General features: G+C 34.3%; 6 protein-coding genes across 11 annotated transcripts in view; 5 read left to right on the top strand and 1 right to left on the bottom strand.

The window, feature by feature from the left end:
* Positions 1 to 4,576: 4,576 nt before the first annotated feature.
* On the bottom strand, positions 4,577 to 11,156 carry LOC143233620 (lysozyme 2-like). The gene is made up of 4 exons (XM_076470025.1): positions 11,027 to 11,156; positions 9,952 to 9,995; positions 7,170 to 7,293; positions 4,577 to 4,892 (listed from the first exon to the last, which is right to left on the bottom strand). The coding sequence occupies exons 1-4, from the start codon at positions 11,076 to 11,078 to the stop codon at positions 4,684 to 4,686; spliced, it is 429 nt and encodes a 142-aa protein (XP_076326140.1). The 5' UTR covers positions 11,079 to 11,156; the 3' UTR covers positions 4,577 to 4,683.
* A 9,579-nt stretch (positions 11,157 to 20,735) lies between these two features.
* Positions 20,736 to 36,040, top strand: LOC143233619 (actin-binding Rho-activating protein-like). 5 transcript variants are annotated; one of them, XM_076470020.1, is made up of 4 exons: positions 20,770 to 20,846; positions 22,062 to 22,196; positions 24,613 to 24,953; positions 32,356 to 36,040. In XM_076470020.1, exons 2-4 carry the CDS (start codon positions 22,193 to 22,195, stop codon positions 32,521 to 32,523), a joined length of 513 nt encoding a protein of 170 aa, XP_076326135.1. In that variant the 5' UTR covers positions 20,770 to 20,846; positions 22,062 to 22,192; the 3' UTR covers positions 32,524 to 36,040. The 5 variants fall into 5 exon arrangements, with proteins under 5 accessions (XP_076326136.1, XP_076326137.1, XP_076326135.1 ...); XM_076470019.1 differs by having other exon boundaries at positions 20,773 to 20,846; positions 22,039 to 22,196; XM_076470021.1 differs by lacking the exon at positions 22,062 to 22,196 and having other exon boundaries at positions 20,736 to 20,846.
* A 4,275-nt stretch (positions 36,041 to 40,315) lies between these two features.
* LOC143233617 (excitatory amino acid transporter 2-like) lies at positions 40,316 to 58,895 on the top strand. Its single transcript, XM_076470018.1, has 9 exons — positions 40,316 to 40,757; positions 46,148 to 46,361; positions 48,389 to 48,431; positions 50,238 to 50,322; positions 50,642 to 50,768; positions 52,360 to 52,593; positions 53,334 to 53,528; positions 56,001 to 56,135; positions 58,668 to 58,895. Exons 1-9 carry the CDS (start codon positions 40,541 to 40,543, stop codon positions 58,801 to 58,803), a joined length of 1,386 nt encoding a protein of 461 aa, XP_076326133.1. The 5' UTR covers positions 40,316 to 40,540; the 3' UTR covers positions 58,804 to 58,895.
* A 2,846-nt stretch (positions 58,896 to 61,741) lies between these two features.
* Positions 61,742 to 76,626, top strand: Mettl2 (methyltransferase-like protein). 2 transcript variants are annotated; one of them, XM_076470016.1, is made up of 8 exons: positions 61,742 to 61,904; positions 63,277 to 63,368; positions 66,364 to 66,725; positions 67,468 to 67,517; positions 68,455 to 68,515; positions 69,235 to 69,374; positions 72,082 to 72,254; positions 76,341 to 76,626. In XM_076470016.1, the coding sequence occupies exons 1-8, from the start codon at positions 61,765 to 61,767 to the stop codon at positions 76,493 to 76,495; spliced, it is 1,173 nt and encodes a 390-aa protein (XP_076326131.1). In that variant the 5' UTR covers positions 61,742 to 61,764; the 3' UTR covers positions 76,496 to 76,626. The 2 variants fall into 2 exon arrangements, with proteins under 2 accessions (XP_076326131.1, XP_076326132.1); XM_076470017.1 differs by lacking the exon at positions 72,082 to 72,254 and having other exon boundaries at positions 76,341 to 76,476.
* Positions 76,627 to 93,156: 16,530 nt separating this feature from the next.
* On the top strand, positions 93,157 to 103,073 carry LOC143233614 (galactosylceramide sulfotransferase-like). Its single transcript, XM_076470005.1, has 3 exons — positions 93,157 to 93,384; positions 99,309 to 99,464; positions 101,610 to 103,073. The coding sequence occupies exons 2-3, from the start codon at positions 99,397 to 99,399 to the stop codon at positions 102,682 to 102,684; spliced, it is 1,143 nt and encodes a 380-aa protein (XP_076326120.1). The 5' UTR covers positions 93,157 to 93,384; positions 99,309 to 99,396; the 3' UTR covers positions 102,685 to 103,073.
* Positions 103,074 to 114,673: 11,600 nt separating this feature from the next.
* Positions 114,674 to 118,899, top strand: part of LOC143235372 (galactosylceramide sulfotransferase-like) — a 15,526-nt gene continuing 11,300 nt past the window's right edge. The window contains exon 1 of the mRNA XM_076473479.1: positions 114,674 to 114,723. The gene's annotated coding sequence lies outside the window, so the exon portion shown is untranslated. The remainder of the gene's footprint in view (positions 114,724 to 118,899) is intronic.

Raw genomic sequence — 118,899 nt, 5'->3', positions numbered from 1 at the left:
TGCTTTTAGAATTATCACTTACTGTTTTTTACTGGCCTTATTGTTTTAAGAGTTAACAATTACTGGTTTTTAATTGACTTATTGTTTTTAGAATGAACAACTACTGTTTTTTAATGAACATATTGTTTTTAGAATGAACAACTACTGTTTTTTAATGGACTTATTGTTTTAAGAGTTAACAATTACTGGTTCTTTACCGGAATTATTGTTTTTAGATTTAACAATTACTGGTTTTTACTGGACTTATTATCGTTTTTATTATTAACATTTCCTGTGCGTCATAAAATTGAGATTCACAGATACATCCCTCCCATCTACCCATAAACTTAGTTTTTGTTGAGCTTTGTTTTGGATTTGTAGTTCCATATAGGAACCACCCAAAAATAATATGTGAAATTTAACCAGTTACTTTATTTCTATAAATACAGTTCGATATATTAAAATAACATTGTTTTAGCATTACTAGCTAATCGCTTGTATTATTAACAATATTTATGCGTTAGTTTGGTCCTACGGACTTTGTTATATACATATCTGAGGGCTAATAGCACTAAACATCGGGTTTAGTTATTCATGGTGTGGAGGAACCTGATAGCCATTTCATGAGCTCTTTGGTTAATAACAAAAAGTATTATTTATACTTTTTTAATTAATTAATTTTAATATTTTTAATAATTAATTTAATTAATTATTTTTACACAAAATCTATTCTAGACTTTTTTATGTCTGATTTTCAACATATATTCGTATAGAAAGAGGGGTAAATTTCCTTTCTAATTATGAAACTTTTCCGAGGAACGTGCACTTATTTCTTATTTTCCTATCTCCAAATGCAAGCTCTTTTAACACATATTTTACTTTAGTGATGTTATCTGTAGCTCTTTTCACACGCATATTTATTGTTATTATTTTATGACTAGCATAAAAATCGCAAAAGCCGCGTGACGTTTTCAGTTACGAACGCTTTATGGTTCCCGTCTGAGGAAAATGTGATGTCATCTGGTGACCAATGTTTTAAACGTCTATGCTTAAAAATAATGTAGTTTTCATATTCAGATATAACACGATCGGTTGACTTTCAAACCTATCGTTTTGCTGAAATTCAAACGATGTTAACAAATGGTAAATAGAATGAACGTTTTAAAATAATGCTCAGTATTTTGCTATACTTATGTCAGGTGCATTTATATTCTTTTTTTTTTTTTTGATGGTTTTTGTTTTTTGCCTCCCTGGTGTGAGAACCATGTTCAGGACTTTCAATAATGTAAGAAACTATTGGAGAACATTTTCTAAATTATATCAATAAATTATAACGTTTATTTGTGGCACAAAATATAATGTAAGCATATCACTAATTATAAACGTATAAAAATATATTAAACCTAAATTTAATTCAAGCGAAATAAAACAGAAATATCGGAAATATAAATAACACTTAAAACTTAATATCAATAACATCACATAAACTATAGTAAATGCCAGCGCAAATTACAACAGGGGTAGACTAGATGGAAGGCAGTAAGTTAATACCACTCACTGCTAACTCTAAGCCTACTCTTTTATCAATACCCCTAAGTCGCACAGCGGTATGTCTGCAAATTCTTAACGCTAGGAACCGGGTTTCGATATCCGTGGGGGGCAGAACACAGATAGCCCATTGTGTAGATTTGTGCTTAATTACAATCAAATAAATAAATCTATACCAATTTATTCTCATATTATGGCTGATATGTAATAGATACTAAACTTAACAGATACAAACAAAACACAAAACTCTACCTATGGTAATTTGATAGTTTAAAAATGAAACATATTAAATGGTTTCTAATAAAATATGGTAATCTCCTAAACTGGCTCAACTGTATCAAAAGATGCGAATCGAGCGATAACATGAAATATTTATTCCAAAGCAGTAGGGAAATTTTTTCTTTTTTTCGTTTAACCTTTAATTACTTTTGTTTATCGTTCTTCGCATTTTCACAACGTATAAAATGTAGGAATAATAAAAATAAAAGTTGGGGAAAATAAGTGAAAAGTTTAGTGTTATGCTACACCGTTAGATGGCAGGAGAGATAAGATAACAGCGAAAGATTAAGATAATACCGTTAGATGGCAGTAGATATAAGTTTGTTTTGTTTTCTGAATTTTGCGCAAAGCTATATGAGGGCTATCTGTGCTAGCCGTTCCTAATTTAACAGTGTAAGACTAGAGGGAAGGCAACTAGTCATCACCACCCACCGCCGACTCTTGGGCTACTCTTTTACCAACGCATAGTGGGATTGACCGTCATATTATAACGCCCCCACGGCTTAAAGGGCGAGCATGTTTGATGTAACTGGGAGTCGAACGCCTTAATCCACCTGGCCATGCCGGGCCTTGTAGAGATAAGGTAACAACGAAAGATTAACATAATTTCGATTGCTGAGTACGTCATTAATTTCTGGACAATACAGAGGAAAACACGTATTTCTTTATAAAATCTCACGAAGTTCATCAACTACATAGATGCATCTAAATTTATCAGATTTGTAAAAATGGCTTCAGGGTGAAAGAGTGCAAAACAATTATTCAAGAGACAGCGAAAGTGTTAAAAGTAGCATTACTAAAACATCCCGCTTTCTTTAAAGAGTTTCCCTGTTTTAAAACCTGCAATGAAACTTTTCCGTTGTAATAAGTTATTATGAATATCGCCTCACATTATGGAAAGAGTTAAAATATATAATACGTTCTTCTTGTTGTTTAGACACGAATATGTGAAATATAGCGATGGCAGATTTGGGGGTTTAAACACCCCTTTTTATGGTGTTGACTATTTTTATATATTTTTCGGTTGCTCCTGTGGTAAAGCTCCGAATACAGGAGACAGCGAACGTGCTTCAAATTCATAGTAGATACTCTCAGTAGCCTAACCATAAACAGAAATAATTTGTTGAGAGAATAGTAAAATGAGTTATCTTTTAAGTTGAAATATTTTCTGTCGAAAAAATCAGTAACAAAGTTGAGAAATAAATGAAATTATCAGATATTTCCCATAAATTTAAATCATTACTACTGTGTTAGCTTCGAGGTATACTCGATTCACAAGTGTTCCTGACGTAGACTAATAGACAACGAAATGGGTGACACGACTTTAAACCAATATTTATATTCTACTGGGCTTGGTAACGCGCATCCACAACCACGTGACATAGCTTGTTGTATATTACTGGCCGCTTTTGTTTTGTTTTTTTAATTTAGCGCAAAGCCACATGAGGGCTATCTGCGCTAGCCGTCCATAATTTAGCAGTGTAAAACTAGAAGGAAGGAAGCTAGTCATCACCATCAATCGCCCACTCTTGGGTTACTCTTTTACCAACGAATAGTGGGATTGACCGTCACATTATAAATCCCCCATGTCTGAAAAGGTGAGCATGTTTGTTGTGAGGGGAATTCAAACCCGCGACTCTCGGACTAGGAGTCGAGTGTCTTAATCACCTGGCCATGCCGAGACTGGTTGCTTTTAAACCGCTACAACCATAAGCAGTGGGTCGATTGATTTACATATTTACGAAAAACTGAACACGAACCGGTTATGCTAGTTTTCCCTAATTTTGAACTGATACACTGAAATGGAACTAGTTTCTTTATAGCATCTATCGCCACCTCCGAGACATTGTAATCGAAAAGGAACTTTTGACTGTATCTGATAACACATCCATGCGAAGACCGATTTTGTGACAGCGAAATGGATCTTTGGATTAAATTTCAATCACGCCCGATCCTAAAATGAAGAAAATAGCCTTCTACGAGAGCAGGAATAGGCTATATATTGCAACCTTATCTATATCAATATTTTAAATTAATGTTTTTCAATTAAATTTTACAAAATATAGACTGAATGGTGATTTCAAATTCTGAATTATTTATGAATATTATGTTTTCATAGCGAATTGCGCTAGATGTCACTGTATTATATTCCACTGTATGAAGGTGTTGTTGTTATTGGGGTTAATGGCACAAAACCTCTTAAAGTATTCCTAATTATCATTTTCAATGGTTTTCATTCGAAGAACTGGGATGAAGTTTGACGTATTACAATGAAATGATGTCAAGATATTTCCAAGTAAAATGACAGTACGTTGAATTCAAGCATGATTAACCAGCATCACATTGATACAAATGGCCCATTGTAAAAGTACTAAACACATTTAAGCCTGTGAATATATCGGACTATATAAATATTAATTCAACTTTATTTTTGATAACCCGGCATAGCCAGGTGGTTAAGGCACTCGACTAGTATTTTGAGGGCTACAGGTTCGAAGCCCCGTCAAATGTGGGGGCGTTATAATGTAACGATCAATCTCACTATTTGTTGATAAAAGAGTAACTCTAGAGTTGGCGGTGGGTTGTGAAGACTAGTTATCTTTCCTCTAGTCTTACACTGTTAAATTAGGGACGGCTAGCGCAGACAGCGTTCGTGTAGCTTTGCGCGAAATTCAAACAACCATCCATTTTCTGATCAATTAATATATGTAGTTTTTTTAAGTTTTTAAATCTAAAATTCTCATTCAGAGTAACCACTACATTGCCACAATGCGTTATGAAACATCTTTATTAGAAAACTCCTCTAAACCCCGATAAACTTAATATAAAAACAAAGTATCTGTTGTCCTTGCAAGGTGTCCTCGTAAGATCGGAAAATCAATAAGGGTAGCACTGTTTAAATAGCTTCCAATAGTCTGTTCCCTTATACCAAGTGCCGTGACATCCCACACGTCCAGTCTTGTGGATTCTGGCAACATCATTACAATTAATCTCTCTATTTTTGACGCAATTTCTTGCCCAGTTTTTCATATAGCCCCGAATTGTTTGTTTGGCGCACTGCACATTTGTAACACAAGCAACGAAATCTGTGGAAGAAAAATAATAATTTAGAAAAGCTAAGTTACAAAGTGTTTCTGTATCTGGCACATATTTTAAACTAAATTTGGATTTGTTCCTAATTAGGATGTAATAATCATTTGATGAAAATAATATTATCTTTTTATCGGAAATTTAATTAATGCCTTTCTGAAGACCCGGCATGGCCAGGTGGTTAAGGCACTCGACTCATAATCCGAGGATCGGGGGTTCGAATCTCCTTCACATCAAACATGTTTGCCCTTTCAGCCGTGGGATGTTTTAATGTTACGGTCAATCTCATTATTCGTTGGCTGTGGGTGGTGATGACTAGCTGCCTTCCCTCTAGTCTTACACCGCAAAATCAGGGACGGCTAATGCAGATAGCCCTCGAGTAGGTTTGCGTGAAATTCCAAAACAATACTAGTCTATGTAAAGCAAGTTTACGTACAGGTTTTATATTTCTTTGATTTCTTTTTTGTAAACTATGGTTTAGGATAAACTGAAGTACGACGTAAAAATAAAAAGATATTAAAACAAGTCTGCATATTTTGAACAACCATTACAGTTTGTTTTGAATTTCGCGCAAAGCTACAAGATGGCTGTCTGCGCTAGCCGTCCCTAATTTAGCAATGTAAGACTAGAGGGAAGGTAGATAGTCAGCAGCACCCACCGCCAACTCTTGGGCTACTCTTTTACCAACGATTGGTGGGATTGACTGTCACATTATAAAGCTCCACAGCTAAAAGGGCGAGCATGTTTCGTGTGGCGGGGATTCGAACGCGCGACTTTCGGATCACAAGTCGAGTGCTTTAACCCCTGGCCATGTCGGGCCGGAACTATTGTATATAAAAGAATACGTTTCAAACAAGGAGATAACAGGTAAAACCTATTGGTTTCTGATTCATGACAGCTTTTTCCTTTGTTTTAGAAAACATCCACGTTTAAGATATCTGCTGTGCCCACCGCGAAGGATCAAACCATGGATTGTAACGTTGTATGTCTGTAAACTCACCGATATCTTAGTAGCAGAACTACTCTGTTTTTTTGTTGTTGTTGTTGTTTCTTTGGATAAGGCAGTGACTGAACAAACCATAAACGTAACGGATTTCAAAAGCACAAATCAGACTGCTAGTCATCCAGTTTGTATGAGCACGACTCCTACCAGCTAACGTTGGTTAGCTGCCAGATAAACGTCAAATTAAGGTTTTTGTTACTGTTACGTGATTTTTCTTTGTTTTATAAAGTCTGAGACTTACCAATGAACCACCTGGGGAGGGAAGGGTGTGCTGATCTAACATCATATTCGATAATGACACGTAACACCGTGAAGTATATTTTTATCAACTCTATTATTTCTGTAGCCCCATTTTTAGAATGGTGATCCAAAAGTAGAAAGCTGAAGAACTCAGAGCGACAACGCAGTTAAAACTTGTGTTTATTGGCACTTTTGGGGACTCAACACGAGTTAGTCACACCTTTTGGGGCTCAACACGAGTTAGTCACATCTTTTAGGGCTCAACACGAGTTAGTCACACTTTTTGGGGCTCAACACGTGTTAGTCACACCTTTTGGGGCTCAACACGAGTTAGTCAATTAAAACACTTAGATTTTCATCTGTACAGACAATAAGGTTTGACTTATAAAATAAAGGTTTGAATTCCGTACCATAAACGAAATAAACTGTTCTTTTTTCCCAAATTTGACTTGTGGATAGCAAATACGGAGACAAAAAAAAAAAAAGAGATACATAACTTATTTAGTGTTCACACAATTGTAGCTATTGTTTTTTGCGTTTGTTGGTTCTTTTTGTTTGTTTTCGATTTCTGCGCAATATTACTCAAGGGCTATCTGGAATAATGTCCCTAGTTTTAAAACGTTAGGCTAGAGAAAGGCAGCTGTTGAACATTACTCACTGCCAACTCTTGGGCTGATTTTCTGAAAGGGCAAGTATATTCGGAGATGGATTTTGATCCCGCGACCCACAGATTGTGATAGGAGCAACCTAATCACCAAGCACTTCTTTTAGTTTGGACAGAAGCGCATAATTTCATAGGAAAGTGGAAGAGCATAACTAGAAAAAGTGGTGAGGGAGCATGTTTCCCTTCCGTGATATGGGTTAGCATCTATAGTTGTAGAGTGATTCTGAGTGCGTAAAAGTTTTTTTTTTGGTTGTTTTTTTCGTAGGTTATACTAAGATTATTTCTGCTATTCACCCACGCCTACTGGTATGTTCGCTAACGTTATTTATAGAGGTGCCATTAGATACACTTTGTTGTAACACTTACCATTATAATCTACGTAGTTTTTCGTTTTTCCTGGTAGGCCTGCGTCTTTCCAATATGCAAAGGAAATGAGATACGGTCCACAGTTAGTATTACAACCTTGACTGAGATTACATTTTGTGCTGGCCTGAAAAAAAAAAAGACAAAACGAAACATTATTTATATAGATATAAACAAGATGTTGGTTTTTTTCTATGAGTTTGAACAAATTAGCCGCCAGTCACAAATGTCCAAACAATTTCGGACACATCTGAAAATTCTAGCTTAATTAACGTTATTTATTCAAGGTGAATTTATAAGTAGATAATGTAAGATCAAGTGTAGTTGTTCCTTAGCAAGAAAACATGCACAGTGAACTATCCGTGCTTTGCCCACTAAAGGTATCGAAACTCGATTTTAACCTATAGACTTGCCTCTTAGCCATTAGGGGGCATGTAAGATAAAATAAATATGCAATGTTCCGTTTTAGTATTTTTCAAGTGACTGGTTTGTAGAACATTTGTGTAATCTCTTTACTACGTATTATTTTACGAAATGAGTAAAAGGAGTAAAGAGTAAAACGACCGATTTTGAAATATCAAAACACTTTTAGGGCAAAATTACAATTGTTTGGTTGGTTTTTTTGTTTAGAAAAAAAGCCACGCAATGGGAGATTTGTGTTTTGCCCACACGAGAAAAATATCAAACATTGTAGATAGTACGTGATATATTAGATTTGTTATTATGAATATTGTTTAAAACTAAGTGCAACTGAATAATGAATTCGAATTTACTTACACATTTATGACTTGTAAATCAACAAATAACTGAATTCGTGAAAGAGGTGTACTTCTTTCTGAAAACAGCGGTAAATTTACGGACTTACAACGCTAAGATTCCAGGTTCGATGCACTGCTGTAGACGGGCGCAACAGATAGCTTAATATAGCTTTGCCCAAAGACAAAGAAACTGAAAAAAGGGCTATTAGAATCTGTCCCAAAGTGTTCATGAGAAATGTTCCTGCTGACAAAAAGTTTAAACTTATACAGAGATCCTATTTTGAAGTCGAATCTTTTACCTGTATAAATACGGATCATTTAAACATTCTCGAACCCACTGTTATTAGAAACATCCGGCTAATTACAACAAGCGAGAGAAAAAATAAATAGACGGACTTAGTTTATAATTTTTCACTCGCAAACATTGCATCAAATATTTATTTACTAGTTCTGTCATTAGCCAAACTATGATCCTAAGTAGTCGAGGTCAATTTTCTACTTCGAAATACTAACCAATAGAAAAAAACCAAAAAAACGGATGGTTAAAGAGCAAGTTAAAACAGTTAATTATTTGCACTTAATTAATTTGCCTTCCTAATTGAATACCGTTGTAACGTACGTTTTGAAAACTGTTCAATTGAAGCTTAGCTGTAGTTTTGAAATCATTAATTTGTGGACTGAAATTTCAGCAATGTTGAACCGCATCCAAGTCACTTTAATGTTCACTGCACAAACAATCGGTATGTCCTTAATAAAATATAGGAGTTCTAGACCTGTAAATATGTATATTATATTCCCGCAAAATATCAAAGAAATATACTTGATTTACAATGAACATCCTAAAAACGAAAAACGATTTAGCTTGCAAAACAGCTTTTTTACATCGCGATACTTGCAGAGGTTCATTAATTTGGTTGCATAGCACCTGATGACTTGACTGGTTAAGCAATCAGAGTCGGTTATATCAGGGTTGCTAGTTGTTTGAGAAACTACAGGAGAAACCAGTTTACAAAAATACCAAGGAGTGTTACGAACCGTTTCATGTTTATTGCTACACTTTCAGTTTCTCTGTGTGTCTGTTCGTGTGTGTTGTATAGGGTTAAATTGTCTTAAATATTTATACCCTGAAACTTCGAGATACTTATATACCAAGGATTTGTAACAGTAATCTGTTACACACGTTCCAGTTATTTAACAATGAGCAGTTATTATTCTATTAAATAATTATGTTACATAAAAATTCTGGGAATATTTTTTTCATAAAGATTTTTGTTTTGACGTCATAGCCTCTTCTGAAAATCTTTCACGTATCAACCGCGTCAACCGAATTACTTAACAAAAACATGTCAAGAAAAGTCCTAACTTGTTTTTATTAACTTAATGTGATTTTTCTTATTATTAGTATTATTTTTATGGGATAGCGTCGTGTAGAGTTTTAGAAATTTATTATAACTTCGAAAATTATGGAGGACAAATGAATGAATGAGGTTGTTTCAAATGACATGTAAACAAATTTGTTATTTTCAAACGAAACAACTCCTGATGAAACAGCCTGGTCGGAACCCTCCGCAATTCAGTTATAGCGTTATTAACTTAGACTATTCAGCCGTGGAGTCATTATAATGTGACGGTCAACCCCACTATTCGTGGGTAAAAGAGTGGCCCAAGAGTTGGCGGTAAATGGTGATGACTAGCTGTCTTCCCTCTAGTCTTATACTTCTAAATTAGGGACGGCTAGTGTAGATAGCCATTGTGTAGCATTGCGTGAAATTCAAAACAGACAAGCAATTAACCAAGAACTGCTGACCAGTCAGTAACGCCAGCCGCCACAAGGGCGTAGTTCAACTCTACACACAAAATAATAAGGTTGGCCGTCACTTGTATATTAGGCACCCAGAATAGACAGCAGAGTGTTTTCTACAGAGTCACAATGCTAAAATCCAGGGTTTGATTCCCCTTAGTGAACACAGCAGATAGTCCTATGCAGGGTCCAGATATATTTTAATTGGATGTTTATAAATACGTACCTGACATATACATTTGAGACATTCGTCACTCACATAGTTCTGACCTGTGAAAAAAAAAAATACAGACATAAAATATTAGCTTTGATAAAATAGGCTGAATTAAGTGATAAATATTCAGACTACAACTTGTCCCTGGTTGCCTTGTTGTTAACTGCACAGTTCGAACCTCGATTATTTCGCAGCTTCGACCGACGCGCCTCAATGAGATAATAAACCTGCCAACACTAAAAGGTAATTTTCTACCACCCTTCTAGCTTAGTAAATAAGTGTTACTCCAGTTCAGTTAATAAGTTTCAAATAATGTGCAAAATTAATTCCTACCGCGTGTGGGGTGAAGAGAAACAAGTTTCTGGCCGTCTGGGTTATTTTTCGCCCCAGACAGTGTGGGAAACAAATTATTTGATTTTCGAGTTCTTAGAATCGTGTGGGCTAGAGTTTTATTTGTGAAACACCGAACAAAAGTGATGTTACCAAGTATTAAAAGTGCTGATCGGGTAGTGTTTGGTATAGGTGGTGTAGTTACCCAAAGATATAGTAAAAAATCTATTAAACATGATTTTATCGAAGTACAATGTATGTTGTGTTTACGAAAACTTTGTCTCCGATCTACAACACAGAAGTGTATGTTTGAAGTGTTGCATCAGGGCTTAACTTCTGGTGATAATTTGGTGCTACATCTGTTTACTAAGTCACGTTTTATAGCAAACATCTATTTATCTTCAAGAGTCCCGTTTATCGAATTGAAAGGTGTTTAACAGTTAAGATCGTTTACTAACTATACGGTTAGGGTCACGAGTTCGAATCCTCTCCCCGAACCTTTTTGCTTTTTCAACAGTGAGAGGAGTTAAAAAGTTACGATCAATTCCACTTTTTGTTGAGTAACCCAAGAATTGATAGTATTGGCTAACTGTTTTCAGTTTAGACTATCACTTCAAAATTATGGCGACTAGCGCAAATACCTCTCGAGTATCTTTGTACGAAATTCATCGAAACAAACGAACGTATCATAATATCACGTGGTTTAGTACGTACTTAAGTATACCTATATAAAATTTCAATACACTTTGTTACTCACCAATCACAGTAACTGTTACAAGAAGAACTTCATAGATTAAAACTTTCCACATTTTGACAGCTCGGACTTTTGAACGCTCTTTCTATTTCTCTGTCTCTCAAAAATGGGTGAAGTCTTTATAAACCTTTCGGTACTGTGGAATTCTGGGAATACAAGTGGGCGTGATGTTAATAACCTTCTCGCTTTGGTAACATCGTATTTGCTACCTCAGTACTAGCTCACGGTAAAAATAAAACAGTTAAGGTGTTCAGATGACGCCTAGGAATAAAGGACCTTCCAGAATATTGTGATTGGTAGCTGTAGTCCAGAAAGCTCGAATTTTTAATTTGTGACGTAGCGTGCATGATCAAATAGCTGGTTGACGTTGTGTTTTGTTTGTGTCCAGAGTCCTGAGGTCGTGATAATCGTATGTTTGCACACTAGAGTTGTGATTTTAAAACATTTGCTAGCTATAGTTGACAGTTGAGCAGTGGTGTAGGTATGCCCCCGTAATTGTGAGGGACGAGTCAGAAGGAGGGGTCCTAAGCGGCCTGACGTTAAACATTTTGAATAAGGGCAATAAATGTAGAGGACCCAATTATTTTTTTATGCGGATTGAAGACTATCCTTAGGAGTTACATTACAGTATAAGAACTCTAGATTATTGTGAACCTAAGTGTTTTAAGAAATATTATACAACCATCCCAATTGTTTATAATGGACATACATAACAATGTTTACATTACCTCTTTTATTTATCTAATCCTGTATGTAATAATAAGCATATAATGTTATAGATTTAGAATAACACAAGTAATTTTGTGTGTGTGTGTGAAGGGGACTAAATATTCAGAATTTTTGATTCTCCAACATCTATGAAAATATTAACACATACTTACCAAGACCGAGAAATATTATGTGTGAACAGATAATCGAGGCAACCACGTTTTATGTAACTACATAATTCAGGATGGAGATAGTAAAGTCTAATGCTGTGGATGCGTTATTAAGGTGACAGTCAATCTTGTTATATGGTTTAAAGAGTCGAACACAGCCCCTTGTGGTGGTAGGTACTGCTTATTGACTGCCGTCCCTCTGATGAATGATCTTAAATTGGAGACGGTTATAGTTGAACCCTTGAGGTGTGTGACCTGGCCATCTAGCCATGTGCGTATCAGGCGCCGTTCGGATTATTAAACCAGTACCCTAACCACCCGGTCACACAATCCTCTCCTACAATACTGGCAAGTTATTCACCTGCACAATAAGTTCTTTGTCTACAAGACCACACATCACATTTATCTGATAAACCCAATGAGGCGACATCAAGAATAACACAGTCCTTGGAATGTCGATGGTCTATTGACCCAGTGTAGGTTGGACCATGTTTTTCAAACATGAATAAAACATCCATTAACTTAAAATAAAAACAAAGTCATTTGGAGGGAAAGGGAAGTAAAATCACAATCAATGAATAATTTGAAATTTAAGAAAAGGTTGCATCTTACATTCAAGGAATTAATTGAAAACAACATTCTAATAACACATCTTACTACTAAAAATTTAGAAAGGTGGCGTTATTAAGTGGAAATGTATCTAAAAAACTCTTTCGCGTGTAAGTGCCAGATATAACGTCTAGCAGCTTAAAAGAAACTCTAAGATTTATTAGCATTTTATTTCAGACAATCATTTCACTGGACATCTGAAGTTACAACATCCTAGATGCAGCTATTTTATGCTACCAAGAGGATGTCATATTTTACCAAAACAGAGGCAGCTGAAGATTAGATCTTCAGGACAGCTGGAAAACTAGGTTACAGAGAAAAATTGTCATATCCGCGTGAAGCCCGATCGGTTCCATTATTTAGCTGAATCGTGGCGGCTCAAGGACATTTATAAACTAGGTCACGAGCGTGTGATGGAAATGGAATATTCAGTCATAGATAATTTCTAAAACGTTGACTTGACATTTTGACATTTCCGAGCTCAATAAAAATGAACACATTCCTTTCTCTGCGGTCGAGCTGGTTTATAGATATTAAACTTAAGAGGCAGCGAGAAAGATATGCATACAAGATAGAATCCGGATGCGCTGAGTTTGTTGGATTTTAAAATCTGCCACAATTAGGAATAGAAGAAGGGATTCAAAAGGTTTAAACTAGGTAAATCCATTCAAGAAGTAGACCAACTTATGATGATGGACCAGCTTCAGACACGACATCACAAAATGTTAGACCAATAATATCCACACATGTAAATAACTACAGTAATTTGGTTTATTTTATTAAAACAAAGCTACATAACGCTATCTGCTGTACCAATAACGAGGAACAGGACATGCCCCTGTTCCTGTACAGTGTGTCTAAGAACCCATTCTATCCTATATAATATGAAGAGGTTTCTCACATATATAATATGAAGAAGCTATTCCTCCTTACAGTGAAGATGTCGTCCACTTGTTTTCTTTACGGGTATTGCTTGGCCTGGCATGGCCAAGCGCGTAAGGCGTGCGACTCGTAATCCGAGGGTCGCGGGTTCGCGCCCGAGTCGCGCTAAACATGCTCGCCCTCCCAGCCGTGGGGGCGTATAATGTGACGGTCAATCCCACTATTCGTTAGTAAAAGAGTAGCCCAAGAGTTGGCGGTGGGTGGTGATGACTAGCTGCCTTCCCTCTAGTCTTACACTGCTAAATTAGGGACGGCTAGCACAGATAGCCCTCGAGTAGCTTTGTGCGAAATTCCAACAAACAAACAAACAAACAAACATACGTGTATTGCATAATACTTCGTGTGTCGCATCATAAGTACGACACAGCTGAGCAGCAATTCGTTACTATCACTTGTCAACATGTTTTTATTACGTTCGGTTGGCGTTATAAGATGCCTTTTACGGGTATAACCCGGATGTTGGACAACTTTTGAAAGGTAGGCTTCACGTTTAAAACCAGTATCCTAATCTTCAGAGGGGAGCGTAACATTCACGAAAAGAATAAATAAAAGTGACTTTGTTTTGATCTTCACGAGATTCGGTAATACTATTTGGAACATCGTGACTACCGACTGTTTGTTTTTATTTTAAAATTTGAATAACAAGTCATGTTAAACTTGTTTAGGCCTAAATTTTCTCAACCACAGTTTCTTTTCGTTTAAACTCACTTCTTACGTCACTTCTTTTCACAGAAATCTGGTGTTGTGAGGTGCAAATTCGAGTTTTTCCACTGATTTTCAGAATATTAAACTTCGAACTTCATAATTCTAAATAATTAATTGACGTGAAGAAATGAAATACTTTGGTGTTGTTGTTTTTCTCTTCAAAACTTTTAGTGTTAAATTTAAATTTGTAGACATTTACGTTTATGAATTCGTAGAAATTACTTAAAACAAAAAGTATCATTGTATTCCCGCTCACTAAAAACGTCACAAACTAAACTTAAAGACTGAATAATTTAAAAGTATCCTTTTAAGTTCTATTCTTTTAATATGTTGAATATTAATGTCATTAATATTACTTGAATAGGATATATTTTATGAATATATATATGAATTAGTGTTCTTTAAATCTGGAAAGATTTCCCACTGGATCAGTGTAAATTCACGGCTTTACACGCTAAACTCGGGGTTCGATTCCTTGCGATGGACAGAGTACAGATGATCCATTGTATATCTTTATGCTGCCCGGCATGGCAAGGTGGTTAGGGCAATCGACTCGTAATCCAAGGGTCGCGGGTTGCTCGAAATTCAAAACAAACCAAACGATATTTTTGTGGTAAAAAAAACAAAAAACATTTACAGCGAAAACAATAGCGTGTAAAATTATGATAAATCAAAAGATGAATTCGTGATGAAATTATTTATCGTTTATAAAAAAGGTTGTTGAGCGCTATTGCTATCGGTATAAAAGTTTGAGAAAAACAAAATTCTGTTAGTGATTTCACTTGCACATTGTGTGTTAAATCTAATTCAAAAGTTCAAAGCGTCAACAACATAAAGCTAAAACTTTAGTTACTGTATTCCATTTAGTCACTAACCTGAAGCACGTTACTCTATTTTAGTCACTAAATTTAGTCACATTCATAGGTTTACAGACAAATGATAATCCAACTTAACCCTATTTTCTTTAAAAAAATAGTGATCTAGTTATTAAAGCTTGTGAGTTTGTTATTTACATGTATATATATACTAATCAGGGCAAATATCAGTGTAATCAAGTATATGTATAATCAGATATTTAATTAATTAACTATCCATGTAACCAGATATTTAATTAATTAGCTATCCATGTAATCAGATATTTAATTAATTAGCTATCCATGTAATCAGATATTTAATTAATTTGCTTTCAATCAGATATTCAAGCATTTATATATCCGTGTGATAAAATATTTACATAGTTAGATATCTATGTTATTAAATATCTGTATAATCATATATTTCTATAATTAGATATCTGTGTATTCAGATATTCATGTAGTTACATATTTGTGTAAACAGATACTTATGTATAGTTACATATATGCAATCAAATATGTATTTAAGTATACTAACTTTATTGGTATATCGATTACAGATTTTTCATAGAACTCTTAAACGTTTTCCAGTTAACAGAAGCTAGATCTACATTAACGTAAAAACAATTAATGGAAAAGAAACACACATCAGTAACCACTGATAAAAGCAGGAAATTGTATAACATTACTTTTTTATTTATCTATTACAATAGTAAAATTACCTTTCGTTTAGATAGTAAAGACGTCTAAATTAATAATTCGTTTTGTGTTTTCAGCGTATTAACGTATAATGAACGTCAAAGAAGGTCTGAGATTTTGACACTCCTCATATTTCAAGATTAGACTCCTAGGTAGCATTATTTTTTGTTGGCAATACATAAAGCTTCAAATTATCCAAGCGATGAGCCTGATAATAAAATATAGTTTATAGTTAGACGGTAATCGTCGTTTTACTGCTCGTGATACCTAAATATTCAGCCTTATTAAATAAAATAGACTTGTATGTACATATTATTTATCAGAACCTTCATATATGTAGTATTTGTTAATACCTTCGTGTACTTGGCACGCATCAAGACCTTTCTGCACATGACACGTGTCAGGTTATTAACGTACTTGGCATATGTTTAGAAACTTTTTGTTTTATATGACAAATAATGTTTGCTTTAGAAAGTTTTGTAATAACGTCATGCATCCGTGTTTAAAGGATCAATGATTGTAATGTCCTTACTGGCCGAGTGATAAAATCTATATGTTAAGGCCGTTGAAAGTTTTGAGAAAATAACTTTTATAGTGCCAAGTTGATACATACTGAACCAAAAACTTAAATTAGTTACTTCCTTAGTTGCAAAATTGAGAAATGATGAAAATTTAAAAAATAGCACTCACAAACCACTTATAACTTTCAAGTTATAAGTAACTCAAACAAATTATGCTGAAATGTTACAAAATTAAATAAATCTAGAACTAGCCTAAAATTAGCTCTAAGCAGTGATATTAGGCACTACAGATTCAGGATTTTTGGATAATTTTCATACTAAATTAAATTTTTGATGTTTCATCTTGGCACTAGAAGGCGCTATAATAACGAAATTAGAGTCCCCAAGCGTTTAATTAAAGTTCTCAGTTATTTGACAATTCTTAAAGACACTGAATTCACTAATTAAATTCTTATACTATTGGTTTGATATTTGAAATATTTTACATTATGTAAATTCAAAATTGATAAGTGTGGATACATATCTATATGGAAAATTGTGTAACTATAACCAAATACAAACTAAAATAAACCGTGTGTTCACATAAACAAAGATTAGTTTGACTTTCTCACTTGAATATTACTCCCCCTCCCTCCTGTGGCATAGTGGTATGGTGGGCAGAGTACAGATAGTCCATTGTTTAGTTTTGTGCTTAACTTCAAGTAAATTAACTTGAAAATGAGAAGGCTTGTTATCTAAAATTCGAATTCTGACAATTAGGGTCAAGACAGACATGAACTTTAACATTTGACACGTGAATGCACATGTGTATATAATAATAAATTAGTTTAAATAGTAAATAATATTCTCTATGTAAGAATTAATATTTTTCATTTGAAACGAAGGTCATTGTCGAAACGAATATTACATGACACGCCAAGTTTGTTTAAAGATAGCATTATAACGTCTTGACTACTTTTACTTATAGTTTAGGTCACCTTGAAGAAAGACCGGTTCTAGTAATTTTATGTGAGTAACCGATTAATAGGAATGGCACACCTTAAGAGCAAATTTATTTGACAATAACAAAACAATTAAGCCATGATTACAGAATTCAGGACTTTAAGATTTCGTGATGTACATCCACACTTTTAATGTCACAAGAGTCAATCAGTTCTACATCAAGATCACGATTCATGGGCTTACTTTACAAATCTTGATTTTTTAATTCATCTTTTGCAATTGATCTTGGATGTAAAATATTTTTGATTGAAATCATGTTGAGGCTGGTTAGTCACTCTAGGCTAACTGTGACTAACAAAGTTTTAATCAGGTTTATGGCCAAATTTCTTTCTTTAGAACATGATAAATCTTGTATACAAAACAACTCTTAAAACAGTAACATATGATGTTTACAACAACTGCGAATCATTGCTACCAGGGGCGTAAATCCTAGGGGAGATGGAGGGTATACATCACCCCTTCATTTTAGGTAGGGGTTATGGTGCATTCAATCATCCTCTCCCCCTACAGTTTGGTCTGTTGAATTGTTTTATTGCATCACAGGCCTACAAATTATGTGTTTGTTCTTGTGATTGTCGTGTTCTTACCAATTGAATTTCATAATTAGGCCTAGATGTAGGCTTTTTCAGTAGCCGAAATGTACATCTTTTAGGTAGGCGTGCTTCTAAGCTTTTCGATCTAAGCGATAGTTCGTAAGTATCAATCTGTAGGCCTAAGTATACATGCAAGTATCGTGGCAACAAGATTACTCTGTGACTGCATGTTTACAGCTTTCAGGTTCACGTAATCAGAGATTACCAATTTGCAAATTGAACAGTCCACATAAGTGGTTGCAAAAATCATCCCCCCCCCATCATCTACGCCCCTCCATCGGGTATATTTTGGTTTGGCATTCCAAAGAAACTTTCAGTTTTCACTAGACTACTTAAAACTTGCATATGGATAACTTAAAACATGGTACTCCAGAAGAAGAAAAAATTCGACGCAGATGTGCTCTTCTATGAGTTATTCAGCTTTATCTTGATGTTTATTAACCTCTATTTATTTTCTTTTTTCTTTAATTTATAATTGACAAATCTAACCCTGTTGACCTAAAATTTGAAATATAGACCCAGTTCTTCTGCCAATTTACTTGTCGCATCTTTGCGTAAATCGTGTCACATATACACTACGTTGGTGGATAAAATACATCAATTACAATGACACTTCAGTGAACATTGTTAAACATCTATTCTTCAACAAATCATGAATTTGCGTCACAATGAGAATGTTTAGTAGTGTTTCCAGTATTACCTGATGGCTTTCAAATTATCTCTTTAGTATACAGTGAACAAAAGAACACAGGAATCATCATTGTTAAATATCTAAGTCTTTTTTTCAGTAAATAAAGAATTGTAGAGTTACTTTTTTCTAAACTGACGGCTCATACAGTTATTACAGTTTTCGCAATTTAATTTGAGTGAGCAAGGTTACCTCAGTTATTTCTTTTACGTTATGTTGTCTGTTTTGATCCCAGTGAATGAAGATAAAGTTGCAATTTGAACTTTGTTATCCATTTTTAATACTAATAACATTATAGTTACTGCTAATAATAAAAGTAATTGTAGATTACGCATCTGCCCGAATTGTTTCTTCTTCCTTAACTTATATTTATCCAGTATCACCATTTTACATGGCGATGTTCTTTTTATAAGTTGTCATTTCTTTTCTTTCAAATCGACAATATTTGTCTAGCAGATGTATAAAAACATTTTTCCAACTGGAATTTCTCATTTTTGAACTGAAACAAAACTACTATGTTTAAATGTTTTAAGGGCAAAATCGTATATTTTACCCTTTTTTATGATTATTAGTTACTGAATTCTATGGCGCCAAATATAATATAATAAGTAAATATCTAAAAAATAATGTTGTTTGTTTTGAAATTATTACAGGTGATGATGAAGTAATCATGGGTCTAACAGAGTAATACAGAATCAGTTTTGGAAACGACGTCTTTGTTTACGCAGTTTGATATTTTGTCGTTTATATTGTAATTGTATCAGTGCTATACAAGTATAAATTATTACGTCGTTAGTAAGAAACTGTAAGCAAAAAGTTAAATCTCACTTTCTCAGTGACAAAAAAATTGATGTTTCAACGAAGTTGCGGATAGCCCGGAATTAATATTGCGTAGTTATTTGGTGTGATATTTACTAACGAAATACAGTATATAAATGACTTATTTGTAGGTACACATTTTATACAATGGTTAATTGAATAACATCCGTAGTTTTCATTTATTTTAGTATCTGTACTTCTAATGGATCCAAACTGTACTATATGTAGTAGGCCTAATAACTTGAGTTTGAAATTTCATCGTTGGGTCCCAGGCCAAGTATGGCCAGGTGGTTAAGGAACTCGACTCCTACTCGGAGGGCCGCAGGTTCGAATCCCCGTCACACGAAACATTCTCGCCCTTTCATCCGTGGAGTGTTATAATGTGACGGTTAATCCCACTATTCGTTGGTGAAAGAACAACCCAAGAGTTAGCGGTGGGTGGTGATGACTAGTTGCCTTCCTTCTCGTCCTACACTGTTAAATTAGGAACGGCTAGCACAAATAGCCCTCGAGTATCTTTGCGCGAAATTCCAAACAAACCAAACCAATTATTGTTCCCCCGTGGGTACAGCGGTATGTCTGCAGACTTACAACGTTAAAATCGTGTTTCGATACCCGTAAAGGACAGAGTACAGACAGCCCATTGTGTGGCTTTGTTGCTTAATTCAAAACAACAACAACTTCGTCGCTGGAAAATTTTCTTTCATATTAGTTTAATGATTTTGCTTTCCGAATTAGTTTTACATCCCATTGGTATTTATTATTAGGTTGAATGGCCCTCTCACGACGTATACTTATTGTTTGTTTGTTTTTTGGAATTTCGCACAAAGCTACTCGAGGGCTATCTGTGCTAGCCGTCCCTAATTTAGCAGTGTAAGACTAGAGGAAAGGCAGCTACTCATCACTACCCACCGCCAACTCTTGGGCTACTCTTTTACCAACGAATAGTGGGATTGACCTCCCACGCCCCCACGGCTGGGAGGGCGAGCATGTTTGCGTATACTTATTACAAAACCGAATTATGAATAATTTCATAATTTGTTTTCTTCATTTTCCCGCCTAAAATTTATTTCTTTAAACTATTACACAGATGCTAAAGTAAAATATTTAATTTTATTGTATAGTTATTTATATACTTATTACGAAAATTTCGAATCCACTGTCGCACCGAACATGCTCGCCCTTTCAGCCGTGCAGGCGTTTTAAGGTTCGATCAATCCCACTATTGGTTGGCAAAAGAGTATCACAGGAATTGGCGGTGGGTGGTGATGACTAGCTGCCTTCCCTTTAGTTTTGCACTATTAAATTAGGGACGGCTAGCGCAGATAGCCCTCGTGTAGCTTTGCGCGAAATTCAAACAAAACAAAACAAATTATAAATAATTAAAATGAATTTCGTAAAATTATTTTAAAGTGTAGACAATGAACATCGTGAGAGGGCGAACCATTCCAACAGTAGTACGAATTAGCCCTGGAAGAGAAAAGAAACTAGGTATTCAAAGTAATATTGTTGGGTTGGTATTTTTTTATGAATTAAGATTATAGAAATATATTCTCGTTTATATAAGCAGTATACTAACTACTTTAAATTCTGTTAATAATATAGCACGGCCTGATTAAGTGGTTTAAATGTGCCAAAGTAAATTCATGAAGTATTTTAATGGAAAATTTCCAGATTTTCATTAGCTACTTCGCAGTTGCATAAACGTTTTCTTCACGGTGTAGTGTATTTCGTAGACTGAAATGCGTATTCTACACGTACATCTACAATAGGCTGTAGATGAAATTGCGTATAAAAAGTTTAATTTGTAGTATCATGAACAAGGATGGCTTCTGCTAATTATCACAGAATAACCATAAGTTATCAGAAAAGGGTGATAACATAGTATAAAATTTGTTGTAATAATTGATTTTGATGGTTTCTGTAAATAAAATGAAAATTATATATATATATATATATGCCCGAGAATGTTTTAAATTATTGTGAATGTATTTGTGGTAATTAGTATGGCCGGAAAGGACTTAAGTTCTACATTACGTGACTAAGGACCAATGTCTTGCATGTGTATGTATACCCACCTATGGATTGCATGGCTATTAAAAGTGGCATTATTCAGCAAGATTCATCACACTATTTCCACAAATAATATCAAGATTTTGTTACTTGTAACAACTAATTTTGAACTGTTAAAAGAAAGATTAGGTAATTTTAAATAAGAATTGAAATCTGTAAAGTTTGTAGTTTGTGTAAATTACTCTCTAAATTATTTTACATAATTGAGTATGTGCTTTTAACTCATAAGTGTAAAATATTTTATGAGTGTATATGTATATACATTTTTTTACATACAATATTTCTAAATGGTATATGCAGTTTACTCCTGAGATTAATGATTTCTGATAATGAAACAAATTTTAAATTCCTTAGTTTACTTTGGAATCAAAATGTTTACTTACCATTTTTGTTTTAATAAGTTTCTAGTAGTCTATAATATTTTAAAGCATGGTTATTATTGTCTTGTTTTTACTATTAAAGAATATTATAATACTAATTTAAGATACAATTGTATTTTGTGGTTTAAAACTAATCATTTGTATATATATATGCATATAAAAATTTATTTCAATTGCTAAGACCTCTGTTAAAACCTTTATGCAGAAGCTGTTGTGAACCGAGTACAAAATGTTGCATGTATATTATTACAGTTATTGTGTGAAACTTTAACCAGGTGCACCAGTGGACTAACTCTTGGATGAAGCACTGATATAAAAATGTCTGCTAACCATTGTGTGTTGAAGTATAGTGAGGTAGCTACCCCACTTAGTCTGCTTAAAATATTGGTTTTAGTTTTTTGGAGGCATGGGTAAGTGCTGAATTATGTATTAAAGCAAACTTCTTGTTTAATTGTGTAATAATACTTGATTTTAAAAAAATACCAAAATTAAGACCTGTACAAATAGAACTTGAGTTATCTGTCCTTTATTCTAACCATTGTCACAATCTGTGAGTGATTTATATTCACTATTAGTAGTAGAAAGCTAGAAATGGTTGTGTTTCCATTTCCAGGCAAGTTGATAAGTTTAACGTTTTGGATTTTCTCTATATTTCTTTTATCCTTGGTATATTATTCAATAACATATAACTACATTATAATGTGTTTCCATTTCAGATATTCATGTGCTTTTATTCATTTGTTGTTTGTGTTCAGAGGGAGAGTGGCCTAAAGACCTTGATTATATTTATAATTACTATAGATTTTGGTTTTCAAAAAAATTGAATCTTTTTTTCTTGTTTCAAAGAAAGTTCAGAAACTTGATGTCTACTGCTAAGAGGATAAAATTTATATTTAAAGTACTAGTTAAACAAAGATTGGCTTATTTATACTGGATACATTTCAGTGCATTTATGGTTGAACAAAAAATATTGTTCAGGTTTTTCATATGAAGCTTTTAGATGTAGCATTGTCCTCACCCCCTCAGGCCAAGTTGGAAACGTTTACCAAGCTGATTACCTTAAAAGAAAATCCAAGAAAAATACTTGTCCCTTCAAGTTTGTCAGTGCCTATCAGACACTCACCAGCCACTCATAGATCTGGGAAGCTTAATTAATTACAACATACAACAAGTGTATTGATTAAAATCACATAAGCTAATTGATTAATAAAGATGAAGATAAACCAATGAAACATGTTAATGTTTCCAAGTATCAACTCTTTTTGATTGTTCCAACAGTCAGTTAATGAAAATTCTGATTTATATCGATTGTTACAAAAATAATCAAATGGTTGGTTTTGATTGTTACCTTTTTTTGTTGTCTCATCTATTTAAGGTATTAAAATATTCTCTAAGAACTTGCTCCACAGGTTTTGTTATGGCAAACCAAGCCTAGCTGCCTCTGCTATTAAAATTATTAAGTTCTGACTAGAAAGTTGTAGCACCCATTCCAAACTTTTGTCTTTCTTTTGCTTGTGTATACCATGGATGAAGAAACACTACTCTAATTTGTCAATCAAATATAATTAATGAATGGAGTCATTGAATAATTAGTCATTAAATACTGTTAATCACCCATTCACCAGATTACAATAATAGATGCTCTATTTCTAACTTTAGCCACAAGTTCAAGGATATTTTACTGAAGGTGCCTTTTTTTTACTGTTCCCAACTAAGAGACTCAGCAATGTAAGACCACACAACAGTTCCACATAAAAAGAAACTTGTATTTACCAAGGTGTAGCTATGTATAAATTTTGTAGTCTGTGAATACAAAAACTATACCAGACTGTTACAACCAAATACTTCAATCACAGTAGAAAATGCAATCTTCACAAGTAACCAGTCTTATGATAGTGTGTCGTGCTGGTGTTTTGTTTGACAAAAACATATTTCTAGATTTAGGTGAAAGACAAATTTATTGACTGTAATCAATAATATTTGAAAACTAAAGTATATGAAGAGATTTCTAGTCTGATATCAGGAAAGAAGCAAATAATAAAACACAGATTTCAGTATTAACATGCACACACACACAGACTACCAAACATCATCATTAGAATTATTTACATACAGAAGATAGACATTAATATTTAAATATAAGAAATTGTGTAGTTCAGAAATATCTGAAACAGTTATCTGAAAAATGTTACATAAATATCCTTTGTCAAAAATGATTAAATATTGTTAGTTGTACAATATCAATGAAGTGGAAATGATTTGAAGGAGAAACTAACATTTATTAATATTTGTCACCTGTATATTCTGAAACCTGGCTACCTAAAATATGTTGTATTTGATAGTATATGCTCTTGATATCTGTCATTTCTCATAGGAAAGTGGTAATCATACATAAATTATAGATCATTAGTATATCAAGTTATATTACTGTTTCCTGTAAACATCATGCTTTACAGGATTTGCTGGTAAATATTAGATGTAACTTTTCTGCTATTACTGTGTATACTTTTAGATTTTTCACTTAATTTGTAACAAATTTGACTTACGTGCATCATGACTCAATTTTTTAATGTTAAGGACATATCTCAAAAACAGTTACACCTGTAAATAAAGAAATTTGTATTGAAGAAACAACATTTGAAACAATTTGTGGGCATTATATTTTGTTGTGATGCTGTAAAGCTCTTTTTGCTTACAGTACTTCAGTAGTATTATAGATCAATGGAACTAAAAGTGTTTATGTATCTGTCAATAAAACTGTAATTCTTGTTTACTCTATTACATCCATAAAATTACAGTAACAGAATCCTATTTTGAATTCATTAGGTTGTGGGATGGCTAGCCAGCAAAACTACCCAGTAAGGATCTATGGCAGTGACAGTTTGGTTAGCAAAGTATCTAAGTTTCAGAAGCTAGCTGAAGAACATAAAGAAAAGCAGATGATAAATCCATTCTCAGACTGGGAAGGAGCTTCTCACAGATCACGTTTAGATAAAGATGACCCCAGATATGGCCGACCTGTAGAAGGATCAAAGACAGAAGGTCGAGGCATAAAAGCAGGTGAAATGATCAGTAATGAGATAAGAGTCTTGTGTGAAATGATCTGGGAACATGGGAAACAGAACTATGATGGAACTGCATGTATAACCTTCAAAGAATTATTTGAGGTAATATATTTACTAGTTTACACCTTACAGATAGTTAAGAAATATGATCAGTTTAAACACTGATTGTCAGTCGTCATTCTTCTCTTAATCAAACCCCTCAGTGTGGATTCCTGTACATGGTGAGGGGACCTCCCAGGGAAGGTTCTATTCTTTCAGTTTACCTCCTCTGGGATCTAAACATCCACCCACGTGTTTGTTTGTTGTGACCCATGAAAGGGAGAAGAGGATCCTGGTGTTTGAGGGGTCTAACTCTAACACACCATTTTGGCTCTGAATTCCTCTATACAGGAGGCCTTGGGGTGGTTCACCCTATGGTCAGTTGGCTAGTACACTTGGGTTAGGGTCAACTAAGTACCAGTGTTGGATGTTTACAATATCTGTTGTCCTCGTATCTGATGCTGGTGTTTGGGTATAGTGCTCAGAAAACCCTGGCATTGCTGTAGTGTCCTTGTTTGGCATTGTAGTGCATCTCCTTATAGGGCTCCATGATGGGTGGGATCAGTAGGTGTCAAAACATTTTTTTTTTTTTATTGTAGATATCCCCCAAATAAAAAACTTAAATAAAATAGCAAAAAACAGTCCATAGATAAATGACCATATCTTGAAGATTCTGAGCAGCAATCTTCAACATCTGTAACATCTATACCTCATTTTTTATACTACATTCTCTTTCAGACAAATCTTTAGGGCAAATGTCTCTCTTTTTTAGTTGGAAGGAACAAGCTGGACTTGCTGGCTCTCCAAAGTCAGTCAGATAGCTTTGCTCTGGTGACATATTGGTGGAAACATCCACATCTACACACAATTAACTCCTCTTGCATTCAAAGGTGATTGGGGATATACCTATTGAGGTTACACCTCATGCTACTTTGAATTCATCACGAGGAGTTATTGTTGAGAGGGATTTTAAGAACATCCCAGAGTGAGAGATTCTCGCTGGTTTCACCACTCGAGGAGTTTCTGTAGTGAGGCATATCTCCACTCCTAAAGATGGAATTACGATGCAGACCAGTGTTCTCATTCTGACATTTACATCACCACGTCCATCTGCCACCATCAAGGCAGCCTATCTTAATTGCAGGGTATGGTCATACATTCCAAACCCTCTCAAATCTTTCCCATGTGAGTGGTTTGGTCACTTGAAGATGTCATGTTGTGGTTCCTTGACGTGTGCTTGTTGTGGTGGCAAGGACCACGATGCCTATGAGTGTGAAATGGACCCTCATTGCATCAATTACAATGGCTCTCACCATCCTACTTTTGTTCTTGCTCTAAGTGGTTGGAAGGAAAAGAGGTGCAGCATTTAAAGAAGATTAAAAACATTACTTATCCTGAGGTTCGAAAATTTCTGTCCACCACTTCATCTCGGACACATGCTGCTGCACTTTGTTTCTCTACTACAGTGGGAGTGTAGGTGGATCTCTCTGTGCCTCCAAAAGGATAATTTTCAAACTATATTAAAAGTCTTTTGATCTCCATAGCTAAAAAGGCTGATGAATCAATGTAAACACCCATCTCTGTTCCTGACATTTATTCCAGCAGACCCCAAGATTCACTTCCTTTGGTTCTCTTTATGGCATTTCCTTGGGTACAACATCATCTTCCACCCCAAGATGTGAAACAATCATTTGTTCATATCCTCAGTCACTGGAATCCTCTTCCAACAACAGAGACATGCCCAATTGATCCAGGGCAGGATCCATGAAGGTCGACAGACCTCCCTTGAATAAAGAAAAAATACATGGTTGAAAACAGAAGGGCTCTCCAACCAATTCCATATAATTAAAAATGGCCACTTTGATACAATGGAACTGTCAAGGTTTACGTTCTACTCTGTATGACATCAAAACACTGATTGCTTCCTACCATCCTGTATGTCTTTCCTGACAGGAAACATTTCTGAAACCTGCCAATACAGTTACCTTTCAGCAGTTTCCTTTGTACAGAAATGACAGGTTCTGTGATGGAAAAGTGCATGGAGGGACAGCACTGTTGGTTGATCAGCATGTCCCCACCCTGTATTTGCCACTCGACACACTCTTGGAGGCAGTAGCCATCCATGTTTCCTTGGATTATATCATCACTGTTTGTTCTCTCTACCTGTCACCTGGAGAAACCTATAATCAATCAGACCTTGATGCTCTCATTGAACAGTTGCTATCTCCCTTTTTAATCCTGGGGGACTTTAATGGACACCATCCCCTCTGGGGAAGTGCTGATATTGATAGGAGGGGTCACTCCAAAGAGTGCATGCTTTCTGATTACAACCTTTCTCTTTTCAATACTGGTTCTTCTACTTATTTCCATGCACCTAGTCAGTCCTTCACTGCTATTGATCTCTCAATTTGCTCCCCTTCATTATTCTCCCACTATTCACTGCTATTGATATCTCAATTTGCTCCTATTGATCTCTCAGTTTGCTCCCCTTCATTATTCTCCCTTCAGTTTCTTCATTATTCTCCACTATTCACTGCTATTGATCTCTCAGTCATTTGGGTTGGCATTCTCCCACTATTCACTGCTATTGACTTCATTTTGCTTTTCACTGCTATTGATTTGTTTGCTCCCTTCATTATTCTCCCAGCTATTGATATCTCAGTTTGCTCCTTCATTATTCTCCCACTATTCACTGTTGTGGTTTGATGCCATCTCCTGCTCCCTTCATTATTCTCCCACTATTCACTGCTATTGATATCTCAGTTTGCTCCCCTTCATTATTCTCCCACTATTCACTGCTATTGATATCTCAGTTTGCTCCCCTTCATTATTCTCCCACTATTCACTGCTATTGATATCTCAGTTTGCTCCCCTTCATTATTCTCCCACTATTCACTGCTATTGATATCTCAGTTTGCTCCCCTTCATTATTCTCCCACTATTCACTGCTATTGATATCAATTTGCTCCCCTTCATTATTCTCCCATTTTTCATGGAGGGTTGGCAGTACTTGTTTTCCTCTAATTTGGAGAGAGACTGGTTGTGGTTGATGCCACCTGACCCGCATGTCCTTTTGGAAGCTGGATCAAGCGAATTGGCTCTATTTCACTGCTCTTGCAGAACTTGATCCTGTCATTGTCTGTAAGCCATCAATAGACAACTGTGTGGCAGCAATGCCTGATTGTTTATATGCAAAAACGGCTCGTTTGGGCTGAGAAAACACTTTGTTCGCTCTTCTATGTAAAGTGTTTTCTCAGCCCAAACGAGCCGTTTTTGCATATAAATTTCTCAACAAGTGGGTTTCTCGTCATCACTGATTATTAATGCCTGATTGTGTTATACAGGCAACTGCTCAATGTATTCCTAAAACCTTGACATGTTTTCCACTGTAACCTCATTAATAATGGAATCCTGCCTGCCACATGGCACGGAAGGCTCAAAAACAGGCCTGGGATACTTTTCATAAGTTTCCCACATTCTCAAACCACATCACTTTCCAGCAGGCCCATGCATATGCTCGGCAGGTAAAATGTCAAAGCCAGAAAGAATCTTGGATTAAGTTCACAACCAGCATCTTTTCTTTCACCAGTTCCAAAGTCATATGGGACAAGATTCGAAAGATTAGTGGGCAATATAATTCTGTCACTTCTCTCAATCTTGTTCTCTTATGGCCAGGAAGTAGCTGATACCCAAGACTTAGCCGATACTTGAGGTGAAATATTTTCTGCACTTCTGCTTCATCCTCTACCTTCTTAGCAATCAAGACTCAAGCAGTGTGATTACCTCTATTTTTTCACGTTGATCATCTCTATGACTATAATCACCCGTTTACACTGGTGGAACTCAAACTGGCTCTTCGTCGTTCTGGCAGTACATTGGTCGGACCTGATGATATAAGCTATGACATGCTGTGCCATCTGTCTTCTTCTTTTTTTGCTATTCTTCTTATTGTTTTTAACCAGATATAGCAGGAGAATGTTTTTCTTGATACCTAGTGCTAGGCTATTGTCCTACCTTTCTCTAAGCCTGGGAAAGATCCCAAGTTTTCTTCAAACTACCATCCAATTGTTTTGACGAGCTCTCTCTGTAAGACTTTAGAGAAGATGGTTAATGCTCATTTTGTTTGGTTCCTCAAATCAAAGAAACTCCTCTCACCCACCCAGTGTGGGTTTTGACAACAGCATTCCACCATGGACCACAGATTTGACTTGAAACATCAATCAGAGAAGCCTTTCTTGAATGACAACATCTTGTATCAATATTCTTTGATCTAGAGACGTCTTATGGTACTACAGTGGAGGTGTGGCATTTTACGAGACCTCTACTTATGTGGGTTACATGGTCATTTGCCCATTTTTATGAAAACTTGTTTAATGGATAGACAATTCAAAGTTTGTGTAGGTTTGACACTTCCCGTTTGTTTCTACAGGAACTTGGAGTCCCTCAGGGCTGTGTTTTGAGTGTCACACCTTTCGGTATAAAGATTAATGTCATCACTGAACAACTCCCTTTCACTTTTGTAAACAAGCTTTATGTCGACAACTTTCACGTCTCGTGTCGGTCGTCAAACATGAGGCATATTGAGTGGCAGCTACAGACTGCCCTCAATCGTTAACTGAAGTGAACCACAGCAAATGGCTTTAACTTCTCTCTCTGTAAAACCGTTTGCATGCAATTTTGCTGCTAACATGGTATTCATCCTTATCTTGAACTTTGCATCAGTGAAATTGTGCTACCCATTGTCCCTGAGACAAAGTTCTTGGAGCTTATCTTTGACTGTAAGCTGACCTTTATACCACATATCAAGTAGCTGTGGGTCAAATGTCCAGGAGCATTGAACATCCTCCATGTTCTCCCTTCTATCACTTGGGGAAAGGATTGATGTTCTATGCTAAAGATATATCGTGCTCTTATTTCATCAAACCAGACTATGGGTCTCTGATCTGTGGCTCTGCCAGGACCTCAGCCTTGAAGATACTGGATGCCATTCATCACAGGGGCTTTATGCACTTCCCCAATCCAAAGCTTGTGCACAGAGTCTTACGAATCTTCTTTGCACCTCCACCATTTGCAACTGTCTTTATTCTATGCTTCAAAACATGTATCCTTACCAAAGCATCCCACCAGGAGTTGTATTTTTCTTCCTCAGTGGGCCATGCTTTTTCAGAACAGATGATCTACCATTGTTCCTTCTGGCCTTTGCATCCAGGTGCAGTTGGATGACTTGGGTCTGTCCTTGGATAACATTGCTGTGTCCACTGGTCAGCCCATCCCACAATGGCTTATTACAATCCCGAAATGTGACCTTTCTTTAAATCATCTGAAAAAGCAGATACTCACAATTGGAAGTACCATCTTTTATTTGCTGAACATCTTTTGAACCATCCTTCCATTCCAATTTATATGGATGGTTCAAAGTCAGGTGACTGTTGGCTCTGCCATGGTTTGTTGTGATTTGGTGGTTGTGCACAGACTCCCCTCTACAGTTTCTGTGTTCAATGCTGAACTGTATGCCATTTCTCTTGCCATGGATTACATAGAAGCTAAGCAGTATTCAAATTGCTTCTATTTATACTGACTTGCTTAGTTTTTACTGGCCCTGGAATTGCTTCACATTAGTTCTCACCCTGTTCTTGCCGATATTCAAAGCCAACTGGCCCATTTCTCTTTAACATCTACTTCTATCCAGTTTTTCTGGATACCAGGCTGTGTTGGTATTCTCAATAATAAGCTCACCAACACTGCAGCAAAAAATGTCTGCTCTGGCACTATCATTGCTGTGCCTCTTCCATACATGGACTGTGGTCCTGTATTCAAGGCTTGGTTCCATGCCAGTTGGCAGTTGACTTGGAGTGAGCAACACAAAAACAAGCTTTTCCAAATAAAACCCTCTATCAGACTTTGGCCATTTTGTTTCTGTGAGGATCGGAAAGAGGAAGTTGACCTAAGTAGACTACACATTTATCACAGTTTTTTAACTCTGTTTTCTTTTATCTGGGACTGATGCACAAATGTCTTGTCTATGTGACACTCAGGTCACAATAAGCTATATTTTACTGTCTTGCCATTGTTATAACTTTCAATGACAGCACCATTTTAAACATGTTCTGTCCCAAGGTTTATACATAACACTGAATGGTGTCATTGGCAATGGTGATACTGTCCACCTTACAAATGTTGTTAGTTTTTAAAGGACATTAACCTTTTTAATGCTATTTAAGTTTTTAATGAATAAATTAGAACTCTTTTTAATATGATTCCTTTTTAAGAATTAAAGTACAACTAGTTTAATATGAAATTAGGAAATGGCCATAACGTCAAATAATTTGAAACCAGCACTGAAAAGACCAACTTCAGGTGTCTGATGCTGATGTTTGAACCCATTAGTCACCCTGGCAGGTTTTGATAATTAAAATTATGCTACAGAAAGTCTTTTACAACTTATACTACTGTAGTTTCTACAACTTATATTACTGTAGTTTCTCTTTTACAACTTATATTACTGTAGTTTCTCTTTTACAACTTATATTACTGTAGTTTCTCACAACTTATATTACTGTAGTTTCTCTTTTACAACTTATATTACTGTAGTTTCTCTTTTACAACTTATATTACTGTAGTTTCTCTTTTACAACTTAGATTACTGTAGTTTCTCTTTTACAACTTATATTACTGTAGTTTCTCTTTTACAACTTATATTACTGTAGTTTCTCTTTTACTGCTGTAAACTAGATATAAAAAATGGTTTTAATGTTATGTTTTAATTCTAAAATAAAATTGTTTTGTTTTACCTTGATTCCTTTTTATGAATTTTAATGATTTAATTTTAATTTTAACTTTTTACCAGATGTTTAGCACAGATAGCCTGGTTGATTGCACCATAAAATGCCAAACAAACCAACTACCAGTCTACATAACAGTAGTCTCTCTTCTGTTAACCAAGACAGTTTACTAACTATATGACAGTTGTCTCTCTTCTGTCAACCAAGATAGTTAGCTAACTACATAACAGTAATCACTCTTCTGTTAACTAAGACAGTTTACTAGACTATGCAACAGTAGTCACTGTCAACCATAACAGTTTACTAACTATGTAACAGTTGCACTCTTCTATTAATTAAAACAGTTTACTAACTACATAATAGTAGTCACTCTTCTGCCAACCAAGACAGTTTACTAGACTATGTAACAGTAGTCACTCTTCTGTCAACCAAAACAGTTTGCTAACTACATAACAGTAGTCACTCTTCTGTTAACTAAAACAGTTTACTAGACTATGTAACAGTAGCCACTCTTCTGTCAACCAAGACAGTTTACTAGACTATGTAACAGTAGTCTTTTCTTTCCTTAGTTTAAGAGTTTTGACTAATGGTTTTGTTTCTAACAGGTGAAAACAATTTAACAATCAGAAAATAATATTAAAAATTTTATCATTAATATTGTATTTGTTACTTTATATTGCTAGCTCTATACCGTGATATCTAATAAGGTAGTTGGAGTTCTTTTACGAGCAAGGAAACACGGACTTGTCGACTTTAAAGGGGAAATGCTGTTTCAACGTAGGGACGATGCTATTCTGATTACTCTTGTGAAACCTATTGATGATATTAACAAATTATTCAAAAGAGAATGAAGAATCCAAAGAAAACAGTCACCAGACCTGCAATTGAATGTTAATGCTGGTCTCTTTGTGCTTAAAGTTTGTTTTAAAAATGATTGACATTAAGGAAGTGTTGTCTTTTTAAGTTGGAGTAAAAATGCCACTAAGCCTTTTTATAAGCTTGCTCATCTTGAAAGTAATATTGGGTTATTGTATTGTGTTCAAGTGCTTTATATTTTTGATTGATTTTAGTTTACAACAAAATATTTAAGCTGAATGAAAAATGAATTGTTGTACATCTCAGGTTGAAACCTTTTATAAATATCAAAACCAAACTCATAACACGTAGCTTGAATGTGTAAATAGTTACACATATTGTGAGAATGGGTTAAGGTAAAAATGCTATATATGTTGCAACAACTGGTTAAGTTCTTGTAGTGTGAAAAATTACATATTTATATTATTCTGAGAAACAAAATTGTGTAAGTGTAAATAAATCAAAATTATTAATGCATATCCTTTTGTTATTTTTGTTTAGATTTCTTATTTTGGTAAAATTTGATATAAAAATACTTCAACGTCAAAAATTGCCTTAAATGTAACTACCAAACATCATAGTGTCTTTCATGTTGCTTGTCTCAGTACATTGTGTGCAGTCATAGTGTCTTTCATGTTGCCTGTCTCAGTACATTGTGTACAGTCATAGTGTCTTTCATATTGCCTTTCTCAGTACATTGTGTGCAGTCATAGTGTCTTTCATGTTGCTCTGTCATTCATGCAGTCATAGTGTCTTTACATTCATGTACATTGTATGCAGTCATAGTGTCTTTCATGTTGTTTGTCTCAGTACATCGTGTACAGTCATAGTGTCTTTCATGTTGCCTGTCTCAGTACATTGTATACAGTCATAGTGTCTTTCATGTTGCCTGTCTCAGTACATTGTATGCAGTCAATGTGTCTTTCATGTTGCCTGTCTTAGTACATTGTATGCAGTCATAGTGTCTTTCATATTGCCTTTCTCAGTACATTGTATGCAGTCATAGTGTCTTTCATATTGCCTTTCTCAGTACATTGTGTGCAGTCATAGTGTCTTTTTCATGTTGCCATAGTGTCTTTCATATTGCCTTTCTCAGTACATTGTATGCAGTCATAGTGTCTTTCATATTGCCTTTCTCAGTACATTGTGTGTGTCTTTCATGTTGCCTGTCTCAGTACATTGTGTGCAGTCATAGTGTCTTTCATGTTGCCTGTCTCAGTACATTGTGTGCAGTCATAGTGTCTTTCATGTTGCCTGTCTTAGTACATTGTGTGCAGTCATAGTGTCTTTCATATTGCCTTTCTCAGTACATTGTGTGCAGTCATAGTGTCTTTCATATTGCCTTTCTCAGTACATTGTGTGCAGTCATAGTGTCTTTCATATTGCCTTTCTCAGTACATTGTGTGCAGTCATAGTGTCTTTCATGTTGCCTGTCTTAGTACATTGTATGCAGTCATAGTGTCTTTCATATTGTGTACATTGTATGCAGTCAATGTCTTTCATATTGCCTTTCTCAGTACATTGTATGCAGTCATAGTGTCTTTCATATTGCCTTTCTCAGTACATTGTATGCAGTCATAGTGTCTTTCATATTGCCTTTCTCAGTACATTGTATGCAGTCATAGTGTCTTTCATATTGCCTTTCTCAGTACATTGTATGCAGTCATAGTGTCTTTCATATTGCCTTTCTCAGTACATTGTGTGCAGTCATATGTTGCCTGTTCATGTTGCCTGTCAGTACATTGTGCAGTCATGTTTTCTATTGCCTTTCTCAGTACATTGTGTGCAGTCATATTGCCTTTCTCAGTACATTGTGTACAGTCATTGTGTCTTTCATGTTGCCTTTCTCAGTACATTGTGTACAGTCAGTGTCTTTCATGTTGCCTGTCTCAGTACATTGTGTACAGTCAAAGTGTCTTTCATGTTGCCTGTCTTAGTACATTGTGTACAGCCAATGTGTCTTTCGTGTTGTCTGTCTCAGTATATTGTGTACAGTCAGTGTCTTTCATGTTGCCTGTCTCAGTACATTGTGTACAGTTGAAAAAAAAAAAAAAAATATATACTCATAATATAACTTAATTGAAGATGAGTTTTTAGTGTCAACTTAGTTTAATCTGAAACTCTTGGCTTATACTGTATCTTCTAAATGTGAAAAACCTGGCAGAGATTTTGTAAACCTTGTTATAAATAAAGGGTTGAATATTTGATTATACAAGTCACTTTTACAAGAAGTATATTTGTTTTTTATAGTTTAATGACATTAAAACTGCTATATCTTTAATACTTTTTTGGCAGCACCTGAGAATTTTAGCCTAATTTAAAGATGTCTTTATGAAATAAAGTTGTTTTGGACTGTTGTTTTAAAGAAACATTGTAGAAGGGTGTCAATCTTCCGTGAGAATTTTGAAAATATTTACTGTTTGTTTTTCTCAATTATATGTATGTTATTTACATAGGTAACCAGAAACTGTGTTTCATTCAAACAGTTGTACCTATTTTGACATCTAATATATTATTATCATATTTTGATGTGTTACCTCAAAGGATACAGGATCTATTTCTTCAGTATAAACGTTTTTATATTTTAAAGTGGTCTCTCCTTTAAGATAATCCTGGCAGGATTCAGGGTTAGCCCAGAAATAGCAAGAATGTCAGACTTGTTACAGTTCTCTATATTTAGTACCATTGAAAACTAAATTCTAATGGTTCTTGTTATTTAACTTTTTGTTTTATTGTTTAACCTGTATGCAAGTTTCTACTCAAACCTTCCATTATAGTTCACACAAACTTTGCTGATTGTGTAATATCATAAAAACTATAAACAACCATTGTTTAAATGTATGATGTATGTTAATTGACTAACTGGGAAACTTAGCTTTTAAAAATACACCTGTTATTCTGTTAAATAGCTCTTTTACGTGGTTGTCAGTTTTAAATTAAGACTTAAAGAAATCTCCTATTGGATTGATAATAAACACGAGAGCTTGTAAGGCTAAAATTTAGGTTTGATCCCTGTGAGATGTGAAGTATTTATGGCCCACTGTGCAGCTTTATTCTTAACAAAAAATCACACAGTATATGATAGTGAAAATTATTTTTAAGAACTTGTTTGCCCTAAATGTTTTTCTTACAATGATTGTATTTGCTATTGACATATGCTGTCTGAGTTTTTGTAATACTTTTTATTGAGACAAAAAATCGCTTCTGATCTATAAAAAAATATATAAACAAACCACATGTTTTATTGTTAAAATATCCAAGTAACTGTTATTGGTTGCACGTGTTAAGTATAAAACAGTAAGAAAACAAATCTATGGGATCTTGAAAACAAAAACAAAACCTAAAATAAGACTATTGTATGCATTTTGTAGGGTATGCTTGTAAATGCCATTGAAATGTACAATTATATTTTAAAATCACTAATCCAAATATCTGTATACCTATTTTGATCTTGTCATGACTGAACTTATAGTAGATAAACATTAGATTGAATAAATTATAGTTTTATTTTGACTTACTGGTGAATGTGTGTTGTGCATTTCTCTTAAAGGTTTGTTAAGTTTGATACTTTGTAACGTGTTTCTGCAGTCCCCTGAAAGGGGGGAGGCATCACTGCCAAATATACTTCCTCTCTGGCCTGTGGTTCTCTAAATGGTTTAATTTAAATATAAAACAATATCCCCCTCACCCAAAAGGAACAGTAAATGAGATTTGAACACTGTATATAACAGTGAAAATTATTTTCTTACATGTATGTTGCCTTCATCTTTTCCCATTTTGTTTACTCCTCATCCATCATGATTTATATCAGCAAAAGAAGTGTATTTTTTTCTTTTTGCCTTTCTCATCTCTCTGTTCCCCCATCTGTCTGAGTTCTTGTCTTGACTCGTGAACCAGGACTTGACTGTTGCTGAATTGTGGGTGGTGCTTTCTACTATATAACAGTGAAAATTATTTTCTTACAAGACATGCCTTGAATGTTAGGAGATCGGATACTACAAATTTAATACCACGTTTTTCATGCTTAAACTGAATGGGAGGTTCATTTGAAATATAGAATAAATTTAATGTTGTTTTGTTCCAGTTGTGAGAAATGGATTTCAAAGTCCGCTGTGCCACTAAAACACTATTTGTAACTTCTGAAAAATAAATTAAATTAGTATTAGTTGAGTTAAAAATACTTTTGATACAGACTTGGAAAATTTACTTTTACAACTATGAATATTAGGAAAGCTCGAAATTTGTTGTTAAAGGTCACCAGGTCCAAAGTCGTCACTTCGATAATATACACGGTGAGGGCACTACAAAGATGTCTCACGTAAGTCAAAAAATGAACCAAAAAATTAAATAAGCTTTTAAATATATTATTTTATTCTCTATAAGTATTTATATCTCCCTCAGTCCATCTTTATGATATATTAAAATCTGGCCCCTAAATATTAATCAATGCTTACAGAAGTGGTTTGTTGTTGAACCTCATTGTACCTTCTTGAATATATTCCACTGGACAAGTGTTAGTATAAATATACCAACCACAAGTTGGGTTAAATCGTTATACTTTTGGTTTCGAATTATGTTTGCAATATTTAAAAAATCCACTTTCCCTGTTGAAAAATTATGAATGTATATAATATTTATAATATATTTATTTGTTAATAAGCACCAGGCTACATAGTGAGTTATCTGTACTCACGCAGCGAGTGTAGAAACCCGACTTTTAGCGTCTTAAGCTCTCCCAATGGAAGCTAATAGTCATGAAGCTAATTTTATCGATATTATTATAAATTACATGTAGCCTAGTAGTTTCCTGAACACCAGGGTCTCTAGACTGGTAATGTATTCAATGTCTTCGTATCTTTCAGGTTGTAAACTTAAATTCCATGAAAATTATTATACACTTAATTAAAATAAAAAACACCTCCCACGGTGACTAAGCAGTTACATTTGAGATGTTGTGAGACTAAAATTTTGGGTTCGAACCCTGCAGTAGCACAGCACAGACAGCCCAATGCACAATTTTGTACTTAACAACAAACAAATAAAATAAGAGCTAATAATGGAGTGCTGAGAAGTTGATTAGGTTTCCTGTTTCGATATATTACACTTACTGGATGTTCATTGTAGATGACTTTTCATGTAGATTTATGTCCTTGTATAGTTGCGCCCTCTGATGGCCAAACTCCCTTTTTTCGAATCCTTCGCTTATATTTTTGGAGTTTATTTTGAGCTAAACAATTTATAGCAATAGAGTTGATCAGAATGTAAAGAAATTTCTAAAAAAACAACAACAAATTATATCCATTTGGCGGATTTATTTCGAACATATTTTTCTCTTTTGTTGTAAGAGTACACGAATAAAGCTTCAGTGGCTCTTAACCCAGATAAAGATATTAGTAGATGTGTACCCACTGTCTGAGGAAACTTCAAAACCCTTTATGGGTGAGCCACGTCTATTATTTGTTATTTGTTTTATTCCTAAGTGCACTATGGGCGCTCTATGTATCTCAGAACGGCTGGTTGGGGTATTTACACTTTTACTAATATAGCAGAGAACAACATTACGACCTTCCTAGGTCATCTTCAGGAAAGTCGTAATGTTGTTCTATACTTATCAATAAACGTGTTAATACCTATACCAGCCGTTCTGAGATACATTTTTACTTCAAGTGGGTTTCTCGTCATCAAGAATATAGGCTACCTGTGTTTTCTTCATTACGGGTATCAAAACCTGACCTTTAGCGATAAGGTCTGCAGACATGTCGCCGTGCTACTAGAGAAAGCACAACATTCAGTGAACACTTTAAAAACACTTTGTTTTTGTTTGGATTAAAACCTGAATAATGTTAGCCTGATAAGCCCTCAATCTACCCACTTAAGGTGAATGTAATTTGTAGAATATCTGATACCACCAGACATATCAAAGTTATTGGGTATAGATGGACCTAGTAAGTTATGTAAAGTGTCAGACACACCATAATTCTTGTATACAGATAAAGCTAGTAAGTTATGCAAAGTGTCAGACACACCATAATTATTGTATACAGATAAAGCTAGTAAGTTATGTAAAGTGTCAGACACACCATAATTATTGTATACAGATAAAGCTAGTAAGTTATGTAAAGTGTCAGACACACCATAATTATTGTATACAGATAAAGCTAGTAAGTTATGCAAAGTGTCAGACACCATAATTATTGTATACCGACAGAGCTATTAAGTTATGTAAAGTGTCTGATTTATACGAACCGCAAACTGAAATGTTTGACAATAAAGTATTTAAAGTGTGTAACATAAGTAAAAGAATATCAAACGCATAATTCAGTACATTTTTTCTCGTCTTATATTTAGATAGATGCAGGGAATTTGCTGGAAGGGACCTATTAACACTTGCAAATAAGGGGTAAGCAAAAAAGAAGCCCTTCCCGAATAACAAAAACTTTTGGAAGTCCGAAGACTCTTTCAAAAGGGTCCGGCATGGCCAAGCGTCAAGCGTTTTAAGGCGTTCGACTCGTTATCCGAGGATCGTGGGTTCGAATCCCGGTCGCACCAAACATGGAGGCGTTATAATGTGACGGTCAATCCCACTATTCGTTGGTAAAAGAGTAGCCCAAGAGTTGGCGGTGGGTGGTGATGACTAGCTGCCTTCCCTCTAGTCTTACACTGCTAAATTAGTGGTGGAAGTTTGCTTATTCAGATCTCGATTAGAAATGACGAAATATGATGATGGTCGATATGCCGAGAAAAACTGATTAAATGTTTGTTTAACTATTAACTAAAGGTATGTTTAACTATTGACTACAGGTTTGTTTAACTATTGACTAAAGGTATGTTTAACTATTGACTACAGGTTTGTTTAACTATTGACTACAGGTTTGTTTAACTATTGACTAAAGGTCTGTTTAACTACTGAATAAAGGTTTGTTTAACTATTGACTACAGGTTTGTTTAACTATTGACTAAAGGTATGTTTAACTACTGAATAAAGGTTTGTTTAACTATTGACTAAAGGTCTGTTTAACTACTGAATAAAGGTTTGTTTAACTATTGACTACAGGTTTGTTTAACTATTGACTAAAGGTTTGTTTAACTATTGACTACAGGTTTGTTTAACTATTCACTAAAGGTATGTTTAACTACTGAATAAAGGTTTGTTTAACTATTGACTAAAGGTTTGTTTAACTATTGACTAAAGGTATGTTTAACTATTGACTAAAGGTTTGTTCAACTATTCACTAAATGTATGTTTAACTACTGAATAAAGGTATGTTTAACTATTGACTAAAGGTTTGTTTAACTATTGACTAAAGGTTTGTTTAACTATTGAATAAAGGTATGTTTAACTATTGACTAAAGGTTTGTTCAACTATTCACTAAAGGTATGTTTAACTACTGAATAAAGGTTTTTTTAACTATTGACTGAAGGTTTTTTGAACTATTGACTAAAGGTTTGTTCAACTATTGAATAAAGGTTTTTTTAACTATTGACTGAAGGTTTTTTGAACTATTGATTTCTTGGTATATAATTTAGATGTGCCTACACCTTTAACTTAACTAGTAAGTGTATTTCAGTGTCTTCCAAAGCTGGTTATCAGGAATCACTGGATGTCAAATTTTATGTCTCAAAACTGTATAGTTTTCCTTGAATTAAGATCGCTAAGTCGTCAGTGTAGCCTCAGTGACAGCCATCATTGGCGAGTTGGTTAAAATAAACATTTTTGATGTGAAACTTGTGAAGCTGTCCTGACAGACGTGTCTGGAGTCGTTAATTGGATATTGCATCGAGGGGCTAGGCAGTGGAGGGGTAACCGGGAGATCATATACACAGGAAACACCACCCCCATGTAGCAGTGTACTTGCACTTTACATCTGTTTCATTGACTTTCGTTCAAGTAACATAAAGGGAAGTTACGACTGCTAAAAACGGTTTATGTTTTAAACTGGCAAAGAATTAAACATGGTGGTTTAGTGATACTGTGACACACGTGACTAGTATCATTATAATTCACTGACAAAATGGAGTGTTGGAAGAAAATTAGAAGCGCTATAAAACAAAACGCCCTTTTGTACTCTACCCTGTTGGCTGTGGGTCTCGGAGTAGCCTTAGGTTTAAGTCTTCGCTTGATCCAACCTAATGACGACGTTATTATGATAATTGGAATACCAGGTGACGTTTTCTTACGGGTTTTACGTATGCTAGTGCTGCCCATCATGGTGGCCAGTATTATAACAGGTAAGTTCATCACTATAGCAGATGACCATTACCATAATATACAATAGGTGGCCAACACGATGTTTGTAATCACGCTACATGAATTTGACCAAATATGGTGGCCATTATTATGACACACAAAAGTCAGAAAATATTACATCTATTAACATAATACATGAATATCACCAAATATTATCTCTATTAACGTAATACATTTATATTACCGAATAAAAGTGGTGGCCATCACCACGGTACGTGAATGCTACCAAATATGGTGAAAGTTATTGTGAGTGTCATCTAATACAAATTTTCTGTTCTGTAATGCACGAATGTTACCAAGTATGGTTAGTGAATGGTTACTATTACCATGATACACGAATATCATTAAAGATAATTACTATTATATAAATATTAGCAAATATGATATTCGCTATTATAGTATGTGAGAAATTCAATTATAAGAATATTATGAAATGTGGTTACCTTTATCATAACATACAAATATTATCAACTACGTTTACCACCATCATGTTACAACAATTGAATTGGTGGGTACATGCTCTCCCTACACACTCTATCATGGTGATATGCGTTGTGTTAAGATAAAGTAGTGATACATAGTTCCAAGTTTCACTGTGTCGGTATTTGGGTATTGATGTTGTTAAATACACAGGAAGGTCAGGTACATTTGACCTCTTCCTCCCTCCCGAACGATTATAGCGTCTGTCTTTAGGTTTTTTTTTAAGCTTTGGGCCAGAGTAAAAGTATAACATTATACTCAGGCCCATTTCAGGGCTCAGTCCATGCATGGACGAACAAGAAGTGTTTTTTTTTTCTTCATTTAATTTTTTTATATATATTTTTTTGTATTTTCATATATATATATTTTTTTTTGTATTTTTCTCCTTTTTCTCGATTGAGAGAATGCTACTACTACTTGTAGTAACACACACACACACAAAAAGAAAGTAATAATTATTATTATTATTCAATACTATACTTGAATAATAATTCAAAAAGAGAAAAAAAATAATGATTAAAAAAGAAAATAATAATTATAATAATAAAAAGAAACAAGGACTAAGTGTCTAGTGCACAGTGGCCAGCTTGTGTTACATTTCTTAAATATATGTTAAAAGGGGAGAGGTATTTAGGACTATTTACACCATGTACGTGATATCTGTCGAGATCACACATTAAGTCATTTTTATGCCAATTCTTATTGAAATATTTTAGAGAATTATGCAAGAGTCTTTCAGATATTGTATCTATGTTTGCATACTTGTGCATGAATGTGGTTGAGGTGCTACGTAGTACTTTATATGCTGAAGTTAGCACTGAATTTTGTATACGTTGAAGTTTCTGTACATGTGTGGGTGCTATGTTAATCCAGGCAGGTGATGCATATTCTATTGTTGGTCTAATGTACGTTTTGTAGATTTTAACTATGTTGTCTGGTGATGTTCCTTGGATTTTACCTGAAAGACTTCTTGCATAGTTTGCTCTTTTCCAGATTCGTATCAGTACATTTTTAATATGTGGTAACCACGTTAATTTTGAATCATAGGTTAGACCTAGAAATTTAGCAGATGTAGCAGTCAGTAAAAGTGATCCATTCATATAGAGTTTTGGTGGATCTTTTTTCAGCTTATTCAGTCTGCTGAATAATATGACTTGGGTTTTTGGAATATTGATTTTGATTCTGTATTTCTGTCAGTATTCTTCGATGTTATTTAGGACTGGTTGTAGGTTCGTTGCTGCTATTGACGGAGTGGGGGCACTTTTCCAGACTGCTACATCGTCAGCGAACTGTGATGCATAACCTAAATTTAGGTCCGACAGAGGCATATTACTCACGTACATGATAAATAATATAGGGCTAACAACCCCTCCCTGCGGGACTCCTGCTTCGGGTGAAAAGAACCCTGAGTGGGCCCCATTTACATTTACTTTACACATTCTATTATCCAGGAAGTTGGACAGCCAGCGAATAGTTTCCTGGGGTAATGCCATTTCAAGTAATCTGTGACGTAAGCCGTTATGCCACACTGTGTCAAAAGCTTTCTCAATGTCGATAAAGCAAGCTACAGTGCATTCTTTTTTGTTGAAGCTGTCGGTAATTGATTCTGTAAGTCGAATCAGGTGGTCTGTAGTTTGGCGGTTTTTTCGAAATCCGTTTTGAATTTCTGGTAATTTTGAATTAGGAAACTATTCGCTGGCTGTCCAACTTCCTGGATAACAGAATGTGTAAAGTAAATGTAAATGGGGCCCACTCAGGGTCCTTTTCACCCGAAGCAGGAGTCCCGCAGGAGGGGTTGTTAGCCCTATATTATTTATCATGTACGTGAGTAATATGCCTCTGTCGGACCTAAATTTAGGTTATGCATCACAGTTCGCTGACGATGTAGCAGTCTGGAAAAGTGCCCCCACTCCGTCAATAGCAGCAACGAACCTACAACCAGTCCTAAATAACATCGAAGCATACTGCCAGAAATACAGAATCAAAATTAATATTCCAAAAACCCAAGTCATAGTATTCAGCAGACTGAATAAGCTGAAAAAAGATCCACCAAAACTCTATATGAATGGATCACTTTTACTGACTGCTACTTCTGCTAAATTTCTAGGTCTAACCTATGACTGAAAATTAACGTGGCTACCACATATTAAAATGTACTGATACGAATCTGGAAAAGAGCAAACTATGCAAGAAGTCTTTCAGGTAAAATCAAGGAACATCACCAGACAACATACTTAAAATCTACAAAACGTACATTAGACCAACAATAGAATATGCATCACCTGCCTGGATTAACATAGCACCCACACATGTACAGAAACTTCAACGTATACAAAATTCTGTACTAACTTCAGCATACAAAGTACCACGTAGCACCTCAACCACATTCATGCACAAGTATGCAAACATGGATACAATAGCTGAAAGACTCTTGCATAATTCTCTAAAATATTTCAATAAGAATTGGCATAAAATGACTTAATGTGTGATCTCGACAGATATCACGTACATGATGTAAATGGTCCTAAATACCTCTCCCCTTTAACATATATTTAAGAAATGTAACACAAGCTGCCCACTATGCACTAGACACTTAGTCCTTGTTTCTTTTTATTTTTATAATTATTATTTTCTTTTTTAATCATTATTTTTTCTCTTTTTGAATTATTATTACTTTCTTTTCTGTGTGAGTGTTTGTGTTACTACAAGTAGTAGTAGCATTCTCTCAATCGAGAAAAAGGAGAAAAATACAAAAAAAAAATATATATATATATGAAAATACAAAAAAAAGAAAAAAAATTAAATGAAAAAAAAAAACTTCTTGTTCGTCCATGCATGGACTGAGCCCTGAAATGGACCTGAGTATGATGTTATACTTTTACTCTGGCCCAAAGCTTTAAAAAAAACAAAAAAACCCCTAAAGACAGACGCTATAATCGTTCGGGAGGGAGGAAGAGGTCAAATGTACCTGACCCTCCTGGGTATTTAACAACATCAATACCCAAATACCCACACAGTCAAACAAACTAATTTTGAATTTTCTTCTAAGTAAACTGATAGACTAGTGATACATATTAAGTTTGTTTGTTTGTTTTTTGAATTTCGCGCAAAACTACTCGACGGCTATCTGCGCTAGCCGTCCCTAATTTAGCAGTGTAAATTAACATAAACCGTTTATTTTACTTGTGGACGACCGTCGGTCAAGCAACAACAAAGATACATTTGTCTTATAAAGTTTTTTAAAAGGTGGTTATTTAAATAAAAAAAGACAAACGGATGATAAGAAACGTTGGATCGTTTGTTTCACGTACAAGGTATTGATTAGATATGGGAAAAATACCAAAACCTAAATTGTATTTGTATTCGAAACTGTTGTGTTAATACGAAGACCTAGAATGTAATAAATTATCCCCAACTAGAAATAATGTCCTGATGTAAAATGCTTTAAACTTTCCGAAAGTGTAACTTATTGTGTGAATAACATTCATATCATACTAGTTATGGTTAAGGTAACCATAAACTATCATAATAACCAATCTTTAAATTTTGTATTTTTGGCTAAAATACACGAAATTTGTTTTTTTGAATTTCGCGCAAAGCTACTCGAGGGCTATCTGCGCTAGCCGTCCCTAATTTAGCAGTGTAAGACTAGAGGAAAGGCAGCTAGTCCTCACCACCCACCGCCAACTCTTGGGCTACTCTTTTACCAACGAATAGTGGGATTGACCGTCACATTATAACGCCCCCACGGCTGAAAGGGCGAGCATGTTTGGCGCGACCGGGATTCGAACCCGCGACAATTAGATTACGAGTCGAACGCCTTAACACGCTTGGCCATGCCGGACCCAATATATGAAGTGGTAATTCTAAAACACATCGCAGATAGTAATGACTATATGAAAAAATATGTCATACCTAAACATTATGATAATACAAAGAAACGTCAGATATACCATTATGATGATCATTGTAAGCATAAATTAGCAATAGTCCAATAACAAAAGTTGTGATGAGAAACACGATTGTGAGATCTATGTAACGCAGACATAACTATAACGTCTACTCGACCGGGAGAAGCCCAGGTTATCATGTTTAAAATGTGAATCGAAGGAGCATTAGTTCGCGTCCCGTTTCCAGAAAACTGCGCTCCGATATTTTGGAGCTTTGGATGCATTATAGTAGTAGCAGTTAAATTCTAAAATTTGGATTATACTAGCCAAAAGGTTTACAGTGAGTGCTGTTGGCTAGTTTTCTTTCCTTCTCTCTGCCACTTCAAATTCAGAAACGGTTAGTGCAGGAAAACGCACTAAGTCTACCACACTTTCATTCTGAGGCAAGACATTGATTATTGCAGTAACAACCACTGGTGGTATAATAGATACATTTAACTACTAGGAATGTTGATGATTGCCACGTATAACGTAATGAAATGTGCTTTTTTCTTTCTTATTCAAATGGAGAATACTTCCCTGTATAGCAGGTTTGACTGGACTCATGAGTTTATTAGTTTTAAATTCTGAATTACTGTTTTGTGATGAACTTTCCGAGTAATGAGTAAATGTGTTATCCATTTTACAGATACTTCGATATTCATACCCCTCCTTCAGCGGCACAGTAGTAAGCCTAAAGGCTGATAACGCTGAAAACCGGATTTAAATACACGTGACGAGCACAGCACAGATAATCCGTTGTGTAGATTTGTACTTAACAGAAAAGAAACAAATAAACGAAATATTGATGTATATAAAACATAACGAGCGTCTTATGTATAGTTATTGGCTTTCTTACTTGTCAGAGGAATAAGTTTACTTCTTTAACTAAATATCACAAAAAACGAAAATATTTGAAAGAAATTATTACTTTGTTCTAAATTATAATGTTCTTCACATAGGAAGTGCTACTTTGAGTGGTAAAGCAGAAGGTAAAGTTGCTCTGTGTACCTTTGTTATTTTCATCGCTACAAGCCTAATTGCTTCCCTCATTGGTTTGTTGTTTGTGGCGTTAGTCCATCCAGGAAACCTAAATATAAAATCATCAGCAACAGAACCAAAAGAACAATTTACACCCAATATGAAACTTTTGGATACATTTTTGGACCTCTTCAGGTATGCTGTTTTTCACCAAACTTAACGTAACATCGTCATATGTCTTCTATTTATTCCTAATCTATATTTGTTCAACATTTCGATATCATATCTATTTGTTTAATGTTCCAAAGTGAATTTTATTGCCTCAAAGTCCAGTTTATTTGTTCAATGTCCTGATATCAAGCCTATTTGATTAATGCAACGATATCAAATCTATTTACCCAATACCCCAATATCAAGTGTATTAATTAAATATTACATTATTAAGCCTTTTTATTGAATATCGTAATGTCAATTACATTTGTTTTACGTCTAGATGTAAAGTATATTTTATTAATGCCTTAGTTCAAATCTATTTGGTCTAAGTGTCTAGTCTATCTTATCAATATCTCGATGTCAAATTCATTTAATCAATGTCCCGATGTCAAATCTATTTCTTCAATATCCCAGCGTTAAGTTTATTTTATCTGTGTCCTGAAAAGGACCCTATCTGTTCAATGTCCCAATGTTAAGCTTCTTTGTTTGATGTCTCAGTATCAACGCCATTTCCTTAATGTCCAAACGAAAAGCCGTTTTCTTCATTGTCCAATCTGTGTGATTAACATCCCTGTTTGACCAATATCCAAATGTCAACTATGTTTAATTTATGTTCCAATGTCACAATGTTTTATTAATGTCCCAATCTTCAGCCTTTTGCTCAATGCTCCAATGCCAAGTCTGTTTGATCAATGTCCCAGTATCATGTTTATTGTTCTTTTTCTTGGTTACCAGTCTATTATTCCAATGTGTCTAAATTTAAGTTTTAACTATGAATGTTTTACATATTGTTCATAATAGAGTATTTTTAATATATTAAGAAATTCTGTGACAAGGTAATGAACTAAATAACTCCAAGTATTTAGTAAATTTTTACTGGTTTAGTTTTCATTTATAAATGTGTAGAACGACTGTCTTGTTGATCTAATCGATCTTTCATATCATATCAAAATGTTCGATTGAATAAATGTCTTCGCCATGAAACGTAGATTTTACTGAAAGCTATACATTTTGCCAGCAAATTATTACATGATTTACACTTCCTTATATTAACACAGGATCTCTCTCTAAACCAAGGGCTTTTCGGTGGCAGGAATCGAACGTAATAATTCCAATATTTATTCAGTTTAGATAAAATTCACGTGTGATGTAGCAGATTGGATACAGCTATTACAATTTACAGTTTTCAACTTGGACTAACATGAACAGAGTAGCCACACCATCTTCAGAAGCCCTATAATTAATGACGGTACTTCTTGTTGTGAAACCACGGGTTTGTTGCATCAGGTTTCTTCATTATCATCTGTTGTTGCATCTGTTTCTCAGACAAAACCCAACAGAGATTTACCAGACTGTGACTGGAACTTTGCTATTCTTCGGTATGTCATCATTAGTCATTGTTATTCCCTTTATTATCTTCATATATAAGGCATCAAGATCTTCCATTTGAATTCCGTGCATGCCTTGGGAATGCAAGCACAATTGATATTTTTTTATTGTTGTTGTTTTGTTTCTACAGACCTTGTTGAGGTGAATCCATCTATCAAATTCCAAGGTGCTCAAAAATAGCTTTGATATTAATCAGGTTTGGTTTGTTTTGAATTTCGCGCAAAGCCACACGAGGGCTATCTGTGTTAGCCATCCCTAATATAGCAGTGTAAGACTAGAGGAAAGGCGGTTAGTCATCACCACCCACCGCCAACTCTTGGGCTACTCTTTAATAACATAGACTTATATCAGCAGATCAGAAGACATGGAAAATATATGAAATTAAAACAAAACCAATTCACAGTTAAACCAAAGTGTTAGTTTAAAATAGTTAACTTTATGAAAGTGCTTAAAGTACCGTATAAAGTGCACTTTTTAAATGTCAGTAATTTGAATAACTGAATTTTTTGGGTATAATTTTATTGTGAAGAAGAAAAAAATAACTGTGTGAATTTGTTCCATTATGTTTATTGAACAGTACTATAAACAGATGTTTATAAATGAATAAACTTGTATTTCAGAAATGCCTTACCAGAAAATCTCGTGGAGGCATGCGTGAAGCAGGTGAGTTTTCAAATCAAATCATGTATTTAGATACTTAATTATACTAAAAAAAAATCATAAATCGTCCTTATAAATGTTAGATCTCGACAGTTTGGTGATAAAGGGGTAAATTTAGTGAAACCTTAGAAAGAAACGTTTTGACATTATTTTGACCAATGAAAGAGTGCCTTAATGTTATATAGATATACAGATTTCATCAAATTAGATTGTGTTTTATTTTATGCACATTATTTTACTTACTTAAATGATTAATAAGAATTTCCGAGAGAAAATAAAAGATTATATATATATATATATATTGCAAACAGTGGCGACCGTCTGTTTCCCGTTTGAAAAGCTGTTCACATAGGCAAACCTCAACATTCACTTTTAAAAAGACGATAGAGCAGACATGAATATCGTTGATGTCAAATTTTATTTCACAAGCAGGTTGTTCTACACTAAATTGTTAGTAATAAATCATACTGTCAATCACCTTTTAAAATGTGACTTAACTTAAATAATATAAATACTGATTTACCATATGTTATTGTTGAGTTACTCTTGGCATAACTGTAATGCTCAACAACTTCTTTTCATTACGGGCGATATAAGTAGCTTAGAACTTTGGCTCTGAGTGAAATGCAATTGATTTTTTTAAAGTCAATAAAATAATTTAAGTTGACAGATTAACTTAATATTTTCCCATGGGGACGAGTACTTTTGCTTTCAGTAATATGGCAATTACTCTATAGCTGTATTATTTCACTGCCGATGAAATGTTTCACTTAATACCAGGGACCATAAGGTTGGGGGAGTTTTACAGACTGGGATGTGGTGTGAGGGTTACTTACGTTACCAAACACCTTGACAACAATTGTTTCGGTGTGCGCTGAATTAAGTTAGTGAAAAGTTATTTTTCGTAAATTTTGTTTCTGTCATAGAACACGAGAATTAGGCTAAGAATTTTGAACACTTTATTATTATTATAGTGTCTACATTCCAGAGAACTATTTTCCTTTTTCCATATCTAATATCACTATTTTGGCAGATTATTTGTTTCCTTGTATTTATTTAAATGCAAAGCTGTACAGTCTGTATTGAGATAACATAAAACAAATAAAATGAAAAACTGAAGAGGATGAGATCTACAGAATCTCATTTGTGTCACACGTCATCTTTTATAGATTGCGTAGTGCGTAGCCTGGGTGGATCAAGTACTATTTACACCTCTTTTTCCCTCCTTTACGATGTTTATTTTCAAATGCTATATATTAATATTATGATATGAGACCACAAAACACTACTATGTTTATTATACCAATCCTTTTTTCCTCTTCAGGGTCATACCCTTAACTATCATTTTGTAGCTTTTGTGCTTATTTGTCATTTCTCTTCACTTGATCGTAAAACACACCCAAACAGTTCCATTGACAAATCGTCGCTTTGTCACCTGATTACACTATCGAGTGCCTATTTGACATAAGGTACCCTTTTAAATACACTTTTGATAATTTAATCTAAGCGGTACTTCTATTGTCTAATATACGTGGACTTTTTCTTATAGTGCGTATTGAATGGTCAGAGACACTTAGGACTATCATGTATGGTATAACGATCTATGGAGGTTAGCAAATTATTTTTATACATATTTTCATACACATACTTGAATGAGCTATGTAGGAATCTGGTGTGGATTCGTGGCATACTTGTACACAGATTTTGAATTCGTTTTTCGGGAACTCAAGATGAGCGGGTGTAAACACTTCTTTTACAGAAATAAATAAACATACATTACTGTGTTACAGAAGATTTTTTTGAAATTAGATATACACCAAGTACGAAGAAAATCCTTATAATAACAAGACGTTTTCTAGAAAGTTAAACACTCGACCAGGAACGAATGCCTTAGGTAAGAAATGTTTGTTTGTTTTCATCTTATAGAATTTAATGGTTCGATACCAAACAACAAAAACATATTATATCATTTTTAAAATATGGTTATATTGTAATGGTTTTATAATACCATTAATATTGTAATGGTTTTTCTAGCATGATAATTCTATCGTGCTAGACTATTTTGTATCATGTCACAATTCCATGCTGCAATGAAATATTCTAATTAATTCTGATGGCATCCACATACTGAACAATTGTCTTTAAAATCAAGAAAAAATCTCTTTTTTGTTATCGAGCAATAAAATGTTTCATTAATTTATCTCGCACTGCAGGATTGATCGTCTTTTCCCTCGTGTTTGGTGTCACATTAGGAACCCTTCGAGAAAGATCACAAATCATGATTAAATTCTTCATTGGTTTGGATAAAACTGTTATGAAACTTGTTTTGAAAGTCATGTGGTAAGTGTTGGTAGAAGTATTTTGTTTTGTTCGAAAGTCACGTTCTAGCAAGGGATTTGAATTTACTAGTTAACGTCGTTGTTTGATACTCGTCATGAAGCTTAAAATAAGTGCTATGTAGTAACAGGATTTTATTCCAAGTCATAGCAGTCAGTAGTCGATAACAAAATGTGTATGTGGGAGTGGGGACAAACCTGGAAATATATCAACTTGCCAGAAGGACACTCAAGGAAATTCGGGGCATGCTTCTCTCTCAGAAGTTTGCGAATAAAGTTACATTTCTAGGCTATTTTAATATACTGGAGGATTTAAAACGAACAGGAAAAATTATTTCTGTATGTGGTGGAGGGAAAAGAAAATTGAACGAGGTGCTGCCAATATGACATAAATAAAACAGTTTTATTACTATGTTACACAAAGTTCACAGATTGAACAAAGATATATAGTACGTGTATACATGTTAACCTGAAGATGACCTGAGAAGGTCGAAACGTTGTTCTGTACTTTAATTTAATTAAAGTTTTTTAATACCCATACCAGCCGTCTTGAAAATACATTTTTACTTCAAGTGGGCTTCTCATCATCATGAGATATTGTACGTGTTTCTCATTTACATCCACTGTTCATAATATGTATCATATATTTATTTAGGAAATTATAGACCTATAAGATCCACAAAACAAAGGCGAGAGATCAAGAAATGTTAAGGGTTCGATGACAGCTCCTCGATTGACGTGGATAAGATTTTGTTAAATAGTTTTCAAACACACTCACTTCATCACTGCATAAATTCCTTCAGCTTCAATGACATAAAATTACATGAAATGAAACCAATTCATAAAAAATTAAAATAGTCACGAACCGCTCATATGTGTTACATATAAAGAAATCCTCTAAAATAATAGTATGAATTTAAGACAGTTAAAAATCTAGTATTCAGGAAGGTTTTATTTTATTATACCTACATACTGTAAATATCTCATTAACGTCAGTCCAGCACTTGAGGGTTTTGCACTGTCGTCACTCCCAGTGTAATTCAAAATTAAAGAAAGTAATTTGATATTAACAATATATATATTACCATTGAATGATAAAAGTAAAACAAATGTTCATTTATGAACCAACTTTAATAAAATTGTTTTTTTAAAGAGGGAAACATATAATAATAATTTGAAAATATTTTTTATATGTTGGAATGACTACGTCAATAAATATAGAAACCAGATTGGGAAGAATATATAAAAACCATACAAGTATTCCCACAGAAGCAGCCAATAAGTGCTGAATCAATCTTACAGGCTTACAGTTATTAGCTACTTCAGTACTATTCAGTTAAATCATTTTCTGTCGATGATAGAAGTTCAGCATTTAATTCTATAAAAAAATTATTCTTGGTAAGATATGGCTAATAATGTAGTGATATTTGTATGGTTTTCTGCAGTCATCTCTATCTTGTTTCTATACAGTTTCGCATTACTATCTCTACACCATACTTAATGTTTTTTTCTCTAATAACTCTTGTCTTCGAGAGAATTATCGACAATAAACCCAACTAATTCCAGAAAATAAACGATCGTACTTCTTTTTCTAGGTTGACTCCAATAGGTGTCTTAAGCTTGGTTTGTTCCAAACTTCTCGCGGTCTCCAATATTACGACATTGTTACAGCAGATGGCGGTTTTCGTAGCTTCTGTTCTGGGAGCTCTGACTACAGAAGTAATGGTTGCTCAGCCTCTGCTTTTCTTCTTCGTCACTCGTGAGAACCCATACATCTTCCTCGTCAGATTGTTGCAAGCTATGGTAACAGCGTTTGCTGTATCATCGAGGTTTGAGTTCCTTTTCTAACTTTCAATTTATTTTTATTAACTTTCAAATCAAACATAGCAACGAAGAGAAAACAAAACTCCGTCTATCACTAACACACGTTTCAAATCGTTCTCGTGTTATTTCACGTTTCTTCGACTACGCTCGTATTTCTTCTCATTTTATTTTCACTTTGTTTATAATCCGTTTACTTCTACTTGGTTGTTCAACTCTTGTCATCTTTGTTTTATGTCTTAAATGACTCTCACATAGTTCTGTATTACTTTTTTATCAGAACTTCTGTCTTCTACACATTGTATAGCACTTACTGGATAATTTAATCTGCTTTTTTGTGGATTAGCTATTTATCAGAACATCTGTTATTAAATTTCTGAATCACTTAACAGCATAATACTTTTCTCTGTATTAGTTGCTCATGAGAACTTCTATCTGTTAAGCTTTAAAGATTATTAACAGAACAGTTTTTATGTGTGTTTCAGGTCCAGTAACTTATCAGATTTTTATTCACACGGATGGTCGTTAAAAAAGTGACTAATGAGATAACTGAACAAATGATATGACAACTTTTCCACACTATAAGTATTCAGTGCCTAATAGACACTTCGGGAAATACAAGGGAATAAATCTTTTAGAGAAACAATGTTTTGTTAGAAAAATTAATGCATGTTTCGATTAGATTGAATATCTATACATATATATATCAATGAAATTTTTAGGCCTTAGTTTTGGTGCTATTACTTAGCTCTGTTACAATGCCAGTGACCTTACGATGTCTGGAAGAGAAGTGTAAGGTCGATAGACGAGTCACCAGGTTTGTGGTTCCTTTAGGGACGACGATAAACATGAATGGAACTGCCCTGTTTATCACCATGTCAACGTTTTTCATCGCTCAGATGAACGGAATTCCTCTGCAAGCAGGCGATTACTTAGCAGTTGTGTAAGATGTTTTTAAAGTTCAGATCTGTCACTATGGTTGTTTATCATAGATAAAGATTTAATACGTCATAAAACTGTACCTCTCTATATGAAAAACAAAACTTAAGTAAAATTACACCTTTCTTATGTTAAATCTACCCTGTGCGAAAACAAATCTGAGTAAAGTTTATAATTTTGAGGTAAACATGGAAAATGTATTTTGTAACTGCAATTCCAAAGCATCTGAAAACTGGGCGTAGTCTAATGGTTACCTTGCACAGACTGCAAATCAGTGGGTTCATGGTTCCTTTCCCGTTGCATCAAAAACGTATTCCGCACTTTAAAACCGTATGCTTGCTGTCAGAGTTATGTTTCGATCCCACTATTCGGTCAGATTAGAGTAGCTCAAGAGTTGGCGGTAGGTGCTATTGACTAGCTGCCTTCTCTTGAGTGCATCACCTTAGTTATAATGAGAGCTATATATGTGTGTGTGCGGATAGTACTTGTGTAGCTTCGCGAAGAAAATTGTAGAAAACAAACAATATATGATGAAGTATGCTTTGGTCAAAGGTCACTTGCAGACCGTTTAACACTTAATGGTATGCAGGTCAACACCTATTTTACAGCATATTTCCGCGTTTCTCTTAATTGGACTTTACGGACCACCTGAGGTTCTACAATGGTACTCCAAGGAGTCCATGAATTATGTCAGAAATTTCATAAAAATATTTTTAAAATATGATTTATAGAATAAAAATGTTTTTCGTTACATCGAAGTTACAAGAATTAAAATATTTAATTTTCGATATATCAGCCTTTAGTGTATGCGGAATGTTTGCTTGTTTTTGTTTTCTTTTCAAAATACTCAAAATATAAGGTTTTACCAGTTACGTATTTCTTTGTCTATTTAAGAGTTGGGTCTGTTTTGAATTTCGCGCAAAGCTACACGAGGGCTATCTGCGCTAGCCGTCCCTAATTTAGTAGTGTAAGACTAGAGGGAAGGCAGCTAGTCATCACCACCCAACGAATAGTGGGATTGACCGTACAATTATAACGCCCCCACGGCTGAAAGGGCAAGCATGTTTGGTGCGACGGAGATTCGAGGCCGTGACCCTCAGATTACGAGTCGAACACCTTAACCCACCTGGCCATGCCGGGCCACCACTTTTTTAAATTTGATTTTTTTCTCAGTTCTCTAGCTTTAAATAAGTTCACATGTTTGCTATCACAGATTATAAACTTAATGCAATATTACGAACAGTATCATCAATGATATTTAATTAACAGTGAAGTTTCAACAAACTTACTTTGTCTACTGTTAGAATAAGTAATTGTGTATCGCATATATAAAATGATTATTTATTTTTTATTGTTAGAGTAACTAAAGAAAATCATATATAATAAAGAGCTATTATTTACTGTTCGAGTTGGGTTTGAACTTCGCGCAAACCTATTCGAGGGCTATCTGTTCCCTCGCGTGCTGAATGTGTTTGTTTGTAGTTAAGTACCAAACTACAGAATTGGCTATCTGTGCTCTGGCGGGTATCGAAACCTGGTTTCGTGTGTTAAGAGTTCGCAGAAATGTCGCTAAATGAGAATAAAATAAATATAACACGACACCTGTCTCCAGTTAATATTAAAAAATATAGTTAAACATCAGGAAGATATCCCTATCTAACCATATTGGTTTGAATTTCACGCAAAGATACACGAGGGCCATTTGCTCCGTCCCTAATTTAGCAGCGCAAGATTAGTGGGAAGACAGCTAGTTATCAACACCCACCGCCAAACTCTTGGGCTACTATTTTATTAACGAGTAGTGGGATTGATCGTCACATTATAACATTTCCACGGCTGAAAGAGCGAGCATGTTTGGTGCGACGAAGGTTCGAACCTGTGACCCTCGAATTACGAATCGAGCGCCTTAACCACCTGACTATGCCGAGCTTGTTTATTTAAGAGTTGTTACGTTTAGAACTGTGCGAAACTATTTGTAGACACCATTTATATTCATCAAGTTGTATAATTAATAACAGTTTAACAACTGATCAATTCGTTTTCCAAATACTTGATTATCCCTCAGAGTTTAAGTTTAATGTTATTTGTTACGCGTACGTAGTTTATAAAATATTCCTTTTGTTGATACAATCGTTTCCTAATAATATAGTCTTCTTACAAAAGCTAAAACGTTCTATCTATTCAGCTCTGACAGTGTCCTTTAAAGTGTAGATTTCGAGCCTATGCGAAGAAATACAGAAAAAAACTTCTAAGCAAAGCGTTCACAAGGGGGGAGGAACAAGTAGGGTTTACGTCCTCCACCAATAACTACTTGTACGAACTCGGTCATTATGGTCGAAGTACTACGGTGGTCAAATTTAAATTTGTGCGCACGGCCCTGATACTAAGAACATTTAGAAAGTTGATTTACCGTAATTGTATGATGTTAAAGGAACTAATTATGAAGTTCATAATAATGTTTTTTGTGGTGTTTTAGAATTACCGCTACTGCTGTCAGTGTAGCCGCAACGTCTGTTCCCAGTTCTTCATTATTCCTCATGGTCATGTGCTTGTCTGCTATTGGTGCTCCTGTCAGTGACGTCAGCCTTTTGTTTGCTGTAGAATGGATCAAGTAAATTGTGTTTATAATATTCTTATGTTTATAGAACTGTATATGAAATATTTTAATCAAAGTTTTGGTGGTTCTGAGTCTATTGGCTTAGAGCGTTAAAAATTCTGGTTTCGTATCGCAAAATCGATAACATTTTTATCATTTATATTTTGTATGTATTATACATAATTGAATACCATTTAGAAATAGAGATATTACTTGCCATTTACAGAACTGATCAGATATCTGCCTTCACCCTGGTCTAACACTTATAAGTTAAAGACGGCTATACTCTGATAACCTTCGTGTATCTTGGCGCGAAATTTCCTTTAAGGGAAACAAATCCACTCATTGTAGGTGGAAAAACAAAATTAAATAAAAGATTGAGAACTAATAAAATTAGATGAAATAAAATTATTATGAAGTAACCATAATGTCAAATCTTCGTGATGGTTTAGTGTTACACTATAAGTTATAATATGTGCTAAGAAATAAATCAGAATTGCTGTTTTATTTAATATTATAAAAATTATATGAGACTTTATTTACTATTACTTAATATGTAAGTTAATTATCAAAACAACCTTTAACCACTACGAATAAAACGCAGTATAATTTGGGGTATATGATCACAGATGACCGCAGAAGTTTGGAGGCTTTGATTTGGTTATTTGAGAGCAAAATCATATTGGGCTGTTATGTCCACTGAGGGGAATTGAGCCCCGTATTTTAGCAATGTATAGATTTACCGATCTCCCACTTGAGGACTCCAGGTGGGAATAACTTATCCCAGGCTATTATTCTGAAATTTCGATACGATTCTCTGACTGATTATTACTTATTTATGTACACCGGATTTAGTCAACTATATTTAAAGAGTATTATTTTCTAATACACTTTTTGTACTTTTTATGTTTTACGAACCGTGTTCAAACATAAAAAAATTGAATGTTGTTTTTAATGCTGATTTCACAAATATAAATTAAAATTTGGAGAAATGAAAAGAAATATTTTATATTTAGTTTACTGAAAAGAAGTACTTTTATCGTTGCATACAAATCTATGTATTTAAATAAATTACAATAGATCAATATAATACTCAATATGTAATAAATTAAATGTGAAACTTCACAAATGTTTTTCAATATTTGCTTGATGACATCATCATCATTTGTTTGTTTGTTTTGAATTTTGCACAAAGCTACACAAGGGCTATCTGCGCTAATTGTTCCTAATTTAGCAGTGTAAGATTAGAGGGAATGCAGCTAGTCATCACTACCTACCCCCAACTCTTGGGGTACTTTTTTACGAACGAATAGTGGAATTTACCGTAACATTATAACGCCCCCACGGCTAAAAGGGCGAGAATGTTTGATGTGGCGGGGATTCCAACCCGCAACGCAATCATTTTCAACTGAAGAACAGGTCTAATGTACCTGACCCTCCTCGGTATTTAACATCAATACCCAAATACCGACACAGTGAAACTGGAGAACAACACTGAAATAATACTAAGTACCTAGCGATATTTTCACAGATACTAGTAAATTCGTTGCATGTTTTTTGTTTGTTTTCTTTACACTTAGCTCTAGTACGAATTTTAGATTCATTTTGATCTTTCGGCGACAAAATTTCTCATCTGTAATAATTTTGTTCTCTTGAAGAAATCTTGTGGTTACTTCTTCTGACTGCAAGCGTGTCGAAAATTATTTTAAATTTCTCTCATCATTCATGGTAGGAGCAGGTTAGGTCAGTTTAGGTGAGGCTAGATCGAGTTAGAATAATTGTTAAATAATTAAGGTGATTATTTAAGTAAACAATAAATGTATTCTTTTAAAAATATTTTCTTATTAAAAATAAATTCTCCAAATTTTAATTTAATTTCTGAAATTAGCATTAAAAACTACATTTAAAAATACATTTTTATTCCATTTGAATGTGGTGCTTGAAATAGAATAGATTCCATTTTTAAACTAAGTTATTCAAATAACTTTTTCTTTGAAATTTCGGGAAGGAGGGGAGAAATTCTCCCATTGTCCCATCGATGCACCCTGGGTGAGAACACAAATAGGATCAACATAGCTGTGAGAATACACCGTTTACAAGTTTTCACTCTCGTTCTCTAATTTCACGCCTTAAAAAATAATAAATAGAAAAAAAACAATAAGTTAGGAGAGCGAGATGTGGGTGCTGAAGCCCACAACATCTCACATCTCCGCTGCCAACAGATAGTTGTGGGAATGTGGCCGCTCTCTAAAAAAAATGTAAAATTAAAGAAAAATAAAAAATAAATAAGGTTTTATCATGAGGGTAGATAAGGGGACCTCTTGAGGTTGACAATTCATCCGTCATTATAGTAATAAAAAGTCTAAATTAATAAGTCAGATTTGTTATTACAGTAGACAAATTACTTGCTTATATAAGCATGAAAGCCAAACCAAATTATCTGAGCTTTAGATCAATTTTAGAATTATGTATATCTTGTAATGTTTCACTTCATTAACTGATTTTCCTCCTAGAACCAGCTAGAACAATAACTTATTGTATTTACAGTGACCGTTCACGAACAATCAACAACGTCATAGGTGACGCTTTTGCTAGTGGAATGGTTGCTCATCTCTGTCGTAAGGACCTGGAAAACGATGACAATACAGATGACTTAACAGTTCGGGCTTCAAATATAATGTAATTTTTTAAATATTTAAATAGATGACTACAGACTATATAAGCTTATAGATTCTGTAAGATCATACCAGGATGCCCAATAAAATAGTTATTTTTGAGATTTATCTCTTGCTTATTTAAACTAAAATGGCACAAAAAAGTAACTTAATAATAAAAACGATTGAATAAAGACTTATTGTTCAATTACTTCTTCAATTTGTTTACTGATAACAAAGCAACTAACAGGGTAATGAAGAAAATTACTTGCAATGTGCTCGTATTTTGAACTATGCTTTTGGTGAGATAATGAAGAACAACACAACGTTGTGTAAGACACAACGTCTTACTTAAACCTGATAAGGTGATATTCGTCATTAGAACCTGGTATAAATATAACACTCTCGAAAAATACCTGAACGTACTAAACTATTTTACCACCAGCTTTTGTTTTGGAAGTTCTTAAAACGATGCATCGTAGAAAATCAATATTATTAGAAAACATCTGGATATTCTAAATTATTCTGTCATCAGCTTTTATTTCGGGAGATCATTAAATAATTATAAAGTCAAAGTTGCCATATTTTAAGTCCTTGGAAAAATTCACAAAACAGTACAAATAGTATTTACTGTAATTTATACATAAAAAGAGAAAGCATCACGAAATCCATTAGACAATATATATACCTGTGTGCTGAAATAAAATTAGAACGATTTACTGTATTGACTGACTACTGGTATACAAACAGCTAATTAAAAGCCTTTATCCTATAATCTCTTATTTTAAATAATTATATGATTTTTTGACGTCTGTAAAAATTCAAGTTATATAAAGTGAGATCACTAGAGTTTGAATACTAATAATAAATAAAATTAACTCGTAACTGAAAATTATCAGCAGCACATATGAATTGCTTACAGCAGTCATAATTGGGTAATATTTTTATAACTAGGCAGTATTTTTATAGCTGAGCATCGAATAAAACAATTGGAATTTTCATAATAAATATAACAAAAAAGAAGTAAGTTTAAGACTTAACCAATAAAAACTATAAAAAGGAGTAAGTTTCAAATATAAACCAACAAAAACAAACTTTTAAAAATATTTGTTTTTCGTTAATTAAAATCTCATCAGTGTTGCGACAGAAAATCAAGGCATTTTCATCAATAACAAAGAAACACTTCAATTAAATATACTCTGTGATACAATGCTGTGGTAATAGTTCATTTTAGAACTAAAATTTCAATAAAATCCTTTTTCTCGTGAATGGTGAACATTATTCAATGCCAGATATAAATACATTATTATAGAATTGTAAGAAAATTCTATAAAAGGCCGCAGGATTAATAGCTTTATCCAGGAACTAACAGAAATACCTGACCTCTAGATTCGTTTAGTAACAATCATATGTGATATAAAATATTGGATTTCTAAAGACATTATGCAAATTCAAGATTATCATTATGTAAATTAAAATTATAGTTTTGATGTGGGAATTTTATTCTCCATCTAAAGTAGAGACAGTTTAGTTTGCTATATGATCATTAGCCGATCAAGTGACACATTCACTTCCATTCCAATCTTGTTTGTTTCATTTTTTAATAAAATGGTGAACATGGGTTACTAGGTCAAAGAGTCTGTCTTAAAGTTGTATACATTTTGCACAGAATAATAACAAAATAGGTTGTCAAAGATTGTGAACACTGTTTTACTCTATCAAGTTAAAATACAATTGTCGTTAGTGCTATAACTAGGTAGGCGCTTGACCTGTTGAAAAAAGATGGTGATGAACCAATATAAGAAATCTCAGTTTTGGTTGTTCGTTTGTTTTCGACCTTGAGACGCTCTGTGGCCTGGCATGGCCAAAGCGTGACTCGTAATCCGAGCGGCATATACGCTGGTGTATAATGTGACGGTCAATCCCACTATTCGTTGGTACAAAGTATGAAGCTGCCTTCCCTCTAGTCTTACACTACTAAATTAGGGATAGCACAGATAGCCCTAGTTGTGCGAAATTCCAAAACAAACAAACAAACTGAAATGCATATACGCTGGAGATAAAGCGACTATACAAAGTAAATCATTATATCTAGTTTCTGATGACCTATAGAAAATAAAATTCGTGTCATTCCTACATAGAGATTGCAGGCACATTCTTCAGATCAAAAAGCCGTAGTTCCCTCTAGATAATTAGAAATTACCTAATTAAAATATGTAACATAACATAAGGTTATTTTAAACAACATTTTAAAAATCACGATGATGATTTTACTAGACTGTTTCTCAATTTTCTTTCACCAATCGAATTTGTTAATTATATGAACCAAACTGAATGAATGTAGTGTTATAGATATTAATGAAATTAACTGCTATTGAAGCCGAAATAAAACAAAATATAAAATAAATTATTTTAAAGGTCAATTTGCTGGGAAAATTTATATATTTCTTGCCATAAAATAAAATATACAGAAACTGTGGGTATTTTCTTATAGCAAAGCCACGTCGGACTACCTGCTGTGTCTACCGAGGGAAATCGAACCGTTGATTTTAGCTTTGTAAATCCGAAAACTTTACCACTTTCCCACTGGTGGTGGACTTCAGAAATTGACATGAGAAGCATTCGATACACTGTAGTTTAGTTCAGGGAATTTATATTTAAGACTGGGAACCCGTTGAATGGAACTGAACAACGCCTTACATCTCGATATTCAGATATGAAAAGAAATAAATTGAATACATTACTTGCTAGAATAATGTTGTCTCACACGTACAGTTTATCGTTAAGCAAAATAACAAAGTGAAGTACGTATAACTGTCACAATACACCGTTTGGCACCACCTGTTTCGATGACTAAAATTCTGCTTCAATAGCAAAGTCACATATTTTATTACATGTCCCTCTCCGTATTCATCGTTTTAGAAAGATTTTGTTTAAAAATCATAAAGCACATTAAAGTTCTTGTAGGGGGCGATGTTACTTATAGAAACATGGCTGCTTGTGTTGGGAATATAAAAATGAACCAAGACAGTGATAATAGTGTTGCTGTGAAAGAAGATTCTGGTATTAGGCCACAGTTTGGTAATCGTTATTTAACAGATAAAAATTCGGTGTTTGAACATAATGCATGGTATGTATGAACCAAATATAACGATAAAATAAGATTTTCTGGACTTTTGTTTCTAGTTTTCGGTTCACCTGATTCACCCAGTCACATTTACAGGCTTAGGAAACTGAACTTTAATAAATTATTACTGATTATTTGATTAAGACAGTATCACTCGTGAAAGCAAAAGTTGTTGTACGTGTACCTATTATATATTTCAGCTGATTTTTAAGCTTGACTCTTTTTGTTAGTGGAAGTTTGTGAAACTTAAGAATCATATATAATTATTGGTTAATTTTATATATGAATATATATTTTAATCTTATGGTTATGATGTTAATTTTCCCAAATACTTAAAGTGTCTGGTGCTGGTTCCTTATAATATTTCAAGTTTCAACCTGAATTATTAATTTCGAGTTAATGTTTTAGTTAAAGTTTATTTTTAGGTTTATTATAAATAAAAAATTAGATCTTTGTATTTTGAATATTGGTTTATAAATAGACTATAATGAAACTGATTCATGATCTAATGAATCACTTGAAATTTACCATTCTATAGTGTGTGCAAGAATGTATCATGTGCCTGATCATACACATGGTGTTGGCAGATCATATTTTGTATCAATTTATTTCAATTAAAGTTTTTGTTCTCTTCAGCTGTTATGAATTTCACCTAAACAAATGTATTTTTAAGTTATATCCTTCAATTCATAGAGAGTATGGCAGTTAATAACTGGGACAGTTAATGTAGTTTATGACTGCTTACCATAAGCTTTGTTATTTGAGTAATTAATTACCATATGGAGTAAAAAAAACCCATAAAACTATTGGACATTTTTACACATTGACTGCCCTTATGCTTTAATTGGGATATGCAAAGGATATTAATATGCAAAGATACTTTTGGGATGTTGAAATTTGAAAAGGACTTTCCTGTATAGAAGGAGCACAAGAGTTTGAAGAAAAAAATGAGAAATTTAACTAAAAAGGAATAATTCTGAGATAAGTTTTGAGAGATTTTGAAGTTAAATAAGCAAATTATTATAAGGATATGGTGTCATCACTTAATAGTTTCTGTTACAAAGTCAGTTATAATTTTTTAGAACACAGAAGGAAGAGGTCACTTCAGTTAGGTATGAACTAATCTACATTGTTACATAGATGTATGTATAAGTATGCCTGTAATAGAAAAAGTTTAGTATGGTTTCTTGTTGAAGGAGTGATATTTCACTGTCATCTTGATGCTGTGTTATAATTCATAAATGACCTAAAAGGTAATATCCAAATCTGGCCAAGACAAATATCAAAATACAAAAGGCACAGAGGTTGATTAAATTTACTTCTGTTGTGTGGTTAATGTAGAACAGTGTACATTTTCTGTGTTTGTGTTTTTTAGGGATAATGTTGAGTGGAGTACAGAGCAAGAAGCTTCAGCACAAGAAAGAGTTTCAAAGAACTCAGAAGTCAGGGTACCAGAATCTTTACAAGGTACTGTACTTTTCTGTTGGGAGTGATGTGTAAAAGGCTACAACTAGGAGTGGTGCAAATATGGTTACAATTTGGAGCAGTGTGTAGTTTGTTACTGTTTCGAGTGATGCACAGATAACTGTAATTGGGAGCATTGTGTAAATGATTATAATTGGGAGAGTTGTGGAGATGGCTATGAGTGTGAACAGTGTGTAACTGGCTACAGTTGGGAGCTGTGTACTTTATTGAAATTACTACACCTACAAATGTGATACAACTTAATGCATGGGTGTACCAAGATTTATTGTGCACATCTCAAAGCTTTATCATGTGTACCATATTGAAATAACAAAACAAATTAAAATGTGCATTAAAATAAAAAATATTGAACAAGGCAAGGTGAAAAATAATTATATAAGCCCAGATCAGGATGAAAAGAAAAAAAACATTACAAGTCTAGTATGTGGCTAAGATATAGACTAATCACTACATTAGGGTATCTCACAGAAATCAAAACATCTCAATATTAGATCACATAAACTTGAAAAGAGGGTAAAGGATTATATCATTATGATATAAGGTTGAGTTAGGAAATCTCAGTTCAGAGATCAAAACATTCACATTAAAGTTACATTTCTTACATGTTCTTTTGTTTCTTCTGGTCTTTTTTTGATATATTGTGACTTTATTCACAAATTGTTGCATCATTGTTACATAAGTCAAAATATATTAATTATTTAATATTATAACTACAAAATAATGCAACTTAAAAGATCAAAGCAAGTAAATAGGAAATGATTCTTCCATGAAATGTGAAATACACTTTTGAAACTGGTCAGTCTACTCGTACAGAGATGCCAACCATTACGATTTGAGCATAATCATTACAATTTTGGTGTATACATTACGACTATATGCTCATACAGATAAATATTATGACTTGTTGCAACTCCCAAATTATTATATATTATACAGACCTATACAATAAAGTGATAAATTGTTCCCCCAGGGCTTGAAAGGGGTGAAAAGAAAATTTCCAGTGAGATATAAATAAATTTTGATAATAAATAAAAGACATAGTCCAAATGGCTACTTGCAATAATCATGTTTGTGCTTGAAATAATAAAAAATATTTGTATCTCTGACATCTACCAATAGTTTGAGTGCTGTGTTTCTCCATACTGGGTATGTGGAGCAATCCATAGTTACGTCATCAGTGCTTGTCAGCCAATCAGTGCTCGCGTAGATGGGTATTTCTCGTTTTCTAAGTGGCATAGAAACACCAATGCAATCGTTTACAAGATGGAAAAAAAGAGGCCTCGTTTACCAGATTGTCTTGTTTCTGTCAAATCTAAAAGGACTAAAACTGTGAAAGGGCTCTGTCTACAATCATTAAGCTCAGTCATTTGAAATAGTTGGCATCTCTGCTTGTAATTTATATCGTTATCTAGCGTGTCAGCATGAGTGGAGAGATTTTCTTTTCTGTAGCAGTTGAAAAACTACATGAGAACTACAATATCGAATCCTTGTGTTTCTGTCCTTACAGTGTTCCAGATTCAAGAGGTCAAGGTGTTAGTGTTAGCAAACATTATTGGTGTGTTAAAAAACATGAACACAAACTGTTCTTTTGACAAGGTAATGTTTTATTACCTTTTAAAAGCAAGAACATCAAAGTTTCCTTGTTGTTTGTAGTAAACATTTTATGACTATTTAAGCACTTTGTTTAGCCACAAGGTATGTTGCTTTTAACCTTCTCTATTCCATCCAGTTTTCACATTATGTAGACCACTTTGGATGCATTTACTGCCCATTCTAATGTGTTGAAGTGGTCTTATATTTAGGCAAATTTATACAAAAACCTCTCAATACCTGAAAAACAATTTTTGGTACAATACTTTGTTACAAATGTTGCAGAATTGGCTATATTACCAGAAACGTGATCATCTATTTCCTCCTATCTCCATGGTGATACTTCTGATTGTGGTTCAAGTATTGTTTTCAATCTCTAAATATTCCTCAACCTGATGAATATCATTTTCACTTTGTTATCAAATGTTTTTTCCATGTTTAGCCATGGATTATGGCTACACAACAGGCTAGTATCCTGAGTTTCAACCTTGGAGAGAGATGTGTAATAGAACCAGTATCCACAGAATCAGTGACATTTGAGGTTATTCATTAGCACATTTCATACAGTTAAAACAAGATAGGCTACAAATGTACCCCTGGTATTATAGGTTAGTAAGAGCAGGAATCAAAACATGAATGATAAAGAGTGATACACATTGTCTATGACTGTGTCATAAAATGTAAATAAAATATTAAATATGTATCTAAGACTGTATCATTAGTATCATCTAATTATGAATTTTATAGGTTGTACAAAGATATGTATTTATTAATTAATATAAACAAAATTTCTACAGGGGTATGGATAAGTTTTCAACTTCACTAGAAAAGAAGCTTATAATGTGTGTAATTATCTTATAGACATAGTAACTGCTATATATGAAACCTTTTTTGACACTCTGTCAAGAAATGTGTAAGCTTTAAGGAAACAATGCAAACTACAAAACTTCAAACGTGTGTTACGTCTTCATTACTTTTTTAAAAACATTGTAAATAACAACGTATTTAGTGGGTTTGTTAATTTGTAAGTAAAACGTGTATGTGTGTGTAATCTGAGCTTTGTGGTCAGTTTAAGTGGAGTAATTTGTGGAAATATATTTTCAAAAAATGTATTCTTTTATAAGAATTCCATTATATTCATCATTACAGTTATATGTCCATTATTACAGTAGTTGGTAAAGAGTTTTATTCTTTTAATCTTTAGGGGATGCTATGAGCCATATTTTATTGAATATGATGACCAATAACACATATTTAGGTTTAGTTTTAAAATAAAAAGTTACAATAAAAATACTGTAAAACTTTTTACAGAAAAATTTAAATATTAGCCGTTTACATCACATATCATTACAAGTCTAATATTGGACTTGTTATCATTTTTCTGTAGAAAAGTATGAAACTGAAGCCTCTGAATACTGGAACAAATTTTATGGAATACATCAAAACCGATTTTTTAAAGATCGTCACTGGCTTTTCACTGAATTTCCTGAACTTGCCCCACGAAACACTGAATTCTCGCTGAGAGCCATCAATTCTTGCAGTTTAAAAAACAACCTACAAGAAAATTCTCGAAGTGGTTATTTGCTGACACCATCATGTAGTATGAGCCAAGGAGGTTTAGAAACTGCCAAAGAAGTTGACCACGAAAAGAACTTGGAAAATAAAAGTGTTTCATTTCATGTACAAACTGAGAATTGTGAAAGTTTGCTGGATTATCCCGGAGCTACAGCATCTATTAAGATTTTAGAGGTACTCATATTTACTGATAGTTTGCTCTCTTATGTTTTTAATCTTTTGTTTTGAGGGATTTTGGTACCTGAGAAATACTTTATAAACTTGATTAAATGTCTTGTTTAACACTGTACAGATACCAGAGAAATTGTTTACAGAATTTAATAGCTTTTTACTGTACTTGTAACATATTTTTCTCACTAGATAGTGATAAGTTTACAGACCTACAACTCTAAAACCTGAGGCTTGTTTCCCCATAGTGGACACAGCAGATAGCCTAATGTGACTTTGCCCTAAAACAAACAAACATCAAAAAATATATTTGCAAATAAAAAGGTCCAGTCCATATTGAACCTAAATTTTCTTTTCCTTTTTTTTTTAAGGTTTTAGTAAGCTTGACTAGAACTAAAGTTTATGTTATGTTCCAGTAAATCCCCAATATTCAGATTTGTTTTCCTAACATTTTCTTTTCATCTTTCAGGTAATTAAGAAGTAATTTATTGAAGCCAATAAGAAAACTTTTATTTTTTTGTTCTCTTGTAATAAGTATTCTTGTTAAACTTCAAATAATAATTATCTTAAACTAGTATTTTAATGTGAATAAATAAAAGATGTGTTAGAATGAATCTGGAGCTTTATATAATTAAAATTGTGTACAAAAGCTTTTCTCTTTTTTTTTTGTCATTAATAAATCCATAATAATTTATTGATGTTGTTATTAGTTTGCTTTGATTAAAATTAACTTTTGTTTTCTTTATAGGTAGGATGTGGGGCAGGAAACACAGTATTTCCAATTTTAGAAGTTAACAAGTAAGTTTTGTGTTGGTTAAATCTGATTAGGTACGTGAAATGCAGATAGTTTAACTATTGTAAATAACTTTATGTGCGTCGATTGTCTTTATACAGGACATGTTTCTGAAGTATGACTTTTGTATGCAGCACAAAATTTACCAATCAGTACATTCAACGTAAGAAAGTGTGAGCCACATATCTCATTTTAAAATATTGACCACTGATACTTAAGGAGGGTGATGGTATTGCGATGAGGTCAGTGAGTGTTTGTCTGTCTTTCCAGGTTCATACCTTGAAAACTAATAGATCAGTGTACACAAGCATTTTACACCAGATGAGAAGTCAATGGGGGACAGGTTCTCTCTACATTTGTCCTGGATCTAGATCTCTTTGAAGCCTTTTTTTATAATGGGATGATAAGGCATAATCATGGTTTAGGGTTAAGATTTCACATTTCACAGGCACATTAAGACTATGACTCCTCGTGACACTACAAAAAATGACCTGGATTGTTGACCATTCTGGGTCTGAGAAGGGTTTCTGAGTTTGTGTAGGTACATGATCCACTATAAATGTGTGCAGTCTCAAAAAGGGGTGGGGTGGAGGGTGATTGTATGGAATCTCTCTGATTACTCTTGTTTATACATTTAATGTAGTGACTTTGATTGTAGGTTGTTAAATACTGATAGTAAGATTAATGAGTAGTTTACCATGTGCCATTCACATGTTACAAGGAAAGAGATTGTGGTTTAGCAAAATGCAGTTCACAGTGTTTTTTAAATTGTTTACAAGAATAATCTGTTCAGTTTTTCTACTACCACTGTAATCTGTAACACAAGAAGTCAAATAAATAGTGATGTCAGCATTTTGTTATTGAAATCTATTATAATAATTGATCAACTTGTATAAGGTTGCTCATTCCATTTGTTTTATTAATGAAAGTTTATTTCAACAGTGATCAAGGACTGTTTGTTTATTGCTGTGATTTCTCTGACTTCGCAGTTTCACTTGTTAGGGTAAGAACTTTTTATTGACTAAAATATTGAATTTTTACTTTTTTTTTCAAGTTAGCTGTTCATATTGTTTGTCAGTGTAACAAAATAATGAAGCCATACTTTCTGGAGAGCAGTAGAGACATTTTTGCTGTTTAGAATCCTCAATGTCTGTGCAAGTCACGAATCAGAAATTGAATTTACGGAAAAACCTAATGTCTCATCTTAAGGAGAAATTCTCAAAATCTGAAACAGCTTTGAAAATATTTTGTAATTCATTACTAACTTATCAGGCGTGTATAGTTTCAGATTCTTACATTTGTTTTATGACATTGCTTTTCAGTTACTAAGCCTAGATTGGGGAGGGGGTTTTTTACACACTATAAAATAGCATTTTTGTTAATAATACTATGAAATACTAATTATAAATGGATTCTAATTTGTGATGATTTGAATACTTAGAGTGTTCTTGTTTTCTGATATGACTTAGTGTTTTTGTTGTGGTCATTTTATGTGAGTTTTGTTCTTTGGAATTTGAACTTTTTTTTTTCTTTGCTTTAAACTGTGATGAGCAAAAATAAGTGAACTAAATATGTCTAAACAGTGTTTTTTTTTTATACTGTAGACAATTGAAACCTTACTCTGATAATATCAAATATTTTTAATTTGTTTTACTATCTTCTACAGCTTTGCTGTGGTTTGTGAAAGGCATGTGAAGTGTTATATTACTTTGTGTTATGTAGAAACACGATAAGTATGAACCAGAAAGGTGTTATGCTTTCACTTGTGATGTGACTACAGATGTCTGGCCTGTTCCATTTCCAAAAGAAAGTCTAGACATTATAGTGTTAATATTTGTGTTATCATCAATTCATCCAAATAAGTAAGTCTTTCTTATTGTTTTTCTATATATTTACTTTATATGTATGTATAATATAATTCTGATTTGGGACATTTTTAAGGAATTCTGGTTAAACATAAGCTAACTACATCAGAGATACATTAGTGAAACTGATCCTTTTCTAGTAAAGTGACAAAAGATATTTAATGCCATTTATTGATTTACAATGACTCTAAAACCCGTAGCAGTTGAATCACCATCATCACTCGAGTGCAGTTACTATCAAGAGCATTATTGACTGTACTTGATAATTTATAAGGCTCAGCCATACTAGGAGATCTAAGTTCATACACTAGGCCAGCAATGCAAAATAATCTTCATAAATTATTGAATATTTATTCATATAAACTTTATGATGAATAATATTAATTTAACTAAATGAGACCTTTTGGTAAATGTTAGAATTTGTGTCCAATAATTAAATAACCATGACAATCAAAACTAAATATTAATTATTTATCTCTACTAAAACTGTTGTCACATCACATCAAGTATATTTTGAGTTTTTTGTATCTCATCGAGATATTGAGACAGTTCATAAGCTGAGTGCTGAGTTTTCTTTCTTTTCAAAAAAACTAATATATATTTTGTTTTATTTAAAGCTATTGCTGATTATACACCTTTGCCAGAATCGTACAGAAATGAGTAGTATAGATAATTGACATAAAATCAAGCTGATGTCTAGTTCACAACTGTTATTCGTTATCTCTAACTGATATGAAAAGATTTCAGTTCATTTCAGATACAGAAATGTCCTGTATAAAGCCTGTTTATGTTCTCTAGTTTAATTTTGTTATATGTCATTTTATTATCCTTTGTTGATTTTTTTTTATAGTTTTCAAGAAAAACAACCTTGTTTTAATTGGTTGGATGTAATCCACCCAACTTGTAACCATGAAAGTAATTATACTATGATTTTTGATAATGTAAACATATGTTTATAAGGTTTAGCAGATTATTGGTAAACATTACAGGGCTTTTTTTTGCACAAATTGTTTTTTAAATATGTTATTGAGACTTTTTAATTAAACATTTTCTTCTAAATTTTGTATCAGAATGTTGACTATCCAACATGTAGAGTAATTTTCATTTTACAATTAACAATAATTTTATGAATCAGAAAATTTTCAAATTTTTAATATGAAATCCCTGTAATTTCTTGATAATTATGAAATGTTTCCAGAAGAAGAAAGCTATTTTATCTCTTGTTTTCAGTATTGAATCTATATATATATGTACTTGGCAGGTTTAACTGATCTCATAACCACCATAAAAAATTAGAAATAAATTATGCTTTTGTTCTAGAATAACTACAAATTATGACTCAAAAACTCAAATGTTTTGTACAAATAACTTTAATGTCATAACATGATGCATTAATATATGTATATATTTTTCTTTTTATTATTTTGACCTTTCAGCAACACCTGATTAATGTTACAGAAGTTACAATTATGTGGTATACATGCACTTATATTACCATATCCAAGGATATAAAACTGATTTTTAGTATTTACAAAGTGACCTATCTTAGCTATGTTTTAGTGGACTAGTATTTAGCAAAATACAGTTACATGCAAGTTATAATGCATTATATATGTATCTGGATTATTAATTTTTATAAACAAGTTCTGAAACTAATTTTCCTTAAAACATACAATAGTAAATGAAGGGGTAAAGCAAACATTTATCTTTTCTAGTTATGACCTTTGTACTCAGTTGCTGCTTGTTGTAGATTGCTGAGCCTTAAGAAATTTTGCACATGGAGGATTTGAAACAAAATAATTTTGTTAGGTTTTATATGTGCATAAGAATAACCATAAAAATTATAAATTACTATACCAATACCATATAATTCTATTGTAATTTATTAAGTATATTAACTAAGCTGTATTTTGGCCTAAAAATATATGAAATTTCGAGCAGATTAAAGACACAACCTACCTTCTTGAAATTTTGTTTTACAAAAATGAGTTGGCATCCTAACACATGAAAATGACTGAGAAAACTATAAGGAGACATTCTGAGCTTTTTATTGGTTATTCACGTGTAATATATGCAAGTAAAAGTATATAATGAACCATTTCCAAAAATGGAAAGAGGTGAGTGGGGCCACTGTATTTGATTCAATACATGAGCGATATGTTAACAAGTAAAAAAAAAAAAGACACATTTTTCATATTTTATATTCTATTTTGATAATACTGGTAATTTTAGTTTCTAGTTCATACAGAGTTATAGACTTTGTATTATGATATCACAAACATCTAATTTGAACTTGTGCTGCATTCAACATACCACATTACACACAAAAATCGATGTTTAAGTATGTTTCTTTAACATTTACTTTGAAATGAAGACATTGAATAATGAATGTATGATATGAAAATTTGAATTATAATCTATAGTTTGATACCAAACTTATGGAGGTAAATTTATAAAATAGTGGTTCAATAACATTTTAAGTGCAAGTCAACAAATATGATGACATGGCCTGTAACCCATGACCTGTAATGATAGTGTTAAGTAATACTGTGTTTATATTCTCCTAACAAGCATTTTATGTATACAGATATTTTTGAGATGAAAACAAAGACGTTTTTGTTTCGTCCATAAAATATGATGTCAAAACATCTTAGGTTTTTAAATTGTAACAAATCTTTTTTCTTCATTGTTCATTATAAACTAGAATGCAACATGTTATCCACACCCTGAGCCAGTACCTGAAGCCTGGTGGACGGATTTTGTTTCGTGATTACGGCAGATATGATATGGCAGAGTTGCGTTTCAAGAATGGCTCTTGTCTCCAGGAACACTTCTATGTTCGTGGAGACGGAACGAGAGTGTATTTTTTTACTCAAGGTAAAGACTTGTATAAAAAGCATCAGTGATCTGTATTGATCAGATCTTTTTATCACTTAATTAATGATATTCAGTGGGATTTGAAATACAGTGTGCATAATAGTTCTGGCAAAGTTTTAGTTTCCATGGTATAATTCAGTACATGGTTATGAGATCAATCAAACATGCTGAACATATACAGAGATTCTGATTCAATAGTGAAAATAAGATAAAATATACAGTTTTTTCTTATAAAACATGGAGGTTATAAAGATTTCACATGCAAAATTTGAAAAATTCTCCAATGTATAAAAGTATTTTTAATCTTAAAATGAAAATTACTCTGCACATTGGATAGTCAACATTCTGAAAGAAAATGTTTAATTTAAGAACCTAACAATTTATGTACAAACCTTTGTAATGCTTATCAATAACCTGCTAAATTTTAAATATGTCTACACCATAAAAATCATAGTAAAATTACTTCTATGGTTACAAGCTGGGTGTATTCCTCCCAACGAGTAATTGAAGGATTAATAAATATGTTTGCTTGTTTGTACCCCTTATTAGTTGTTTTTTTTGAATGAGTGAAAGAGTGAGTTAAGTGATAAGATGTGATACACAGATAAGCATTAAAATACTATGTGGTATAGTAATTATTATTTTCATTAATTAAAAAGCACATTAAAATGATTAGTTTTACATTATAACACTGATGACTCTACTTTTAATTGTTTGCCTTTCCTCCCAGAGATCATTTATACCTCCACAGGGGTGTGCCTCACTTTGGAAAATATGTGAGAAAGTACTGTCACTATAAGATTTGTTTTTATGTATATAAGATATATTTAAATATAGATAAAGTAAATTATGTTAATAGTGTAGAAATAAATATTTTCAGTTGTTTTTTTATGGTCTGAGTAAATGAGATGGTAATACCTTCTTGTATAAGTATTTAAGTAATAATGTTTTTTTTTATCAGAAATTCCATTTATCTTAATAGTGGTATTTAATCAAAAATGTGAAGATTTGGATTGGTTTGTTTTGAGTTTTGTGCAAGGCTACATGAGTGCTATCTGCGCTAGCCATCCCTAATTTAGCAGTGTAAGACTAGAGGAAAGACAGCTAGTCATCACCACCCACCACCAAATCTTGGGCTACTCTTTTACCAATAATAGTGGGATTGACTGTCACATTATAACAATCCCACAGCTGAAAGGGCGAGCAGGTTTGGTGTGATTGGGATTTGAACCTGTGACCCTCAGATTACGAGTTGTGTGCCTTAACTACCTGACCATGCTGGGCAAAATGTGAAGAAAATGTGTGGCCAAAAAGGATTGAACATGAGACTTAAAGGAATGAAATCAAAACTAGTGGCAAAACCAGTTACTACATTTGTAACATTAATAAGAACTTTACAGCAAATATTCATTCATCAGTGAGCCAGTAGCCATTTTTTGTTTCAATTTTACATAATGGTGAGTAATGCAAAATATGTAACCTAGATAACTAATATTTGAATATATGCTGTAATATTCTTATCAATGCTATAAGTGTAATTACCAGTTCAGCCACAAATTTTCATTTCATTTCTTTAAGTCACACTCTCAGTCCTTTCTTAGCCTCATCTTTTTTCACACCTAAGGTGTTATTGATTAGATATTGTCAATTTTTTTTCAATATATGTCAACAAATCACAGGAAGTAAGAAAGTGACATACAACAGTAACCAGCATTAGCTTTAGGATTGCAACCCTATTATTTGGAACAGACCTTTATTTTATAGAACCAACCAGATTCTTTGTGATATGTGTTGGTAGCTTTTCCTCTCTAAGACATTGTTAATAAATTGCTATATAATAATGCCGTGGGAACAAAACTGTTTCTTATCATCAACCACATGCATTCAGTACAGCTGTATCAAGCATCGTTGTTTGCACTAATTGCTTAAGTTAACATCATGTGAAACTAAACTCTCTTAGCAAATTTTTCCCTAAAACTTGACCCGACATGGCTAGGTGGATAAGTAACTCCACTCGTAATCTGAGGGTTGCAGGTTTGAATCCCAATCACACCAAACATGCTTTCCCTTTCAGCTGTGGGGGCATTATAATGTGACAGTCAATCTCACTATTTGTTGGTAAAAGAGTAGCCAAAGTGTTGGCGGTATGTGGTGATGACTAGCTGCCTTTCCTCTAATCTTGTACTGCTAAATTAGGGATGGCTAGCACAGATAGCCCTCAAGTTGTTTTGAGTGAAATTAAAAACAAACCAAACTCTATAACTTGGCAATTATTAATAACCATCCACTCATCTGATTTTTTTGAAAACTTGAGTTATGAATTACTGATCTTGTCTGTTTGGCCTAAACAATACTTACATATCTTGTGCCTTTAATCAGAATAACAAAAAAGAACTTTAAGTAGGCAAGTGCAAAAATATGTTTCAAATTTTGAGTAGCTTTTGTGGAATAACTTTCACATGTGGCTTTCAGTTAAACCAAATATGACACCCAATTGTAGCTGTCTTGGATTACCAAATTTGAAAACAATTTAACAAATGTATTTTTTTCTGTTGTGCAAAATGTTATTTCTTTTGGTTCAAAGTAAACACAAAAAAAATCAATCAAAGTTGGAAATTTTATTTCTTGTGTAATTCATTATAGAGTGCCTTGTGTAATTCATTATGGAGTGCTTTGAAATTTGATACGTGAAGTAAGGATCCAGTGGAGCACATGCACTGAAAATATGTGATAGTTTGGAACATAAGTTGTTTTGAGATGGTAAAAAAAGATTTTTCAGATTAAATCTTCATATACGTATGTGTATATGTGTGTGTATTGAGGTTTATTTTTGCAATGAATTTTTGTCAAGCTTTAGGTTTAGATAAACTTCAATATATGTATGAAGCTGTAGTTTTGGAATGGTTTTTGTCACGTTAATTATTTCAACATAGTGGAGATTATTTTAAAATTACCTATCTTTTACATAGAAGCAGTTTTTAGAACATTGTATTCTCATGACATTCAGCACATTGATAAATAGTTCTTTTTTCACTTGTGTAACACCAGCCACTCCTAAGAGGTTTTGTGGAGTCTGTCGCAGGGTTCCTGTATTTTAATGAATAATGTTTAATAGTAGCAGAAATAAATTGTTAAACAATGTTATTATTGTATCATTTCATTATAAATTATAAAAATATGTATTAATCAAAAAATAACAACAATATTATTAAGTACTTAACCCTCAGATTACTGACTAAATAATTGCATCACTTTGAGTAATTTTTTAGTTCTACCTCTTATGAAACTGGGTGTAATGAACAAAAAATAATTGGTGAAATAACTAGTTTTTCTGGGTAAGCTACATAATAAACCTGTAGCTTAGTGGGGTTAACTACAGTGTAGATATGTTGATATTTGTTTGACATGTAAATTACAAAAAACCCTTGTTTCTGACAGTGCAGTGAATCTACATGTAGTATGATACATAGATAGTTTAGAAAATTGTACTTAAAGGGTTGAGATAGTCTCCATCAGTACTTGTAGAGTTTATGTTACTCTAGAAGTATTCATACTTCACATTTTGTTAATCCACAAAAATACCTTACTTCCTTTTTGGTATGTTTGTTACATGAGAAATGTGGTCTTTAACTGTGATGTGTTTGAAATATGTATAGGGTTTTCTTACATGAGAAATGTGGTTTTTAACTGTGACATGTTTGAAATATGTATGGGATTTTGTTACATATAGAAATGTGGTCTTTAACTGTGACATGTTTGAAATATATGTGGGATTTTGTTACATGAGAAATGTGGTCTTTAACTGTGACATGTTTGAAATATGTGTGGGGTTTTGTTACTTGAGAAATGTTGTCTTTAACTGTGATGTGTTTGAAATATGTATGGGAATATTTAAATATATTTTTGAATGAGTGAAATATTATATTTTCAAGCATTTCTAGGAATATTTGGCTTAGAAAAAAATCTTCCATTGTAATTAAGGAACTTCCAAATTCTAATCATATGTAGATATAACTCATACATGTATGCTGGTTTTATTAACTGTTAAGTAACAAGTTTTGTACTATTACATCTTTCCATTTCAAGCTGAGGTTGATGGACTTTTTACCAGAGCTGGTTTGGTGAAAGAACAGATCTTAGTGGACAGAAGACTTCAGGTTAATCGAGGAAAGTTGCTAACAATGTATAGAGTATGGATACAAGCTAAGTATTGTAAACCTGTAACAAAATTAAATTGTTAGTGTAACAAAAAAACTAACAATTAGGCAATCTGTAATGTATTGTAAGTATGGAGAAACAGCAGCTTTTTTAGGTTTATGTAAAATATTTTTTATGGAAAAAATGGGAGAAAATAAAAGTTTTATCACACAAAGGGTTATGTACTGTACTTTTAAGAAATGACTCAGTGGCTAACATACCAGTCTACAAGTCCATGGCTGGTATCTCGCTACAGACAAAAAAGCTCTTAATATGGGTAATGGCCAAATTCCACTATTTAGTTTTGTAATAAGTGACAATGGGTGTTGTTGTCTAACTTCTTTTCCTCTAGTCAATCACTTGAAGATAAGAAATCCCTAATGCAGGTGAACTTTGAATAGCTTTGAGAAAAATTATACAAACAAACAACTTAAGAAATCCTGATAAAAAAATGTTTTTAAATTTTTAAGTTGTGATTTATGTTGAATCTTTAATAAGACAAATCCTGAATGGAACATTTCATTTCAGTTACTTTGTTGGTGCATGTCACAGAATCTGTTATTTGAATGTAAGGAACTATATTCTGGTTTTAACACAATACTTCACAAGTAATTTAAAGGTGAGAAAGAGAATTTATGGGAAGTATCAAACACTATTTCATAATTTTTAGTATTTTTAAGTTATCATAAATATAACTTATTTATCTTTTAAACAGCTGGAACAATAGAAAAAAAACATAATTCAAAATCAAGTATGAACAATAATTTGTTCATCTTTATTATTTTTAGTTGTAAGTATGCAAAATTAATTCCAAAACTTCTTCCAGAGTATACTCTGTTCCTTATAGTATATCATATTTACTTAAAGGATGTATTAAAATAAACTATGGTGTAATTATAATTATTTAACCTATTTATTGGTGACCACTATTAATTATTTATTTAGGTTTAAAACTATGAATTAGTGCTACTTTCAATTGAACATTTTAAAAACAAAAATACTGTTTGGTAAATATTTTTTATTATAAAAATCTGCTTTCTTTCATTGATTTCATTTTCCTCTGGTAGAGCAGTAAATCTGTGGATTTACAATGGACTCAGCTATATGAAAACAAATATTTATTAATTTCAATGATATAAAATAATACTTCTTTAAAACAAAATTAAAGACAGACATGAGCAGTGTGCGGTAAATGCAATTCCATGTACAGTTTTTAAAAATATATTACTATACTGATACTAGCATATTCATTCTGAATAATCCTTGCTGCAACATGTGTTGTAGCTCAAACTTTAAATCTTTTAGTTTCCAGCCCAGCACTCTTAACCACTGGACTACTCTAGGACTTTGAGTTTGAAAGCTCATGATTCATTTGCTGTTTGAGTCCAATCCCAATTAGATTAGCCCAAGAGTTGTTGATAGATATTGTTGACTAGTTGCTTTCCATCTGATTTGTCATTATGCAGAAGTAGCACATATAGTCCTTGGACAAAGATTTAAAACAATTAAAGAATTATAAACTATCTTAGCTTACTTCAAATTTTCAATTGGATAGAAAAAAAAGTTTAACTCAGTTACAGGGCCCATTGATAATTTTATTCTATGTAAAATTACATGGGAAGTATGGCCTACAAATATTATTAGCCTTTAGGTCCACACAACCTTAAATCCACTGCTGGGTACATATATTTAGAAAAGTGAATTATTTTGTCAGTGCAGAACTTTGATCAGATTGGTTGGTTCAGCACAGAACCATAATTTGATTGGGAGGGTTCAGGACAGAACCTTGTTTGGATTGGTGGGTTCAGAACAGAACCTCCTTTGGATTGGTGGGTTAAGTTCAGAACGTCCTTTGGGTTTGACTGTAACACTTTTTATTTTATACATTACTCTTGAGAAGTAACACAAACAATCTTGTAATAAAGAGTTGTAAATTTTGGTTTGTTAGAAATTGCTATTTTTAGTTTACTCTTGTTGAAAAAATTAATGCATTACTATTTTAATATAACAAAAGCTTAATATTAACTATTCATGAGTTTAGTTACATTTTCTCATAAAAGATATTGTGAAACTGCTGTAGTTTCATAGATCTCATTCATTAGTCCTCAAAATGATCAGATAGGCTTTTCTGCAACTGATGTGTTGTTAAAAGATATTTTAGAAATAAGAGAACTGATATTATAGAATGAACAGATCATTCACATGATATCAACCCAATTAAAAACTTATGGGCTGAGTTAAACTGATTAATGAAAGATCTCAAGCAAGACATGGAAGATGAATTTTTTGAAGTACCCAAAGAAGGATGACAGTCAATCACTCAGAAATATCTTCACAAACTCGTTGAAAACATGCCATGTCAATGTGAAGCAGTAGTGAAATCCATGAGGATCCCAACAGAATATTAATTTGTGAAACTGGTTTGTTATTTTCATTTTCATGTTGGATATAGACTTACATAGATATTATATAAGAATGAATTACTTGACACGAGCAGATCTAGTTATTTCTGATCTCACATTACAATCATACATGTATGCTTAAACGGGTTCTTACACAAACATAACAAATGTTAGGCAAGAGGTAGGGACCAAGAGAGAATGGTCCAGTATTTAATGTAACAGACTACATTCTGTAGGTCCATCATTCATGTCTGATTCTTTCAAGCAAAAAAGAGAGAGATGTGCACCGAACTTTGGAGCTGTGGGTGTGTTATAAGAGTGATGGTTGGATCCCATCATTTGCTCAGACAAGAGATGTCGGTGGCATGCTGTCAACTAAATTCTTTCCCTTTCACTTAATCAGTTCCATGTTAGGGATGGCTGTTGTAGATAATCAGTTCCATGTTAGGGATGGCTGTTGTAGATAATCAGTTCCATGTTAGGGATGGCTGTTGTAGATAGCTATTGAATAATTTTATGAGGTTTTCAGGAAAAACAAGTGCAAATATGGGCAGACCAGTATTTTGTAAACAATATATGTGGATCATGAAAACAAAAAAAAAAAGGAAGACTGCACATGATCATGAAAATGAAATATTAACATAACGAACTCTCACAACTAATTATCCAACATTTACCTCCCAGAACGGCATGGCCAGGTGGTTAAGGCACTCAACTCATAATCCGAATAACTGTGACACCAAAGATGTTCACCCTTTCAGCTGTGGGGGTATTATAATGTGTGGTCAATCCCACTATTCATTGGTAAAAGAGTAGCCCAAGAGTTGGCTACTTGAAGGCTATCTGCGCTAGCCATCCCTAATTTAGCAGTGCAAGACTAGAGAGAAGGCAGTAGGCATCACCTCTTACTGCCAACTCTTGGGCTACTCTTTTACCAACGAATAGTGGGATTAACCATAATAATCTAACATCCCCACAGCTGAAAGGCCAAGCATGTTTGGTTAACGGAAATCGAACCCACGACCATCAGATTACGAGTCGAGTGCTTTTACAACCTCTCCATACCGGGCCTGCTTGGATTGAGAAAAATTCATTTCAAGAGCTGCAGGAATGTCGTGTATTCTAAGCCAAAAACTTACATTAAGTTAAATTGTTAAAAGATCATAAAACCAAAAGTGGCTTTTTTTTTTTTATTACTTATTAGATAGTTTAGTATTATTTGTGTGGTAATGCAGTGTTAAGTGACTGGTATAGGGAAATAAAAACTAACGTGTGAAACTGTAAATGTTTTTTTAGATAAACACAACAAACAAGTAAGTTTTCCTGAATACCTTAATTATTTATTATATTTATTTGGTTCGCTTTATGTTCACACACGAAAGACCTAACACCATCTTTCTAAGAAAACAAAACACCATCTTACCAGGAAGACTTAACATCATCTTTCCAAGAACACGAAACACTATATTTCCAAGACGATCCAACACCATCTTACGAAGAAAAACTAAAATCATCTTTCCAAGAAGATCCAGCACCATCCTTCCAAGAAGATCTAACACGTCTTTAAAAGAAGATTCGACACCATGTTAGCAGTAAAAGCTAACACAATCTTTCCAAGAACACATAATACAGTATTTCCTAGAAGACTTAACACCATTATTCCAGTAAGACCTAACACCATATTTCCAAGAAACCCAACACCATCTTACCCTGAAGACAATTATCATATTTCCAAGAATATCCAACACTATCTTACCAGGAAAACCTAATATCATCTTTCCAAGAAGACATAACACCATCTTAGCAGGAAGACCTAACACCATATTTTCAAGAAGACTCGACACCATCCTTCCAAGAAGGCCTAACACCATCTTACCACAACGACCTAACACAATCTTCCAAGGAAAATCCAATATCATCTTATCAGGAAAACCTAAAACTATCTTTCCAAGAAGACCCAACATCATCTTACCATGAATACATAATACCATATTTCCAAGAACACGTGACACCATATTTTCAAGAATATCCAACACTATTTTACCAGAAAAACCTAATGCCATCTTTTCAAAACGACACAAAAGCATTTTACCAGAATCATGTAACTCCATCTTACCAGGAAGATCTAACACTATCTTTTCACGAACACGTAACACCATATTTTCAAGATGACGAAACATAATCTTCACAAAAAACCAAACACCATCTTACCAGAAACACATAACACCATCTTTCCAAAAGGAATCAACATCATCTTACTTGGAAGACCTAAAACCATATTTTCAGGAAGATCTAACATCATTTTACCTAGAACACATAACACCATCTTACCAGGAAGACCCAGTGGCACAACGGTATGTATGCGGACTTGCTACACTAGAAACCGGGCTTCGATTCTAGTAGTGGGCAGAGCACAGATAGCTCATGATGTTGCTTTGTTCTTAATTTAAAACAAGGAAACAAACTAGAGGAAAGGCAAATATTCAACAGCGTCCACCTTGAGCTGATCTTGTCTGACTGAATATTGGCGTATAACTCTCATTCTTACAGTGCGCTGAAGATACTAAAGTGTGAATCAAATTTTAGCGAAGGTGAGGCACGAACAATCTATTCGCGAATTCACAGGCTGAACACGCTCGCCAATAGTATTAAAAATAATAAATGGGCGAATTGTTTGAAATGATACTTATACGCATCTCTGATTTGAAACCTGTCATGGACTCACTAGGAGAAGATAAGTTTCAGTAAAATATTTCAATTAAAAACGTGATTTTAATCAAGTGAGTTAAGACTAAAAGGATGTGTTGGTGCTTTAGCTCTAGTTGTAAAATGATTATTAAGTAATTATTTTGCACTTTTATGGTAAAAAATTGTTGTTTATAATTTTTTAAAAAACAGATAATACCAGTAACAGCTAATTAGCTTTCTACTATCTACAGGCCTGGCATGGCCAGGTGGGTTAAAACCTTCGCTCGTAATCCGAGGGTCGCGGGTTCGAATCCCGTCGCACCAAACATGCTCGCCCTTTCAGCTGTGGGGGCATTATTATGTGACAGTCAATCCCACTATTCGTTGGTAAAAGAGTGGCCCAAGAGTTGGCGGTGGGTGGTGATGACTAGCTGCCTTCCCTCTAGTCTTAACTGCTAAAGTAGGGACGGCTAGCACAGATAGCACTCGAGTAGCTTTATGCGAAATTCAAAAAACAAACAAATAGCCAAACCGAAAAAAATATATATAACAGATTATACTGCAGGCTGATGGTAAAGGTCTGTTGGTGGTCTGCGAGAGGTTAAATATTGACTCCCCAAAAAAAAAAACACACACAAGAATTTGCTGTGGGGGGAAACAGGAGTACCCAGAGAAAACCAACTTTCACGATTGGGGCGCCGAATAATATTCCCTGACCGTGCCCGGAAGTTGCTGAAAATGAAATCATGGCTAGTAAAGCTTTAAGAAAAAACAACACAAAACACACGCACAACGGCAAAACATATGAATTAAAGCAGCGATGTATCATAAGACTGATCTAAGGCACCAGGAGGATACAGATAGACTATTCGTGGATATAAAACTGAATGATCTATTCTATCTGTATCGATGAGTCGTTCTATTGCTGCCTGGGACGATTCTTTGGTTTAGGTCGTTGGTCAGAGTTTCCTTGTCTTTTTTCTTAGCATTAAGTTACATATGCTGCTGGTAGCAGAGATAGTGGGCATACAAGGAGGTGAAAAGCTTACTGGACGAGGGGTACTCTAATTGACAGACTTGACGTGTTGAAGTGTGGTTGGTCGACGCCGGGGACGTTCGGCACTAAAATGAAAATAATGTAGGGTGTATCCGTGGTTTAGTATATAATCAGCTACCTGTTATGCTGAGTCACGACTTTTGCAAAGTGAGTTGGTAGGCCTGTTATCTTGGAGTGGATTCTGTGGGCGAGAAAGTAGTTGTTTCCAGAGAATGTTTTATTTGGACTGGAGTAATAGGAAGATGAACGTTCTTAATAAATACTGAGTATAGGCTACTGGAACTTTAGGTGGGAGAGCACTGCACCTTGATATTTGCACTCCATGGTTTACATATGTAAGCGTGATCCTGGAATGTTGAAGGCTCCAGTAGTATACCTCCTTGACGAAGGATTATTGTTTTTCTAGGATCAACTGAGGGTTTGTACTGGTCGATGAAGGCAGTAATCTGGCGGGGGTACTGATGATGTTATGGTAGAAGTAAGCTTGTACAATAAAGGCAACATGGCAGCGATGAATTCACACGTCTGAACACTTCGGCTACTAGTCAAGGAATCCAAAACGAAAACCAAAAACACTGGAAAAGAGCTCAAATAACTTGATATTTATACCTCGACGGTGAAAACTTGACGAAGCAGCACGAGATTTGACCCTGGTGATTTTTGTTTGTTCTAGAGTTACCTGATGCGTCCACTGCTGGGAAACAAATCCCGGATTTTAGTGCTGTAAATCTGTAGATTTACCGTTGTCTCATCCAGGGCACCCTTTAGATTTTATAAAAACGCTGTGTTTCTTAGATTAAACTATGCTTTGATGCAAACTGCATCCATTATAAATATCAAACTCCATTATGAGTCACATATTAGTTAACCTAGTGACATATGCTTTTGTTTAAGTTTGTTTGTTTTGTTTTTGAATTTTGCACAAAGCTAATCGAGGATTATCTGTGCTAGCCGTCCTTAATTTTGCAGTGTAAGACTAGAGGGAAGGCAGCTAGTCATCACCACCCACCGCCAACTCTTGGGCTACTCTTTTACCAACGAATAGTGGGATTGACCGTCACATTATAACGCCCCCACGGCTGGGAAGGCGAGTATCTTTGGCGCGACGGGGATGCGAACCCGCAACCCTTGGATTACGAGTCGCACGCCTTAACACGCTTGGCCATGCTGGGCCATCTTTTGTTTAAGAAGAATATTATGTGTTTATAAAGTTTATACGTAAATACTGGATTTAATATAAAAATAGACCCTTATTCATTACTTTCTCAGGGGTTGTTATGTAACCTTATGACGTTTTCTATAAAATTTGTTTGTTTTGAATTTCGCGCAAAGCTACACGAGGGCTATCTGCGCTAGCCGTTCCTAATTTAGCAGTGTAAGACTAGAGGGAAGGCAGCTAGTCATCACCACCCATCGCCAACTCTTGGGCTACTCTTTTACCAACGAATAGTGAGATTGACCATCACATTATAACGCCCCCACGGCTGAAAGGGCGAACATGTTTGGTGTGACGGGGATTCGAACCCGCGACCCTCAGGTTATGAGTCGAACTCCTTAATCCACTTGGGCTTGCCTGTCCTTGTAGAAAATTGTAAGGTTTCTACATTTCACAGGTTAAATATTAATTCTTTGATAATTTTAGCTTGAAGTTAAGCATAAAACTACAGAATGGGTTATCAATGTCATGTCAACCACTGGTGTCGAAACCCGGTTTCTAACATTGTAAGTATGCAGACATACCTCTGTGTCCTGGACTTAATTAATTTTTAACAATAAAGGAAATCCTGTTAAATATTTATCTCGGGAGGTTAAGATACCCTTGAACTTTCAGTGTTAATTTATAGGCTCCATTTACGGCTTATGGTATATTTTCTATTTCTCAAGATTTAAATTATATATAATTATATAAGGGTTAAGATACCCTTGAACTTTCAGTGTTAATTTATAGGCTCCATTTACGGCTTATGGTATATTTTCTATTTCTCAAGATTTAAATTATATATAATTATATAAGGGTTAAGATACCCTTGAACTTTCAGTGTTAATTTATAGGCTCCATTTACGGCTTATGGTATATTTCCTATTTCTCAAGATTCAAATTATATATAATTATATACAAAACATAATAAGATAATTTTTCTAAACCATTTTCAAGATAAGCACAAAGTGCTTTTAACGTTATTTTAAAATGTATCCAATAAAACGACCGCCTTGAGTGTTTGTTGGACTTGTTTTCCACACTCAGTGTTAAGACAGAAATGAACTACGTTTAATATATTTTTCTTCACAAAATATTAGATTCATTCTCATATGCATGACATAACATCTATTTCACACTTTGAAACATGCAGTTGATTTTTTGGTGGACTTATTATTTATAAGAAGAAAATCGCTACGTAACATGCCCGTATACTATAGCGATTTGCATGCTTTTTTGTAATAGCTAACTCTTATCTAGTGATCACCGTCGCACCAAACGTGCTCGCCCTTTCAGCCGTGGGGGCGTTATATTGTTCGGTCAATCCCACTATTCGTTGGTGAAAGAGTAGCCCGAGAAATGGCGGTTGGTGATGATGACTAGCTGCCTTCCTTCTAGTCTTACAGTGCTAAATTAGGGACGGCTAGCGCAGACAGTCCTCGTGTAGCTTTGCGCGAAATTCAAAACAAATCATATATATCCCGTGTTGACGCATATACAAATGGTTAGCCCGAGAACCTTAAGATAGAAGAAAGAAACAATGCAACAAAAACTATCTAGTATCAAATAAACAGTATCTATCTCACTCTGTTTTGTACATAAAGTGTATTTATGACGTAAATACAATGATTTATCTAAAAATTATTCAAAAATATGTTGCGAAAATATCGAAATTACCCTTATGGAAGTGCTCACAATTAGGCCGCCTACCGAAATGAATAGGGTTTACCAACTTCTGTTGACGTCATTAGGACGACTCTATTTAAAATTAGGGACGAAAGCTTTCTGAGTTTTTAATCACATTCTGTTTTCATTAGGGGTCATCACAATCGCAGTATATACACGTCACTACGTTCAGCACTCCTGACTTTTGTCGATTTTTTATCCCACTATACATGGCTTCTGTTTATTGCCTAAACTGAAAGGAAAGTAATATAGTTACTTGAATGAGATAGCAATCTTTCGTTAATTTTAAATTAACAGGTTACGTAAGATGCAACTTTCAAGTTCAGCCACAATTGAGAAGAAATCCTAAACGGTTAATAGAAAAATAAACATGACGTGTTGAAAATTGGGTTTTGTGTTTTTTGTTAATTTTTTTAAAATTTGAAACATTTATGTATTATATATGACGTATCTAAAGTGGTTCAACTCCCGAAGTCCCAGCCGAGATTCCATATTTTGTCTTATATCTAACATAATGAAAAATAATTAAACATATGTGCATTCCTTGTCCAACTTATATGACAAACCTTTGACCCAATTGTTAATTATTTACAGCCAGCAGTTTCCTTGAATTATTTGTTGTTTTGAATGAAGCACAAAGCAACACAATGAGATATCTGTGCTCTGCCCATGACGGGTATCGAAACCCTGATTTTAGCGTTGTAAGTCCGCAGACATACCGCTGAGCCACTGGGGGGCATCCTTGAATTAAGCACAAAGTTACACAGTGCGATATCTGTGTTATGCCCACCACGGGTATCGAAACCCGATTTCTAGCCATGTAAATCCGCGGATATATCGCTGTGCCACTAGGAAACCAGAGCCAGCAAACAAAGAATGTTATATTCAGCAAATCATCAACAGAAACATGTTAATATATATATATATATATATCAATCTATTTAAAACTGACTAAATTTATCAAATGAGATATTTTTGATCGAGTCCAGCATGGCCAAGTGGTTAAGGCACTCGACTCGTCATCTGAGGGTCGAGAGTTCAAATCCCCGTCACACCAAACATGCTCGCCCTTTCAGTTGTGGGGGCGTTATAATGTTCCGGTCAATCCCACTATTTGTTGGTAAAAGAGTAGGCGGTGGGTGGTGATGGCTAGCTGCCTTTCCCTCTAGTCTTACACTGCTAAATTACAGACGGCTAGCACAGATAGACTAGTGTAGCTTTGCGTGAAATTCAAACCAAACTTTCTGACCGACTATGTTAGAAAAAAGAAATTATTGATGAAAAATAATTTTAATAGCTTTTTTAAGACGCTTACATTATTTAAATGAATCGAATGAATAAAGAAAAACCAATTTTTTACCATTTAGAACGAAAAGATTGGTTATTTTCAAATAGGTTAAATTTAACTCAGTTATACACATTCTACAAAGTGAAGACAATAATAATAGAAACCTATCTTTTGTCTACTATACGTCCACGGCCGAGTAATCTCTTCAAGGGCAGATATTTTTGAGTAGGGTTGATTTATGGCAGCCTAAAACTAGCGTGAAATATGTTTATTTTTGTTGAACACTATATTTTAATTATGTTGTGTGAAAAATATTGTTATTTGTAGGCATAGAACCAACTTGTTTATTTGTTATGCTTTTGGTGCAAATTTACTGGGGTTTCTACTACTTAACTTATAGTCAACAGTATATAGCGACAATTCTTGGACCATTTCTTTTCCAGATCGAATAGTAGGCTTCGACTGTCAATGCTTTAAACGTTCAGAAGTCTCTAAATATGAAATACATTTTTTTGTTGCAAAGAGATTAAAACTTCGAATTTGTGGGTTCACAGAGCGATCAACTAGTTACTAGGCAGAACGTTTCGAACGCCAGTTATGATATTATGCAGTATTTTGTTATAATGAAACTTGGACATTATTTCATATACTGGCTACGATTTCAAATACATACATCTCCATTTTAATAATTACACACACACACATATTTATATTTATAATATTTGTGTCCACTTTTAAGCTTTATTGTTTGATTTTTTACCTGAAAAAAACAACCCAAATTCTAAATTCAGAATTGTAATCTTACATTTAAAACGCCCCCTAGTGGCACAGTAGTATGTGTGTTAAGTTACAACTAGAAATCGGGTTTCAATACTCGTGGTGGGTAAATTACAGTAGCTCTTTTGTAACTTTTTGCTTAAACTGGAAACAGAAAGTGTTTTTTATAACTCATTTAAAATTTAAAAAAACATACTATGTACAGATTGGTTTGTTTGAACTTCGCGCAAAGCCATACAAGGATTACCTTCGCTAGCCGTCCCTAATTAGCAGTTACGGACTAGAGGGAAGGCAGTTAGTCAATTACTCACTACAACCACTTGAGTTTCTCTTCTACTAACGAATAATGGGATTAACCGTACACATTATAACGCCCACATGGCTGAAAAGAGGAGCATGTTCTGTAAAGGGAATTTGAACCCGCAACCCTCAGATTGCTAGTCGAACGCCTTAACCACCGGGCCATGCCAGACCCCTACTATGTCTGGGCCTGGGAAATTAGAACGTTAATCTACTAACTGTTTGTTTCTGTTGAAATATCATACAAATAACAGAAATTTGGCGCAGAAGCTCACCTGACGAGTTCTTATAACTTCGTAAACACCACACCTGGTTTCTGATAGATTGGTTATAATCCAAAAATAATTTCTTAGTATCTGTCTCACTCCAGAATAGTATTTCTTTTTATATGGTTCGTGCAGTTTGCTTGGAATAACTGAGATCAACTTTAAATTGGCAGTTTTATAAAACTGAGTGTAATAAATTATTTCGGTGTTGAAACTATAAACACAAGGTTGGCACAAAATACATCTGGCTATAAACTTATAGCTTGTCGTTCAGCTTTACAGTCAATAAGTATGCTGACTGGTAAAGATGACTAAAACCTTGTATATGCTTCATTGAATACATTAGTAAAATAAAAAACTATAGGTGGCGTTTTAATGTGGACTTGAAATCGTATCCGTTTGTCACATGAAGTCATTGCAGTGAAAGAGAGCTTGTGTAATTATTTCCGAGGTGAGTATCCATGTTAATAATGTTACCTATCTTATTCACGTATCCATGTTACCCATGCTATTCATTTTCTCAACTCGCGATTTCATATTATTTTCACAATACTGGCATTCCTTTTCACATTAACTAATTTCCTTGAAGTTCAAGGTTTTGATCTTTCTTCGGCTCGGCATGGCTAGGTAGTTAAGGCACTCGACTCGTAATCTGAGGATTGCAGGTTCGATTTCCCGTCAAACCAAACATGCTCGCCCTTTCAGCCATGAGGGCGTTATAATGTGACAGTCATTCCCACTGTTCGTTGCTAAAAGAATACCCCAAGAGCTGACGGTGGGTGGTGTTAACTAGCTGCCTTTAGTCTAGTATTACACCGCTAAATTAGGAACGGCTAGCGCAGATAGGCCTCGAGTAGCTATGCGTGAAAAAAAATCAATCTCTCTTTCAGACTTCCCTGCTAAAACCTAGGGCTCGATACCCGCGGTCGGCCGGGAAGAGAGAACTCACTTTGTAGCTTTGTACGTAATAGCAAACAAAGAAAAAATCCATTCAGTACTGTATCGCCCCTACAATTGTTGTTTCTAAATTTTTGTTAGAAAACATATCTCTCCTAATTTTCTAACACGTGAAGTCTCTTTGCTTCATACTAAGCCAGTATGGTTAGGATATACAATACAATCTGGGAACGGAATCTAGGAACTTAGTATTATAAAAGTCCATTAATGTCTTGCTGTATCACCAAGAAACCGTAGAGAATATCATATCTGCTGTCTTCTGAATTAATTGAAATTAACAGGAAAAAACGTTGGACACCTAATGTGACGTGAGCGACACTACAGTATTTTTCTGTTGAAATAAACTGGCTGTATCAATGTCATCTTGCAGCGCCACCTATGTTTTTATAAGTGTGCTCACTATACATTTTTATATACCCAGATCAGCTGGTGTAACTGTAAAATTAGTTTGTACACAAACTTACTTTGAGCCCGTATGCTGTATACCTGTACAGCATTAACACTGCAGAAGTGATTGTTTGTTTGTTGAATTTCGCTGAAAGCTGTTAAAGGGCTGTCTGTGCTATCCGTCACTTATTTAACAGTGATAAGCTATTGAAAAGGCAGCCACAGTAATACTACCTGCTGCAGGATCTTGGGCTATTTTTTTTTTTTACCAGTGAAAGTCGCATTAAGCAACACATTATAATGCCACGCGGCTGGAAAAGTCAGCATGTTTGTTCACGGGGATTCGAACCCGAGATCCAAAGATTGCACGTTGAGTAGTCCTAACCACCAATCCATGCTAGGCCTATATTTGGCTAAATAAAATCTTATATTTTAAACCTACCTCCAATAGAATATTCAAACAAGGATTAAAAAATATTGAAGCAACCGTTTTAACGTCTTTTGAAAAAGACATAGTGACTTACTGTCTTATAAGACCCGCCCGTGACACCATTTTAATGGTGCGCTAATGCTTAGTCTTAAAAATAAAAAAAGTTATTTTCAACAATGTTTGTTCACGTGTTTCTACCATTGGCTGTACTTTAATATAGTTTAGAATTTGAAATGAACTCGATATCTCAAAATCTCGACACCAGCTCGAGACTTTCTCTAAACTTCTACTTTGCACCGACTTGATTGTCATGTTTGATAAGTAATGCACCGAACAATTTTCTCGTTGTTTGCTGAATGATTCCTATAAACGGAAGTTGACTACGTCACTCAGAGATGAAATTGACTGAGAAGACCACACCACCTTCTATCCTTCTACATTACAATGCAATAGACTCACCAGTCCACAGTGGCTGAGTATGTTATATTACACTAATTTTGCAGCATAGCCACATCATTACAGTCCATATCGTTACGTCCGATCGTATTCCAACTTACGACTGTGCATTCTGACAACAGCACTGCAGCGCATTTTAAAATGCTGTAAACTGTGTCGTAAATCCTTCGTGCATAATCTATTTCATTCCCTCACTGTGCTTTCTGTACTTTAGTTAACGTATAAGGACGATCATTTCCCAGCGCCATATTCAATGGTACGATCGCATATAAAAGAGAAATTCATGAGCTATGTACAGCGATTTGAGCAGTATGTTTTAGTGTGTTTGTAGATTTGCAGCTGTTACAAGACAACGCACTTTGTTTATCAGGTCTCTTTCTGGATGGTCTTGGTTCCCCAAGTTAATCCGCATTCTTTTAAATTTTCCAATGTCATTAAGTATAACAAATATCTTTATTCTGGAATTGTATGTACCAGTTCTGGATACATTTTTATGAATATTTTGCTTCGGAAAGGAATTTAAAACAATTCCCAAAATCAATCATATTTCAATGATATAATATTACCTAACAAAATGTTAAAATGTAGTTTTGATACATTCTCTTCCATCGTGGCTTTGTATCGGCTACGGTTGTCACGTGACTTACTTATTGCATATTCGCCATTCGTTTTAATATGATGTGGTCAAACTTCTGCATACTGATCAAAAATTGTTGGTGTTTATAATACGTATGTCTTCAGCCACCATTAAACTTCCTAGGTTAAAGGTCGTAGATTTTTTTAAATTCAGCATTTTTATATACATTGTAACTACATGTATGACTTACTTAATCATATTCACGATCTTAAACCTCGTCATTTCCATTTCTTCGCAATCAATTAATTACGAATTATTCAGTGCACCGTAACTCTCCTGTATCTGATTCGGAGTACACGTTTTTACAATCAGTAGGTAGGGGACAGGTCCTCGCTTCTTTTCAGTCTGTCTCAGTAAAAATACATCAAAGTTTGGAAACTCACATCCTGAAAAACCGGAGTAATTTTTACAGTTTAATCCAGAACCGTAATGAATTTCCTCGTTTCGCTTGGTCAAATAGCATAGTCCCACCCCACACATTAGAATTACCTCCTACACTCCTGAATTGTAAATATATCATATTTCTCTCTCTGTCTTATACATTTTATAATTTAAAAAAAAAATATGTTGCATGAATATGTTGTGTCACGGACACTCCACTTAACAGGCTGTTACTCTTACTACCAATAAAAAAAAAGGGTTGACCGATGTTTAAAAAAATAACCACACAACAACCACGAAAATCAAAACACTCCTCGACCTTTTCAGCAACTACAGTATCATGTGGTTTCTTTAAAAACACATTCCAAGTTTATGTTATTTATGTACCGTGTTATACACGCCCAGGAAATTCAGTTGAAAACAATGCGATCAGGTAAAATTATATCTATCGTAAAGGCCCCGGCGTGGCCAGGTGGTTAAAGCGCTCGACTCGTAATCTGAGGGTCGCGAGTTCGAACAACCGTGACACCGAACATGCTTGCCCTTTTAGCTGTGGGGGCGTTATAATGTGACGGTCAAGCCCACTCACTATTCGTTGGTAAAAGAATAGCCCAAGAGTTGACGGTGAGTGGTAATGACTAGCTGCCTTCCCTCTAGTCTTACACTGCTATCTCAGATAGCCCTCGAGTAGCTTTACGCGAAATTCAAAAACAAAGAACCAAACATTTATGTGAAAAACTATAAAATTAGAAGATTTATTAATCTTTGATCGAGCAGAAAATTATTTAACACATTGGCCCCCAAGCGTGATTTGCCGATACTTTCCAGGGTCCCACTGGTCATTTTACAATCACTTTTTGTATATGTAGTCAATGTGTCCCAGCCAATAAGTGTCCCTTTAAAAAAGAAAATAGAGCACGACTCAACGAGGTGTTGTGTGGGTCTTACTGGATGACTATCACAACCCATCGGTGGGTCACGTGAAAGCTAACGTGTTAATGAATATTGGAGATTAATTTAAAATTCCAAACCCTGATAATAGGAACGTTCAGCGACGACGAAAACCAACCAGTTCTTTATATACAGCAGTCGTGTGTAATCTAATTGGACAAGAAACGTCGTAAACCTGTTTTTGAGTCATCTTGAGGATGAGGTCGTTCATCTCAAACGGTCTCGACTCTAACTGACTAACCCTAGCATCGGTACAGGGAATGCTGGAAGTAAAAGTAGTAATTGTCTACGTTGTCCTAACGCCGAGAAACTGACAAGAACGCGGCGTTCCGCGTTAGCACGTTTATTACTACGTTGTGTTTTCTCACTTTTCAGTAAATAACTTGTTTCATGAATATTTGTGAGCATCTTTAAAACTTGAAATAAATAAATTCTGTGTTTTAATGATTTATAACCTATAATGTGTACTCTAAGAGATCAACCGAATAGAAAGAAAATTTAATTATAATAAACGCTTAAGCGACTTAGTTCGACTCGAGACGAGAGTAGAACATTTTCTAGTTTTCAATTTTCAGTTTAATCATTTTCTAAGCCTACTTTTAGGCTAAATATCTTAAATATGGAATACAATCATAAATATTATCTTACACTGTACAACCATAAAAAGAGTAAGCAATAAGAAACAACTAGCTACCATTATAAACGTACATGTATCATATCTTTCAAAATATGTAAGGCCAATTTTTTTTCGTCTACCATCCATGTTGTCATGTGACATAGCTGAGCCATTTACGCTTCGTTTCTCCTCCCTTGTCCAAGCTACGAGTACGGGGGGGAGGGGAGGGGAGGAAGTTTGAGAGTTAGTAACAAAGTCACAGGCAAACTCAAGAGTACGAGTCATGGTGTGGGAAAGTGTACAACTTGTTTTCCTAAAGCAAGACGTATCGCAACTACCTATATGTACTGAAACTTGTTACTGCTATTACAGTGGATAAGTGGAATATTATACGGGTCTTGACTGTTGCTTTCGAAGTCTAACATTTTAAAACAAGGATAACGAATGATATGCTAGGTAAGTTGTCTGTCATTCCTTTCATATTGGTACTAATAGTTCGTAAAGGAATTTTAAACTTAAAGGTATGAATTTTTTGTTTGTTTTGTTTTTAATGTATGTTTTTTTCTTTCAGTAGAAATGTCCTGAACGTTTTTTTTTTTTTTTGTGAACCTGACGATGGCCGAAGAAGGTCGAAACGTTGTTCGCTCTTCCATGTAAAATATTTTCTCAACCCAAACGAGCCGTTTTTGCATATATACGAAATAAACTTTATATGATAGTGAGGTAACAATGGATTAAGCTTACTGGTTCTCAGCATCTTAAAGTTATTATTGACTTTTAAAGTTAAACATTTACGTCATTTGGAAAGTAACACATTTGTTATCGTTGTAGATTTTGTAATATTTATGTTTACCGGTACAACACAAATAACACTTGACTGACTGTTGCTGTAGACTATATTTGTTATAGTTTAGTTTATCGGTACAACACAAGTATCACTACACTCACTACTGTTGTAGACTATATATGTGAGAGTTTAGTTTAGCGGTACAACACAAGTAACACAAGACTGAGTGCTGTTGTAGACTATATTTGTTATAGTTTAGTTTACCGGTACAAGACAAGTAACACTACACTGACTACTGTTGTAGACAATATTTGTTATATATATGCAAAACGGCTCGTTTGGGTTGAGAAACTATTTTACGTAGAAGAGCGAACAACGTTTCGACCTTCTTCGGTCATCGTCAGGTTCACAAAGAAAGAAAGAGGTAACCGACCGGAAGCTGACCACATGTTTGGAAGGGGTTGTGTAACTGAGTGTCGGAATGTAGAGGGCGGTGTTAGATGTTTGAATATATAATTTTATTTTATTATATTTAATATCGGTATAAAGGCGTTCCTTTATATTGGTTTATTTTGGGTTTAAGTTGTTGTATAAGTAAGGCTTCTTTAATTTTGCGTTTGTTTATGTTTGTTTGTTTATTTAGTATTTGAGTGTTTTCTATGGTTATGTTGTGTTTATTTGACTTGCAGTGTTGGAAAACGTGTGAAGGTGACATTTATGTTCTTTGAATCTGGTTTCCATTTTTCTACTTGTTTCTCCAATATAGAAGTCGTGGCAGTTATCACATTGTATTTTATAAATAATGTTGGTGTGGTGTTTGTTAGTGTAGTTCTTACATAGTATAGACCTCAGATTTGTGCCTGGTTTTTTGAATAAATTTGGTATTAACTGGAGTGTCATATTTTGTTACTAGTTTTTGCCAAATGTTGGTTATTTGTCTGCTGATGTTGGGAATATATGGTATGCAGCAGTATATGGTTTCGTGATTTTTTGATCCGTGAGATGTATTTACTTTTGTTGGTTGATTTTGCTTTTTTGTCTAGGTGTGTGCGTACAATGTTTTCTACGGTTTGTGGAGGAAACTTATTGATGTTGATGAAGTATTGTTTTATTTTGTCTAATTCATCGTTAATTTTATCTGGTGAGCATAGTTTTATGGCTGTGTTTATTTGGTTTCTTAGAATGTTGAGTTTTTGTGTTGTTTCACGTGCTGAGTCCCAAGGAATGTATGGGTGATTTTTCGGTGGATTTCTGTTTTGAATTGTGTGTCGGTTCTTGTAATTTTGAGGTTAAGAAATGATATTTGATTGCTTTCTTCCTGTTCACATGTGAAGTTAATGTTAGGATGTATAGAGTTAATGTGATTGAAAAAATTAAGTGTGTGTTCTGTAGATCTGAATCTCGCAACCGTGTCATCTACATATCTGTACCAGTATAGTGGTGGATGTAATGCTGTGTTAATTGCTTGTGTTTCAACTTGTGTCATAAAAATATTGGCTAGAACTGGTGATACTGGGTTGCCCATGCTTAGGTCATTTGTTTGTATATAGTTGTGGTTGTTGAACATGAAGTTTGTCTTTATCGTGGTGAATTCTATGAGGGTTGATAATTGGTTGCTGGGAATGTCTATAGTTGGGTTAGGGTCTCGGATATAGAGTTCTAAGGCTATCTTGCAGGCTTCAGTGGTTGGAACTTCTGTAAAGAGGGATATAACATCGAAACTGGCCATTAAGGCTTTATGATTAAGTTGATTTAGATTAGACTTGAAATTAAAAGAGTCTGATGAATGAGCTGACTGATGTTATATATTTGGAGAATGCCCATGCTATGTATTTACCAAGATTGTAATTAAACGATTCATATGTGGACATTATTGGTCGTAATGGACAATCTGGTTTATGAGATTTGGGGATGCCGTATATTTGTGGTGTGCGTGAGTCAGTTTTACAGTAGGAATAAAGTGTTTGTGAAATTGTGTTGGCTTTTTTCATTTTTAATAGTAATTTGTTTAGTTGCGTCTCGTGTGTCGTTGTTGGATTTATGTGTATAGGTTTAAATTTGTTCGTGTCTGATAGGATGCTCTTCATTTTTTGGATGTATTCATTCGTGTCTATTATGACTATAGCGTTACCTTTATCTGCTTTTAGAATTTTTATGTTTTTGTCTTGTTTTAGGTTTTTAATGGAATTAATGTCTCTTTCTGTAAGATTGTTTTTTAGCTTTGTGTTTTGTGAAATTATGTTGATGGTTTTGTGAGAAAATTCTTTGAAAAAATCGTTAAAGATGTTGTTTTTAGGTGTTTCTGGAAAATATAAATTTTTAATTTTAACTGGGAAGTTTGGCTGTTGGATGTCAATAAAATTATCTAAGTTGTCTTCTTTCTGTTGGTTGTTTTTGGTTGTTTCCTTGTTTTTGTTTTTTGTAGAAAGTATCACAAGTCTCCTGGCTAGATCTTCTAAACATGTTTTGATTTCTATGGTTGGAATGTACCTAGGTGCTATTGCGAAGTTGAGTCCTTTGTTAAGTAGATGTATTTCGTCTGTGTTTAATTGTCTGGCCATGACGGGCAAAATAATAACACTGGAGCAATCGAATCTCTCCTTATTCAGAACAAGAGACGCAATAGCGTACATGATGTTAAAGCTTTGAGGTAACATAGAAATCAATAACCAAATCTCACATCATTAACCGTTTTATTACAGCTTTATATGAAAACACAAATTACTTCTTTTTAAAATACTACCTTCTGTGATTTACAATTTTGATTCAGTAATCGCAAAGAACATGTGTTGAAGCATGATTCATATTTCTGAAAAATAAAATATATCGTGTTCATCTTAATGTGGCTATGATCTATATCAAACATGTGAACTTAATATTTAAAAACGAATCTGATGATAAAGATATGTTTTCGCTACATACTTAATATGGAAAAATATAATTTTATTAAATCGTTGGTCAGGTGGTTAAGGCATTCGATTTGCAATTCGCGGGTTCAAGTCCCCTTTGCACCTGACATGCTCGTCCTTTCCGCAGTGGGAGCGTTATAATGTAACAATTAATTCCAATTTTCATTGGTAAGAGAGTAGTCCAAGAGTTGGTGGTGAGTGGTGATGACTAGAAGCCTTCTCTCTAGTATTAAACTGCTAAATTCGGAATGGCTGGCGCGAAATGAATAAAAAGAACAAACTATAAATCGAATCAGGTTAATTGAACAATAATATTTATGTGAATAAATCACACACTTCAAAAATATTTTATTTCGATTCATAAACTGTATTAATATTCTTTTTTTTATATTCCACCGAAAACTACAACCGTAACTTAGTGACGACAGAATTAAATTCCTGCTGTGTCGTGTGTGGGTTGGTGTAAAAAGTCTGTTTACACATGACCTTGCACTAGAATCTCGTGACATCACATCGTATTCTCCAGCCTGATTTGTTCTTCTTGAGTGTTAACAGCGACATCATGTGTTGAGAAATGAAATCATATATTGTAATTGTTAGGACTTTACGAGTGCAAATCCATTCGTATTGTACTATTAGCTTTAGTTTCGTATTTTTATTCTTAACAGGTCAAAAAGAACAGAAACAGAGGTGGAAATCACCGACACTTTTTTAGAATTTCAAGTGTAGATCATTTTTCTTTTTTCGGGGGTGGGTGATAACATGATACCGGATTTTCCTCTTTTAGTGTTTCTTAGCAATGTAATTTGAATAGCACACAAGGACTGTTGTTAACTTGGTTCTTCCTTCACTGAGAGGCCTGTTTCTGACAAAGGTCATAACCTTTACTCATTTAAATTTCATCTCTGGATAACCAGTAGTATTACGTCAGTGGTCACATCAGAAAACAGTGTGTTACTGAAAGCATACAGTCGCGTGGTTTGATATCTTTCTCTAAACTAAGCCCATAGAAGCTATATCTACCAGCTTACCAGAAGATAAACCCGTGAGAAAATGTCTCCAAATAAAATAATCAGAAAGGTAGTAAGACAGGGACTTCGGTGAGCGGATGAAATAAAATCATCTCACCTAAGTACTTTGGATGTATCATTCATTCCAAGTGATACGTGTATATTCCTCGTGGAATTTTGAAGAAATCATTTTTTATTTTGTAGTTATTTAATCACAAAATTTGGCGAATGTTTTGAGAGGTTCTAAAGAGACAGCAATGGCGTCGAGTCTGGTTTACAGAAGTATAAGGAAGAAAAGAAAGTTGATAAAAAGCCAATTCCTAATGGCGTATTTTCAATCTTCTTCCGAAAGATAGTGTTAATAAGGTACTCTGTTGTTGTGTTGGTCTGTTCAAAATACTAATGAAAACAGAAGCAAACTCTGGTTACGTTGCGGTTAAAAGGAGGATATAAAGAAACGGTGGTTGGAGTACGTGACTTACAATTTACTGATCACAAGTTCGAAACTATCACCGACCATGCGCACTTTTTAGAGCTTTCAAATCCAATATTCGTTGGTAAAGTTTGTTTGTTTTTGGAATTAAGCACTAAGCTAAACACTGGGCTGTATGTGCTTTGCCCACCACAAATATCGAAATCCGATTTATGGCGATGTGAGTCACTGGGGAGACAACGTTAATAACGAGTCGTCTAAGAGTTGATGATGGGTGGTTTTGACTAGTTACTTCCCATTTAGTCTGTCGCTTCAAATTTAGGGATGAGTAGCGCAGATACCTCTGGAGTAGCTTTTTGTGTGTGTTATTAGAAAATAAACTTTACTGGTTCCGCCCATAATGAATTATAAACCCTTGTTTACAAAGTCAACGAGTGAACAATCGAGAAGAAAATTCATATTATTAATTAACAGTCACTCAAACTAGGGTGTTCCAAGCGATGACCCACGGGTCTCATCCATTCACATGACTGAGTTTATCCCCCTCCGCTTTCACATTCTAAATTTCAAGCTTAAAAACTCCTTAAAATACATTGTAATAAGGAAATTTCGTTCTGGTTAGTGACACGATGAACACAGTATAGCGATCCAGCTTTTCCTTTCATCTCTGGTTCGAATTTCTTCCCTACCAAACGCGTTCGACCTTTCATCCTTGGGGTTGTTATAATGTGTCAGTCAATCCCACTATTTGTTAGTAAAACAGTAGCCTAAGAGGTGGTAGTGGATGGTGTTGACTAGCTGCTTTCTCGTCAGTCTATATCATTGCTGAATTATGAATAGTCCTCGTGTAGCTTTGTGCAAAATTCAAAACAAATAATTAAGTGTTTCCATACTTGATGGTATGGCTTTCCAAAGGGACATAAATTGTCCCATACTGCCTTGAAACCTTTGTTGTACAACAAAAAAGAAAAAGAAACACAAAGGGAAAATTTTGAATGCAAGACATGCGGGTTACAGAGTTATGTATCAAATAAATATAGACTTTAATACCAATTTGTAATTATTCTGACAACTTGGCAATTATATATATTATACTTTTGTGATTTTAATATATGACTTATGATTTCATATTTCTAACACAACTAATAATTTTGAAAAAAAAGATTTTAAATTATAATTATAATTGTTGTTATTGTGTGAGTTCTTCGGTGACGATTTGTTTATTTCTTTACATAATTTAGATTATCGCCTGAGAACAAAATGACTCTTCACTACAGTAAAATTAAAATCTAATGAAGCGACCTCTTTACTTAATAAACTTCTCGTGGAATGGATCGTCTGCTTAGACCTCAAACACTTTTAATTTTTTGTGCTATCTGTGTTTTTTGTTTGTTGTGGTAAGTTTATTATATTCATGTCATCTTAGAAAAAGTTATGGATTTATGCTTAGTTTTAGTTTCTTTAATATGTATTCAAACTGATATTTATGTATCTTGTACAAGTATAGTTATATACTAATTTGATTATTTTTTCTTTTGCTCTTTTATCGTAATTGAATTTAGTTAAATCTATACTTGAAAGATACATTTAGTTTTAAGGGGGGCTGGTAAAGAGTATTGTTCAATTATTATTCGTTTATCTTCTCTGTTCTGTTTTTTTTTTTTTTTCTTTACAAATATACGACATGTTTTATCTTAAACTCTAATTTTGTCCCAAGTATCAATGGGCAGATATTATTTTCTAAAGCACGTGTTTATTTAGTAAGGTTTGTTGCTTCCCTGGTGATTCCCAATGAGTGTGAAAGCTTTCAGCGCTTAAAACCGTGTTCAGATAACCTCTGTGGGCAGAACACACTGTGAAGCTTTTGCTTATAGTATAACACCAAACAAGTAAACTAATGTTTGCTGTTAGCGCCACCACCTCAGCTGAACATCAGAGCTAGTGTTGCCTCCACATGCATAATTTGAAGTGTAGGAATTATAAGAACATATTTACAAAATGCAGAAACAATTATCTTCTAACTCTAATTAATTTATACATACAAACAGAAGGACTGTGCGTTAGATAATTGCTTTTGGCGCCATCTTATCCTAAACTATCGTGAACCAATCGATAGATTACATGTTTGTTTGTTTTGTTTGATTTTGTGAATTTCACGCAAAGCTACACGAGGGCTATCTGCGCTAGCCGTCCCTAATTTAGGAGTGAAAAACTGGAGGGAAGGTAGCTAGTGATCACCACGCACCGCCAAGTCTTGGGCTACTCTTTTACCAATGAATAGTGAGATTGATCGACACATTAAAATGTCTTTACGGCTTAAAAGATGAACATGTTTGATGCGACGGGGAACTGAACCCGTGAACCTCAGATTACGAATTGAGCATCCTAACCACCTGGCCATGCCGGGTCCCTTCAATTTCTCAACGCAATTTATTGCATAACAAAGATAATATTAATACGTGTAATAAACGATCTTATAACACAAAATTTGTTGCCTTTTGTTTAATTAAACCCTCAAAGTTTCGTTTCACAGCTTCTTTATAAATGTTCCACTAAAATAGAAACAGAAAGTGACAGTACGGCCCCCCCAGTGGCTAAGTGGTATGTCTGTGGACTTGCAACGCTAAAAACCGGGTTTCGATACCCGTAGTGGGCAGAGCACAGATAGCCCATTGTGTAGCTTTGTGCTTAATTCAAAACAACAACAATAACAACTGACAGTGTAAAACTTCAATTCGTTTAAATAATTAATTGTATAAACTTTGTGCTATATTATCGTTTAATGCTAGTATTAAAGTGTTTTTATACACCAATAGAAACTACAGAAATTAAGTTTGTTTGTTTTTTGAATTTCGCACAAAGCTACTCGAGGGCTATCTGTGCTAGCCGTCCCTAATTTAGCAGTGTAAGACTAGAGGGAAGGCAGCTGGTCATCACCGCCAACTCTTGGGCTACTCTTTTACCAACGAATAATGGGATTGGCCGTCACATTATAACGTCCCCACGGCTGAAAGGGCGAGCATGTTTGGCGCGACGGGGTTGCGAACACGCGACCATCAGATTACGAGTCGCACGCCTTAACACGCTTGGCCATGCCGGGCCCAGAAATTTAGTAAGCGGTGTGTTTGTAAACAGCAATGAACTTATATTAATATCAAATTGTTGGAAAACTCGCCGTGTACAAGAAAAAGTATATATATATAATATTTAATGTAGTAGACTATGTAATGTATTTCTTATTTAAAAGTACCACGAAAATATTAATCAAATATTAACTTTATTGTAGGTACAGAGATAAGTTGCGTTAGTTTGTAAGGTGTTACGTCAAGTAATTTGAGAATTGCCAGGAATAGAAAGATCATATATTCACACCTGAGAGTTCGAAAATATTGTGAATACGGGTATAAATCAAAATCAAAATAATTCTCAAATATAAAATGTCATTAAAATCAGAATTTTAATAATAGTATATAGTTAGGACTTTTTTAAGGAACATTACAACCAAATGAATATCTTCTCTCTTTTTTTTTTTTTTCCTTTAGGTCAATCATCCGTTTTGCGCCGGTATCAATAACTTGGGTGAATGAGAGAACTAGTGTGTGCAAACCACGTGTAAACGTCGTGTTTTTGAAAACTCACAAGTGTGCCAGTTCCACTATACAGAACATATTTTTTAGGTATGGAGACGCTCATAATCTGACGTTTGTTCTGCCTAACGAACGTAACTATCTCGGCCATCCTTTACCATTCCACCACACCATGGTTCCTGATCTGTTCAAGTATAATCGAACGTATAATATTTTAGCTCATCACACACGTTTTAATGAGACCGAGGTAAAGAAAGTAATGTCACAGGACTCCGTTTACGTCACTGTAGTCCGCGACCCTCTGGAGCTCTTTACGTCTCTGTACTCTTATTATGAACTGGACAAAATTTACAGGTTGAAATTAGAGAATCTCCATCGTGTTTCGCTGAAAACATTCGAATACCAACTCACGTTTAAAAGACTGTTTGGAAAGCTTGGTCTTAATCAGATGCTATTCGATCTGGGCTTCAGTCCAAAGTATTTCCGAAATCTTACAGCCATTTCTGACTTTGTTAATTACACCGACTCGGTTTTCGATCTGGTGATGATTGCCGACCGAATGGAAGAGTCTTTGGTGTTGCTGAAAGACCTCATGTGTTGGGATTATAACGACGTCATTGCTTTCCGACATAATGCAAGAAACGACACAAACAAAAACACACTTCCCCCTAAAGTTCAGACGATTATACGAAACCTTAATACAGGAGACGAAATGCTCTACCGTTACTTTAAACATAGACTTGAAGACCGGATACGTGAATTTGGAAAAGACAAAATGGCCGAAGAAATCCTTGAGCTTCGGAGAAGAACTAATTTATTTTATAAATTCTGCGTGAAAAAAGAAATGCCCATGTCGAAAGCCCAAATTCTCAAGGAGAAAACCAATTCGAGAATAATCACTTTTCTACCGAGTGATTCTGGCGGGAACGAAACCTGTAACCGAATGATATTCCGAGAGTTAGAATACACGGAAAAACTTCGTTCGAAGCAGCAAAATATGTACCAAAACATGAATAAGAAGTCTTTTTAAAAAATCAAAACTTATCAACCGGACGCCGATCAGGATTGCTGTTAATAAAAACTCTTACCAGAATAACTTCAAAAATATTCCAGACCCTTCAGCTGTGAATCCCAAGACAAGAAATGTCCACCAATGATCCATGTTTGTTATTATTTTTAACAAAAACATCGGCTTTTGATTCCTAGTTTAAAATGAGAGTTGCCACTGCATTGAATATTTTTTTATGGGTAGTACTTTAAAAACAATATATATTAATCAGTGTTAATGTTAAAAAACATACAATAAACACATATTGGTTCATTGTCGTATTTGGTGACATCATCAAGATAGCATTACAACAAAACACCTTTGGCAGCTATCTTTCTGTAACTGAAAAAAAAATTAAATTCCTAAATCGACGTTTTGTTGTTGTGGTTCCTTTCGTAAATGTACGTGTTTAAATAATTTGGAATTTAAAACACATCCATTGTTATGGCCAGAAGTTCTGGTGAAAAATCTTTCTTAAAAGAGTGCTGAGCCCTCTAGTGGTGTAGTTTTATGTTTTTCAACAAATAAATGAAACAGTAACGAAGGGGTTTTGCATATCAACGTGGGTAACGTGTCAATTGAATTCATCAAATCCCTTGATATGTGGACTGGATTAACTGTAAAAAAAAAAACAAACCAAATCAGACTAAAACTATTTCAACAGGCTACGCTTGTCTTCTAGAATGGCGTATATAACCAACGTTTGTTGAAGCCATAGAAGACTGTCCAATCCTCTTTCCCCTCATCTACTGCACTGATGTTACTCTCATTATGTATATATGTTAAGGAAATCCCCAGTGGGACAGCGGTTTGTGCTTGTTTGTTTTTGAATTTTGCGCAAAGCTACACGAAAGCTATCCGCGCTAGCTGTCCCTAATTTAGCAGTGTAAGACTAGAGAGAAGGCAGCTAGTCATCACTACCCACCGCCAACTCAAGGGCTACTCTTTTACCAACGAATAGTGGGATTGATCGTCACATTATAACGCCCCATGGCTGAAGGGGTGAACATGTTTAGTGCGACGGGGATTTGAGCCTGTGATCCTCAGATTACGATTAGAGAGTCTTAACCACCTGGTCTTACGACAAAAAAATCAGGGAGGAATCAGAGTTCCAGCGGTAGACTGGGCATTAGGGTGCGTCAGCGGATAAAGGATAAAAATTAAAATGTCCCATTTTTTTTTGCTCAGTTGTGCCACTGCATGAGAATAGAACATAGACAAAGTTTCATTTCAATCGCGAAGTATTTAGGGGTCGCGCATCCCTCGCAAAGTTCACTATTTTTCTTACATTTGCCATACATTACATTGTTAATGGTAATTAAATTATTTAAAGAAATTATTTAATATTTATTGATTATACAATTAGCAAAAACATAAAAACTTGAAAGAAAAATTTATTTCATTGAAGTTTTATCATGCCTGCCCCCTTCGCATTATGTTTGCCGATGTTCTCTGCCACCTGAATCATATACTGAAATTGATCTTCGTTCTTGGTGCGGCCCTTTGCTGTAAACTGTTGAATTAAAGCTACTCCTCTTTCAGCTGCGTCATTTGTCACAAAAAGTTTCTTTACTCTGTCCTTTCCTTGTTTGTATTCTTCGGAGTCGCTTCACTCTTTCGGTGGTAATGATAAAAATGCGCTACTAATATCCAGATGGTAGAAAATTTTCTTCGTTGCCGAGGTAAAAAAATCTGGAAGTTTTCTGGAAACAGCATTGCTTGCAGCATCAACTGTTAAACGTGGAGTTGGCCTAGAAGATCCTTTTACGGTATTCATATTTGAGACCATCTTGAGTTTGTCGCTATTCGTTACACCGTCATCAAAGAGCGCAATCCCAACTGCAACCTCAGATAAATACCATAAATGCCGATTCATTGCCTTTGTACCAACTTCCTTAATCATATGATTTTCATGCAATGCAAGTTCCTTCAGTAGTGTAAGGTCCCTTCGAGCTGCTACGGAAGCATCCTTAGCTGTAAACCATGAGAACAAGTAATGTTTAGTTATAAAGACACATAAATCGCCAAGTTTGCTGCAAAAATGTGCGTCAAATGAAACACGAGATGAAGCAGGCCGTGGTTGCAGTCTACCAAACTCCTCTTGGAATATCCAAATGTTTAGAGAATATATTGCTCGAGCCATCCATCCTGCACGATGTACAGCACCAGAAGTACGGAAAGAAACTGAAGAACGTCCGTGTGGAAGAGATTCAAGAAAAATGACAGCTAATTCCAAGAGCTCTTTATAATCGTCCCGTGGTTGATGAGATTGAAGGAGATTCTGACAAAATTGAATAATATCATCCTTCCAAGGCTGTATTCGGAACGGCAATGCTTCTACTGCTGTTATGTACTTAGTTTTATTAATTTTAGGCCAACAATCTCTAAAGTTTAAAAACAAAGTAATATCTGGACTTTTTGATGTCTCTATCACAAGAGTAGAGAATACAGCGCTCAGAAGAATCTCCAAAATGTGATGTCTACAGGCAAGGTGCAAGAGCTCACGTTCAAGTAACATTTCAATCCTCAGACAGAAGCCAGATTTGGATCCTGTATTGGTCGCCGTTGTGTCAAAGCAAAGCGATTTAATTCTGTATTTTACATTCCATTCTACTAAAACTGATCCGATCTCAGAAGCTACTGAATTTGCATCCCCACTATCAATCTTGGGCACTGAAAGAATCTTCTCTACACCTTCACCTGAAACTAAAATTGCCAAACGTTCGATCTTCTCTCTGCCAACCAAGTCAGGCATCAGCTTACCATCCCAATGTAATGTCAAAGGAACGTTTGGAGAAAAACTTTCCTTCAATTCAGCTGCTAGAAGAGTACGGTTAGTAATTCGTTTCCTCCTTATGGAACTTGGGCTAATGGCAAGATCCTCGATATTATGTCCAATATGAGCTGCAAAAGGAAGCAAAATTTGCGCGGCTTTTCGGTCACTGATCTGGGTTCTGTCTAAAGCCGAAGCTAGCCTTTCACTAATGCCAACTTTTCGTTTGGTTCCGGAAGCACGTTGTTATTTTGTGCGCATTGCGCAACTCCTAATTATTAATGTATTGGATTGATTTTTACGCCAGCATATTTTTTTCATTGAATGGAATCAAATTATAAGCGAGTGACTGAGTGTCACAACTTTTTGTTTTTTGACGCACCCTACTGGGCATATAGTTAGAAGTGTTTCTTCTAAAAGAAGCAGTAACAGAGAAGAACGTTTTGTAAGGCAGATTTAAATAATAAAAATCACATCGAAACATTAATTATCTTTTTATAATTTCTTAACAAACAGATATGTGGTTCACATTTTTCTGGTTTCAAGTTGAAAGGAACGTGTCAAATGTGAATCATGTTTAATTTCATTTTTGTGCATGTGCTAATATTAAATCAAAGATCTTGAAATATAATAAAGAACGTTCTAATAACAAGGCAAAAGGGTTAAATGTTAGGTAACTTCATAGGAAAAAACATATATTGTTGGTTTTTATTTCAGGTCAACGAACTTTATTGGAACACTATACAAAATTAATAAACAAATGCTTACAAATTATAAAATAGGAGTTAGTGAGCATGTGTGTAGACATTTAGCTTATTTCGGAATTATTATGATTTTCCATAACTGAAAAAAATTTAGAAATTTCGTAGATCTCGGTAAAAAATGGACATAACAATGATATCAAGTTAGAGCTGTTAAATTCATAAAAAGGCCTAATGGACAGATAATAATAACGTGTTTTTAAAACAAATATTTAATGAATACTTCGGTAGTTCTAGATGCACTACTAAATTACCGAATGATCTCGGGTCAGGCTAAAATGTCCTGGGGTTTTAGTGGCTTGTTGGTCATGCTAATGTGTCGTAGGGTTGGAATGACCTACCTGTTGGTCCGCCTGAAGTGTCTTGGGGCTAGTATGATTTATTGGTTAGACTAAAGTGTCTTGGGGTTGGAATGACCTAGTGGTCAGGATACTCGACTCTCAATCTGCGACTCATGGGGTCGAATCTTCTCACTGAAAAGATTCATTCTATCAGTCGCAGGGGCGTTATAATGTTACGCTTATTCCTTCTATTCGATTAGAGTAATTTAAGAGCTGGCGATGGGTGGTGTTCAGTATCTGCATCCATCTGCTCTGTTACTTCAAAATTATATACAAATAAACAAATTAAAGTATTCTGATAGGTGGCAGTACTTCTAACAAAATGAAACTGAATCGACAAAGTCTCAATTTTCTGGTACATAACGGACCTCACGAAATGTTTCATTGTGACACAGTATGCATGCCTGACAAGGGACGTCTGCTCAAAATGTCGCACAAAATAGACTAGAAAGAAGTTTTAATTTAGACGCCTTGGTTTAATCTTTATTATCATCTACGTCAAATTTTCTTTTCAAGTTCTGCAGAACAAGAGTAATTAACAGACTCGCCGCTGAGAGCCACCTAGTGGAAAAAACCCTCGAACACAATCAATCGTTTCAGCATTCGGCACTCTTAATGCCTCACTAGCCCTACAAAATCTAGATAATTTCCATGGAAATACACTAAACAAACGAAGTGTGTTTATAGTTAAGCACAAAGCTGCATAATGGGCTATCCGTGCTGAGCCAACCACAAGTATCGAAACCCAGTTTTTAGCAGTGTAAGTCCATAGACACACCGCTGTGCCACTGAAGTTAACACGAAATGTTATAGCAGTATAATGAAACATCTTAGCAGCTATACGAACCCTTTCCTCTCCATGTAGTCATTCGTATAACTCTAAATAATGCTTAATTTACAACAAAACTAGTAGCTCAGCGGTAAACTATCAACGAACCGTTGTTGTTTTAAAGTTAAGCACAAAGTTACTCGATAGGCTATCTGTGCTATGCTCACCAGTATCTAGTAATCATAGATGATACCATAACTTATGGTAATATACATGAAGACGTATCAAAATAATAAAAATATAATTAGTGCATGTCATCGTCTGAGGCTAAACTTCCCGACAATTACAAAATAATCAGGTGAATGGGAATGACCTGGTAAAATGGCTATTGGAATTCAACCTGTGGGTCGAAGGTTCGAAGCCCGTAATCGAACATTTTCGTTGTTTCGATCGTGGGGACGTTATACTATTACGATTAATCGCACTATTTGAGTAGAGTCCTCAATATTTGGTGGCAGGTGGTAGTGACTAGCTACTTTCCTTCTAGTCTATCACTTCTGAGTTAAGAGCGAACAGCACAATTATTTTCCGAGTAGCTCTTAACGAAATTCAGCAAACAGTTAAACAGAAAACTGCTAGCTATGAAAATATCAAATTAGGCTCAAACGAAATGTAATAGAACAAAAACAAGTATATATGATAAAAAATTAATTAATGTACTCCCAGTACCTCCTGGTACAGCTAATGCAAGCTTCATTATTGTACGTATCTCATAGCTCGCCTAACCCATTAACACAGACGCTTTAATTATTTAAATATATCTGTTCTGATACTATATAGTTCGGGTTAGAACGTGATAGATGTAGAAGTTGTCCCAATTCCATGTATACATTGTTTTCTAAGTCGTTATTCACCGCCAAACAGACAGATTATTAAATGACAACACCTGGTGAGTTTGGTTTGTCTGGAAGTTCGGGAAAAGCTACATGAGAGCTATCTTCGCTAGCTGTTCCTAATTTAGCAGTGAATGACTAGGGACAAAGCAGCTAGTCATCACCGCCAACTCATGGGCTAGTCTTTTACCAATAAATAATGGGATTGAACATATCATTATAGCGCTCCCACAGCTGAAAGGGCAGCATGTTTGATGAGACTGGATTTGAACTCTCGACCATGAAAAATCGCTAACTGGTGAAAAATGGTATTCTTAAGGTTACGTTTCTAGATTTATAATGAAGAAATTTGTAATTAAAATTACATGAATATTTGGTGAATTAATTAGGTACTACAGTTAAGATATAACATCGTACTTTTTATTACATCAAATGGACCAATAAAGGATAGTTAAGACAAATGAAGTGTTTGTTCAGTTTGCTCTTAGGGGTTAAAATGTATTGTTTAATCATGGTATGTCTTACAAGAACATCAGAACTGGAGCTGTTAACACTGTAGTCCAGTCTTCTTAGGGGTGTGGTTAAAATGTATTGTTTAATCATGGTATGTCTTACAAGAACATCAGAACTGGAGCTGTTAACACTGTAGTCCAGTCTTCTTTACATATTAACTAAGAGAACTGGAGCTGTTAACACTGTAGTCCAATCTTCTTTACATATTAACTAAGAGAGAATTGGAGCTCTTAACACTGTAGTCTAATCTTCGCGTATTAACTAAGACAGAACTGGAGCTGTTAACACTGTAGTTTAGTATTCTTTACATATTAGCTAAGATAGAACTGGAGCTGTTAACACTGTAGTCCAGTCTTCTTTACATATTAACTAAGAGAACTGGAGCTGTTAACACTGTAGTCCAATCTTCTTTACATATTAACTAAGACAGAACTGGAGCTGTTAACACTGTAGTCTAATCTTCACGTATTAACTAAGACAAAACTGGAGCTGTTAACACTGTAGTTTAGTATTCTTTACATATTAACTAAGACAGAACTGGAGCTGTTAACACTGTAGTCCAATCTTCTTTACATATTAACTAAGACAGAACTGGAGCTGTTAACACTGTAGTTTAGTATTCTTTACATATTAGCTAAGATAAAACTGGAGCTGTTAACACTGTAGTGCAGTCTTCTTTACATATTAACTAAGAGAACTGGAGCTGTTAACACTGTAGTCCAATCTTCTTTACATATTAACTAAGAGAGAACTGGAGCTGTTAACACAGTAGTCCAATCTTCTTTACATATTAACTAAGACAGAACTGGAGCCATTGACACTGTAATCTAATCTTCACGTATTAACTAAGACAGAACTGGAGCTGTTAACACAGTAGTCCAATCTTCTTTACATATTAGCTGAGACAGAACTAAGATGAGTAAGCAAAAATATTCAATCCTGTTTACTTGTTCCTAACAACAAACAAACTTTTAACCAGTATGGTTTTTAATCCTCGGATTTGAAATGCTCTCACGTGCACGAGCTAGAAAACTAGTAAAGTAGTTTAAATTAATAATATAATCACAACATTTTGTCGACTTCTTTAATTTCAGCTGGTTTTAGCTCTATTTAACCATGATATAATAAACATAAATAAATGTCTAAAAACATTATTTTTAACTGATTCAATACAGGTCTGTTGTATATTTCTGTCGATGGGGTGTTTCTACAACACTGCAGGTATAAGCGACTCACAATATGTTGATAAATCCGTATCACACAGATTTGATTCACAGTGCTTTCAATTTGTCTGAGTCTGGTTCATGAGACTTATTGTTAAGCTCATGTTAAGTTTTAAAATGATTTTAGACAAAAAGACACTTGTATACACATGTATCATACGTTACGTATTATAATTTAATTCGGACGAGTCTCCGATTTATTATGTCACATATGTTAAGTATTACTATTTCAAACAATCGGAAATTCAAATTTGAATTTAGTAGTTAATTAACTGTCAATGTGTATTAATTTTATGGTATTTATCAACAAGACAAATACACATACGTTTCTGTGTTACACTTTATCGTCTCTCATGTTAGTCAGTCAGTCTAGTGGTTTCCACTGTTCTGTGTTACACTTTATCGTCACTCATATCAGGTAGTCAGTCTAATTTAACAATGGCTTAGATGATGGACCAAACAAGAAATACTTTAAGTTTTTACATTGATGCCTGGAATAAAAAACAAAACAAAAAGAATTGTTACTCGTAAAAGAAAAATTGTATATTAATCGTTTAAAACCCAAACATAGTGTAAACAAACAACGAGACAATCTCCAAAACAAACTCAAGCTTAGAAATATGTTCATTACCTTAAAGGCTTAAACAAAGGACACTTTATTTCTTTTGTTAATAGATTTTTAATACTAGATAACTCTGTATGGAACATATTTCTAATCAGCGTTAGATGGTATCCTTTGGATGCTGATTGGCGTCTTCAAGGGAGTAAAAGAGGGATGATATCATCAAAGATGGAAACGTTATAGTTCACAAGGTTGTCACCAGATGGCGAGTCGTTATTAATACGTGAGCTAGTTTCAATGACCGGTGGCCATGATGGATGAATACGTCAAAAGTACAGATCGTATTTCTTGTCCACATTGACGAGTAGTCATGACTCATTGAACATATGTTTCATCATGTAGATAACTGCTAAAGTCACCCTAGAAAATGATACTTAACACTAATTATTTAGTTGATACTAAAATGAAGAGTGAATGCTAATTAATTAGTTAAGTAACTCGTTCTAATATAACACTAATTCACTAGTCAATTAAATCGTCATTAAAAAAACGCTTAATATTACATTTTCTGTCCTAAAAGAACTATATGTTGCTCGAGCTGACTTATACATGTTTATGTCGCCCTTAAAGGAGCAATACTATATAATAATTAAAACTTATACTCTATACAAAAAATTACATCGTCAATAAAACGTTTGTTATGCAAAACACTTTTACTAATTTATGAGAAAATGATTTATCTCATGTTTTACAAAGTTGGACTTTCACGTGTACTTAATTACTGGTATTATTATAGGAGATTAAGAAATATACGGTGGCAGCACAAGTCACCAACGAGTAGATTTATGTATGATCAAATTAATTATCTGTAATATATATAATAAATGATTGACTTACTGTATTCATCCATTTCCTAAATAACCATTTATCACCTCCAAACGCATACAAAAGCTAAATATAATAAATGACCGAATTACTGATTACTAATATGTATAATACCACAATTTTCAGACTTTCTATCACAAAACACACATCTGATGTCAAACTAGAAAATGCATGCAAACAGTTTTTTCTGACAACACAATCAAACATAAAGCTTTCACCTTGGAGATACTGACACCATCAACACATGGATTATTAAAGGCCGTTATTTAAAATGTATTATATTCAAATTGTTTAAAGTTAAGACATTAATAGCAAATAGCACGCATATAATCTGGAAATAAAAGTTTAAGAATTACAAAAGCTAGACACAATCAGTTTGGTCACTGACGTCAAGACAAGATTGTTTGGAGGGTGTCACGTGGTCACATATATAGTGTATGATTTTGAGATATTTAAAATTGACCAGTAGATGGCACTCCGTGTTCCTTGTTACATCTTTCGAAACTTTATACACATTTAAATTTTCCAGATACAATAATTCCTTGATTATTTTACTTTATCGATAAATTACAAAACGGTATTCTTTTATTATATATAAAACTCACATTGTGTCCAAAAAACTATCAGCTTTATCCCACTTAAAATAAAATGAATGTTTTATTCATCTCAAATGTGCGACATTCACATTTAGAGAAATTTTTATAAAAATGAAAGTTAATTATAACACATTGTCGCTATCTACGTATTTACAATATATTTAGTGTTTATGGGAAGACTTGCTTATTAAAATAAAAGTTGAGTGTAGTACACTATCGCTATCTATATATGATATTTACAATATGTTTAAAATAGATGGTTCACTTTACAAAATGCAAGTATGTAGTAACGCATATCAGTTAATTACAGTTTGCGGCCCAGCATGACCAGGTGGGTTAAGGCGTTCGATTCGTAATCTGAGAGTCGCGGGTTCGAATACCCGTCGCACCAAACATGCTCGCCCTTTCAGCCGTGGGTACGTTATAATGTTACCGTCAATCCCACTATTCGTTGGTAAAAAAAGTAATCCAAGAGTTGGCGGTCGATGGTGATGACTAGCTGCCTTTTTTCTATTCTTACACTGCTAAATTAGCGACGGCTAACGCAGATAGCCCTCGAGTAGCTTTGTGCGAAATTCCAAAACAAATCCATTGAAACTAGCTTATAAACGCAGTCTCGAACATGTGTCAAAGATGATCACGTTGTTACTTACAATATAAGCAACAATAATGATATTTTCTTAATAACGTCAACAATGGTTAGAAAGAATAGGCTGTCACCTATCTTATGAAATCGTCACATAGTTATTTAAACAATTTCTTTACTAATAATTAAAATAGGAAAACTTTTAATTTTCTATAGATTGTTCATTTTAAGTATACCATATATATAAAACACATACAACTTTGCAAACACAATAAATGCTGTATATACTTCTATCACACAGAAAAAAATAACCACAATACGAAAATTAAGTTATACATCAAATAGTTATTTATCGATTATCTCAAAACAGTTATACTTCCTCACGTGGATTTGAAAACTGTTACCGTAACGTGAATTAATTTTCAGTTACACTTTATAAAACGTATAAAAATCACCAGAGCTCCATAATTTTCTTATATAAAACTTACTTCTCATCATAGACTAACATGTTATCTTTAGTACAGGGTGTTCAGAAAGTCACTGTGCAGTTTTGCAATCATATTTTATTATATTTCAGATTTTGATCCCAATATGGTTTCAACTGAAGAACGTGTATGGCTCGTCGAACACGTATTCTGAGAAGGTGATAGATACACAGATGTGATGCGATAGCGATTTGCTGAAAAATTCCCAGATACACCTGTTCCACATCGCAATGCAGTTCGTAATCCTATGGATAAGTTTCGGGAAACAGGATCAGTGGATGATGCCAAACGCTGTGGAAGGCCAGCAAAGCTGTCGGAGGAGAAACTGTTGAATATTTCTGACAGTGTGATGCAGAGTCCATCAAAATCATTACGAAGGTTAGCTCAGCAGCATGATATTGGTCTTGGAACTGTTCATAAGGCCGTCAGAAAGAAACTAAAGCTCTTCCCATACAAAATAATGGCGGTACAAGAACTGGAAGCAACTGATAATGAAAAATGAATACGCTACTGCAGATGGTTTAACCGATTTATCGAAGAGAATACAGGAAATGTGTTGGATGTGACCTTTTTCACCGACAAAGCGTGGTTCCATCTCTCGGATTACGTTAATTCACAAAATTCAAGATTGTGGTCATCCAATAATCCTCACAGTTTGCACGAAACACCTTTACATGATTTCAAGGTTGATGTGTGGGTTGCGATTTCCAGACGTCGAATTGTTGGCCCTATTTTCTTTATGAACACAATAAACAGCGAGCGCTATTGTTCGGAGATTCTTCACACCTTCATCGGTCAGATGACAAGTGATGAAACCAATTACTCATGGTTTCAACAGGATGGTGCTACTGCCCATCTATGTGGTTATTAAAGGAATGTTTTGGAAACCACATTATTTCCAAAGACGTGTGGTCCCCACGCTCACCAGATCTTAATCCACGAGACTTTTATCTATGGGGAGCAGCAAAATCTGCAGTGTATCGAGATCGTCCGCACACGCTAGATGACTTGAAAGCAGCGATAACAGCATTCATTCAGTCTATTTCAAGCCAGCAACTGATAGCGGTGTTTAGAAACAAAATAAGAAGGATCCAAGCCTGTATTGATGCCAACGGAGGTCACTTTCAACATTGTTCATAATCGTCATTCATATTTACCTCCTGTATTCTATATTGAAACATGTCTGTTCATAAATATATAAGTGCACAGTGACTTTCCGAACACCCTGTATATGTAAATCAAATCTCGGACTTAAGTATCACACATATCGAAACATCTGTTAAACAAAACTTCAAAATACTTTAAAATATTATCTATAAAACTTCTTAGTTTATAAATAAATGCCAAGTCCAGTTTGCATGGTTAAATTACATGCCATAAGTATTAGTTTGGTTTGTTCCGAATACTTTGACAACCAACAATGCGTTGTTTAAACTCTTGAATATTTGCATTTGTTCACAAATAAATTTAGAGAAATACGTAACAGGTGTTACATCACAAACATTTGTACAATTACGAGATTCTGTACAGGTACACCAACTACTGAACAAACGTGTAACGGTTTGGAATCTAAAACACTATAATACACAACTGTGGAAAGTCGAGTAGGTTAACAATACTCTCTTTTTACTCAGGTAGGCAAAATTTCTATTTTCCTTATTCGTTTAGAATTTCGCGTAAAGCTACCTCATCCCTAATTTAGCAGTGTAAGACTATAAGGAAGGACTGTTTGTTTGTTTGTTTGTTTTTTTAATTTCGCACAAAGCTACTCGAGGGCTATCTGTGCTAGACGTCCCTAATTTAGCAGTGTAAGACTAGAGGGAAGGCAGATAGTCATCACCACCCACCGCCAACTCTTGGGATACTCTTTTACCAATGAATAGTGGGATTGACCGTAATATTATAACACCCCCACGGCTGAAAGGGTGAGCATGTTTAGCGCGACGGGGATGTTTTCAAAATATTTATTTTGCAATATATTTGTTTAGAAGTCCAGTGCTTGGGGAGGGGGTAATTGCAAAGGGTGCATTAAATGAGGGTTCCAGTAGCAACGTGATACCCCGAAAATTTAGTATTTTTAATATATAGTATGGCTATTGTTCTTCGATTAATTTTCTTATTATTTAATATAAAGGGCTTCATCTGTGAATCTCACAGAAAACCTGACGGCAGGTCTATTGTTTGGTTCGTATGTCTTAGCCACTTAGTGTATTTCTAATTAATATTTTACGATATTCTTCGTGTCCCAAATATTAAAGTAAGTTATGGCGGTCTGTTTATCATTGTTTTTTTCGCTCATCGTCTCACTTAAAAACTGTTAATGTTCATGCGTGTTGCGCTGTATATGTAAAAAAAAATCCGTGCTTCGAAAGTAGGGCGGCAGTGTGGTTGTTAACCCTAAAAATAAAGCCTAATCGGAGGAAAAATAATAACGAGTTGTATTTTGCATCTTTAGAATCGTATTGTTTTGCTATGCAGCATACCCAAGATTCGGAAATATTCTAATATATATTTTGGTGTAGTTACCTGTAGTGTAGGTCACCCAGTGAGAGAACATTGACGAACTAATAGCGCATAGGTGAAAAGTTTAAAAATCCGAAATCGTAAAAATTTATCGAGTTGACATACCATCAAGTGGGTATTGGCGGGATCGTCGAGAGACAGCACAGGTCCTGGGGTCAGTAATATCACTAAGCCCTCTTTTTCTGTTTATTTACTCTTTGAGTTTCCATAAAAGAAATTTAGATGACAAATCTCTTCACGAATCCATGAACAAGTAGTAGCCACTTTATCTCATTAACTAGTATGCATTTCCAGTGGGTTATGTAATATCCTACTGTCTGACCCCTCAACAGACCCCGGGACAGGTGCCCCTCTGTCGTCAGTAATTTACCAAAACTAATGTTTCAGAATGATGTTATATCAGTCTGTCAATATGCCAACCTTAATTGAAATTAAATCTTTTAATTCAGACCTTTCCTCCTTCGTGTTTGGAATTTCCTCCTATCTCCCTTAAGGACGCCATGTGTAAATGGTTTTACTAGATAACTGGCATATTAAATTCTACTCTAAAACGGGTTTGAAGTTACTGATTCCAACTGTATCGAAAAACAATTTGGTGATAATGTTTTCCAACTCAAACTCTCTAATTATTGTACTAGTGAAATACAACTAACTACGTTTTGTTTCTATGTATAAAAATGTATATAAACTGGTCCAAATAAGTCATAAATATTCTACAATATAACAACGAATATTTTTTTACTTTTTTATATCATAATTCTACATACTGCAGTAGTGGTATAGTGGAGATGTTTAAATAATCAATGGTATGTTTCATAACTTATAAATTTATTTTCGCCAACGAATCTTGGGCTTTTACCAACGAATATTAGGAGCTACTGTAATATCATAATGCCCTAACGGTCTTAAGGACGAGCATGTTTGATGACGGATTTCAATTACACGATTCGTAGACTGCGGGTTGAGCATCTTAACCACGAGACCCCTCTTTGGGAGAGCCTTGTTTTTGGAGATAGTGATTTAGGTTCGAATCCATGCGACAGAACAGTGTTCCTTGTAGTAAAAGCTGGACGGTGGATGGTAGTGTGCTGCTGATTGACTTCCTACCCTCTAATCAATATCTCAAAATTCGCGTCAGCAGTAGGTGATTTTTATAGCATTGGCATGAAATTAGGGACAGCGGTAGCTAACCTTAATTGCTTTGCCATAAAAGTAAAGACAGTGGAAGCTGATTTTTATAGCTTTGCCATAAAATACAGAGCCGCTCTTAAAGTCGTCATGGATTACGATGCTGAATTATTACACTCTATTCAAGACAAACCGGTTTAATTTCCCGGGGAAAAATAAATATGAGTTTTACAAAACAGCGTGTCAGCTTTAATATCTATTATGGATTTGAATCTGTGTTTATTTATAGAAGATTATCATTATTGATTTATAATATTTTCTTAACTATTTTAGAGTTATTTATGGCTAGGTTATGTTTGGTCTAAAGTTCTGAATTATAATGTCTAATATACAAGAGTTGGCACACTGAGATAAGGTCTGCCATAGCTTGGTGGTAAGGTGTTTGACTTCCAACCTCAAGGTCGCGGGTTCGAGTCTCCTTCACACGAGGGATGGGTTATAATATGGCGGTTATTTCCCCTATTCAATGGTAGAAGTGTAGCCCAAGAGTTGGCGGTGACTGGTGGCGAGTAGCTTCCTTCCTTAAAGGCATGGCCAAGCATGTTAAGGCGTGCGACTCGTAATCTGAGGGTCGTTGATAAAAGAGTAGCCCAAGAGTTGACGGTGGGTGGTGATGACTAGCTGCCTTCCCTCTAGTCTTACACTGCTAAATTAGGGACGGCTAGCACAGATAGCCCTCGAGTAGCTTTGTGCGAAATTCCAAAACAAACAAAACTCTTACACAAAATTAAGCATGCGCAATGAGCAAAAGAAAGAATACTATTTAATGTGTTTATCTTGTTTTGTTTTGAATTTCACACAAACATACTTGAGAACTTTTTGTGTTAGACTGCTAACAGATTAGAAGGAAGGTAGCCAGGTAATAACCGCCAACTCTTAGGCTACTCTTTTACTAAGGAATATTGGAATTGGCCGTAACATTACAAGTCGAGCGCTCAGGTCATGCAAAGCCTCTTAAAATATAAATGTATTTCTAATGTTAATAATACGTGCGTCTAGATTATTTTATTTTACTTTAATGATGTTTTGGACAACAGTACTTCTTCAGGTTTCACTTCATATGTATAGCATATTGTAAAAACGAGATAAAACGTTATATGAAACAAGACCTTTAACAGTATTGAGACATTAACTCAACAATATTCAACAGTAATTAAAAAATGCTAAATAGTGTCAAGAAATAGCCATCTGAGCGTCATCGAGTTGACTAAACTAATTTTTAACACCCTTAGAAGACACATAAGGAACTAGATTTTCATTTTATCTTTGGAACTGTCTTACGACTAACGTAAAATTTCCATTATTTTGATAACATAGTTTAACAATAGTTTTAAGATTCTGTACTTTACATCGCATCTTTTTTTATGTAACATTGGGGTATACTATATGTTTTGTACTACCTTATTTAAAAGTATATATTTTCAAAATTTTCAAAATGTATGCAGTTTCAGTTCCTTATTCTGGTGAAGGATGTAAGAAAGTTTCTTTCTCCACAGTTACCTATTGATCTGAGCGTTAATCCAGGGTATCACGTGCATATTTCTTTGGGAAATAATTCTGTACAGTTGAACATACTATGGGAAAGTAGAGAGCAATATTCCACATTCCAGTCTCTAGTAAATAAGAGGTCCTTTGGTTTGACTTTTCAGTTTGCCTTATTTGTATTTTCGTCATGTCTCGTTGAGTTGAAAAAGACAAAATATGGAAGAAATATTAACGTTGATTTGAGAGAAAAGCAGTTTTAAGTATACAGTTTAATGAGATTTGAATAAACATCTTGCAACATATTAAAACATTCTTGAATAAAATTATGATTTTCTTCAGTGACATTCTATTATCCTCGGGTACTTCTTATAACATGATCATTTTAAACAAGGAATTTTCTTTATAAACACTCTTTATTTAACAGCCTTTAGCCAAGTTTAAAATATCTCAACAAGTTAGTTTGTCTTACATCACTGTTCCTCAGAAACGTAATAGTATTAGTTATTGATTGGGAATCAAGTAACCTTGATACCAAGCTAACAGTTAACAAAGAGGTATAGTGTAAACTAATTTTATGGAATGTTTTTGGTAAAATTATTCAGGTTTATATATTC

Source organism: Tachypleus tridentatus, chromosome 12, assembly GCF_004210375.1.
Source record: "Tachypleus tridentatus isolate NWPU-2018 chromosome 12, ASM421037v1, whole genome shotgun sequence".
NCBI lineage: Eukaryota > Metazoa > Arthropoda > Merostomata > Xiphosura > Limulidae > Tachypleus > Tachypleus tridentatus.
The sequence above is the reverse complement of the archived record's forward strand: the minus strand, read 5'-3'. Positions and strand labels throughout refer to the sequence as shown.

Coding starts and splice junctions, on each gene's coding strand:
- LOC143233617 (XM_076470018.1), top strand. CDS start 40,541: ATGGAGTGTTGGAAGAAAATTAGAAGCGCTATAAAACAAAACGCCCTT. Junction 50,769..52,359: donor CTTGTTTTGAAAGTCATGTG/GTAAGTGTTGGT, acceptor TTCTTTTTCTAG/GTTGACTCCAATAGGTGTCT. Junction 56,136..58,667: donor TTTGCTGTAGAATGGATCAA/GTAAATTGTGTT, acceptor TTGTATTTACAG/TGACCGTTCACGAACAATCA.
- Mettl2 (XM_076470016.1), top strand. CDS start 61,765: ATGGCTGCTTGTGTTGGGAATATAAAAATGAACCAAGACAGTGATAAT. Junction 67,518..68,454: donor CCAATTTTAGAAGTTAACAA/GTAAGTTTTGTG, acceptor TTATTTCAACAG/TGATCAAGGACTGTTTGTTT. Junction 72,255..76,340: donor AGTGTATTTTTTTACTCAAG/GTAAAGACTTGT, acceptor TTCCATTTCAAG/CTGAGGTTGATGGACTTTTT.
- LOC143233619 (XM_076470020.1), top strand. Junction 24,954..32,355: donor CCTTCAAAGAATTATTTGAG/GTAATATATTTA, acceptor TTATATTGCTAG/CTCTATACCGTGATATCTAA.
- LOC143233614 (XM_076470005.1), top strand. CDS start 99,397: ATGGATCGTCTGCTTAGACCTCAAACACTTTTAATTTTTTGTGCTATC. Junction 99,465..101,609: donor TGTGTTTTTTGTTTGTTGTG/GTAAGTTTATTA, acceptor TTTTTCCTTTAG/GTCAATCATCCGTTTTGCGC.
- LOC143233620 (XM_076470025.1), bottom strand. CDS start 11,078: ATGTGGAAAGTTTTAATCTATGAAGTTCTTCTTGTAACAGTTACTGTG. Junction 9,996..11,026: donor TGTAACAGTTACTGTGATTG/GTGAGTAACAAA, acceptor TTTTTTTCACAG/GTCAGAACTATGTGAGTGAC. Junction 7,294..9,951: donor GTCTCAAATGTATATGTCAG/GTACGTATTTAT, acceptor TTTTTTTTTCAG/GCCAGCACAAAATGTAATCT.